Genomic DNA, 122497 nt, shown 5'->3' on the forward strand with positions numbered 1-122497 from the left:
CAGCCCATTCATCCCATCTCCTTCCTGACTCTCACCTCTGCTCACTGTGGCTGGAGGAATTAGGGAACCAATCTAATATTGATTCTTGGTCCTGAAATAATGCTGCCCTTTTGTCCCAGCAGAGACAGGAAGGTGTTCATTCCATCGTTGGTTTGGATGCACAGTAGGTTTGCTGCCCTATGACTGAAAGCTGAACTGTCTGCAGAGCCTTGAATTTCTGTCCTGGAGTAGTAGGTGTTCTGGGCTCAGAATGAAAAATAAAGAGAACTCTGTGACCTGCCAGGATTATAAGTACTGTTCCGGCTGCAGAAGGGTTTGAATTGGGTCAATTTGAAATTTCAAATTGAACTGTGCAGTGTTATTTATGGTCAAGCCAATGCAAATAGTTTCTTAATGGTCATGAACCTTCCATAAAAGATGTAAGGATGGCTGTTTAACTATCATCTTTCACTTTCTCTTGCAATCCACACAGCAGCTGCCTAATGTGGTAATTGAAAGTCCCAGGAGGTACCTCTTTTGGTAACCACCGTATTGTTTAGGGACCACTAAATAGGGATCAATTTGAACTATTCTTTAGACCTGACCTAAATACTTCATAGTGCAGCCTGCACCTCCTTCTGCTTCTGTAATTCTTAATGAGGTTAGAATGCAACAGAAAAAAAGTTTTTATACAGCCATAAGTACAATAAATTTTATGCTCCTCTTACATCTAAGGGAAAGCCCAAGTTTTCTCTTCCATATTCTCTGGTACAGTTGGGTTCATTTATGCCAGTATAGTAGTAGTCAAACTTTATTTTATTTTATTTTTTAACATTTATTTATTTTTGAGAGAGCACAAAGCAGGGGAGGGGCAGAAAGAGAGGGAGACACAGAATCTGAAGCAGGCTCCAGGCTCTAAGCAGTCAGCACAGAGCCTGACGTGGGGCTTGAACCCATGGACATGAGATGTGATCTGAGCCTAAGTCAGACACTTAACGACTGAGCCACACAGGCACCCCGTGGCCAAACTTACAATAATAAAAGTTTTATTTATGTTCACTTTCACTACAGAACACAAAATAGATATATGTATATATTTATATACAAATATATAATAAAGTACTGTTATCCAAAATATACAAAAAATTCTTAAAACTCAACAAGAAAACAACCTGATTAAAAAATGGCCCAAAGACCTTAACAGATATCTTCTCAAAGAAGATATACAGATTGCAAACAAGCACGTGAAAGACATTCCACATCATATGTCACCAGGAAAATGCAAATGAAAACAAAATGAGATACTATTACACACCTACTAGAATAGCAAAAATCCAGAACACCGGCAACACCAAATGTTGGCTGTGGAGCAATAGGAACTCTCATTCATTCATGATGGGAATGCAAAAAGGTACTGCCGCTTTAGAAAACAGTTGGCGGTTTCTTACAGAACTAAACACACTCTTACCATAGGATTCAGCTATCACGCTACTCAGTATTTATGCTAATGAGTTGAAAACTTACGTCCACATAAAAATCTGCATATGGACACTCATAGCAGCTTTATTCATAATGGCCAGAACTTGAAAGCAACCAAGATGTCCTTCAGTAAGTGAATGGTACTTCCAGACAACTGAATATTATTTAGTACTAATAGGAAATAAGCTATCAAGCCATGAAAAAACATGAAGGAAACTTAAATGCCATATTGGTAAGTGAAAGAAGCCAATTTGAAAAGACCACATACTGTATGATCCCAACTGTAGGACATACTGAAAATGGCAAAACCATAGAGAGAGTACAAAGATCAGCGCTGGCCAAGAAGTGAGGGGTGAGGGGAGGCAGGTGCTGAGTAGGCAGAACACAGAGGATTTTTAGGGCAATAAAATACTCTGTATTCTATTACAATGATGAATACATGTCATTATACATTTGTCCAAACCTATTGACTATAAAACACCAACAGCGAACCCTAAGATAAACTATGAACTTTGGGTGATTAGGATGTATCAATGTATGTTCATCATTTGCAATTAAAAAAAGACTCTGGAAGAACAAGTTGATAATGGAGGAGGTTAGCCTCCATGTTGGAGCAGGGGGTAGAGGGTATATAGGAACTCTCTGTACATTCCTGTCAATTTTGTTGTGAACTCAAAATTACTCTAATAAATAGTCTTTTTTAAAAAAATAGGCAAAATAAACCCATAAAATACTAATGGACTCATGTAAAATACACACACACACACACACACACACACACACGAGAGAGAGAGAGAGAGAGAGAGAGAGAGAGAGAGAAACAGGAGGTAGCATGTAAGAGGTCCTGCTGCCAAATTGGGGACAATTTGGCCATCAAAAAGAGTGACAGTAATAGATTATAACTTCCACTCCACAAAATATCCATGAGTCCATAGTGATACTGAGAGAAAAAGAGAAAAAATGTTCCTTTATGAGAGAATGCAAGCCACTAAATACAGATAAAGTGATAGAATTATAAAGCAATAACTTTTGCAAGGCCAATGTAATATTTGGTTCAGGCAAGGATCAATAATGGGTGTTAAAACTTCCAGGTGAAAGGTTCCTGGGGAATAGGATATTCCCACAGCCTGGAATTAAGAAACAAAAATATATGTTACAGCCAAACATAATGTGTGACCCTCAATTAGATCCTAGGTTGGAAAAAAAGGTGCAGTACATGCCTTGGGGACAATGAAATGTAAACATGGACAGCATATAGGTGATACTATTGAACTGATGTTCATTTGCATAGGTGTGATGACGGTACTGGCCATACTTTGGGAGATAAATGCCAAAGCAATAGGGCTGAAGTCCTTTATGTTTGCAACTGACTCTCAGATGTCTCAGTCAATAACTGGAGACTCTAGCTAAAGGATATTTGGGTGCTCATGTTACTACTCTCACAACTTTTTGTAGGTTTTTAATTTTTCCAAAATCATCTAGGGCAACAGAAACCTGCTTTCTCAAATCAATGAGCCATTAATTTGCTAAATAACCTTTATAGCTAGGTGTGGGTTTTCTCCTTAACAAAGAGCTCCTGTCTCCAGGTTCAATACCATCAAGTGTAAACAAGTAGAGGAAGATTAACACTGACCAGAGAACCCAGGAATCCTGACCAGACATATGTGTATCAGCTCTACTTCACTCTCAATACAATTAGATCCAGTTCAAGCTTCCTTTGCCACAAAGCATGGTTAAGTCAGCTCTCCTCTTCAGTGAACCAGACACTGTATGTTATGAGCAGCACTTGTAAGTTAGAACTCTAGCCATAAAAATATTTAATTAAGGATGGTAACATATTCAGAAACTATCAAAGTATGGACCCTCTTTGAGATGCATTTTTTTTCAGGGATTCTTTTTAAGAAACTCTGAATGTGAACCCAAGTGGCCATTGTCATCTGATTTTTACTGAATAGTAAACTGAGATGAGCAAGGTTCCTCAGTTACCTAGAGAGGCAGGCCACATAGTTAGGGACATAGCCCCAGTCTGCAGAGTCCCAAGTCCAAGGTGCTCCCCAGTCTGTGACCATTTCCTTCATTCAAGCCCTGTGATTTGCACAGCTGGGATTTATTAACCACAGGACCGTCTTATCATTTGATATCTTGTGGAGCGTGTAGGTTTTATGGAGCTGATATATGGGGGTTTCGATTTCTTTAGTTTCCATTCCTAAAATTATCCTAAGGTTAGGATTGCATAATGCAATCTCCCAAAGGGGCTTCAGGACTTGCCCAAATGACTTAGGTTTCATGCCAAGATGGGAATTCTCAGACCAGAATTGGAAAGACAGCTTTAATGTATCACCTCTCAAGTCTCTTTTCAGATAATAACTTTCAGAAACTGGAGCCAAACATTTTGTCCTGTGTTGTCAGACAAGAACCTCCATTGCCAAAACCCTACCTTCTACATTTTTGTTCTTTTGTTTAATCTCATGCAGTCTTCTGACAGAAATTTATCACACCCTATTTTATAGCATATTATAAAAGTAGATAAAGCATGAAAGAGAAAAGCAGAGATTATTTAAAAGGAAAGGTTATTTAAAAGGAAATAAAGTTGTATAGACGTCAGATCAGTGTTGAAAAGCCTAGATAATTCAGGGCAAAATAACTCAACTATCGAAGAATTTAATTAACTGTTATTAGCTTGGAATAAGCTGATTTGGAAATAAGTCAATTTTACTCTACTGTTGTCAACTCTTTGAAATATAACAACAGAGAAAATTAGGGGTGTTAACAGGCATTCTGTCATCAGTGCTTATAATGTTAATCTACCTTCTTCTGTCCTCTAGGAAAGGGCAGTCTGTTCTCTCAATAGCAGTACCCAAATCCCCATCTCACCATCAAGAAAGGCTTGATAGACCCCTGCTCCAAGAAGTTCCCTGCCTGGACACCACCATTTTACCACCAAAGATTTGATGCACCAGCATTACCTAGCAAAACTTCTTACTCCCACCAAACACATACCATTATATCCTTTATAACACAAGTTACCAACTCCACTTCCTGTTAATCATTGCCATCAGCATACCAATATGTTCTAGAATTTCCTCTTTTTAGAGGGAAAAATCCCCCCCCCCCGAACATACATATTGCTCCCATTTGTTGCCCATCATCCTGTCTGCTGTTCCTTGGGTTCTTCTATACCCAACTGTATTAGTAAGGTTTCTCCAGAGAAAGAACCACACTCTGTGTGTGTGTGTGTGTGTGTGTGTGTGTGTGCGTGTGTGTGCACGCACGCGTGCATGTGTGTGTGTGTGAGTGTGTGAGTGTGTGTGTGTGTGCGTGTTTGTGTGTGTTTAAGAAGAGATTTAGGGGTGGGGAAAAATAAAAAATAAAAAAGAGATTTAGCATAAGGAATTGGCTCACACAATTATGGAAACTGACAAGTCCTGAGATTCACAGGATGAGTTGGCAAGCTGGAAATGAGAAAGTCAATGGTCTAATGCCAGGCTGAAGACTGGCAGGCTCGAGATCTTGGAAGAGCCAATGTTTCAGTTCAAGTCTGAAGGCAGGAAAAAACCGATGTACAAGTTCAAAAGCAGTTAGGCAGGAGGAATTCTGCTTTACTCAGGAGAGGGTCAGCCTTTTTATTCTATTCAGATCTTCAACTGATTGAATAAGACCCACCCACATTAGGGAGAGCACCCTGCTTTACTCAGTCTACTGGTTTAAATGCTAATTTCATTTGACAAACACCCTCACAGAAACACCCAAGATAATGGCTGACCAAATATCTGAGCATCCTGTGACCCAGTCAAGTTGGGACATAACATTAACCATCAAACCAACCTTTAAATTTTAAGGGTTTGGGACTTTCTACCGGGATCTCTTCTCTCTCTACACTCTTCTCTTAGGAATTTCCACCAACGTCTATGGACATAATATACCTAGTTTAGAAATATATTCCAGCACTATCCAAGAGAAACGTAGTATGAGTCACATATGTTATCCATATTTTTGACTTTCAATTTTCAACTAGTTACATTAAAAATGTTTTAAAAAAGTGAAAATTTGTTTTAATGATAGATCTTATTTAACCCCATATATCCAAGATATTTCTGTTTTAACATGAATCAATATAAAAAATATTAATGAGTGTGTCAGTGATCAATGCATTCTTCCTCAGTTCTGAGTTCACCACACATTATCTGCTCTGTGATAATGGAGCTTTAAGAATTTCTTCTTTGCAGCAAGCACAATGCCAACCTTTTTTCAGTAGAGGGACATTTCAGGACAGGGACCAGTTTCCTGGTTCTGGTGTGCTGCATTTTTGTTTTCTTCTTGCTCCTGCTGGGCTCCTGGCAGAGACGTGTGTGGATGGACATGCAGGGCCGCTCTGGCCCAGCCTCACACCAAGAGTGTGCAGTCCCTCAGCAAGTTCATAGCCCCAGCCCGAACCCAGTAACCCTCTCATCGTAACTTCCGAAGTAAACGCCAAACACCCCGGCTCTCATGCTCCTCTTCTGGCAAGTAGATGCCTCTATTCCCTCTCCACACCTGCCCACCGGCCCTAGGCAGACTGCAGCATGGATGGTGTTTCCCATGGTGCTTCTGAAACAGACACTGCCCTCTAGCTTGTGTACCACCCTGCTGGAGAGGTGGTTCCCAATGTCTGAGTCCCTTTGCACACCTGCATGCCAGATTTAGCTCACTGTACCCCAGAGGGGTGTTTCCTGCTTGCCTGCCAACTACGGACCAGCTCTGGCCTGGGCCACCCCATGAACTTCTCTGCCATCCAATGGGCTGCAGCTACACCTTCTCCAATGATCTGAATCCCAGTCTTGGAGAGGAGGCCAACTTCCAAGTTTGTCCTTCCTCAGAGACTCTCCATTAGCCTAAGGATATTCTTTACAGTTCTCTTACGTCTTATTCCTTGTTATAGTTAACAATTCTTTATGTCAACTTTTACTATTCAAAATATTATATGATTTCTGTCTCGTGAATGAATCTTAACTGACACAATTATACCTTTTACTTTTTTTTTTTTTTTTTTTTTTTTTTTGGTCTTACTAGGTCTTTAAGTCTGATGCATAGTTTACTATTACAGAATATCTCAGTTCAGGCTAATGCATGCAAGTGATTGATAGCCACATGTGGTGAGTGGCTACTATATTGGGCAGGATAGCTCTAGATCCACTGAATTGCATCCAAGTGCTGCAACTTAAGGTGTCTGAAATGGAATTATTTATTTCCTCCCTGTCCCAGTTTCCCTCCCACAGTTTTCTCCATCTTATTAAATAGCACCACGATCCACCCAATTGCACAAGTCATAAATTTAATAATCAGGGGCACCTGGGTGGCTCAGTGGGCAAAGTGTCTGACTTCGGTTCAGGTCATGATCTCACAGTTTGCGACTTCAAGTCCTGCATCGGGCTCTGTACTGAGAGCTCAGGGCCTGGAGCCTGCTTCAGGTCCTGTGTCTCCCTCTCTCTCTCTGTCCCTCCCCTGCTTGCACTCTGTCTCTCTGAAAAATAAACATTTAAAAACATTTAATACTCATACCGATTCCTGCTTTTCTCTTTCTCCCTTTACCTCTACATTTTGTCTATTTTAACTCCTAAACAACCAGTTACTATGACAAAAGAAAAAAAGAAAACTAAGCTATAAACATGAAACAAAATTCAAAAGATGAGAAATTGTTAAGAGGTCTTCATGCTATGTCTTCCTCATCAAAATCTCAGCTTCTTAAAAAGTATAAAGACTCCATATCAATAAGGACATGGTGAACTGGGCACGTTCACACACTGTTGGTAGAATTGTAAAATATACGGTCTTTCTGAAAACAATTGGTAATTTAAATCAAGTACTTTAAGTGTTCATAACCTGAAATCTTATTCTTAAACTATGCTCCCTAAAATATTAGATCTTCTCAAAGATTTATGTACAAAGATGTTCATCACAATGTATTTATATTAGAAAAAAATCCAGAAACAACAGAAATGTCAATGTTAAGAAGAGAGTTGAAATAATTTATTATAGATCAAAAAGATGTAATTTTAGAAAGACATAAATATATTTTCAATATACTTATTAAAGAGTAGATGTTTATATCTATAGGTTATAAATTTTTATCCTGAGAGAAACTCCAATTTTTAATAAATAACATAGCATAATTGCTCTAAAAAAAAAGCTGCAAAGAAATATATTTTTGAAAATCTGAGTGGTGGAACTTATTCATTGTTCCAAATATTTATCAGATTACCTTTAGATGCTAGGCAGTTTTAGGCACAGGGGATATAGCAGCTGTACTAGTCAGCCTCCAAGATAATCTTCAATGATCCTCACCTCCTGGGATTTAATTCTTTGTGTAGTCTCTTTCCTTACTGAATAGGATGGGCATACGTAATTAATAAAATAGAATGGAAGTGGTAGGGTGTGATTTCTGAGTCGAGGTCGTAAAAGACATTGCAGTTTCTCCCTTGCTCTCTGGGATCACTTAGTCTGGAGGTAGCCAGCTTCCACATCATGAGAATATCAAACAGTCCTGTGGAGAGGTCCTCCTGGAGATGAATGATTTCAAGCATCCTGGCACTAGCCAGCACCGACCTGCAGCTGCATGAGTTGCTTTGAAAGTAGATCCCTCAGCCCCAGTCAAGCCTTCAGATGACTACAGTCCCAGAAAACATCTAAGTGAACCCTCAGCAAAGACCCTGAGCCAGAACTGTCAAGCAGAACCCCTCCCAAATTCCATACCCACTAAAATTATGAAATAATAAATGAGGATTGTTGTTGCGAGTGACTAAATTTTGGGGTGATTTGTTACATGTTAGGAAGCTAATATAGTAGCAAACAAAACCAGATGGAAAGATCTGCCTTTTTTTTTTTTTTTTTTTAATTTTTAATGTTTATTTTCGAGAGAGAGAGCCAGAATGTGAGCAGGGGAGGGACAGAGAGAAAGAGGGAGACACAGAATCCGAAGCAGGCTCTCGGCTCTGAGCTGTCAGAACAGAGCCTGATGCGGGGCTCAAACCCACGAACTGTAAGATCATGACCTGAGTGGAAGTCGGACACTTAACCGACTGAGCCACCCAGGTGCCCTGAAAGCTCTGCCTTTATGGAGCTTACATTCTAGCAGGCAGAGAGATAAAAAACAAAATGAATAAATATATGGTAGGCTATGTGACAATAATGGGATAGCAGAGAAGGGATGTAGGAGGACTTGGAACTTTACAGTCATGGAAGCCCTCACTGAAAAGAAGACATCTGAGAGAAGATCTGAAAGACATGAGAGAGGAGCCTTGCAGATATTTAGGGGCAGAAGGGTTGAGAAGGAGGAACACACCTGGCCAGGATTATAGAACAGTAAGAAAGCAGTGGGAGCAAAGTGGGGGAGGGGGGGTCACACATGGCTTCACAGGCTTTTAAAGAACTTGGCTTTTATTCTGAATCATGTGGGGAACATTGGGGATTTTGAGCTGAGGAATGACATGAACTGATTAACATTTTAGCAGGATTCCTCTGGCCGCTGGGCTTGCATAGAGATTAAAGCAGGGAAACCAGATAGGAAGCTATTACAATAATCCAAATGAGAGAAAGTAGATGGAGAGGAAAATCAGAATGTAATAATTGCTGGTTATTTGTTTTCTTCTTTATACTTTTCTGAATTTTCCATTTCTACATTGACTCTTCATGACTTTTCTAATCCAAAAGAAAAACAAAAGTCTTTAAGGAGCCAAATGTTTGTGAGAACTTTTAGTCCTCAGCATTTTTTGGTTTTATTAAAATATAGATGCCCGTGGAATTCTTAGTAAGATTTCAGCACAACAGGGTTGCTATAAAACAACACAAAGATGAGAGTCAAAAACTGTTGACTTTAGTCTGTGCAGACTTTGAACATAACAATGTCAGCTGAAAAACAAATGTGAAAGGACTTCATGTACCCTTTGAATATTTTTATTGCCTTTGTGCTATGTATTTGACCATTCTTTTTCAATTTTAATTTTAATTTTTTTTTGAGAGAGAGAGAGCAGGCATGTGCATTTGCACGTGTGAGCAGGGGAGGGGCAGAGGGAGACAGAAAGACAGAGAATCCCAAGCAGGCTCTGTGCTGCCAGCATGGAGCCTGACAGGACTTTATCTCACAATGGTGAGATCATGAGCTGAGCTAAAAGCAAGAGTCCTTAACTGACTGAGCTACCCAGGCACCCCTGACCGTTAACCTTCAAATATTTCATATACAAGCATTCCTTTGTGACTGGATTTCAGGATTTCTAGGTACTTGGCTAGGAGATAACTCTGGATAAAAATCTGTTTAATTAAATTAAAAACATATTTATTGAGCACCTATCATTTCCAAGGAATAGTGCTACACGAAGATAAAAAGAAGTGTTCCTCTAGGTATTTTTCTGTCATGGTAAAGATGATAGAGCTTTAAAGTCATTTTTAGTATATTGGCTACAATACCTTGCTCACCTGTTTATAATTTAGGGAGTTTTATTTCATTTAGCAAATGTTTATGCCACATCTCCTATGAACTGGAAATAGAGAATCCTACATGGGGATGCAAAGGCGCCTGAGTAATAGACGAGCCCTTGAAGAGTACATGGGCTAGGTATAAAAATTTCATCTCAGTCTCAAGTACATGGGAAGTGAATGGCTTATCCCAAATCCAGAAAACGTAAACTTTTTTGGTCTTCAGTCCATCACAGTGGCTGCTATAATTGTCAATATCAATGCCTAGATTTCCTTTGCAGACAGAAAGCTCCATCTTTTCTGTAACCCTTGTTGGTAGAGAGATCTTATGCTACTTCTCCTCAAGCCATGTGCCAGAGGGACAAAAGTCTCAGGCACTTACAGAAAACTGTTAACCACCCTCTCCCCTGCACATTTCTTCAATTTCCAGAAGCTCATCTTCTCTCCTAAGATTAAGCCATTTCCCTTTTCCATTCCCTAAGGAAGATCCAGGTGGGGATGTCTGGAAAATATCTGGAAACTTCAATTTTCAGCCCAGACACATGAAAACCATTGATAACCATTAGAGACAAAGAAACTCAGACTCATGATGTGAAAGATCTAGCTACCCAAGAATTCTGGGAGGAAAAGTGACCTTCATTCTTCTAAGACTTATATTGCTTGAGTATAAAATACTAATACTAGTACAACCAGTTACACCACCATGCTGCTCATCCTCTAAGATGGGTTGGTCAAGTTTTTAAAAGTTTTAAAATTGGTAAAGGGCCAGATAGCAAATATTTTAGGCTTTGCAGACTACACAATCTCTGTCACAACTATTCAATTCTGCTGTTGTAGTGTGAAAGCAGTCATATATAATATGTAAACAAATAAGTGTAGCTGTGTTCCATCAAATTATACTTACAGACACTGAAATATTAATAGAATGTTTATGTGTCTCAATAAATTGTGCTTATTTTGATTTTTCCTCCCATTTTAAAATGTAAAACCTTTCTTAGCTCATGGGTTGTACAAAAATAAGCAGTGGGCTAGATCTGGCCTTTGAACTGTAGTTTGATTTCTGCTTTAAGACAGTCAGATGAGAACTTTAACATGAATGTCTCCAGAGTGCAAAATTATTTTCTTCCTTAAATAATACATTTTTATATTTATCATTTTGCATTTATCACAGTCCTTACCAATTTCTGTCTTCAATGATTACTCCATGTGCACACATCTGTCTCTCCCAGGTGACTGTGCTCCCTTTAAGAGAAAGCAATGGTCGTGTACTTCTCTGAGCTCCCACAGAGCCTAGGTGTTCAAACTATTGTGATCAAATGAAACTGAGCACTGGGGAGAATAAAGTTGAACCGATAAAACAAGTTTATCATAGCGTATCATTTATACGAGACTGGCTTTGTTCCAGTAAAGGGCTATGAGATTTGTTATGAATGGTTTGTAATTATCTGTGTGAGCTCTCATTTTCTTATTCCCCCTAACTATCCCTGTTTACTTGTTGAATTACTTTTAAGACAGTTCTTTGAGGACCAGATCTGTATACAGAACTCTGCATTGCTAAGTTTCAACAGGAAAACTAGTGTTTCCGAAAAATGTCTTTTCTACTTATGATTTTATTTTTAAGGTTGTCGGAAAAATGTGAAATGATATTTGCATGTATTTTTAAAGATTAGAAAACTTGAAGTTATTTTTTCTTTATATATGATTCATTTGGTTCATAGGTAAATAGCTTTTAGAAAATTAGCATGATCCTTTCTTTTGTCCTAGTAATATCTTATGCTTTCCTGCTTTGTATTTTATTAACTCTGCACAATAGTCTTGTGAGGTAGGTTGGACAGGAATAAAGATTCTTTTAGGTACAATTTAAAAAAATAATAATAACCCCAGACCACTGAAGCCAAAAAAACACAATGTTTTTGCTTAGGTAACTGAGAAGTCTAGGGATAGATCTTTCTTGCATCTATGGCTGAATCCAAAGATTCAAATGACATCATCAGGGTCCTGTGTTCTATTGTTCAGTCAGATCTATTCTATTTTGTAATTTGCCCTCATTCCCTCCCACTGCAGACAGGCCTCCTGCAAGTTGCTGGAGGAGATGGCTAATAGCAGCCCTAATTTCACATCATCCCAATACAAAGACACTAAATGCAGGAAACAGCATTCCTCACCAGCTCTAGTTGGAAAATCTTTCAAGGAGGACTGTAATTATCAGCTCAACCAGGACCACTTAATGGGAGAAGAATGGTTCCTCAGAAAGGATGCTGAACAGAATGGACATTCTCTGAAGTGGGCATACTCTATGAATGGCCATCTACACATGGGAAAGGGAAGCACAGAGAAATGAAGTAACTTGTTCATAATCACACTATTGGTTGGTGAGAAAGGTAAAACAGAAATCCATGACTTCTCACTCACACCTCATACAATGCTTCTGCTTTTGCCTGTATAACCATGCTATTTCTTTGCTGGATGTATCTTTATCTCACCATTTCAAATAAAAGAGCCAGTCCCATAAGTTTTCATAAACACTATGATGTCATTCTGTTACATCTATTTGTCTTCCTCATATACATCAGTAACTTCACATTCAAGTAACCATAATTAAACCTGCCTTATTTGCTTCAGTACTTGTGGATAACTCGGGCCTTGTAAAAGATTCTGATGATTTTCTGTAATTTTGGTTTTGCCCCCGCACATTACTGGTATTTTATACCAGCATTTTAAGTTGTTTTTTAAAAGTCACTCTTAGGGGCACCTGAGCGGCTTGGTCGGTTAAGCGACCCACCTCGGCTCAGGTCCGGATCATCAGTTTGAGCACTACGTCAGGCTCCGTGCTGACAGCTCAGATCCTGGAGCCTGCTTCGGATTCTCTGTCTCCCTCTCTCTCTGCCCCTTCCCTGCTCATGCTCTGTCTCTCTCTCAAGAAATAAACGTTAAAATTTTTTTTTAAAAAGTCACTCTTGGAATACAATATTTGAATAAACACACTGACAGGTAATTATTTCTTTCTTTAATATATCCCCTAGTTTTTTGTGATGAATATTAACATAATAACACGATTTATTGTATAAGCGGCTCATCTTCCTATAAGCAGGCAAGTGGCTGTTTGGGCGGAAAATTTGACCCAGAGCCAACCCACAAAGATCCTAGTTTGGTTTTGTTCAGTACTAGTTTTGCGAATGCCGGTCGACAGCTTAAAATATGAACCTTGGTAGCTAGTATCTTCCGTGCAAAAGGAGAGTGGAATTATGGCTTTATTTTGATACTTAGTGTAGGCTAAACTCTTGAAAGTAATAAATTGATATATGAATGTTAGTACTTCTACATGCGTTTAAAATCTGGATTTTCCTATGAATTCATCAAAATAAACATGTGAAAACTTAATGAGGAGTTCCTCTTAGTAGAATTGAATCAGTTTTCTAGAAAACTCAACCCAAAATGTCTTAATTGAGAAATACACACGAACTCACAACCAGAAGGCAAAAAATGTTTCTTCTAAGTTTTTCTAAGTTCCCTGATAATTATTCTCTTTTTATATTTTCTTGTACCTCGGCTGTGCTGTTAGAAATTCTCTTTTTGGAGCAAGGAAACTACACGAGAAAAGCATTCCATCTCCTCGCTCATTCCAAACGTCCCCTTTCGAGGTTATAGCCCCCATCTCTCCAGCCAACAAGGTTCTTTGCACCTCCGGCCAAGCCCCGGACACCACCCAGAGGTGCGCAGCGCCACCTCCTGGGAGCTTGGGCAGAGCCAGTCAGGAGTCTGCGGCAGAGGGCCGACCCCTTGGTGACTGTCTTTAAGGCTCGGAACCTCAGAAACGCCTCAGTGCTTTCTGTGCACATACCCATCAGCCCTGGAAGTCCTGCTTGGCTGCGTCTCCAACGCCTCCAGTTTGCCGGAGCAGCGTACGAATCCTCAATGCTGCCTAAAGTAAGGGATGCTCTAGGGGCGGGATTTCCCATGGTGGGAGGAACTTCACCCTGTGGGCGGGGCTTCGCTAGGTTTGGAAGGAGCTCAGCATTTGAGCAGGCTCTATGGGCGGGACTACGTTACGAGGGTGGGAACCCGCTCCTGAGCGGAACTACGTTTGGTAGGCGGGGCTTCGTCTGCGTCAGGCCGCGCTCTGTGGGTGGGACTCCGCTCGGTGAGCGGAACTATGGCCTGTGGGAGGAATTTTGACTGGCTCCTTTCCCCCCGGAACTTCCTGGATCGTGTGTGTGCAGATGGCGTCGCTTGGAGTTTGACGTGCTGCACGAGGTTATCGAAGTTATGGTAAGATGTTGATAAATTTTCTGGCAAACTGTCGTGAAGTTTCAGGGGGTTGGGACAGGACCGGTGGGTCTTGTACCGCTGAGGCCCGGCGGCTGGGTTCCATCGCGCGCGGCCTCAGGGCAATCCTACTGGGCAGCGGCGTGCCTGCTGGCCGAGGCCTGAAACCAAGGTGCCTTTGGGCCTTAAGCCCTTGTCAGGGTACCAGTATTTCGTTGTCTCTTGTCATCCCAATTTTCACGTTGTTGTCAACAAAATTTCAGTATTGCCTCAGCCACCACGGTATTCCCTTCTCCACGAACCTTTCTCAAGTCCACGACTCTAGTAGACCTCTCCCTCTTGTGTCCATTTGTATGCTTCATGTAGCGACACATATCATGTGTCCGTGTTTGTATCACATACGTGTTTTTGTATTGTCACATTTATAGCACAGCTGGCACATAGTACGTTATTAATTCTAGATGAGTGATTGAATTTTTGGTTACTATTGGAAAGAAGGATTTTAGATTATTTAATTGGGGGGATATGATGTGTATTTTCTACTTCCTCTTTAGTAATCATGAATTTCCTATTGTGTTGATGTCTGGCTTTTTTTTATAAGTAGGAGGAGTACCGTTGGTGCTTAAAAGCATTGCTGTCCCTAAGTAGTTTACTGAGGCTAGACATTGAAGGAGAATATAAATTTAAGTCCAGAGATAAAAGTTGAGGAAAGGAAAGAAAGAATGTGCAAAGTGTCTTCAGACAGCAATTCGTAGGCTAGGATGGGTATGTATAGAGAGGTAGCAAGAGATGTGTTTGACATATTTATGCTAGATTTGGGGTTCTGGCAATATACCAGGACAAAGCTCACTGTCGCTAAGGCATGGGAAAAGTCACTGGAAACTTTTAATATCGGAGAGGTTCATCGCACAGCACTATGCATAGACTTGAATGCAGATGGCTTAAGCCAGGGGTTGGCACTCTTTCTGCAAAAGGCCAGATAATAAATACTTTAGGCTTTGTGGACTATTGTTGTAGCAGGAAGGTAGCCACAGACAATACATGATCAGGCTGACATAATTGTGTTCTACTAAAACTTTACTTACAGAGACAGGTGCCTGATCTGATTTGATCCATTGGTATAGTTTGCCAATCTATGGTCCAACCAAATGGACCTAGGGACCATGCTGGTAATACAGTCCTGAACTAGGCAGTACTATACTATGTTTCTGTATTGGCTTTATTTGTATATGAGAGACCAAATCACATGATGTTAGCTCTGGATCTAATCTTCCTGGCTTTGAATCCTGACATTTCTTGATTACTAACAGTGTGACATTGGGCAAATTAGCCTTTCTGCATCAGTTTTATCTATAAAATGGGGATAATAGTACCTCCCACAGTGTTGTGCAGAGTAAATTGGCTAAAGCAATAAAATATTCACATAGTGCTTATACACATTTTAAAACCTCAATCAATCTTAACTATTAATATTTTAAAAATTTTCCTCATATGCATTGTTAAAGCAGATTTGAAAGATATTTCTATGGTAAAATTTACAGGCTACGTGCATGTTTAACTATAGAGCAAAGAAAATATCTAAAATTTCACAACAAGAGCCATTCACATAGAGGTGATATGAAAGTTGTGAAAGTAAGGTAGGAAGTGCAGAATTAAGGACTGATTTTGAAGAAGTGTACATAGGAGAGAAAGGCAAGTAAAAAGGAATGAAAAAGGAAGAAAGGGAGAGGAGTCCATCCTAAAGTATGATAGGAACCAGAGTGGTATAGTAGTATATAAACCAACAGAAGGATGGATGGTGGTGGTTAATGTTGTCATATGCTGCAGAGAGCTGAGAAAACAATTGTGTTGATAGTATTAATGAATTCAACCCGCAGAAATTAACATGGTACTTCCTATGGGCCAAGTATTGGAAATACAGAAAAGAATTAGGCACATACTCTGCATTAAACAGCAGAAAACTTAGTAGTGACGAAAGACATTGAAATAATTTAATACGTACAGCAACTTTAAAAAATCCAGAGTAAGATGGAATTTCTTACACTAAATTGGTACCTTTATTTTAAAAACTTAAATTGAGCTTAATTGAGTTCCGTTTCTTTTTTCCCTAGACAATGGCCAAGAGCAAACTAAGAGGACAGAGGTCCAGAAATGTATTTCATATAGCCAGCCAAAAAAACTTTAAGACTAAAAACAAAGCAAAACCGGTTACCACTAATCTTAAGAAGGTGAGTATTATTTAAGTACTCTGACAGTATCGTTTGCAAGCCAAGCATAGTTGTAAAGCCACTGAAAAACTCAAAGCTATTATTTAAAACAGGTTCTTAGCCTTCCTCACAAAGGCAAGATAATTTTAAACATTTGGTTTTTTTTAATGAGAAATTACCCCCCTTTTTTGATGTATATGTATGAAAAGAAAAAAGCGCTTTTTTTTTTTTTCTTTTTAAAGACAGAGAAAACACGTGAGTGGGGGAAGAGGGCCAGAGGGAGAGAGAGAGAACCCTAAGCAGGCTGCACACTCAGCTCAGAGTCTGACACAGGGCTCGATCCCACAGCCCTGGGATCATGACCTGAGGTAAAATCAAGAGTCAGACACTCAACCAACAGAGGCACCCCAAGAAAAAAGCACTTTAACTGCAAATGCATGAGGCTCCAAAGAACAGTTTTAAAAGCTTTATCAGAGCATAGAAATTATCCAAAACCATGGTGTGGGAAACAGTTCTTATCTCTGACCCCAAATATATTCAAGAACCTCCTGACAGAATCGAGACATGAAATGCTGATCGGCACCCATTCTTTTTCTTCTCAGTAATTCTTATCTCCCTGATATCTAGAACTCAAACAAAAACCTATAAAATGAAGATAAGATACTTCCTTAAAGTGCAAAATTGGGAAAGAAAGGAGTTTATTGTGGTTTTTTTGTGTTTTTTTCCTCAAAATATTTGGGAAATGGGAAATTTCTTCTTCAAGATTAAGTAGATTCTTTCAGGAAATTCTTCAAGAAAATGTTTTCAAGTTTAAGTAGTAGGTGGAGTCAGGTCTCCAGGACTTTGTAATTGGCAAAATAGTCAAAGATATGTAACACTTTATCTTTCAGTTTTCATGAACTAGCTAAGTTAAGCATTTTGATGGAGCATTTTTATGACTTAGTGAAGGCTATAAAGGAAATAAAGCTAGGTGATATGGTGGGGTAGGGAGTGACAGTTTTACACAGGATTGCTTTCAAAGTTGACATTCAAGCCAAGATCCAGATGGTGGGGAGCAAGTAATGCCGCAGGATTTTTTACCTCAGGACCCTGGGTTCGTCGTCTCACCTCTTCAAAGAATGAAGAGGTGTACATAGAAAATGAGCAGCAGGCAAAGGTTTATTATTAGAGTATAAGATTGGAGTGTAAGAGTAGTAAGTAGGAAAGCTGTCTTTACAGGGAGGGGGCATTCAAAGTGAATGCCTAAGGACTGTAGGCAAGGGTCCTTGTTACCTAAGGTTCTTGTCACCCCCCAGCCCTTCCCCCTTGTTCCTTCTCAGGTGTTATACCCTTACTGGCTTGCAGCTCTTGGTGCTGTATTGTCCATTCCTGATTGGCTCATTTCCATCGTACCAGGGGGTGGCCTATGGTCGTACTTAGGTCTTTTGTCAAATACCTGAAGGAAGCCTGAAGGGGAGTAGGTGGGGCCTGTTACTTTAAGAGGAACCTTATGCCTGAAGGGTTTGCTGGGGTCAGACACTCCCAACATTGTTCCAAAATAAGGGTTTTTCCCTACCAGGGACCTCAGGTCCTAATCTTTACCTCTCTGCCTACTGAACCCTATCTTTTCCTTATCATAGTAATATAAAGCTCCGGAAAGTGTTGGGAGCGGCACACTTTAGGCAGAGAGAATAACAAATGCGAAGGCCCCATGCTGGGGAAAAACTTGGTGTATTTGACTGACAGGAGATCATATTGTTTGCCTAGAAGTGCTAGCCGCTTCGTGTATGCTAATGGAAAGATATATAAGGGAGGGATATCTGGGTAGGCCACCTGGTTGGGGAAGGTATCAGATAGTTTTCTCAGAAAAGTGGCCTAATTTACTAAGTGGAGGTCTTAAGATTGCCAGGCACTATATACATGGTAAGTTGAAGTTTGTGATCATGAATTGAAAGTGAAGCCAGCCAGTTAGATTTTCTGCAGATTCAGTTTTAGGCTCAGAAAAAGCTGTCAGTTGAGTTTAACTAGTTTGTCAAGCAGGTTTGATTAAGGAAGAGAAGGAAAGTTAAGAGAGTAAAGGAGTGATTGATTAAATAATGGTCACGGAATCTGGGCTGGCTAAAGGAAAAAGTGATGATACGGAAAGTGAAAAATAGTGAAATTGGTGGGAGATTTCAGGAAGATTGAAGAATTGTTAATAAGCCAAGTGAACTTGAAGAACAGGAGGTGTTACAAGTTGCAGCCAAAGGTAATCCATGGAAGTGGATGGCTGAGGTAGGTAGTGGGAAAGAATCTGGGAGTTGAGGACCTGAACAGACTAAGAAACTAGAGGGTTAGGTTTTTTTTTTTTTTTTTTTTCCAACGTTTATTTATTTTTGGGATAGAGAGAGACAGAGCATGAACGGGGGAGGGGCAGAGAGAGAGGGAGACACAGAATCGGAAACAGGCTCCAGGCTCCGAGCCATCAGCCCAGAGCCTGACGCGGGGCTCGAACTCACGGACCGCGAGATCGTGACCTGGCTGAAGTCGGACGCTTAACCGACTGCGCCACCCAGGCGCCCCAAAGAGGGTTAGGTTTTTGTTGAAGCCCCTCACCAGGCATGAGAGAGGTCAGTGAGCTGAGTTTTGAGATCTTTTGTGAGGGAGCAAGTAAATGTGTTGGCAGGTGACAGTAATGAGGAAAGAGGTATTAGAATATTCTGATGCATTAGGGGCAGAGTTTTTAAGGAGAAATGGTTTCAGAGCAGCAGTGAAAAACAAGAAGATTTAAAGAGAGGAGGGTTGTAAGGGAAATTGTCCTCAGGAGACTGGAAGGGACTTCTGTTAAGGCAAGGAGGTCAAGGAAGGATTCTGAGATGGACTGTTAGAAGGAGTCTAAAGTGGAGCACCTGGTTGGCTCAACCAGTAAAGCATGTACTCTGGCCGTCAGGGTCGTGAGTTTAAGCCCCACACCAGGCATGGAGCTTACTTTAAAAAAAAATTAATTAAAAAAAAAAAAAGAGTAAAGCATTTGATCCAGGTTCCTCGTTTTACAATGAGAGATGACTGTAGCCTAGGATTGTGGTCATGTATTTAATGTGCCTATACCATGTCTAAATATGATGTATGTCCACATAATTCTTATTTTTAAAAACACAGAACCTTTTGTCTAAAACTTCCCAGTAAGACCATAAGAATTTTTGTGTAAATTATCTCCACAAATGGGTAGGGTTGATGAATTTTTACATTTTTAGGTTTAACAAGATTAAATTAAAGTTGGATATATTTTATTATTTGTGGTTACAAGATTGTAGATTAATAACCTTTTTTTCTTTTTTAAAAGATAAACATTGTGAATGATGAAAAAGTTAACAGAGTGAATAAAGCTTTTGTAGATATACAAAAGGAACTTGCACATTTCTCCAAAGGACTTTCCCTTGAACCTCTGCAGAAACAGCTGGTGAGTGTGAATCATTTCCTTTTGTTACGGCTAATAAGCTAAACTCTAACTTTTTAAAGCCTGTGGTTTGAATATAATTTTTAGTATTTGGCTCTCTACTATCCTTGGCTCTGTAGTATATATAGCATATTGAGTCATTCAGACTCTAAAACATTGAGTCCAAATACGAGAATTTACTGTTCTGTTTCCAAAGGTATGACTAGAAGATATTAAATTAGGTAATATATTATATACAAGTCATTTTTGTTGACTGTTGTTATCTACATTTTTAAATACAATATTTTTCTCCCTTCAGATTCCTCAGCAGTGTCATGAAAACGAATCAGTTAATGTTGATGAAGCAACAAGATTGATGGCTCAATTGTAATACACTGGTGATACATCAAATACCCCAAGACAACCAATAAATTAAATGTTTTATACAGTTTTATTTTTAAAAATCTTGTTAATGTACAAGCATTGGCACATTTTAAAAACAAACTACATAAACAGATCTTTCCTATAATCTAGGAAAGTGGAATGTCAGAAGTCAACAAAATGTGATAAACTTAAAGTGCTAAAACAGAAGGCACTTCACAAAATCTGTTCACTGAAACAGTTAATATATCCTAGTTTACATCCTTCACTTTATAAGTGGCAGTGAATGTGTTTTTGGATTGGAGGACACACAGAAATATGGACAGTTTCGTGGCAGTAAAAAAATATAAGACAAGGGATGAGCCGCTGGCCAACTTTGTTTGTTTTTGATGACCTTAGTCTACTTTAAATTTCCTCTCATAAGAGGGGAAAAAAACAGAAGGATTCAGAATTGGAAGAAAAGGTGAAATCCCAGAATGTAATCACTTAAGGGGGAAGGGAGGGGATTTGTGGGTATTAAATCACTTTTTCCCCTGAAAAAAAGCCTTTGTTTTTATGGTTGAAAAGAGCCCTTTGTTTTTATGGTTGAAGTTTTGTGAAGTAAAAAAGAAATTATTAGAGAACACTTCAGAATCAGTGAACTAAAAAGGTGTTACATTCATTATTTTAAATACTTAGGTTATTAAGAAGTCTAAAATGTTACAGTTAGAGGTAGATAACAGTCCCAAGTTTCCATGGAATCTAATAATTTAGTATCTGGACATCAAACAGATCACAAACTCCTTCATTATCATCTAAATTAAAGTTGTAGTCATCTGCCGGGGTAGGAGAAAGCCGTAAAAGAGGAAACACTGCAAGTAAAACAAATTCAGTGTTAAACATGGTTTTTATATTACAGTTAATGATGTTTAACAGAATACTCTCAAATACATCTATCTAAATATCTAAAGAAACTATGTTTCTTAATGTTATATAAGAATTTTTAGGAAATAATAGAAAAAGTAATCAAATTAACAACTTGTGTTTAGTGTATATTTTGAAAGATTCTCATTTAAAGATAATTTATGCATAGGTATAGTTTAAGAAATAGAGGTTAAAAATTTTTTTTATTTAAAAAAAAAATTCGTTTTAACATTTATTCATTTTTGAGGGACAGAGAGACAGAGCATGAGCGGGGGAAGGGCAGAGAGAGGGAAACTCAGACTCTGAAGCAGGCTCCAGGCTCTCAGCTGTCAGCACAGAGCCTGACACAGGACTCGAACTCACGAACTGTGAGATCATGAACTGAGCCAAAGTCGGAAGCTCAACCGACTGAGCCACCCAGGCGCCCTGAGGTTAAAATTTTTGTTGGCTGAACTTGTCACACTAAAATGTATGATTCAAAAACAGTGTCAAAGTATTTCCTCTGATCTCTGCTAAATAAGCTCCTACTTTGAAAAGAGAAATAGGAACTAGACTTCATAAATACACTGATGTTTTGTTTCTACAGAAATGTTTATTCTCTAAGTGGTTATTGTACCATTTGCGAATTTAACAGTTGCAGTTTCCTAGGTTCGGCTATATTTGTTAGGAAACAGGACGGAATCCAAGAATTTACAGGAAGGTGAAAGCCAAGAGAGTTATTAAAGTAATTATAATATTTTGTAGCAATTGATTTTTAAGGATTATTTCAGATTAGATGATGACATGGCTAATGTTAGTAATAGTTCACATTGGTAGCTTGACATTGGCCTTTGTGGGCATATTTACAAAACCGGGTTTTGAGATTACCTATATATTATTTTACTTTTCTTGGCCAAATTCTTCAGACATGAAAAAGACTAGTGGACTAACAGTTTAGAAATTTATTCAGTGAAAGTGATAAGCATCCCCTTATTGGCCTTTTTCTTTTCTTGAAATGCAGTATAATAAAAATTGAAGGATGCCTATGATTTACTTTAAAGTGGGAGATTTTTCATGAAGCATCATAGGATGTTAAGCAGTTAAAAAAATACACATTCTGCATTTCTTTTCAATCTTTTGCCACTTATAAACTCTAGAGAAGCATTATTGATATTTAAGTAGTAAAATTTTAAACTACTTACCATCAGAAGACATTAACTCATCAATGATATCTCCACTAATAGATCCTGCTGGAAACAGAAATATGATAATAAAGTTTTGTTACAGTTCTATTTATATATTTTGACAGTAAAAGGCAGTTACTTTAGGAAGCTTGGGTGGCTCAGTCAGTTAAGCATCCAACTCTTGATTTTGGCTCAGGTCACGATCTCACTATTCATGGGATCTAATCTCACATTGGGCTCTGCGCTGACAGCACAGAGCCTGCTTGGGATTCTCTCTCTCCCTCTCTGCACCTCCCCCACTCACATGCATGCACATATGCACATTTTCTCTCTCTCTCTCTCTCAAAATTTTTTAAAAGGCAGTTATGGGGCTCCTGGGTGGCTCAGTCAGTCAAGCATCCAACTTCAGCTCAGGTCATGATCTTGTGGTTCATGAATGAGTTCAAGCCCCATATGTGCTGACAGCTCAGATCCTAGAGCCTGCTTCAGATTCTGTGTGTGTCTCTCTCTGCCCTTCTCTCTTTCTCTCTCTCTGTCTCTCTCAAACATCAAAAAAAGGGCAGTTATTTAAAAACAGCATATATTTAAACAGTAGTGTTTAAAAAGTTAAACACTAGCAGCTTTTATTAAAGTATAGAACTTGACAGAGGCCGGAAGGCCACAGAAAGGCCAGGCTAATGTGTTCTTGTTCAGAAAAAGCAGAAAGCTGCTGGTGAGAGATAAAAATTAGATACTTGGAGTTTGTAAACCGGGCTAAATTCATCATTAGACAGTGTGGTATTTGCTGAAAATAATAAAAACACACAATGAATGGCAGGTGGCCAAGATACCATTTTCATGAGCACCTACTCTGTGTTTGGCATTACTTTTAACTTCTAAACTCAAGATGTAGATCAAAAGACTCCTCATCATTCTCCCAAAACTGACTCCTTGGTTTTACAAAGTCAGTAGTACTGTAATTCTCCCAGTTACCCAATCTCAAAACTTCAACATTACTTTCCATTCCTCTAATTTATCTCCGGATCTCACACATCAAAGTTACTTATTTTATCTTACCTAAACAATACTTCTCAAATCTCTTCTTTCTCTTTCCAATCCCATTGTTATCACCCATCTTAGCCGTAATGTTCTTTTATAGTTCCATAACTGCAGACACCATATATTCATTCTCCATTGCCTCTAATCTCTTCTGTTTCCCAGGCCAAAAGCATCTTCTTGTTACTCCTGTACTCACCAGTGTGCAGTTTCTAAGTTGCTACTTCCCTGCTCACAAATCTTTGGCTTATTGGCTAAAGTTCCAACTCAGTCTGATATTCAAGGTCCTCTCTAAAATCTGACCCCAAATTACTTTCTCTACTATTTCCAAATACAAAACTATATACAGAAACTGCTGAAAAAAAAATTTTAATGCTTTGTGGAAGCTGACTTACTAATGGTGTCTAAATTAAACCACAGAGAGCTTGTCTGTCTTTAGATTTGCCCCCATTAATTATAATTAGATCATAAACTTTTTTATATATATATATATTTTTTCAACGTTTATTTATTTTTGGGACAGAGAGAGACAGAGCATGAATGGGGGAGGGGCAGAGAGAGAGGGAGACACAGAATCGGAAACAGGCTCCAGGCTCCGAGCCATCAGCCCAGAGCCCGACGCGGGGCTCGAACTCACGGACCGCGAGATCGTGACCTGGCTGAAGTCGGACGCTTAACCGACTGCGCCACCCAGGCGCCCCGATCATAAACTTTTTAAGGAGTACACTTTGTTGTGCACGCCCCATTCTATATCTTAAGTATAGAAATACTTCTAGAGGAAGGAAAGGAGGAAAAATACTGTGTCCAGTTAGATCTTTATAGCCTCACTCTTAAGTATTGTGAATTCCCACAGTTGTAAGACTTATGCCACATTCTAATGAGACACATCCCAAAGGTAAAAATAAACAAATTGGATTGTGTACAATGTAGCTTTTAATGATCTGCAATATTACATCTAGACTGGCATGACTTAATTCATTCAGCAACTCTCAGATATTGAGAGAATATCTGCCATGGGCCCTTTATTTGGAATCAAATTTAGATGTGGACGGTACTCCTAATGCCCAGTTTTTGGAGATTTAGCTATTTTCATTTCAGATTAAACAATTTAGGAAGGCAAGATTTCCTAACTTGGAGTTGAGACCATTTATCAGCTATAAAACTAAACTTTCCAAATAAAAAGTATAACAAGGAATATGAAGAGGCAAATATCACTATATTCTACAGTAGTTTGATTTTTCTTAAAGGTAATTGGAACACATTTCAATAATTCATCCTAGAGTGACTAAAGAGATGAGTGACTAAGGTTTACAAAGTAAACGTCTGATAAAAAGTTGATAATGTGGGGCGCCTGGATGGCTCAGTCGGTTGAACTTCTGACTTCAGAAGGTCATGATCTAACCGCTCGTGAGTTCGAGCCCCATGTCTGGCCCTGTGCTGACAGCTCAGAGCCTGGAGCCTGCTTCAGATTCTGTGTCTCCCTCTCTCTTGGCCCCTCCCCTGCTCACACTGTATCTCTCTCTCTCAAAAATAAATAAACATTAAAAAAAAAAGTTGACATGCAAATATTAATGGGGGGGGGGGGGAGAGGGGGGAATGAACAAATTTCTATCAATTCCGAACATGGAATTCTAAGGAAAACTGCATACGTAGGTCCATTAACTATCTTTTCCTTGCTCACAGTATTCATAATGCTACACGGTCTTAGCCACATTATACTATATCCAATTATATATGCTGAATATACAATCAGATTGTGTGTGTATATCACCTAAAAAATCTGTAATAACAGAATTAAAGCAGGATCTGTTTTTAAATTTTCCTCATAATACCTATCCCAGTGTGTCCTGTGTAGGAGACACTATATACTTCTTAAGCTTACCATTTTTCCTCCTGTGTTTGGTAATAGAATGACCATAGCTGACAAATTCAGAAAAGCTCTCCAACTTAATATGTTACTCATATTTTTCCTTCTCTACTTTTTAAAACAAAGGCTCTAGACTCACCTGATGACAAGTCTGTGGCTGGAGTCTGTTGAAGATTTTGGCTTCTTTCAGAGACATGTTGCTCAGGCAGATTCTGAGTTGCTATGTTGGATTTCTGTGGAGTCACTGGAGTGGAGGGCTGAGAGGAGGGTTGTGTGAGGTCATCAGGTGGGGGAACAGGAAAAACCACAGGCTTAGACGAATTGGATTCTTTATTTATAAGCAGCACGTGGATAGGTCCTGAATGACTCTTTAGATTGATCTGGTATTTCTTTTGTCCATTCTGACCCTTTAAGGTTATTGGGTATAAACAAAGGAATAAATATTAACATTTCTAACTACTTTGGAACACCAAAAATTAAGATAAGCAAAGCTATAAAGGACTAATTGTATATATAACATAGAATTATAGAGTCATAGAGTCTAACATAGAGTCAATAAATGTCTTTGACTCAACTAGAGAATGTTTTGAAAAAGACCCAATTTCAAGCAATCTGGTATGGTGGATATTTAAGTTGAACTTTTTTCCTCAGCTAGGATTGCTGTATCAGTTATAGATATAGTCATTTTAACTGACTTTTTAAAAGATTATTGATTATATCATTACTCATTCCTTAATATTTTCTAGCTCAAAAAAATCACATAAAACTTTTATACTCAAAATGTTAAATGATTTATTCAGTCACTTCTATAATTTTACTAAAGTACTAAAGACATACAAACTCATATATAAATACTTTCAGATAGAAAACTTAAAAGCAGTATTTGAAAGTGTTTACACACAATTAGCTCTTGTTCAGCTAAAGATAATACATTTGTCCTTCTTAAGACAGCAGATCCACATTAAGAAAAGTTACCCTGCATACCATTTCTGGAATAGGTACCTCCAGCTGTGTACCAGAAGGTGCTTGAATGGCCAAAAGTGTATCACCTGATGAAAAAAATTTCTAAGTTTAGAAAATACTATTGATCTTGGAATACAGTGGCAAGAATGTGAGCTCTGGAATCAGAATGCTTGGGTTTGAATCCCAGGCTGGGTAACCTTGGGCTTTGGTTCCTAATTCTGTAAAATGGGGGGAATAAACCTTACTGCATAGATTTCTTTTGAGGATTAGATGAGGTAATATATGTAACAGATCTGAGAAGAGGGTAAATACTCATCGCTAGTTCTATTCTCATGAACAAATTTGAATCAAGTTAATTTTGCTTTCATTCAGTCTTGCATAAAGTCTGAAATTCCTGAAACTGTTAGCCTCAACACTGTTTACTTGAGATTTTTAAATTACTTAAGTGACTAGGGATACTAGAAATTAGGTATGATAGTGTGAAATCTTGAGCTTAAGTGAACTTAATTTTAAAGCTAAATTCTATAGCAGACTGTTGAGCTGAAAATTAAAAATACTTTCTCAAACTTTCTTAGAAAGCTCAGGATATATGGTGGCAGAGTAAAGCAATAAAGCCACACATATTGTCAACATAGCCTTGGAAAGTCAGATTTCACTTGGCAAGGTGCTTGGCAGATTTTTTTTTTTATGTGCATAATATGCATGACTGTTTAACAGGCCATACATGACTAATATAAATATGTATACAGAATTTCATTTTACTTGTATTATAATTATGGGGTACAGCCTCCCCCCCCCCACACCAATGTTATTAATACACTGTATTGTCCTGTCAAGGGGAAAACATGGAGGCAGGGGATGGGATGGACAGGGTTAGGAGTAACTGTCCTGGTTATAAAATGGATTAACCTAACTCTGCCCTCACTCTTTCTTTGAGTTCATTTGTGACCAGCACACTGCACATGGTTTCTAAACAGTGCCAGTGAGAAATATATTTGATCAAATTTAATCACTGACCCTACAATTCTGTGACTTTGAAACTGTTTAATCTCCCTCTGATTTAGCTGCCCCTCCCACACAGTTTACACCCACCAATGCAGGCAATGAAGTGAAAACTGTGCAGTTACTGTCATGAGAACGGAAACAAAGGCAGCCTATCACTACAGAGCACTGTAGAGTAACCCAGAACGTCCACAGTTCCTGAAACTAATGACTTAGGGTGAGTGTGTGGGGGAATTTTGACTCACTCTCCGCTAAATAGGTTGACCAGAGGAAGAATGTTAGGACAAACAAATAGTACTTACCATTAAAGCAATTACAGATGTCTTCATGAGTTACATAGGAAAATGTACTGCCATAAGAGTTAAGGAACAACATGTATACCAAGGTCTCGGCATTTAAATTAAGATAATAAATCTGCAGGCCAAAATAAACAAAATGACCAAGTGCGTGAAGGTGTTGCCACACATGGTCAGATAAAGGACGTCTTTAGTCTGAAAAGGCAAAGATAAAGGTCCGTAAGAGGGGTACCATCCTTTGCTCTAAGAAGCCACTTTTGATTTTTCTGACATTTGAGTCCTCCATATTCCTCATGGAGACAGGGCTTCTGGGGCGGGAAAAGAGCGATGGGGAAAAGGATGCGGTCAGCAGGAGTGGAGAGCAACCATACATGTCTCCACATTGAGAATTTTCCTGGTCATGGTTTAGGGGTCTGGGAATGGCCAGAATCTTGGAAAGCAGTGCAGCAAAGTCTATGATCAGCTAGTTCAATGGTTTTTGTGTTTTGGGGCTCCACAAGGTACAGCCTGAAAACCCCATTTAAGTTATCAAATTGTTAAGGAGCTTTGGTCCATAGAAAAGAAATAACAAATGAGATCATGGACTTATTCAACAAATTACAAAACATAAGAAATTGGATACAGTAGTCAAAAATTCATGAGAGGTAGTAGAAGATAAATGCAATTAAGAGATTCCATAAGTATCTAGGTAAGTTTACAAATCAAGAGTATCATGTGTATCTAAGAGAACAGTGATTTTTAGGAAACACATGAAGTACATCACTAATTTTTTCCCACAACTTAATATGATGGATACATAAGCCTTAGTCCCCAACCTCAAGTAGGTTGTATCTTTCCGTTAATATTAGGCAAAAAAGTATCCTGGATTGATTGCCAGCCCATGATATTTTATTTTCAAGCCAAAATTAATTTTTCAAAACTTGAGAGGTAACTGAATTTTTACCACTTCAGAACACTGAGCACAATTATTTAAATATACCTGTGCATTTAACAATTCCTTCTAATATTCAGAGACCCCCTAAGCACACTTTAGCTAGCATGTTGCATCCTATTAATGGTAGATTTAAAGCAATGACTTTTTTCCTCAATGCAACAAAGGAATAATGTTAATAGATGTACTTTGTAATTTTAAGAGGTAAAACGTTTCAAATATTAGTATAAATTATTAGAATATTATAAAATTAAAATACTTTACCCACTTAGAAAACTTTGTGAAACATTAGAATAAAGTAACTGATCTTCAGACTGGAAGAATGCATTATATACATACATATACTACAGCTACATGTGTAACTTATTTAAAAGGATATCTATTGTTAATCGAGTCGTCCATCACATTTTTGATGCTTTGCTGTAGCCACAACTTCTGCTGATCAAGTTCTCTTTCCTTCAGTTCTAGATCTTCAATTTCAGCTTTAAGATATCTTAATCTATCTATGACTTCTTTAGTATTACAGCCAGCACCTACACCTCTTAAAAACGTATGAGAATCAGTATTTCCAGTATCAGACCCAGGTTAACATCACTTAATTTTTATAGTAATAGAACTGAACTAGTAATTCATTCAAGACAAAAATCTTTACACTCTTCTAAAAATCAAGCATTAAAATCCTTAGAAAATTTAAACATCGTACCTCTGAACATATTTGCTTAGAAAATTTATTGGCAAGAACAATCAAATCACAAAAATTCTCAGTGGTTTTGCCATACAGAAAATAAAAATTTTCATAAAGTCAAAAAAAGTTCTATGTTCTAATGGTGTTTTTCATCTAAAAGGACAGGCTAGTGACTGGCACCAAAAGGATGTCAAAGCTGAGGCATGTAGGTGGCTTAGTCAGCTGAGCGTCTGAGTTCGGCTCAGGTCGTGATCTCATGGCTCATGGGTTCGAGTCCCGTATTGGGCTCTGTGCTGGCAGTGCAGAGCCTGCTTGAGATTCTCTCTCTCTGTCCCTCCCCCATTTGTCTCTCTCTCTGTCTCAAAATAAATAAACTTAAAAAAAGAAAGAAAGAAAAGGATGTCAAAGCTACATAGTTACACCTGGAAGTCGCATGATATAGACTGAGATGCTGGTAAATTACAACCTTTTAATATTTTGGTGAGACTCTGGCTTTAAAACAGAACAAAACAAAAGAAAAAACTAGGGCCAAAGAGGACGAATTTGCAGGACAGAAAGTATTTTTCACATTCAAACATACAACCATACAACAGTTAATGAATGACAACATGCATTTCAATCAACCACTATACACAAGGTCATACTCCTATATATGGGACATAGTTCCTATTCTTAAGGAGTTTATATTAGTTGGGAAGCTAAATGCTCACGCAGAAAGGGATCAATAATACAAAGCAGTATGCAGTGTGTGCCAAATGAGTAGCTTGAGGGAGAAAATAAGATTTGAATTTTCAGTGTGTAAATCAGACAGTGGAGACAGCAAGGGAATATCCCAACATAGGAGTCACATACAGAGGCCCAGAGCAGTGTCCAGGGAAAGATGAGGGGCCTGTTGAGAATACCAGGCCAAATGAGAGGGACAGCCAGACGGTATAAAGGTCAGATTTTATACAGCATCAGGAAGAAAAATAAAGGTTTTAGAGTAGGGTATTGGTTTGTAACTTACTTCCATTGTATACTATTTTTTGACTTTTTTTCAATCAGGTCAATTCCCTCTAAGACATTGGTGATATCATAAATTCTTCTTTTTTGCCTCACAGCCAAAGTATCTGCAGCCTGTTTTTAAAAAGGGGAGGGGGGAGACAAAGAACAATGAAATAAAGGGCAATTCCTATTTTAAAATTAAAAAAAGGTTGATTATGAAGTTCACAGCATGAGAACCCAATGCCAAATTTAACCAGTATGTTCAAAGTACTCTCAAAAATTGCAAATACCAAAGAAATTATCCCATTTAAAAGCCAACAGATGTTAGAATGGGAAAAAAATATATAAAGGGTCATGACACAAAGCCCACAAAAATAAAAGAACACAGTGAGAATACTTCATGTCACCTTATGGACTAATCCTGAGAAGGAGCTCCTGATTATCTACCCACATCACTTCCTATTTTATCTGTTCATATACAGTCACCTAAAAACAGCCTTTATTGTTTTTTGAAACTTTGAAAAATTATATCTCAGCAGCTTGTTAGTAATTAAGATATTTGGGGAGTTCTAAATTATACACACACTTCAGGGGCGCCTGGGTGGCTCAGTCGGTTAAGCGGCTGACTTCGGCTCAGGTCATGATCTCGCGGTCCGTGAGTTCGAGCCCCGCGTCGGGCTCTGTGCTGACAGCTCAGAGCCTGGAGCCTGTTTCAGATTCTGTGTCTCCCTCTCTCTGACCCTCCCCCATTCATGCTCTGCCTCTCTCTGTCTCAAAAATAAATAAACATCAAAAAAAAATTTATAAAAAAAAAATAAATTATACACACACTTCAGTACCTTGAAATACGCTATCTGCATTTTTTAAACTCACAATGAAAATGGAGGAGTGAATCATGCCATCCCAACACAAAGCATAAAATCAACAAGAAATCAAAATTCATAGCACTAAGTTGTGGTACCAGCAAATATTATCCAAAAACCTGGTAGTCTGACTAAACAAAAGTAAGGTCAACAAAAATATTTCATGCCACCATGACATCAATAAATGCAGGAATGTTGTACTGTTTGTACTGTTTCTCTGATTGGTTCCCACTCACATTTATGAGCTTTGTTCCCCAATGCAACAGACACAATCTTAAAAAAGAGGTTATCCTGGGGCGCCTGGGTGGCTCAGTCGGTTAAGCGTCTGACTTCGGCTCAGGTCATGATCTCGCGGTCCGTGAGTTCAAGCCCTGCGTCGGGCTCTGTGCTGACAGCTCAGAGCCTGGAGCCTGTTTCAGATTCTGTGTCTCCCTCTTTCTCTGACCCTCCCCTGTTCATGCTCTCTCTCTGTCTCAAAAATAAATAAGTGTTAAAAAAAAAAAAAAGAGGTTATCTACAGCTCTTTTTCAGGGTGAGTTAGACAATAACCTATCTTGAATGTGGAGTCACACTGTAAGAGTCATGGTAATAATGAAAAAACACATTCATGTCCTTACTGACAATATTCAGCACATTATCCAAATTAATGAACAGATTTTAGCTTCACATTATTGTTTGCCAGCTCCCCCAAAGCATTATTACTTTCTTAATTCTTTAAAAACATAGCTCTACACACACACACACACACAATCCAGGAAAGCATATTTTTGCAATCTGGACTTACTTTCTACAGGGAGCAAGTGTGACCAACTTCATAGGCATTTAATGTCAATTCTACCAATCCATTTCTTGTGCTACCAAAATACCAAGTTACCACTGTGCAATTATTCAGATTTTCAGGAAGGGGATCGATCCATGCCTCAGTCAATGGGCCAGGAGAGTAAGTAGGATATGACAGAGAGAATGAAGAACCAGAAACTGAAGCTCTGAGTTCCCAACTCTGATTAGTTTAGTTCCATCTCTTCTAGAGAACCAGAAAATTAAAAGGACTAGGCATGGTTTTGTTGACTTCCTCTTTCCTTGCACTTAGCTTAGCAGTTTCCTCCCCTTCATAAAGTTTCTTGAGTTCGAAGCTGTTTTTCTAAAGAGAAATAATCTCCTGCAAAGTTAACTATAAAAATCTGAAGTTGAGAATTCATCTCACTTCCCTCTGAAGAGGCCCTCTTAAGAAGTAACCCAGAGCACTCCAAGCCAGCTCTACCCGTATCTATGTACTCACACACAAAAGCCTTCACAACCATAGCAATTGCTCACTGGTTAGGGTATTAGGACACGTTTGTATAAATTAGATTGCAAGAGCAATCACAGTCATCAGGCAGAGAGCCATCAATGCTCACTTTTAGCTCAAGACTTTTTACAGTTGATAATCTATCAGGGTGTCTGGGTGGCTCAGTCGGTTAAGCATCAGACTCTTGATCTCAGTTCAGGTGATGATCTCACAGTTGTGGGATCGAGTCCCATGTCGGGATTCTCTCTCTCTGTCTCTCTCTCTCTCCCTCCCCACCAAAAATAAATAAATAAACATTTTTTTAAACAAAGAATAAAGCTTATAATCTATCTAATTTATAATTTATTATGGTTTAACAATTACAAATTTTAGTCCTTTAATTTCCAAAACTAAACATTATTTCTTAAATACTTTTCTATTTAAGTATATAAACACATAAAGGACCAGCATATACAGAACATATGTCTTAAAAAGGATCTCCTGGGGTGCCTGGGTGGCTCAGTTGATTAAGCATCTGACTTCGGCTCAGGTCATGATCTCGCGGTTGGTGGGTTCAAGCCCCACATCAGGCTCTGTGCTGACAGCTCAGAGCCTGGAGCCTGCTTTGGATTCTGTGTCTCCTTCTCTCTCTGCCCCTCCCCCCCCCCCCCCCATGCTCTGTCTCTCTCTGTCTGTCAAAAATAAACATTGGAAGAAAAAAAAAAGGGCAATCTCCTGGAGGCTTTTATTTAGCAGCCCCATCTTCTTTGGATGTTAGGTTCTGGAGTTAGGCACACAGAGATCCAATCCCAGTGCTGGCACTTCCCATCTTCAGCTGGTCTCAAACTCATTAAGCCTCATTTCCCTTTTTGTAAAATGGAGTAATAACATACCTGAATTGTAGAGACTCAACTAGATAATCTAAGCACAATGTCTGCTGCATAATTAATACTTCAATCCTGGTAAGTAATAGCCTCATCATCAGATACAGATTGAAGCAGGGGATCATGGAGGAGATTTAGAGTTTTTGTGTATCTTGACCTATCACGTTGTATGTAGTATTTTGAAAAATTGTATGAATTCTTATAGTTTTATGAAGTAATTCAAGACATCATACTTAATGGAATCATAAAATGAATCACAACCACCACCTTCATTTGTTTAGCACCTGTGATGTGCCAAGCTGGTTCTGTGTCTCACGGATAGAGTAGTAACAGAACAAAGTCCCTGCCTTCAAAGAAGGGAAAGAAGGTAATAATAAACAAATAATTATGTTAGGAGGAATGCATGTAGGGACTGTACTTAACAGAATTTTAAAGCTCCCTGAATAAGGAAGCATTTGAATTGAATGGAGAAAGTGACTGCTGACAAGCAGCAGTCAGAACATCTGACAAGCAGCAGCAAGAACAAAGAAAGGCTCTGAAGTGGGAATATGCTTACTTCCTTCAGGGAAAGACAGGAAGTCAGTATGGGCAGAACAGTGAGTGAGAGGGAGAAGAGTGAGAGAAAAGTGGGAAAAGGAAAGAAGGGAGAGAAGATGGGAGGGAGGGTGGGAAGGGAAGTGAGAGAGATAGAGACAGTAACACCATATGCCAAGGGGCCAGATCACTGGGGTCTTGCAGGCCATCGTAAAGACTTCAGCTCTTACTCCCAGTGAAATGGAAAGCTACTGGAAGGCTCTGAGCACATGGTGATTTGGTGCTATGCTTTAGCATAGAACAGGTTCATTCTGGCTGTTCTGGGTAGAAAAAAAGAGGCCAGCGAGAAGGCAATGGCAATAATCCATTCAAGAGATGGTTAGCTGCTTGGATGAAGGAGGCAGCTGTGGGCGTTGTGAGAAATGCTGAATTCAGAATATATTTTGAAGATATAGCAGGTAGTAGATCTGAGAGCAGAGTTAAGGGTAACTCCACAGTTTATGACATGAGCAACTGGCCATGAGGAAGACTGCAGAAGAATAGGTTGGAGGAGACCTATTGGTTTCCTCCTTTGGCTCAGGAACTTGGCTTTGAACAATTTGACCTCCAAGGGGAGTAGTTCGGAAGACCACTGGACACGAGAGTGTGGGGTAGGACAAGTCCAAGCTAGAGATACAAATTCAGTAGTCATCAGTAAACAGACATTTTAGGTCACAGGGATGGAACCCACTGGATTCACCTAGCAGGTAAGCACAGAAAGAGAAGACGTCTAAAGGCTTAGCCCAGCACACTCCAGTGTTTAAGATCTGGGAAGGGAGGAGCAACTTGCCACTGAAGACAGAGAAGTAGGAAGAGTGGGGTCTTGGAGGCCAAGGGAAGAGTATAAGTAAGAGTGACCATGTCAAGTACTGCTGTCAGGGTGAGTCAGATGAGCATGAGACCTGATCATGGATTTGACTTTGGCAAGGTCACTGGTGACCTTGGTCAGAGCTGTCTTGGCAGAGTAATGGAGTCAAAGCCTTAACGGAGAAATTCCACCAGAGTGGAAAGAAAGCTAGAGTGGACAACTCTTTTGAAGAGTTCTGCTGCAAAGAGGAACAGAATAGAAGAATGGGGCAGTAGCAGCAGGGAGTTGTGGGGTCCGGCCAGGAAGTTTTTCCCCTTCCTTTCTCTTTTCTTTTAAAGATGGGAGCTGATTCAACATGTGAGTTGTGCTGATAAGAACTGCCCGGTAATGAAGGAAGAGGGATAATTAACCATGCAGGAGAGAAGGGACAGCTGTCGGTAGGCACAGGGGAATGTGAATCAGACAGGCTGAGGAATAGCCTTAGATAATAATGAGGCATGTTAATAACTGAAGTCCAGCCGAGTGACCAGCGCAGATGTAGGTACGATAATAGACAAGATAGGAAGAGAGACTAGACATTTCCTCCTGGTTGCTTTCTATTTTCTCCTAAGTGGAGGCTAGTGGAGGGAGGGGGGTGGGGGAGAAAGGGAGGAGGAGGCATTTGATGGTTTAGAAAAAAGGAGAAAGTGTAAAATATTCATCTAGGAGAGTAAGAGAGTAAGTAGTGTAAAAGGAATGCTGGACCCCATCACTACTTTTGAAGTTAGTGGTGGTGAATTTAAAGTGAGACCCACGTGCAATAAGAGTACATCCTCATCCCATGTTGCCGATTAGCTATTGAAGAAATGCACATGTGCATGCATCAAATGTGCTTAAGAAGGTTACATTTGCTATTATAGATCTGACCTATAAAACATAAAGGAAGCATCTATTTGTACCAAACCAACTCAAGTTGAGGGAAAAATAAACACAATCCTCTGAAAGAAATACATCTCCCCTCCAAATACTAAATCCTTTTCTAAAAATGTCACCACTGGGGCACCTGGGTGGCTCAGTTGATTAAGCATATGACTTTGGCTCAGGTCATGATCTCACAGTTCGTGGGTTTGAGTCCCATGTCCGGCTCTGTGCTGACAGCTCTGAGGCTGGAGCCTGCTTTGGATTCTGGGTCTCCCCTTCTCTCTGCCCCTCCCCCATTCTGTCTGTCTGTTTGTCTGTCTCTCAAAAATAAATAAATGTTTAAAAAGAAATTTAAAAATATGTCACCAGTTGTAAACAGTGTGGTATCTATACATGGAAAAAAATTAAAGCTTGTGATACCATTAAGAGGTGGGCAAGCTAAATCAGGACAGCTGAGATCGCATACAAGTGCTAAAAAGGGCTTAAAGAATTTCCTGGCCCCACCCCTTCACTTTAACAAATGAGTCCACTAAGACCCTGTGTTAACTCTGGGAGGGAAAGATTATGTGATAGGTTTATTTGAGTTAAGATTAGTTGCAGCTCATTTGTTCAAGAATGTTCTCCTGATGGAGCATGATGTTGCATTCAAAAGCACTAACATAAAAACAATAACTATGGGAAACATCCCGTCTTTCAGGTTCTCCATCTGCAAAGCAGGTACTTGACTCTCTTCCCGGCCCATAACCGTCAATACATGTGTACTCAGTGTTTTAGCTACTGTGCTTCAGAAACTAACACTACACGAAATTGGGCCAGAATCCAAAAGTAAAGAAGGTGCTATGGAAATACTATATAAAACCAATTCGATAATGAATTGCGCATATAAATGCACATGTACAGACACATACAGATGATGGGATGCCGACAATGAGGTGAAAAGAACTCAAGTGATGCACCACCCAGAGTGCCCATAAAATATTTTTAAGAAATTTTAAAAACTGAGTGAACTGCCTTTCAACTGTGCCACATGGATATTCTGTTGGTCTATCCCATAAGGTGTGGGATATGAAATTATTAGCTAATTTCATATACTGCCAAAGGTAATTAACATGTAGAAATGTTTGATTTCGACCCACAGTTAAGACCATGGATAAGCCAGTAATGGGATAACTGTGTAAGAGGATCTTCTGAAGATGTTACCTAATTTAAGGCTCACACCATTTTGCAAAGTAGTTACCATTTTCCCCATTTGATAGGATACAGATTCAGAAAGCTAATGGATAACCAAATGGAATTTGGCATTAATTCCATATTCATGAAATAAGTTTGTGGCAGAAATTTTCAAATGGGCTCTATAATTTCAATATTTTAGATAAGTGCGGTGTGCCATCAAAATTCCCAAGCTGTAAAAATTGCACTGAATAAGCAAAGTGCCACTGGTACTTGTAACACAAGAACTGTGTAGGTATCTAAGGCTGTGGGTAACACCTTGTGCTAGAGAATGAGGTCTAAAAATTGAACAGCCCCATACAGTAGAGATAAAGTGTTACAAGAGGCTGAATAAAAGAGAGCTTACTTAAGGTGGAGGCAAAAAGGAGAGTTCCTGGAAGAGGCTGCCATTGTGTACAATGAATGGATCTGGAGGGGATGGATATTAAATCAATAAGGAAATGAAATACCAAAAATAAAGAACTTACTTTAAGGATACAAAAGCCTCCCTCAAGAAGCAGCACTAAGCACACAGTATTTTAATTCCCACTCAGTATCCTGCCCCAAAGGAATTTCTCCTAAAAAATCTCCAGTCCTTTCAACTACCTCAAACTGTCATCCATAAATACGATATTGATACATATACCAGTATCGTGTCTAACTTTATTTAAATCCAAGTTAATTAACATATAGTGTTATAATGGTTTCAGGAGTAGAATTTAGTGATTCATCACTTATATATAACACCCAGTGCTCATCACAAGGGCCCTCCCCTTGTAGGGGAGTTCCCTATCACCCATTTAGCCCATCCCCCCACCCAACATCCCTACAGCAATCCTCAGTTTGTTCTCTGTATTTAACAGTCTCATATGGTTTGCCTCCCTCTGTTTTTATCTTATTTTTCCTTTCCTTGCACTGTGTTCATGTTTTGTTTCTTAAATTTCACATGAGTGAAATCATATATTTATCTTTCTCTGACTGACTTAATTTGCCTGGCATAATATATTCTAGTTCCATCCATGTTGTTGCAAATTCAAGATTTTATTCTTTTTGATTGCTGAGTAGTATTTCTTTCTCTCTCTTTCTCTCTCTCCACACACACACACACACACACACACACACACACACACACACACACGCGCACACGCATACACACACATCTTCTTTATCCATTTGTCAGTCGATGGACATTTGGGCTGTCTCCACAATTTGGCTATTGTTCATAGCGCTGCTATAAACACTGCGGTGCATGTGCCCCTTTGAATCAGCATTTTTTTTTTTTATCCTTTGGATAAATACCTAGTAGTGCAATTGCTTGAGCTTTAAATTTGTTCTAATTTTATATATATATATATATATATATATATATATATATATATATATTTAATGTTTATTCAGTTTTTGGGAGACAGAGAGAGACAGAATATGAGTGGGGGGGGTGAGGACAGAGAGAGAGGGGGAGACACAGAATCTGAAGCAGGTTCCAGGCTCTGAGCTATCAGCACAGAGCCCGATGCGGGACTCAAACTCACAAAACATGAGATCATGACTTGAGCCGAAGTCAGACACTTAACTGACTGAGCTACCCAGGCGCCCCTTATATTTGTTTTTATTGCAGTATAGTTGACATACAATAATTTATTAGTTTCAAGTGTACTACTCAGTGACTCAACATTTATATTCATTCTGATCACCATGATAAACCCAGCTACCACCTGTCACCATACAAAGTTGTTACATATTAGTGACTATATCCCCTATGTTATACTTTGTATTCCCATGTCTTATTTATTTTATAACTGGAAGCTTGAACCTTTGAATAAATTCTGCATACACTTTTAAAAAGGAACTTCAGGGGTGCCTGGTTGGCTCAGTGTCTGACTTCTGGTTTCAGCTCAGGTCATGATCTCACGGTTCATGAGTTCGAGTCCGCATCAGTCTCTGAGCTGACAGCTGCAGAGCCTGCTTGAGATTCTCTCTCCCTCTCTCTCTGCTCCTCCCCTGCTTGCTCTCTCTCCCTCTCTCTCTGCTCCTCCCCTGCTTGCTCTCTCTCTCTCTCTCTCCCTCCCAAAATAAATAAATGTTTAAAATAATAATAAGGAACTTCAGTTTTATTGTTTTACTCAAGTCACCAAAGATTACTCAAAAGAAGAAAAGAAGGTATTTGATAAAGTATCTATTTAAGTAGGAAAAGCCTGATGAAATTCTGAAATCTATAAATTGGAAACTCTAGATCTCGTCTAAGTCTTCAACTGCTTTGGAAATTCTTTTCTCATAAGTATTAACTTTTTAGAACAAGAACAAAATCAAGTGTGCATTTGCTCTTCTACCGTTTGGATTTGCCTCTGCACATTTTATATCTTCCTGCTGACGTAAGGCACAGAAGTGAGGGAATATGCTCGGAGATTGGCCCGACTTTATTTCTTTTTTAGAGAAAGAGCACCAGTGGGGGAGGAGGGTTCAGGGGGAAGAGAGAGATGAGGGAGGGAGGGAGGGAGGGAGGGAGGGAGGGAGAGAAAGAGAGAGAGAGAGAGAGAGAGAGAGAGAATATCTTAAACAAGCTCCACGCTCAGCACGGAGCCTGACATGGGGCTCAATCCCCCGACCCTGGGGAATCACAACCTGAGCCAAAGTCAAGTGTCACACACTCAACCAACTTGAGCCACCCAGGCACCCCCAGGCCCAGCTTTAACTTTATGACCCTGGGCAAGTTACTTAGCCTCTCTGTGCCTCAATTTCCTGGCCTGTATGAATTTTTTGTTTCTTATTTATTTTTGAGAAAGAGACAGAGGGCAAGTGGGGGAGGGGCAGAGAGAGAGGGAGACACAGAATCCGAAGCAGGCTCCAGGCTCTGAGCTGTCAGGACAGAGCCTGACATGGGACTCAAACTCCTGAACCGTGAGATCATGACCTCAGCAGAAGTTGGACACTTAACCAAATGAGCCACCCAGGCATCCCTAAGATGTTACTTTTGTAAGGATTAAATGAGCATATCTGAAACACTTAGAAGAGTGCCTGGCACATGGTAGGCATTACAGTTGTATTAGCTATTATCACTATTATTGATCCAATTTCTCCCTTAAAGTAATAAGGAAACTTTGTTCTTGGAAAGGTATATCATAATAAAACACCCCTACCTGTGAACTAACTTTAACACTTGGGAAGATAGTCAAGCACAATGAAGTATGAAAAAAAGCTTCTGAAGAGTAAAAATAGATATAAAAAATGTATTTCCCTACTCAAAACATTCACCCCATTTGGATCCTATGGACTCCTTCTTTTCTAGGATTCCTAATGGTTTATACCATTTAGTACTCTTTTTCTTTTTTTAAGTTTTTTTTTTTTTAACGTTTATTTATTTTTGAGACAGAGAGAGACAGAGCATGAACAGGGGAGGGGCAGAGAGAGAGGGAGACACAGAATCGGAAACAGGCTCCAGGCTCTGAGCTGTCAGCACAGGGCCTGACGCAGGGCTCAAACTCACGGACCATGAGATCATGACCTGAGCTGAAGTCGGACGCTTAACCGACTGAGCCACCCAGGCGCCCCTAGTACTCTCGATATTAAGGTAGACTTCATCTGAAAGTTACTACTTTCACCCCTAATTTCTCTTCTCTTTCTTTCTTGCCGGTCTGCCTTCAACTTTTTGAGTCCTTTGTTGGCAAGTTACTTGTCAACACCAGAATTGTCTGAATTCTTTTTCATCTACACAACTCTATTAAAAAGAAAAAGGAATTGCATACATTCACATGTACTATAGAATCAGGTTATTACTTATTTGATATATTTTGTGTATTATGCTTTCATGGTGTTACCTTTTCATGGATTTGTTAAGCTTTCTGTGTTATTTTCCCCCCTTAAAGTGTGCCAGCAGTTCAAAGTGTGTTTCTGGTCAGTTAACAGTTACCTTTTAAACTTTTAATAACATACAGAAAGACAATGAGGTATAAAATCAGTGAAAGCCTAACCACCACACCAGGACACTGCTAATATAATCTCAGTTAACAGCGGCTGTCAACTGGAAACTCCTTCCTACCCTTGTTAAGAATGCTCCCCAAATGTGTATGTTCCTGACTCTACAAGCTCTTCACTCCAGGAAAGAACCCTTCCCCACTCACTGAGGCCCTTTCACCCTTTTGAGCATCACTGCATTTGTTGCTTAGTCCCCCAGAACACACATAATGGAGATTCGGCCAAAGTCGTGCTGATTTTGCTCTTTTTCAACATTAAATGCAAACTTTCAAAATCTTGGGATTGTCTTCTTCCTAAAAGTCGAGAATTGTACTGTAAAAGTGGATTTTCCTTTATTCTATTATAGAATAATTCTCAAAACTGTTTAATTTCCACTTGAAATTAGGCCCTTTATTTAGCAGTGTAAGATTTAAGAGCTCTAATATGTTGCAATTCAAAGATATGAGCAGTAACTATATCAGAGCATATGAAAGGGGGACCTTTTCAATCCCCAACTTCTCACATTTTCCCAAATGCAGAACTCACCAATCTTAGCTCCTAACACTAGAAGCTATTTCTGATTTGTGAATAGGATGGGAAAAGGAGAGGCAGCAGGATTCATTCCATGGCTCTCAAATGCCAGCAGGAATCAGAATCCCATGGGGTATCTGTTTAAAATGCAAATTCTTGGGGCGCCTGGGTGGCGCAGTCGGTTAAGCGTCCGACTTCAGCCAGGTCACGATCTCGCGGTCCGGGAGTTCAAGCCCCGCGTCAGGCTCTGGGCTGATGGCTCGGAGCCTGGAGCCTGTTTCCGATTCTGTGTCTCCCTCTCTCTCTGCCCCTCCCCCGTTCATGCTCTGTCTCTCTCTGTCCCAAAAATAAATAAACGTTGAAAAAAAAATTAAAAAAAATAAAATAAAATACAAATTCTTAGGCCCCTTCTCTAGCTCTACATAACCCGATCTCTCAGGTCCAACATTACAATCTGTATTTTTTTTTTTATTTTTTATAAATTTTTTTTTTTTTCAACGTTTATTTTATTTTTGGGACAGAGAGAGGCAGAGCTTGAACGGGCGAGGGGCAGAGAGAGAGGGAGACACAGAATCGGAAACAGGCTCCAGGCTCTGAGCCATCAGCCCAGAGCCCGACGCGGGGCTCGAACTCACGGACCGTGAGATCGTGACCTGGTTGAAGTCGGACGCTTAACCGACTGCGCCACCCAGGCGCCCCTACAATCTGTATTTTTGATAAGATCCAGGAGAGTCTGATACATTTGCTATTCCATCTACACATTGAGAAATACTGTTATAAATCCCTTTCAGGCCCCCACCTTTCTTCAAAGGGGGGGAGGGGCTGTTAGCTTAGTGCAAAAATAAAACTTGCCTGGTACTTTTCACACAAGACACTGCCTCTAGCTATGGTGGCTACATCACTTCCTCCTCCTTGGGGCAACTATATGCATTTTGTACATTCTATTTCAGTAAGATATACAGCTTATGAGGCTTGCCCAAGGACACACTGCTGGGACCGAGAACTCAGAACTACTGTCTTGGATACAAGCCTATTTATCCTGTCCAGAGATGGAAAAGTGAGATGGCTGACTTCTTTTTCTTTTTTCTTCTTCTTCTTTTTCGTACTGAAGTTGTTTTTGAAATGACACGAAAACTTTGGAGGTGGGTACATGTTTTGCTTACCGCGGTGGTTCAGGGTGTCAATTCTGGCATTTATATGTCAATTCTGTGGATACTTTTTTTTTTTAAGAAAGCTCTGTGCCCAGTGTGGGGCTAGAACTCATGACCCAGAGATCAAGAGTTGCATGCACCACTGCCTGAGCCAGCCAGGCACTCCAAAACTTTTCTTCTTTCTTTTCCTTTTCTTTCTTCTTCTTTTTTAAAAGTAAGCTCTACATCCAACGTGGGGCTTTAGATACTATGGATACCGATTGCCACTTAACCTCATCATACCTCACTTTCCTATCAGCAAAATGGAGATAGATCTCCTGTACACTTTTGTTATGAGGATTATTGATATTGGGTTGATGTTGAATAATTAGTCATTGGAATAGATGTATCCAGATCACCTTTTTATGTGCATTTTTAATAATTTTATTTTTTAGAGGAGATTTAGGTTCTCAGCAAAACTGAGCAGAAAGCAGAGTTCCCCATAGACCCCTGCCACCACAGAGGCATAGCCTCCCCCACTATCATTATCTCTCACCAGAGACATTTGTTAAAATTGATGAACCTAGGGGCACCTGGGTGGCTCAGTCGGTTAAGCGTCCGACTTCGGCTCGGATCATGATCTTCAGGTTTGTAGGTTTGAGCCCCAAGTCGGGCTCTGTGCTGACAGCCGGGAGCCTGGAACCTGCTTCAGATTCTGTGTCTCCCTCTCTCTCTGCTCATCCCCCACTCATGCTCTGCCTCTGTCTCTCAAAAATGAATAAACGTTGAAAAAATGAAAAGATAAAATGATGAGTCTACATTGACATGTCATATCACTCAAAGTCCAGAGTTTACATTAGGGTTCATTCTTGGTGTTATACGTTCTGTGGGTTTTAACAAATATGTAATGACATATACCCACCATTACAGTGTCATACACAGTGGTTTCATTGCCCCAAACATTCTCTTGTGCTCTGCCCTCTCGAGAACTTCCAGCAACTACTGATCTCTCCCTGTCTCCATAGTTTTGCCTTTTCCAGAAAGCTATAAAGTTGGAATTTTATAGTATGTGGCCTTTTCATATCAGCTTCTCTCACTAAGTAATATACATTTAAAGTTCTCCCATGTCTTTTCATGGCTTGATAGCTTTTTTTAAAAAAACAAAACAAACAAACAAAAAACACTGAATAGTATTTCTTTGTCGGAACATGCCAGTTTATTTATCCATTCACCTACCAAAGGACATCTTGGTTACTTCCAAGTTTGGGCAATTATAAAGAAACCTGGTATCTACATCCATATGCAGGCAGACCCACGTTTCCAACTCATTTGGGTAAATGCCAAGTAGTGTGATTACTGAATCGCATGGGAAGATTATGTTCAGCTTCCTAAAAACTGCCAAATGGTCTTCCAAGGGGTCTGTACCATTTACATTCCCACCAGTAATGAGAGTTCCTGTTGTCCCACATTCACACCAGTATTCAGTGTTTTGTGTTATTTTGCCATTCTAGTAGGGATGTCGTAGTATCGCTGTTGTTTTATATGTTTTTTTTTTTAATTCTGGTAAAATACACGTGGTATAAAATTTACCACCTTAACCAGTTTTAAGTGTGCAGTTCAGTAGTTTTAAGTATATTCACACTGATGTGCAACCAGACCCCACTACTCTTCTCATCCGACAAACTCCAAATCCATAGCATTAGTTTGCTGGGGCTGCCGTTAACAAAGGACTGCAGACCGGGTGGCTTAAACAACAGAAATTTATTTTCTGACACTTTTGGAGGCTAGAAGCGCAGGATCAAGTTGTTGGCAAGTTTGGTTTCTCATGAAGCCTCTCTTCTTGGCAGATGGTCACCTTCTCATCGTGTCCTTTCACAGGCTTCCCTCTGTGGACATGCATCCTGGCATCTGTGTGTCCAAATTTCCTTTCTTCTAAGAACACCATTCTGATCGGATTAGGCCCCATCCCAATGACTTCATTTTAACTTCATCATCTCTTTAAAGGCCCTATCTCCAAATACAGTCACATTCTGAGGTATGAGAATTAGGGCTTCATCATATGGATTTTGAGAACACAGTTCAGCCCATAATGTGTTGACGCATGAAACTTCCCTCTCTCCCCTTCCTCCTAGGTCCTGGCAATCTTTTATTTTCTGTCTCTAAGAACTTGACCACTCTAGTTACTTCATATAAGAGGAATTACACAGTATTTACCTTTTTTTTTTTTTCAACATTTATTTATTTTTGGGACAGAGAGAGACAGAGCATGAACGGGGGAGGGACAGAGAGAGAGGGAGACACAGAATCGGAAACAGGCTCCAGGCTCTGAGCCATCAGCCCAGAGCCTGACGCGGGGCTCGAACTCCCGGACCGCGAGATCGTGACCTGGCTGAAGTCGGACGCTTAACCGACTGCGCCACCCAGGCGCCCCAGTATTTACCTTTTTGTAACTGGCATGCCTTCAAGGTTCATCTATGTTGTAGCATGTTTGGGAATTTCCTTCTTTTTGAAGGCTGAATAATCTTCCATTGTGTGTACATATCACATTTTGTTTGTTTATTCATCTGTTGATAGACATTTGCACTGCTTCTATCTTTCGGCTATTATGAATAATGCTGCTATGAACACGGGGTACAGAAGTATCTGTTTAAGACCTGCTTTCCAAATCTTTGGGCTATACACTTAGAAGTGAACCTGTCCTGAGAATTTTTAAGCATGCACTAAAGTTCTGGCTGTACTACTAATATATCTTTCCCCAGGCTAATTCTGTCTTTATTCTGTGACACCAAATCTTTGCTTTATGCCACAAAGTAAGACGTTACGTTAAATTATTTATTTCATCCAGGGCATATATTAATTAGCTAATCATAAATGGGTATGAGTCAGGGACCTGTGAGATAAGAAACATCGTAAATACTTTATCATTTTAACCTAGGTACCATGCAGTCAATTTGTAACATAATTATCAGAGATAAGCCATCTTAATCATGCTTTAAAAAGTTCAAGATGGTCCCAAAATGGCAAGTAAAGAAACTCAGATAGAAATTATACTTAACAGGAGTTTCCAAAACAATACACAGACAGTTCTGACTTATCTTAACAGTTCTTTAAATTCTTACTTCTGGAAAAGTAGAACCCTAATTTAATTTGTAAAATAACGTGGAATTTACCATCAATACCCTCATTTTTCAAGTGATAGCTCAATACCTCTCTCTTCTGTCATGGGTAGAGGGATAAAAATAATCATGCAAAAACTCATGTTTCATTACAAGAAATATTCCATGTTCTTACACAGATGAAAAACTTAAATGAGAAATTTTTTGTTTTGTTTTAAGGAATACTAAAAGGAATTATAGCATAGTAAGAAAAACGGTCTACGTTCAAATCTCAGCTCTGTCACTTTCTGCTTCATGATATTGGGCAAGCTACTTAACATGTCAGTTTTCTCACCTGTGAAATGGGGGCATTAGTTAGGCTCAAGTTTCCAAGTTGTTAAGATGATAAAATTAGTTAAGATCTGTAAAAAGCCTGGAACAAACTCTCAATAAATGGTAGCTATTAACAGCATAAGCTGGCAAACCAGATAAAGCTTGAGGAGCATGAGGTAATGTGTCATCTCACTGGAATAAAGAGATGTGACTACTGTACCCACTTTTATAAACAAGACTATGTGGTGTGGGAAGGAGATATGATTAAGTTTCTCAAAACACTTTCGAGGTGTTTCTAATCCCTTCTAATTGTTAAATTATACTTGAACAGCTTTATTAGAATTTATTTGCTTTATTGGTCTACGTTCTCAATTAGTTATGTTATGAAGAAGAAATGCATCACCAAGATGGAGCATTATGTTATTTTTCAATAATGTATGTCATGGTTCACAGTAAGAAGCATCACTGGAAAGATTTCACTGCAAGATTTTTACATGAGTAAGATTTTACACATACATGAAAATAATTGAAAAAATATACGTAAATAAATGAAGTATGTATATTTTTCATGTATATGTGAAAAAGAATGATACTCAAAGTGTACCTTCGGAGTAAAAAAAAAAAAAAAAATCACTGATATAAAGAGACAAAACGTAACTGCAAAAACTTTTGAAACTTTTAAGGAAAGTTCCAGGATGAATGAAACAATGTTGTTATGAACTGTTAAACTCCACTCTCTACTCACTGTTCCTGTGACTTCTGGAGAACAATGCAATGGCCATAGATCAAACAGGAGGAAGTCTTAAGAATTTAAAAGCAAGAAATGCAAAGTTCCATCATTTTGCCAGGTGAGTTGAGAAAGAAGCCCTCAAAGTTTGGGGTGCCTGGGTGGCTAAGTTGGTTGAGCGACTGACTTCGGCTCAGGTCACGATCTCGCAGTCTGTGAGTTCAAGCCCCATGTCGAGCCCCGTGTGAAGCCCCGTGTGGAGCCCCGTGTGGAGCCCCGTGTCGAGCCCCCAGTCGAGCCCCGTGTCGAGCCCCCAGTCGAGCCCCGAGTCGAGCCCCAAGTGGGGCTCTGTGGTGACAGCTCAGAGCCTGAAGACTAACTCAGATTCTGTGTCTCCCCCTCTTTCTGCCCCTCCCCTGCTCACGCTCTGTGTCTCTCTGTCTCTCAATAATAAATGTTAAAAAAAAAATAAAATGAAAGAAAGAAAGAAAGTCCTCAAAGTTAAACCCTCAGAGTGCAGCTGTATCTGGAAAACCCCAAAGTTCCCTGATTCCCTCTACTGAAAGCACAGTCCATTTACACAGTAAATTCAGGATACAACTGAATGTCTAGATTTTGAACGATAGTTTACAAGCCGTGTTTTGTAGCACGTCTGGCACTCTGATGACCTCATGGCTTCCTTTGAAATCCTTTAAACCAAATCCATTTTAGTTCTTGACAATCTAAATACTATATATGCCATAAAGTACTTTCAGGGAGGAAGCAAGGGAGGAAGAGGCTATAGAAAAAACAAGGAATTTCCAGAGTTGGGGGGAAATTCCAGCAATAACACTTCAAAAAAGAAGATAGCAGAAACTACTTCCCCAGATGCAAAACGCACCTACCATGCCTCATTGGAATCCGAATAATTCAATTCCACGATCGCTTAAGGAACACCTACTGTGCTCAGGGAAAGAAATGGGCATTCTCAGACAAAACAGCAAGCACCCTCTGGGCTACAGTCGGGAAGGCCCTTGGGTCTTCCTTCCTCTCTACCTTCAGGAAGTACTATAAAATGCTCTCTTTCAGATGCCCCTTCTCTTGCTCTAGGCACAGCCTTGATAGTCTCTGTCACTCTTTCAAGCCAGGTGAGGTGGTCCCTCCTGCACTCCTCTGGCTGTTGGGACCAATCATCAGTGTAAAATCAGATTTCAGATATCAGGGACATGGCTAGGAGATGTCTGCAGTGAGTAACAACTCATTAGTAATTTCTGTTTTCAAAGCTTTCCTTCTTACTTAAACTTGGGGCACTGGTTGAATTTTAATTCAAGTAATCACAGTCTCCTGCTCCTCAGCGTTGTGGAATCCTTCCAAATCCTGCTTGGAACGGTTAAGTCATTTTGTTTAACCCAACAGCTTTCGATGCATGTTGTTGTTTGAAAAATGTGAACTGTAGTCCACGACGGAAGCACACATTCTCAAGAAACAGGAGAGCTTACTGAGCGCTTCCCCCTCTTTGAGGGAAAGCTATAAAACATCCCCTTTTTGTGTGATGGCATATCTCACTTTTAGAAATCTGTACCATATATCAAATTAAGTTAAAATCAAATACCCCCCCCCCATCAGGATGATGAAAAGAAGTGTACAAGGAAGAGGGTTTTTTTCTTTATTACTATTATTATTTCAACGCGGAATGAGTGTGTAAAGTTCTTTTTTTTTTTTTCTTTCATCCGCAAAATCGGGTTGTTTTGTTTTGAACAACGGGAACACCGTCTCAAGTAGAATAGCCTATGAAAACCATCAATTCCCAACAGCAAAATCAATCCCCAGGTGTCTCCAGGCAGAGTGCCAGGGTCCCCCCTGCGCCTCTGCCACAGGTGGACGCGGAGCAGCTAGGACACTCGGGCGCCCTCGCGTTCCTGCGCCAGCAGAAGCCACGCGGGCGCGCTCCAGGTACTGGGCTTTGTCGAGAGCCCGGCGCTGCGCCGGGCCCCATTGGTCGTGCGGCCGGTCGGGGCCACCCGGTCCCTCGTCCCTCCCCCATCCTGGAGTCGTGGGCCTGGGTACCGGCCACATGGCCCTGGCTCTGGGGGGGGGGGGGGGGAGGGGTCGCCCGGTCCCCGCGGGGCGCGCCCACACCGCGCCGCCAGACCCCGCGCTTCAAGGGGGTGGGCTTCTCTGGGGGCCGCGGGCAGCTTAGTCCGCCCCCATCCCCGCCTCCCGCGCTCACCGCTTTGAGATCCAGGACGCCGTCCTTGGCCTCCTGCAGCAGCGACACGAACTTGGTGGTGAGCAGCCCCAGGCTCTTCTCGTGCCTGCTGCTGCCGCCCCCGCCGCCCCCGAGCTGCGGCGGTGGCGGCTGCTGCGGAGGCTGCGCCTGGGAAGGCTGTGGCTGCGGCCGCTGGCCCTGGCCCTGCCCCTGCGGCGCCTGCTGGCCCGAGCTCGCGGGCTCCGCCGCCGCCATCGCGTCCCCACGCCGCGGCGGTGCGGCCGCTCGTGCGTCCCCGCCCGCGGCCACCTGCCGGGCCCGCTGTGCAGCGGCCGCTCCAGCCGCCGCCGGCCGAGAGCAGGGCGGAGGGGCGCGGGCGCCTGCAAACAACAGGTGCGCGCGCGGCGCCCACCGAACTCGGGGCGGCTGGCGCGCGGGGCCTCCGCCCCCTCCCCAAGCCCCTGGAAGCGTGAATGGAGCCCACGACCGAGGGGAGGGGGAGTGGAAGCGCAGAGAAGGGGCAGCGAGGGGTGGGGACCCGAGTTTAAATGGCAGGAAGTGACGTCGCGGCCCGCGGTTGCCTGGAAACGCATTTTTCTGTGGCAAGGAGGAGCGCGCCGGGAGGAGGGGGAGCGTAGCTACTGTGTTTCACACTCGCCTCCCTACGGTTGGTGAGCTGCCTCGAGGAAGGACGACTTCCCGCAGCCAGCTCAGGAGAAAGCAAGGACTTCTCTGCGGCAGAAAATCACTATGCCCAGTGGCCATTAGCTCCTGAGCTGTGAAGGTGGTTGGTTTCTCCATTTGTAGAGCCGCGGGAGATCGGCTTTGGGTCCCTTATGGTCTTTGGGTATTATCTGCTGAGCGCGCTTGCCGAGCTTTAAAGTCCTTTGCAAACATTTCAGTGACTCGGACCAAGTGCTGAGTTTTATTCAATAGATCGTCCTTTTAGATTTGTAACGCAGGAAAAGCAAAATCCTGGAGTTAGGGTTTTGTCCTCATCAGTGTAATACCCCCAATTTCGAATCCAACAGACCACCAAGGTGCCAATACCCATGCAAATGCTCCAGGGTTTATTTGCAAGCTCGAGCTTGGGCCCAAGTATAACCGGCACAGCAGAGCAGGGAGTTGGACCCCTAGGTTAAGAGGTGTAGCAGTTTTATAGGGGCCAGTGGCCAATGAGATTGTAACACACACAGAAAGTTGCATAGTCATGTCAGTCCACATGCAGGTGGCCAATTGAATTACAACTTACCCTATAGTAACCATTTGAACTAGCCTATCACTCTGGTCAGAATTGGCACGCAAGTTTGGCGGGCAAAAGGCGGGGTTTACATTCTTTGGCGGTTAGGGGTTCTGCCTTCCTATAGGAGCCGGTTTCCAGTAAGGGTGTGCTCAGCGGCTTGACTAGGGTGAGGGAGTGTCTTAAGCAATAAGCAGGTCATGTGGGGGTTATACATGAGATGGTAGGTGTAGCACAAAATGGAGTTAGTCTTGCTCTGCTTGTCCAAGGGTAGGGGATTTTTGTTAAATTCCTTGGGTCCCACAATCAGCAATCAACTTTGTAAACAGAGAAACTGAAGTGTAGTCAGGGAGGCAGTGAATTGCCAGACTCACAACTAGACCCCAGATCTCCTGCATTTAGAACAGTGTTCTTAATGCCTTATCAGAATCATATACTGTGTTACTTAGACTACTTGGCGCTCATAAGTTTGTGTGCTACGGTGATAGCCCAAACCATTTATGGTAAATGAGATGGCACACAGTTCTGAGTAAAAAAAAAAAAAATAAATAAATAAATCTTTGTCATTCGATTACACATTTTTGAGAATCAGGTCTAAATTTTAAATGAGTTTTTTTTTCACACTTGGAATAAATGCTCAATATATACTAGGTGAATGGAAATTCTATATGACAATAATTAAGAAAGCTTCATGCAAGATTTTACTTAATTCAAAATAACAATAAGCTAGCAAAAGCGGCTCACTAAAATGAAGTGAAATATTCAGACAGCAACATTAACAAGTAAAACTATACAGACCATTTATAATAAAAAATTTGTTTCCTTTTCATAGGTACAGAGCTTTATTTTTTTTAATTTTTTTTATTTATATATGAAATTTATTGTCAAATTGGTTTCCATACAACACCCAGTGCTCATCCCAAAAGGTGCCCTCCTCAATACCCATCACCCACCCTCTCCTCCCTCCCACCCCCCATCAACCCTTAGTTTGTTCTCAGTTCTCAACAGTCTCTTATGCTTTGGCTCTCTCCCACTCTAACCTCTTTTTTTTTTTTTTTTGTTCCCCTCCCCCATGGGTTTCTCTTAAGTTTCTCAGGATCCACATAAGAGTGAAACCATATGGTATCTGTCTTTCTCTGTATGGCTTATTTCACTTAGCATCACACTCTCCAGTTCCATCCATGTTGCTACAAAAGGCCATATTTCATTTTTTCTCATTGCCACGTAGTACTCCATTGTGTATATAAACCACAATTTCTTTATCCATTCATCCGTTGATGGACATTTAGGCTCTTTCCATAATTTGGCTATTGTTGAGAGTGCTGCTATGAACATTGGGGTACAAGTGCCCCTATGCATCAGTACTCCTGTGTCCCTTGGATAAATTCCTAGCAGTGCTATTGCTGGGTCATAGGGTAGGTCTATTTTTAATTTTCTGAGGAACCTCCACACTGCTTTCCAGAGCGGCTGCACCAATTTGCATTCCCACCAACAGTGCAAGAGGGTTCCCGTTTCTCCACATCCTCTCCAGCATCTATAGTCTCCTGATGTGTTCATTTTGGCCACTCTGACTGGCGTGAGGTGATACCTGAGTGTGGTTTTGATTTGTATTTCCCTGATAAGGAGCGACGCTGAACATCTTTTCATGTGCCTGTTGGCCATCCGGATGTCTTCTTTAGAGAAGTGTCTATTCATGTTTTCTGCCCATTTCTTCACTGGGTTATTTGCTTTTCGGGTGTGGAGTTTGGTGAGCTCTTTATAGATTTTGGATACTAGCCCTTTGTCCGATATGTCATTTGCAAATATCTTTTCCCATTCCGTTGGTTGCCTTTTAGTTTTGTTGGTTGTTTCCTTTGCTGTGCAGAAGCTTTTTATCTTGATGAGGTCCCAGTAATTCACTTTTGCTTTTAATTCCCTTGCCTTTGGGGATGTGTCGAGTAAGAGATTGCTACGGCTGAGGTCAGAGAGGTCTTTTCCTGCTTTCTCCTCTAAGGTTTTGATGGTTTCCTGTCTCACATTCAGGTCCTTTATCCATTTTGAGTTTATTTTTGTGAATGGTGTGAGAAAGTGGTCTAGTTTCAACCTTCTGCATGTTGCTGTCCAGTTCTCCCAGCACCATTTGTTAAAGAGACTGTCTTTTTTCCATTGGATGTTCTTTCCTGCTTTGTCAAAGATGAGTTGGCCATACGTTTGTGGGTCTAGTTCTGGGGTTTCTATTCTATTCCATTGGTCTATGTGTCTGTTTTTGTGCCACAGAGCTTTATTTTTTTAACATTTATTCATTTTTGAGAGTGAGAGAGACAGAGCATGAGCGGGGGAGGGGCAGAGAGAGAGGGAGACACAGAATCAGAAGCAGACTCCAGGCTCTGAGCTGTCAGCACAGGGCCCAACTCGGGGCTCAAACTCACGGACTGTGAGATCGTGACCTGAGCTGAAGTCTGACGCTTAACCAACTGAGCCACCCAGGCACCCCCATAGGTACAGAGCTTTATTAATAACCAGATAGTCTTCATTTTAAGCCAAAAATCCAAGAAATCTATAAGCAAAATGTGAAATTAAAAATCTGAAGTAAAACATGAAAACTGCAACTAAAAAAAGTTGAACAATTTATCTGAAAACAGCTTTTCCTGTGGATTTGGCATTAGCAAAATCAAAGACAAATTTTGCAAATTGATTTTATTAATAGAATTAAACACTATAGTGGTTACTAAGAAGGTTTTACTTTTAATTTGAAGAGGGAACATTCTGCCATAGATGCTGGGATGGGAATTGATAACAAACAAAATTATTGTAATTAAAAAAACCCTTACATTTATGTTGTGCTTTAGTCAGCTAAGGGTGCCATAACATAGTGTAGTAATTCTCACAGTTCTGAAGCCTGGGAAGTTCAAGATCAAGGTGACAACATGGTCAGGTTCTAGTGAGAGCTCTCTTACTGGCTTACAGACTTTCTCTCCATGTCCTCACAAGGCAGAGACAAAAAGAGCTAGAAAGATCTCTAATGTCTCTTACAAGAACCCTAATTCCATCCTGAGGGCCCTACTATCATGACCTCATCTAAACCTAATACCTTCCAAAGTCTCCCTCCTCAAATACCATCATACTGGGGATTCAGGCTTTAACATACGAATTTGGGGAAGACACAATTCATTCCATAGCATGGAGTATCACTTCATAAAAGCTATTTTGGTAATTTTGAAAATTGTGTGTTTTTATTTCAGTTTTTAAAGGTTTTTTAAAAAGCAATTATTATACTGTTAATGATGCTAATAAGTCACTTTATGATAGGAAAAAATAGGATAAAACAGGCAGAGAGGGAAATAATTAGGACCTGAGGTCCCTGGGTGGGGAAAAACACATATTTTGGAACAATGCTGGGAGTGTCGGACCACAGCAAACCCCCTCACGCTTAAGGTTCCTCTTAAGAAAGTAACAGACCACACTTACTCCCCTTCAGGCTTCCCTCAGGAATTTGACAAAAGACCTAACTGAAAATAAGTAGTAGACCATGAAACATACGACCCACAAGGAATGATATGGCCATAGACCACCCCTCATAGAATGGAAACAAGTCAATCAGTAATGGACAACCCAGCACCTAGAATTGTCCAGCCAATAAGGGAGAAGGAACCTGAGAAGGAACAAGTGGGAAGGGAAGGAGGTTGACCAGAACCTTATAAAACAAGACCCTTGCCTATAGTCTTTGGTCATTCACTTTGAATGTCCCCTCTCTGTAAAAAGAGACTTCCTACTACTCTTACTTTCTGATCTTATACTCTAATAAACTTTTGCATGTTGCTTATTTTGTGTCCACCTCTTCATTCTTCAAAGAGGAGAGACAACGAACCCCGGGTATTGAGGTGAAAAAAAAAAAAAATCCTGCAACAACTTGAAATTTATTTTGCAGTGCTTTTGTATTTTTCACAGTAAATTTTTCCTTTGTTTAAATTAGCTGGGGTTCAACTAGAAAATATTCACAAATTAGCCATTTCAATTAGTCTTCAAAATGTTACATCTGTTAGAGAAGCTAAAATTCACTTATACCACTTGTTCCCAAACTTTACTGAGAAAAATCATCTTTGGTATTTGTTAAAAATGCAGACTGTTGGATCCAAACCTCAGAGATGAAATCAGTATTGATACGAGAATTCGACTTGGAGATCTGCAGGTTTTGGTTTCAGGTAATTCTCACACACCTGGTGAAATACACTTTGTGAAAAAATGAATAACACCATAAAAAATAATGAAATTATCCTTTTCCCTAAAAACAGCTAAAAATCAAAGGCTGATAATACAAAAGTCTTCTTATTTTTTTGAAATTTCTGCTAATGAAACTTTAAGAAACATGAAGTTAAAAAATCAAAATACAAATAATCATTAAGAGAGGTGCCTGGTTGGCTCAGTCGATAGAACATACAACTCTTGATCTCAGGGTTATGAGTTTGAGCCCCCTGTCGGGTATAGAGATTACCTAAAAAATAAAATCTTTAAAAAAAAAAAAAAAAGGAGAAAAAAAAACCCAAATGTGCAGAATTGTGTCATAATATGGTAGTTAAATATTTAAGAAAATCAAACCAAGTTTTAAATTTTTTAAAGATTTTTTTTTATTTAAAAAAAATTTTTTTAATTTAATGTTTATTTATTATTGAGAGAGAGACAGAACACGAGCTGGGAAAAGGCAGAGAAAGACGGGGACACAGAATCCAAAGCAGGCTCCAGGCTCTGAGCTGTCAGCGCAGAGCCCAACATGGGGCTCGAACTCACTAACTGTGAGATTATGACCTGAGTCCAAGTTAGAGGCTTAACTGACTGAGCCATCCAGGCGCCCCAAAGATTTTTTATTTTTAAGTAATCTCTACACCCAGTGTGGGGTCAAACACATAACCTCAAGACCAGGAGTCCCATCCCTCAAGCAAATTTTATTCTGGTCACTGGTGATGGCATACTGATTTTTAAATGCATGAGCCTATTTAGTGGTCATGATTGGTTATAACTTCCAACTCTCAGGTCTCCTGGAAAGTAACAAACTTCCATTGAAAGGCTGCCTTCATCAGCTTTATTTCTCCCTTACTTAATCCGTTCTGAGTTAGTAAGAATAAAATTTGGCTTCTTATTTTTCCTTTCCAAACTTTGCAACACACAAACATCTATCTTCTGTATTTTCTAGGTAAAATAAGCAAACAAACAAAACAATACTTCCAGAAAACAACAAATTTAGTTAAAAAATATGTTTCAAGGATTATTAATCCCCTCATTATGATAAACATATTCTTTGTCCATCTAAAACCTGCATGTTACAAAATAGGATAAGTAATGTAAAGACCTTGTCTTCACAAGCTTGTGCCCTATAAGTAGAAACAAGAAATGCCAAGTACATTTAAACATATAGAGAAATAGAATTCACACAGATTTGAGAGAATTTAAATTTTATATGGTGACTTGTATTCTACCATACTGCTCTAGCAAGGCAGTTTACAGAAAGAGCACATGTATCAAAAATATGGGATGACATTAAAAGAAACAAAAAGAATTGCCTCCAAAGCTCCTTGAAGAGTGGTATTAAGAATTCTAACTCTCAGGGTGCCTGGGTGGTTCAGTTGGTTAAGCGTCGACTTCAGCTCAGATCAGTCTGTGGGTTTGAGCCCCACGTGAGCTCTATGCTGGCTGCTCAGAGCCTGGAGCCTGCTTCAGATTCTGTGTCTCCCTCTCTCTCTCCCCCTCCCCTGCTCACACTCTGTCTCTCACTCTCTCTCAAAAATAAACATTAAAAAAATTTTTTAAGAAAAAAAATTTAAAAAATAAAGACTTCTAAAAAAGTTAATGCTTATGATCTGATATGTGGGGTCTGAATTTCAACCATACATGTTCAAATATAAGAATAAGAGATCCAAGTTTGTTATAACAAAGTATAATTCAACTAGTATACACTGCAAACTTCTATTATACATTAACAGTCCTCTAACTGCTCTTGTAGATAAAAAGGGAAGGCAAATAGGGTCAAACATTTACTGAAACTGAATGTCATTTATACCTTCCTGAAAAATCAAGTTGCTTAGCAACCCTCTTCCTTGGAAACATGGTTGATAATACCATTTCTTTGAAGTTTTAGTAAGATAAAAATGCTTATCACTAAACTACCAAAGCTTAAGAAGACAGCTTGTCCAAATAACGAGCCATCACATAAAGGCTTCTTGATTATAATACGTTGCCCCAATTAAGACAAAAACTTATACATCTTACCCTCAGATACAGACCCTTTGGCAACTAAAACCTCATGTCAAAAGAGTGTTGAAAATTTTTGGATTTATCACCAAGAGGGACTTTTCCAAGTCAAAAGTGTTGCTGTCGAAAGATAATTTCTCACCACTAATGATCCCCACATCGTTCAATTCCTTGTGCAATGCCAGGACACCTATTCCCTAGAATGAAAAATAAAAGTACTCTAAATAAACAAACAAATAAGCAAATCCTTCAATATGACAAGAGGTACCCAAAAATTATCTAACCTTAAAATATGCAGCATACTATCTTCGTCTACTGCAAACTGTTTTATTTATAAAAATACACACTTACATAATTATATGTATGCCATTTTTAACAAAAATAATTTATTCAGCAAAAATGAAATTCAGACTCATCAGCAAATATTTTCCAGCTAAGTCATGTTAGCCATGAACACTACCAAATCAAATAATATGTTCTTTTAGAATCTCTGAGAAAAAAATGCTTTGTAAAATGGAAAAAAATGGAAAAGTCAAAATAATACTTTTGGGAATCTTTCATCAGTCAGTGGACCATCCAATAACTTATCTGTCTTTTTCAACGTGTGGTGCACATACTACTGGTATCACACAGAATGATTGTAGCTGGTACATGGTGAAGAACTTTTTCATTATAATACTAGCATGACTAATATGGATTAGGAAAAATTTTAAATAAACATAACCAGAACATCAAACTAGTGACTTATGTTATTTAAATTGTGGCTAATAAAGGGATGTAATTTTTAAAAGTAAGTTAGTTTTAAAAGTAAATAAAAAGCTAACAAGAAACTAATAATTTGTGTGGTGTGAAAATGTGATGAAAATCATGATCATAAAACTTATGTGATACCGGTTTTTAAGTGTATTAGTTTATTTAGTGACCATAATCACTTATAGTTTGGTAAACATTTATCTTTTTTTAAAAAGTTCTTTAATGTTTATTATTTGAGAGAGAGAGAGAGAGAGAGAGAGAGAGCGAGCAGGGGAGACACAGAATTGGAAGCAGGCTCCAGGCTCTGAGCTGCCAGCACAGAGCCTGATGCAGGGCTCAAACCTACAGACCACGAGATCATGACCTGAGCTGAAGTCAGCCGCCCAACCAACTGAACCAACCAGGCACCCCAGTAAACATTTATCTTTTAGTTGACAGGAAGAAAACCATTTTGCTCTTCTAGTCTTTTTTTCTTTTTCTTTTTGACAGGAAGTAGAATTTATTGGTGGACATGAATAAGGAGGGGGCACTGCTGAGTTCTCATGAGTGCAGCGTCCAACATTTGTCCCAAGGGGCCACGATTAGGGATGTATTTGACCCCCACCCGTCTGGGATGAGCCACTTTTCAGCACCATACCTTCAAATTCTTCCACATTAAACTTAATAAAGCTTCACTCCTTAGAAATGTGGATCTTCTGGTGGCTAGGGAACTTGAAGTTGGCCTTGCATAGGGTCTCAGTCACATGTGCCTTGTTCTGCAGGTTAGTATGGATGGACATGATGACTTGGTCGATGTGGACCCTGGCCACCATCCTAGAGCTTTCCAAAATATCCTGCATACCTGTCTGGAGCCTAGATAGCATGAAGTCAGACATGAATGTCCACTGGAAAGGCCTGTCTCCAAGGTCCCATACAATCAACAGGCTGCATACACTACCAAAGAGGTTACTATTTGCAGCCGTTGCACCCTGGGTATCCTTCTAGTCTTCAGCCAGTTGTGCATCAAGGAGAATTTGCTCTAAAAGTTCAGAATATTTATGTGGGTTATATTAGTAAACAGAGCAAGAACACAGAGCAAGATTTCATAAGCTCAATAGTATTTACAAAATAGTAGGTGATGCATGTCAGCATTGTAAACACTGGGAGCAGAAAGGGCATCCCAGGACTGTAAAAGTGGACACCAATGTTGTTTACACTACTTTGTTCAGAAGAAAATATCTGCCAATCAGGAAGCCTCTCCACCTCAAAGATTTAAAAATAATGGGAAGAAGTGGCACAGACAGATCCTCAGTGTCCCGCCATGATCCATATACTAAGAAAACAGAATCTAAAAGTGAGACAGTTACATTACCAAGTACTGCAGTATGGAGATGAAAGTGAAAAACTGGCTAACAAAAATAAAGTAATCCATTCAGAGCTGTGGCAGCTACAAGGGCAGCCTATGGCAAGGTGGGTTGGGGAACAGGAGGATTCTTACACCCATTAAGTGTTAAATAATTATCTACTATGGGCAATATTGCCCTACAATAATAAAAATCCTGGAAAGATTTCAAAGATTCTTATGATATTTAGGCTTTAAATTTTCAAGGTTGTAAAAACAACCATCTCTTTAGGATTGAATAAAAGTATATTCCAAGACTTTTATGGAATAAAAAATATCCAACTTCATTTATAAAGTACTGCTTAATTAGATTGTTGTATCAGAAGACTGCAATTTGTACACTTCTTGGAGGAAGATAATGCAAAATTTAGTGTAATTACAGATGTTATAATTAACAATTAACTAACAGATGTAACTACTTCTAGCCTTTCCAAAGCCTGGTAGGAGTCATGCTGGAAAATTGCACAGTAGCCTCTTGGAAAAGAATGTTTGGAAAAGAACATTCTGATTTGATGAGTCTCAGAGAAGACCCCATGGATTGATCCTCCCCAAATTCATTCTCAGTAGGTATATCAAACCAAAGAAAGCATGCTTGCTATTGTTTTGATTGTAGGTGGCTGTGTGCCTGACTCAACACCTCTTTCAGGGAGTGACAATGGGGTGAGAGATTGGACAAGGGGCTCTAGGGGCTTCCGATGAGAAACAGATCACACTGTGATTTACACCCCAGGATGTGGTAATAAATGTTGGAAACACCAGTATGACAGAACCATAAGGAAAGAATACAGTTAGACTCCAGGCACTCTGAAAGAACAAAGTTATGTATTCTCGAACAGGCACTTGGACAAAAATGGTGGTCACACACCCACTTAATCTATAAAAAAGTCAATTATACTAATATGTTCAGCAACTTGTGTCTCCCTGGATCGTTGTGATTTAAGCCTTAAATTAGGCATGAGCAGCAATCTCATATCTCCAAAGGAAGTAAACAAAGAGACAAGATAGTTAGGGACCACCATTAGTGGTGGTATTGCTAGCCCATAAATCACAAATCAGATGGGATATCAAGTCTTCTTGATGACAATCTTCCCAATGAGTAGTCACAACTTTGGCAGTGTTATTCTCCTACTCCATAAAATGTGGATTCATCTATTTTTGCAGATTTACTTACTGGAACTTGCAATGATGAGATCAACCTAAGGACATTACTGCATCATCCACTACATTCATGATCTTTAAATATTAGTAGGGTTTAACGAAGAAGGGTAGCAACTGCTTATTTTCTAATAAAATAGAGGAGATAAATTGCTATTCCCCTAAACACTCTGGCCATGTGGGTGAGCATTTTGGAATCCCAAAGGATGAGAGCAGGTAGAGTATATTTTCCAATTACCCTTCAGAATAATAAACTGGAACCTCTATACCTAACATCTTCACTTTGTAGGAGATCAGGAGTATTGAAGACAGCATATCTTTACTTTAGGAATTTGGTGTGTTATATGTGCTAAAATAAGCTAGACTAGTGAGTTTAAGTTGAGGTACTTTCAAATCAAGATTTTGGACCCAGGGTTGGGGAATTGGATTAAGGTGGTCAAAAGGTATAAGTTTCCAGTTATAATATATATAAATTATGGGGATGTAGTGTACATGATTATAGGTAACAGTTGTATATTATGTATTTGAAAGTTGCTCAGAGTATATCATAAAAGTTCTCATCACAAGAGGGCACCTAGCTGGCTCAGTTGAAGGAGCATGTGACTCTTGATATTGGGGTTGTGAGTTCAAGCCCCACATTGGGTGTAGAGATTAGTTATAAATAAATAAAACTTTAAAAAAAGTTTTCATCATGAGAAAAAAATTGTACTGTGTGGCGATGGATGTTGCTAAGTTGATTGTAATCATTTCACAATATATACATACATCCTATCATAATTTTGTACACCTTAAACTTACAGAATGTTACATGTCAATTAATCTTGATAAAACTGGGGGCAAAAAGATTTTGGATCCAGAGATAGGTTACAGTATAGGCAGCCCTTCTTGGGCTCCATACTTCAGAAAGCCAAATGATTTTTTAAACCTCTGATCTTTGAATCTTATCTATGCAAACCTCCCCTCCCCACACAGCCCTGGCCTCCACATACACTGATCATGGGTCAATATGGAGCCCATTTCTCTATCACACCTTTTCTTTGTGATTTCTTATTTGACTCATAGATTTAGAAGTTGCTGTTTAATTTGAAAATATTTGTGGACTCCTCACATTTCTTTCAATTTTAATATTTTTACTCTGGGTAGTGGCGGTCATCAACTTTTCCCACTTGAAGTTAGCTTCTTGGGGGTATAAATTTCTGATTGTCATAAAGTTTGACAAGCTTAGAACCATTATTTCTTCTAATATATAGGTTAGTTATATTTTATATATATCTTATTTAGAATTTATATAGATCACTCATGTCTCTCCCCTCTCCTTTGGTACTTCACTGTACGTTGGTGCACTTCATGCAATCCATGTTTCTGAGGTTCTGCCTATTTTCCCTCAGGTTTTTTCTCTTCTTCAGATTGCATAATCTCCATCAACCTCAAAGTTCACAGATACTTCTGCCAGTTCAAATGCACTGTAGAGACCCTATAGTAAAATCGTTAATTTAAAAATATTTCTGTGTATCCACTATTGGTGAGCACTGTTAACATACCTTACTTTACTTTTAAAGCATGGTTTCCTTTAGTCCTTTGAATATATGGTGGTTGCTTTGAAGTCTTTTTTAAGACTAACATCTGGGTCCCCTTGCAACTACTTTTCCTTTATACTGTGTATCAGTTCCACTTTTCTATTTCTTTGTATGTCTTATTATGTATTTTTTTTTTTTTGATAAAAACTGGGCATTTTAAGGAATCTATTGTAAGCTTTTGCTGTTCTTATGGAGATTTAGTAAATTTTCTTGAAGAAATGTTTCATTTGCTGCATGCTCATAGGAAAATTTTCAGACTTTAAATGGGTGTTTTAAAATACTCTTCACCAGCTGTGGCTGTAAACCAGGTCCACAGAGTTCCTTGCACTGCCATTCCAGAAGTGGAACCTACTCTGATTTTTCAGGAATAATATTTGAGTTTTCTTAATGGCTGTTGTAGGAATTACAATATGCATTTTAATTTATCAGTCATCTTTAGATTAATCTGACAAAATAAACTCGAGTATGGCTGTATTTCCTCCCAACTTTGTGTTTTTTGTCACACATATCCCAATATATATGCTGTAAATTCAATATAGTGTTACAATTATTGCCATAAATGTCTTTTAATTAACAGAAGAAAAAAATGTATATAGTCCTATGAAAACTTACCCACAGGGATGCCTGAGTGGCTCAGTCAGTTAAGTGTCCAACTCTTGACGTTGGCTCAGGTCATGATCTCACAGTTCATGGGTTTAAGCCCTGCATTGGGCTCTGCGCTGACAGCACAGAGGTTGCTTGGTATTCTCTCTGCCCCTCTCCCTGCTTGCTCTCTAGCTGTCTCTCTCAAAATGAATAAACTTTAAAAAAAAAAAAAAAAAAAAAGAAACTTACCTACATGTTTATTGTTCCCAATAGTCTTCATTTCTTCCAGTGGGTTTAAGTTAATGTCTGGTATCACTTCCTTTCAGCCTTTTAGAACTTGAACATTTCTTTTAAGGTGGGTTGGCTAGCAATAAATTCTATCAATTGTCTGGGAATGCCATTATTTTGCATTTATCTTGAGAGTTTTGCTGGATATAAAATTTTTGATGGACAGTTCCTCTTCTTCCCATTTCAACTGTGTGACTGACTGCCCTCTGGCCTCTACTGCTTCTGATGAGCAGTCAATCGTTCCTCTACATGAATCGTATTTTCTTGCTGCTTTCAAGAATTTCCCAAGAGTTTGACTATAGTTCCTAGGTGTGGTTCTCTTTGTGTTTATCCTGGGTTTTACTGAAGATGTTGGATCTGTAGGTTAATCTTTTTCATCAAATTTAGGAAATTGTCAGCCATTATTTTTCCTCCTGACCTCATTGTGCATGTTTGTATGCTTGATGTTGTCCCACAGATTTCAGTAGGAATCTTGCCTCTAATGAAATGGAGCCCTCTCTTTTAGAAGCATTTGCATTTTTTCTGATTGCATTTAATTTTTAAAACTTACTTCAGTGGCTGTTCAAAATATTCTTTCTTTTAGAAATAGTATTTAGGTTTTTTCCTTTTTCTGCATGCATAGCATAAGAGATGACAAAAGTTAAAATAAGAATTCTTTTATATACAGTGATTAGAAGGGAAAATGAGCATGGAACAGTAGTGTTGCTGCTGAGGAACAGACAATGTTCATAAAACCTTAAGTATAATCTTTAATGAAAAAGTCATACGCATTCTAAAAAAGGGGTCATTATGAGTGATGTGGAGATGGTTACCTGTGCTTTGTTAAGAATGCCACATCTTTATCATACAGACTTCAAATCTTTTCAGCTACACTTATGAAAAAAATGGAGCTACATCAACTAAAGGATGACCAACATATATATTAGTTTTTCATCAACACAATAATGTAACAACAATGATGAAAATATTTTACCTCATATAGTCTAAATACTAATCTTAATTTCTATTTACATATTTGTAGGCAAATGTGTAATTGCCAAACCATGTATATATAGCACAGAAACAAGAAAGTGTCATAAATCTGGTTGATAGGTTTTTCTAATACACACATTATCAACAATTTATTATAGAAACCTACAGATACAATTAAAAAATACTTGATCAAAAGTCTTTTAAAATATAATCAGAATGAAATGTGTACAAAGAGACATTTCAAAGTCGTAGCAGTTACTACTATTACAATATTTAATCATTTTTACAATAGGTCTGCTGTTCCATTTCAATTAAATTCATTCTCAGAAACATCACATTTCTCGCTGAATTTCAGTTAGAGCAAAAGCAAGTTGCTTAATTTTTTCTTCCATTGCTTTTTTGTTCTTGCATGTTTCTTGCAGAAGTTCACGCATTTCTTCTTCAACCAGATGAACCTAAATCAACATATAAATTCACTTTTTTTAAAGAAAATATATTTTAAAAATGTATTCTGAAACAAAAAGTGAACACTTTACTCTCTTCAATTTTGTAACTTGTGGTATTCATTTAAAGCAAAGAGGTTAGTAAAATGTAACTTGTTCAAATACTAATAGGTAAATCAATGTTTATACTGTACACAAAGTACTTACATGTATATTGTCTATATCTCATGGGTGCTTGTGATGAGCACATGGGCATTTATTTTAACTCTATTTTAGAGCTTAGAAAATTTGTTCAAGTTATACAGCTTCTCAATAGCGTATATGGACAGAAACCATTCTTTTGACTTAATCTTTCCACTGTCCTGTACTACACATGAATAAGGAATCATGAGTTCAAGTAAAATATCAGTTCCTTATAAACTTTCAAAACAAATAACCTCCCTTCCTAAAGAAATGCTTTAATTTAGTCTATCTCATTTCTAAAATTGCTGTGGGTTATAAATTACCATCTTTTTGAAAGACGATTTTATCATTTCTTCCTAACCTATATTCTCCTAGGATTCTTTGTATTTGATCCTACTAATTTCTGCTTGAAATTCTCCTATGATACAACATTCCTGACAGTACTATCAATATGACCATTCCTTTCTGTTGGCACTAGAGGTCCAATATCAAACTTATTATTTCCCTTTCAACTAAGGGCCTAATCTTATGTTTTATTTGGTATTACCTGATACACCCCTGTTAAACTTGGTAGATTTTAAAGAAAACTTCTGAAACATCTGTTGACATGAAATAAAATAAAGAACTACATTTTGAACAAGTTATACTTCCTTATTCATTATTTCCAAAGACCTTGTTGCTTCCTTCTTTGCACATAGACTCCTGAGGGTAATGTCACCTAATCACACAACTGTAATAATTATATGGAGTCACTCTTTCTGTTTATGAACTCTTTCCCAGTCACTGGTTTCTGAGTCTCTAGTCGTACAGGTATCTCACTTTCTTATTGCCACTTCAAAATCAAGGAAAAATGGAAATTTACAACTGTTCCACTGATCTAGTAGGTCTCAAAAGAGGGGACATATCAAACCAAACAGGTGTTACCTGCTGAGTTTTAAAATAACTGGGTCTAACTAAAATACAAGAGACTTAGGAAATGAAAGTCTCTGGGGGGGAAGCTCATGCATATGTATTATTAAAAAGCTCGGGGCGCCTGGGTGGCGCAGTCAGTTAAGCGTCCGACTTCAGCCAGGTCACGATCTCGCGGTCCGTGAGTTCGAGCCCCGCGTCAGGCTCTGGGCTGATGGCTCAGAGTCTGGAGCCTGTTTCCGATTCTGTGTCTCCCTCTCTCTCTGCCCCTCCCCTGTTCATGCTCTGTCTCTCTCTGTCCCAAAAATAAATAAACGTTGAAAAAAAAAAATTAAAAAAAAAAAGCTCTAGGGGCATCTGGGTGGCCCAGTCAGTTAAGTGCTCTACCCTTTTTTTTTTTTTTTTAATTTTTGAGAGAGACAGAGAAAGTGAGAGGGGGAAGGGCAGATAAAGAGGAAGAGAGAGAATCCTAAGCAGGCTCTGCACTGTCAGCACGGAGCTTGACATGGGGCTCGAGCTCACAAACCGTGAGATCATGACCTGAGCGGAAACCAAGAGTCAGACACTTAACCCACTGAGCCACCCAGGCGCCCCTGCATTCTACTCTTGATATCAGCTCAAGTGGTGATCTCATAGTCTTGAGATCAAGCCCTGCATCAGGCTCTGTGCTGAGCATGGAGCCTGCTTGGGCTCCTCTTTCTGCCCCTCCCCAACTAGCATATGTGCGCTCGCTCTCAAAATAAATATTAAAAAACAAAACAAAACAAAACCAACAAGCTCTATAAGGTGATTCTGATGTTGCTTCTGATTTAATAACACCTAAAATTCCTGTCGATGATATTAAATATCATTCAAGATTATCAAAGATAGTCTTAAACCCTAATTAACAAAACACATCTTGGGAGTTATTTCCAAGGTAGTGATGAATTGTACTTATTCACATTCTTACCCTTTCCTATGTGTAACCAAAGGTGCTTCCATATGAGACTGATCAGGAATACGTCAATTTTTATCCAGAGATCATGGAGCAGGTGCACATCAGAATCAAACTTCTAATTTTGGTTTCCTTAGAATTCTACAACTAGTCTAAGTATTACTAGCATTTTGGCCTGATTGCACAATAGTTTTGGCAACATTCTTCATATCTATTGAGTCATTAAATCATACTGCCTTTTCTCTTTATAATTCTCAAAGATATAATTTATTTAGCTATAATAATTTAATACTGATTACCAAAGCAAATTTTATTTATAGTACCTTGAAATTTGCAGAATCAATGTATTTCTGCTTTTCACTTGCTAGTTGTATTATTTCAGCTTGATGAGCTTCAACAATTGCATCAACTTGTTTTTTAAAGGCATCATCCATACTATGAAGCTTTTCCACCGCATCCCTTAAAAAAAAGCACAAAAACCATATTATCTTTGTTTATAAAAATTAGGATTTCTTTTCTTCTTAGATGGCAGCTCTTACATTCACTTTTTAAAAAATGTTTATTTATTTATCTTGAGAGAGAGAGAGAGAGAGAGAGAGAGAGCACGTGCATGGGAGAGGGGCAGAGAGAGGGAGAGAGGGAATCCCAAGCAGGTTCCACGCTGTAAGCACAGAGCCCGACATGGGGCTTGATCTCACAAACCGTGAGATCATGACCTGAGCAGAAATCAAGAGTCAGATGCTTAACCAACTGAGCCACCCAGGCACCCCATCTTACATTCACATTTTAATGCAAGTATATATAACTCCATTAAATAGAAGAAGGTATCCTGGGTAATAAAAGACATAAGTAGTTCATCCAGCAGAATCTGTTAGTAACAGAACAGGGCAGGATAACATCAATGAAAATTTGTTACCCTTTTATCCTCTAAAAGTCAGAGTACTCTGGTTCCCATTTATTTTGAGTCTCATGGTATGATATATAAGCACATTCATAGATGATTGCTATCAATTTTTTTTCTCCATGTGTTTGTAGTGTGATAATTTGAGAAGTGTACGTTATAGGCAGGTTTAGGTTTATGAACATGTAGATCTGACTTTTCTATGCTAATGTTTAACAGATAAAACCCTGTGTTAATAAACACATTAAACAGTACTGTATTCACAAAATTTTAGCGCTATAAGTTTCTTAGAGGCAAAAAACCAATTCCTTTATATTAAGTATGAATAATTTCATTTAAAAAAGTTAAGTCCACAATGAACGTATTTTCTGTTTTTGGCATAGCCCATAGTAATAGACCGAACACTGGGTCCGTGAATCAAGTCTTTCTTATGTTCCCAGATGCAAGCAACCCTTAGTAGCTGTATGACTTAAGGGCAAGTCACAAACTCTGCTTTTAAGTTTTTTAAACTATACAAACAGGATAATCCTACCTGTTCTGCCAACCTCACAGAATTATTGTTGGTTGCAAAATAAGACAGAAGAAAAAAACCAATTATGTATTTTTTTAAAAATTTATTTAAGTGATCTCTATATCCAATTTGGGGCTCAAGCCCACAACCCCACGATCACAAGTCACATGCTCTTCTGACTGAGGCAGCCAGGTACCCCAATTTATGTATTATAAAAGGCTATATAAATAAAATCTGTTTTTATTAAAATTCTATTAAGTTAAAAATCTTCTATCTTACATACTAATCTTAGTCTACAATGCATAAAAGCATTAATGTATACAATCAGGTCTTTACTGTTTTGCTATTAACAACATGACAAACAATGCAATATAAGAGATTTTGAAAACTGTCAGGCTTTATGATTTATATTAACTTTAGGAACTGCTATTTATAGGAAATGATTATTCTTTTAGGATATAAGAGACTCCCAATTGTGACAGGCAGGAGAGAAAATTTCAACAGGTTCCAAGCCAAAGTCCCTGTATTAGTGCTGGTTGAAAGCAAAGTGGAACAGGGTCCATTAGCAGACAAACAAGACACTACTGTCAGTCAAAACCTTTTCCATTTACACTGAGTTAAAATATAAGAAATCAAATTCCAGGTTCTATTAGATTTGATATAATGGGAACTGACCCCTACATGAGATTTTGCTGTTTATCCATACCACTCTTTAATCTTGACCAGAGTTTGATCATTAAACTGTGTTACCTATTTTTCAAGGCAGCCAACTTTATAAATTATTTTAAGAAGTCCAGTTACATAGTTTACAAGGTGAAGCCTTCATTTCCTCTATGGGATTTTATAAAATCTACACACCGATGGCACCCAGGTATACATTTTCTTCCCCTTCTTTCAAATTAGCTCTCATCCTCAGTTTGTGCAGGCCTGCTACTGAAATCCGCTCTAGCTTCTTCAGGAGTTCACTGCCCCTGGTAGTTAAGGGACTGCCCATTCTAAACTCCACACAGAAGAGCCAAAAATATCACTAGATGTTTCAATCAGTTTGAAAATAATCACAGTCATAAAAAAAAATATTCACCCAACAATTACTACTATGTGTTAGGCACTAAGTACCAAATAACTCATACATGCCATATACACACATAAATACATTTACATATGCTTTTTACATCTCACCCATCCCAATCCAGTGTTTAAATCAAAAGATCTCCCACAGAGGCAACACAATCCTAGACTTTAGCCTCTACTGCAAAGCTGTAATCATCAAGACAGCATGGTATTGGCACAAAAACAGACACACAGACCAATGGAATAGAATAGAAACCCCAGAACTAGACCCACAAACGTATGGCCAACTGATCTTTGACAAAGCAGGAAAGAATATCCAATGGAAAAAAGACAGTCTCTTTAACAAATGGTGCTGGGAGAACTGGACAGCAACATGCAGAAGAATGAAACTAGATCACTTGCTTATACCATTCACAAAAATAAACTCAAAATGGATGAAGGACCTGAATGTGAGACAGGAAACTATCAAAACCCTAGAGGAGAAAGCAGGAAAAAACCTCTCTGACCTCAGCCGCAGCAATTTCTTACTTGACACATCTCCAAAGGCAAGGGAATTAAAAGCAGAAATGAACTATTGGGACCTCATCAAGATAAAAAGCTTCTGCACTGCAAAGGAAACAATCAACAAAACTAAAAGGCAACAGATGAAATGGGAAAAGATATTTGCAAATGACATATCAGACAAAGGGCTAGTATCCAAAATCTATAAAGAACTCACCAAACTCCACACCTGAAAAACGAATAATCCAGTGAAGAAATGGGCAGAAGACATGAATAGACACTTCTCTAAAGAAGACATCCAGATGGCCAACAGGCACATGAAAAGATGCTCAATGTCACTCCTCATCATCAGGGAAATACAAGTCAAAACCACACTGAGATATCACTTCACGCCAATCAGAGTGGCTAAAATGAACAAATCAGAAGACTATAGACGCTGGAGAGGATGTGGAGAAACGGGAACCCTCTTGCACTGTTGGTGAGAATGCAAACTGGTGCAGCCGCTCTGGAAAACAGTGTGAACGTTCCTCAAACAGTTAAAAATAGATCTACCCTGTGACCCAGCAATAGCACTGCTAGGAATTTACCCAAGGGATCCAGGAGTGCTGATGCATAGAGGCACTTGTACCCCAATGTTTACAGCAGCACTTTCAACAATAGCCAAACTATGGAAAGAGCCTAAATGTCCATCAATTGATGAATGGATAAAGAAGATGTGGTTTATATATACAATGGAATACTACTTGGCAATGAGAAAGAATGAAATATGGCCTTTTGTAGCAATGTGGATGGAAATGGAAAGTGTTATGCTAAGTGAAATAAGGCATACAGGGAAAGACAGATACCATATGTTTTCACTCTTATGTGGATCCTGAGAAACTTAACAGAAGACCATGGGGGAGGGGAAGGGGAAAAAAAAAAGTTAGAGAGGGAGGGAGCCAAACCGTAAGAGACTCTTAAAAACTGAGAATAAACTGAGGGTTGATGGGGGGTGGGAGGGAGGGGAAAGTGGGTGATGGGCATTGAAGAAGGCACCTGTTGGGATGAGCACTGGGTGTTTTATGGAAACCAATTTGACAGTAAATTTCATATTAAAATAAATAAATAAATAAATAAATAAATAAATAAATAAATAAATAAAAGAGGAAGATCTCCCACACATTTTAGGACTTACTTTTGTAGTTCAATACTTTTGTCTCTTTCCGCTTTAAGTTTCTTTTCCTTGTCTTCAAATTTTTCTTTTACTTCTTTTACTTGCATTTCCAGATGACTTAGAAGCTCTCCTTTATCATGCCACTTCTGATTAAGTGTACTAATACAAAAAGAAATAATTTAAAAAATAAAATTAGTTATATGAAACTATTAAGCCACATTTTATTTCTCAATAGGAAATACTATATAATACCTATAAGCTTTTCTAATTTCTTCAAGTTCTAATTCCTTTATTTTCAACTGCTGTTTTAGTTTTTCTTTTCTTTCATTGTGTCTTTCCAGTTTTTCAATTACGTCATCCAGTTGTAAAGATTTTTCATCAAGTTGTTCTTGGGTACATTTTTGTATTTCAATGATCTTTTCTTGTAATACTTTGATTTGTTCTTCTTTTTCTTGTACACACTTAGAGAAACAAAAAAATCAGCACTTTATTTTTATTAACCCAGATGTCTCATTTCCTATTTGGATTTAATGGTTTAAAATGATTCTAAAAACTACAGATTAAAAAATAAACTCTATATTCACTAAGTGTTTTCAAAAAGATTTACAGGACATTTTTAAATAACAATCAACAAGAAACATCACTACTACTTTGTTTTAAGTGCTATTAAGAAAGATAAAATTCTGGGGCGCCTGGGTGGCGCAGTCGGTTAAGCGTCCGACTTCAGCCAGGTCATGATCTCGCGGTCCGTGAGTTCGAGCCCTGCGTCGGGCTCTGGGCTGATGGCTCAGAGCCTGGAGCCTGTTTCCGATTCTGTGTCTCCCTCTCTCTCTGCCCCTCCCCCGTTCATGCTCTGTCTCTCTCTGTCCCAAAAATAAATAAACGTTGAAAAGAAAGATAAAATTCTAGGGGCACCTGGATGGCTTAGTCAGTTAAGTGTCTGACTTCTGCTCAGATCATGATCTCACAGTTTGTGGGTTCCAGCCCCACGCCAGGCTCTGCTGACAGCTCAGAGCCTGAAGCCTGACTCAGTCAGATTCTATGTCTCCCTCTCTCTCTCTCTGCCCCTTCCCTATTCATGCTCTGTCTCTCTCAAAAACCAATAAACATTAAAAAATTACAAAAAAAGAAAAAGGGGGGCGCCTGGGTGGCGCAGTCGGTTAAGCGTCCGACTTCAGCCAGGTCATGATCTCGCGGTCCGTGAGTTCGAGCCCCGCGTCGGGCTCTGGGCTGATGGCTCGGAGCCTGGAGCCTGTTTCCAATTCTGTGTCTCCCTCTCTCTCTGCCCCTCCCCCGTTCATGCTCTGTCTCTCTCTGTCCCAAAAATAAATAAAAAACGTTGAAAAAAAAATTTAAAAAAAAAAAAGGAAGATAAAATTCTTATGCCCTTTACACTTTTTATTTCAGTAAGTTAAGTTAGCAATTATCAATCATAGAGGGAGAAGGAAAAGCGGCACAATAAAAATTTTCAATTACTGTAATTTTGCATTTGAAAAAATGTTTGCATGACAGAAAGAGAAAGAAAACTCTAGGTGGATGACAGATACAGCAAAGACTGATATGCACAGTACGTGTGGCACTAATTAAACTGCTATTTCTACTATATTCAACAGAAGTGCTTTCTGCATCAGGATGAGCAAATAAATGCTTTACCTCAAAACAAAGCATGATTTTATCACTATTAAAATGTCACATAAGAACAGGGTTTACATCTCCCCAAACTTTTTATGCTATCTTCTATACCATGAGCCAGACTTTATCCTGTATGTGCATACTACAAATCAGAGGATAATGAAAGATCAAAACCACCTTAGGCAGCATTAAATGTCTGCAGGGATTAGGCTTCCTATAGGTGATTTATTCCAATGACTATTTCTTTGCTTTGTCGGGGCATGCCTGGATGTCTGGAACAGTCTGCTACACACCGACTACTGGTATCAGTCTCTGTAAGTGAGAATAGATGAAATTGGCAGTTCCTATTTTTACCCTCTTTCCTCTGCCCCACTCCACCTTGCCTTTTTTCCTTTTGGGAACAAGATGGAGGCAAACACACAAATACTGGGAAAGGCCAATTTAAGTATATATTCATAAGAATTATAAACAATGCAGTTCAATTCCTCAGTGTGTTACATATGCAAAAATCTAAGCAAAGATGTTGGGTAGTCTCCTAGTCTTGACCAACATTTGCAAAAAAGTCATGAATTGTTTATTTTGTCCCCCTGACTCTCTGAAGCACTAAGAGTGAGCAGTTTCGACATGTTATGGGAGTTCACAAAAGCTATAAAAAATTATTATGAAATAACCCTATTAATCAAAAAGAATGATAAACATTACAGCATCAGAGAGTACTATGACCTAGATATACTGAAAAATACCAAAATAATATATGGGGCAGAAACAGAATTTTTAAAAAAACTTCTGCTTCTGATTCCCATAGTCAGAAGCTAACTATAGGTTCCATTTAATTGAAAATATCACACTCCAAAACATCAAACATTAGTATCAGGTTCATTTGCCTTTTGCAGAGACTTGTTCTCTCTCTATAAACTTTCAATATGAGCCACTAATTTCCCATGATTTTGGGCTAATGAAAATCCTGAGAAACAACACGATCAGTGACAAACTTTAAAAGACCTGAAGGTTTTCTATTCTATGAACATCCAACTTAACAATAGATAAAGGTCATTATCGGTTTTAGATGAATTTACTGCTGAAAGAAATTATGCCTAACTATCTCTCTCTGTTACATGGTTGGTGGGAAAGCACCCTAATACTCACACCTGTGAGGCTGTGCAGTGTTCTCTAAAGTAAATGTAGTAAGTTATGGGAAAAGAATGATGGGTTGAAAAATCTGAACTTTTTTTTTAAAACCAAAACTCTAAAACTAAAACTCAACAGTGTTTTGGCTCCACTGTATCATTCATTACTAGTCATTTCCTTCCTGCCCTGAGACTGACAAGAAGGCAGTAGTCTTCTGTAGAAGTAGCTTTGTCAAATCAATGTCTTGTACCCATGGTATCCCCTGTTTGCTTTGTGAAATTTAAAAAGCAAATCACAGGTCTTTCTGCTTCATACTTAGCTTAACTCAAAGGAAAATATGTTTGGCTAGAATTTTCAAACAAGAAAAAAGGCTTGCTGCTAAAAAATTTCAATAATTTTCACTGCACGTTGGCATGTATGACAGATATATTTGAAATTTTGGATATACTGAAACCAAATTTCAATGGAGTGAACAACAATGTAATTGCTTAGAGTGATACAATTCAGGCATTCATGGCCTAAACCTAGCTAAGGATATAGCAACATGGTGATACAGATTTATTTTCTGTACTTGATAAAGTCAAGTTCTCAAGGAGTTTCTTAAAAATGACTAAGAAAAAGAAAATTAAATCTTGGGCAGTTATAGCTACTCTGAAGAATGAGTTGTTACTTTTAATGGGTGATAATCTCATTTAGAAGTTTTTTAAATACTCCTTTCTCAGTTTTTACACTTTTTAAAAAAATATTTATTTTTAGAGAGAGAGAGAGAGAGAGAGAACATGTGTGAGTGGAGGAGGGGCAGAAAGAGAGGGAGATGGAGAGAGAGAATGCCAAGCAGGCTCCTCACTGTTAGTGTGGAGCCCAACGCAGGGCTCAATCTCACGAACCCTGAGATTATGATTTCAGCTGAAATCAAGAGTTGAACACTTAACCCACTGAGCCAGCCAGGCTCAGTTTTACACTGTAAGAGATAATCTCTAGAAGAAAATTTTGGAGATCAAATTTGATTCAGTGCTCAAGATAACTTTCAAAAAATTTCTCTGGAAAATTTTCATGTAACATACTTTGAAACAAGTGAACCTAGTAGTATTCTCTATTAAGATATGCCATATTGGAGAAGAAGGTGAAATGGTTTCCCCTGGGAACAAGCATAGTTTTACAAACTATTTCTACTTTTAAATACAGAATAGTTGGGTTTTGTCACAATTTTCAGAATTTAGCAATATTAGGAGATCCTAAACAGTGCTCTAAATGGATATTTTAAACACATAAAACATTAATTTTCTTAAGATTCCTAACCCTTTAATAACATTATTTTCAGTTATTTCACAGGACCATGATAACATCCCATAAAATTCTGAGGTAAAAGTAATTTAAAGTTAATAAAGGCCATACAGTCATTTTAAAAGGCAAAGGGCATAGATTACATAAGGAAACATCTGATAATGTCCCAAATTCCACAACAGTTGGGATTCACTGAGACAGATATTTATTCGATACTCTGATCCACAGATTTACAAAACTGCCACATGCTCTTTTCCCAAAATAAAGTATCAAACTTACAACTTTTAATTTTCCAATGGTTTCAGTTTGGTCTTCTATGATTTTGCACTTAATTCTTAACGCATCATTATCACGTTCATTTGCCTTTCTCAGAGACTCATTCTCTCTACATAAACTTTCATTTTGAGCCTCTAATTTGCCACGATTTAAGGCTAGAGACGATCCTGAGAAATAAACATCATGAGTTACAAACTTTTAAAGATCTTGGAGAATTTGTATTTTATGAATATCTAATTTAACAATGTAAATAAAAAGTAAATAAAAAGAAAAACTGAATAAAAACCCAAAATACATAAAGCATAATATAAAAGGAAACGGGAAAAGAACCAAAAGGCCCTTTAAACACCTGTGGCTATTTGGAAAACCTAAAGCCACAAATCAAAAACAAGTAACTCAGACATGTGATATTTAATTGATCAACTTATGACATTCAAACAATCATATTAAAGATTCTTATATGGAATGGACAAATGAGCAATTCTCCACTAAGACCAACATCTAGCTATTCATAATTTGTAATCTATGAAGGCCATAAAACAGTGTCTATCTCTTGCTTTAGTGATTGGAAAAGAAAGGAGACTAAGAGTAAATATACCTACACCTAAAGTGGTTTTCATTCATACACTATTCTCACATTTCTCTATGTATAACAAAAGTGTTACCAAATTTTTAGGAAAAAACATGAATACTGCATACTATACAAATAATTTAAAATCACTGTGTAAGAATTATTTCAATGACTTAGTTAGTTGAAGCACTGTAAATGTATACCTGATCAGAAAAGTAACCAAATTATGTTGGGAAGAAAACCAAAATTAAGAAAAAAATCAGAGCTGTAACTTCCTAACTAGTGTAATAAACTATTTCACATCTTAGGCATTTCATTTGGCTGTTTGGCTGGCAAATGCTTACTTATCCTTCCATATAAAGTGTTGCCTTTTTTTGGTATGTCTTAGGCAGAATTAATGAGTGCTTGTTTTTCTCATCAATACCCAGAATTGTTGGTTTAGAAGAATGAGCTATTTTCCCTTTGAAAATTTTACCTTGTTGTGCCAGCTCATGCCCCCATACTTTTCTTTCTGTCCTTAAACCATAAATTAGTGATTCCTTGGCGGCTAGCTCAGAAATGAGCTGGACTTTTTCATGCTTGAGAAGTTCTATTTGAATACTCTTCTGCTTGTCATCTTCAATCAAGATTTCAAGGGTGTTGATTTGATTCTGTATATCCCCAAAAAACATCAAAAAAAAAAAAAAAAAAGCACAGTATTACACTTAAGTGCTCAATTTTTTACTTTTTGCATTTTAGGAGAAAAATTGTTATCTAACCAAATACAAAGTAAATGCTCCTAAATTTTACATTACAAAGGTTTTCATTTTAAGATAAGTGTACGTCATAAAATAAAAAGTCAAATTTTAAGGGACTATTGCTTTAAGAACGCTGAATTTTATTCTAATATCAGTTATCTTAAAAGAGCAATTATACATGTAATACTCAAAATTTCTCACCCAGCATTTATATCAATAATCTAAAGGTCACTTTCTGGAATTAAGTTTTCTTGGGCAAAATACAGCTAATGTTTAAAACTGAGACAACAGCACTAAAAAGGTTAATTTAAGAATTACTATAGCTAGGTCTATCTAAAGACAACCATCACCACCACAAGACTATCAGCAATTTGTGTGCCATTTCCCGAACCTCAACCATCTGAGTATCACCATCACAATTTCTGCTGTATCACAGACAACTGGAACCTATTTACCTAAGTACAGTTCTTAAATTCACTTATTTTACTTAAATACCATTTTAGTGTAAGCAATACAATCTGTGAAGTCATTGTTTAATCTCCTAGTTATATTACTTTTCTCATATGCATATATATACTTAGCATTAAAATCATCACAATATACATGAGACTATGATATAAAAAATTAAAGAGGAAATAAAATGTTTCAATGTTTTACCTGTAAATTTGCTGCTGTTTCCTGTTTCAATTTCGAAACTTCTGCAAGTTTTGTTTTTTGCTCCTTCACCATACAGGTCAAATCTTTAATTAAAGAGGAAGATTCATTTTCTTTTCGTTGAGCCCAAACAAGAGCATGCTTGCTCTTTGCTAACTCAGTTGCAACATTTTCAAAACCATCTTTAACCTATATTTCAAAATTGCATTATAAATAGCAGTTCTCCAAATATTTAGAAACTATTTGTTTCTGTGGCTGTGTTCTAATAAAACTTTATTTACAAAAATAGGCCTAGGGTCTTTAGTTTGCCAATCCCCTGCTCTATAGAAATAGAATTCAGGCTTCCCAATTCTTATTCCGGTGCTGTCTTTACTTGACCATTTATAATCTCACTCAGTTTTTGCAACAGCACTGAAGAGTAGCTATATTTTTGTGAAGAAACTAAGGCTCTAAGAATTTAAGTAATTTGCTTAAAATCACAGAGGCAACATGTAAATAAATGTAGAATTCTAAAATGTAGTCCTCTCATCCAACCATATCTTGCTGATTTTGTTTTCAATAAAAAGCTAGATGCAAATTCTTACATCTTTAAATCTTCTGGCTTCAACAGTTAAAGCAATACGGAATTCATTTTCTAAATCCATATACTGTTGGTTTAATGTGTCAATTTTTTCTTGGTACTCTTTTATATCTTGTTCATGCTTTCTTTCTTCTTTAGCTACTTCTTTAGCTAAGGCTTCTTGGAACTCAGCATCACTGAGAAACTCCCTTGTTTCAAGTTCTTTCCTGGAATGAAATACAAATAAAAATTGCAGGATGCTATTCATCTGGAAAGAAAAACTTTAAGGCTGTTTAAATAGTTATTAAATATTCTATATTCTCTATTGTTAACTTAAAATCAGCTTGTCACTTTCAAAAACAACCTGGCGGAGGATGGTAGTTAGACGAAGACTATATGTATTCAGTGGTGATGGGGATAAAAGGGGTCTGCTGTATCTTAACTTCACTGAGATAGTTCAGAATCATTTTACGATTTCTAAAATTCTTCAGGTGCATTTGTAGAAGTCAAGTTCTACTTCACTGTATCTTCTTTGACATACAACCGTGACATACAACTAATATAGTCTGACTGGTACTGGTGGTTGGTTAAGAGAAAAAAATCAGTTAAAGTGTGAAAGTATTCACTGGTCTTTTGAGATATAGGGCAAGTTTATTTAAATATGAGTTAATTCTTTACAGTTTTCCACTATTTTTCCTGAATAAGTCAAACCCATAATACAAAATCCATTATTTCTAGTTTTGGTTTCTTTAAATCAGAACAAGAAGTTAAAAGATATCTGCGAAGGAAACTAAGTGCAAAATTTTAGATTTTTACAATTATTTCCCCCCTCATCTTTTATAGTCGTTCTGCCCCTGCACATGTTGACAATTTTCCCCAGTGCATCAAAATTTAAATTTATACAGTAAAAATTTCATTTACATAAGGGCAAAAACAAAACAGGTTTGGTAACAAACACAATTAACTCCTGCAAATACACAATTCAACTGGTAGGGCAGTAAGTAGATAACTAGCTGCAAGTGTTCAAATTATTGTGGACTCCACAGAGCAGGGCTGGCAAACTATAAGTGATGGACCAAATCTGGCCGGAGACTCTTTTTTTTTGGAAATAAACTTTTATTGGAACATAGCCATGCCCATTCATTTACATATTGCTTATGGCTACTTTATTACTACAAAAATATAGTTAGGTATGGCCTGCAAAGCTTAAAATATTTTCTATCTGGCCCTTCAAAGAAAAAGTTTGTTGACTCCTGCACTACAGAGGAATAAAGGCTATTGATTAATTTAACAGGCAGTTACCTGGGGGTCAATTAAAATAGTTTTCTCGGGGTGCCTGGGTGGCTCAGTCGGTTAAGCGTCCGACTTCAGCTCAGGTCATGACCTCACACTCTGAGTTCGAGCCCCGCGTCGGGCTCCTTGATGACAGCTCGGAGCCTGGAGCCTGCTTCCGATTCTGTGTCTCCCTCTCTCTCCGCCCCTCCCCTGCTCACACTCTGTCTCTGTCTCTCTCTCTCAAAAATAAACAAACATTAAAAAAAAAAATTAAAAAAAAAAATAGTTTTCTCTACTACAATGACTGACTTTTGGTTGGGCTTGAAAAAATGCAAAATGAGCTTCATTGTTATAAGTTCTTACCTCAATAAAGCCACCTATTTGTTTGTAAGCTATCAGTTCTTTCTGTAAGACTGATTTTAATGCATACCTAAACATGTTATTTTCCATGAGCTAATTCTGTCAGACTTCAGCACTGATCAATCAGTCTAGCTTTAGGTAAGTGAGTAAGGTAGGGAGGAACCAAGAAGCTTTCTTTCTCTATTTTTAAAAGTCATTTTCCTGATGTATTTTTCATTTACCTGTGTTCTTGTTCTTTCAATGTAAGAACTTCATGAAGTTGTTGTACTTGTTCCTTTTCTTGATGAAGAGAAGTTCTAAGTAAGTTTATTTCTCTATCAGCAGCAGCAGCTTTGAGCTCCATCTCTTGGATAAGTCGTATCTGAGTAAATATATACATTACAGTATTTAGATAATACTCTCCCTGCTTCTATTTTAATGCTACTTCCCCAAAGAAAACTGACTTCTAAATAGAACCTGGTGACTAAGGTGATTTTTTTGCCAATTTATTAAATTAATGATGCCATGGTCACATAAAAGTACAGTCTTAGAAGCATCGGACTAGCATTAACTATTGTTTAGTTACATCATAGACCTCAATAACTTCCACTCAAAAGGCATGAAAATGAAATATCTTCGGGATCCCCAAAGAGACTTTTAAAACTTGGCTCCCAGAACATAAGCCTAATAACCTCCAATATTTCCACCAACTATTCTTAAAACTGCTTTGCAAGTGCTAGTCAGAAATAACTCCATGGTGGGGAGTGGGGGGCCTGACTGGCTCAGTTGGTAGAGCATCCGACTCTTGATCGGGGGGTTGCTAAGTTCAAACCCTACATTGGGTGTAGAGATTACTTTTATTTTCAGCATGAAAGTGACGTGGGGTGGAGGGTCAGAGAGAGAGGGAGAGAGAATCCCTAGTAGGCTCTGCACTGTCAGCACAGAGCCAGATGTGGGGGCTTGTACCCATGAACCGTGAGATCATAACCTGAGACGAAATCAAGAGTCTGACACTTAACGGACTGAGCCACCCAAGTGCCCAAAATAAAATCTTTAAAAAAAAAAAAAAGAAAAAGAAAGAATTCCACAGGAATTGTTACATTTAAATTAATTTTTGCATATAGTCTAACATCTTTGAAGTTTACTCTATAACAATATAACTTGTTTCAAGATGAAAGCTATGAATTTGTGTTAATTCACATGGTTGACGGATTTAAAGAGAAATACCTGTGCTGCTTGCTGTTGTCCCTTCTGCCTCTCCATTTTTTCTAATGCTTTTTCCAGGGTTCTTAAGTGTCTAATGTGATACTCTTGTTGATCTCTTGCTTTGATTAATTCAATACTTAGATTTTTTACTTCGTTTTGAAGTTTGTGAACCATAACTTCGAGTTGTGCTTTGGAATTTCTCTCTTTATATATAATTTCCTTTAACCTAAAGCGAAATTGAATGTGGTTTTAAGTATATTACACATACAAAAGGTTAAAAATTGTAGTAAACATTAAAGGTTACAGTAAAGAGGAAATTTGAAGTAGGTTTCAAATCCTCATTAGGTAAAAATGGCTGAAAAACAATATAATACAACTCTCTCCCATCCCTGAAACAAACACTGTGCCAAAAGGGAAAACACTCCATACAAATTAATAAAATTTTATCTTATATGAACTTTGCTATTCAACAGCAAAACTTTATTAAACACCTAATTTGTTTCAGCCATTATGCTAGGTATGGGCTTAAAAGCAAGCTAGATGGATTAAGATACAGCCTGTGCCTTCAAGGAGTTCAAGGAGAGGGAAGAGACATGGATACAGTTACAAAGCTGTAAGAGAGAATTGATATATAAATAGATACCTGGAAGTTAACTTTGACAAAGTATTGATCCCAGCTTTGTAATAGTTGGAACCGTTTGATTACAACTGAAAACTCTTAACTAAGTTAAAAGAGAGAATCTGTTGACCTACATGACCATTCAGAGAATGGGGTGCACTATTCTGAGGAGCCCCTGAAACCAAGGACATGAAGACCATAAGGGCTATTTGTAATTCTCTACAGGCTGGTTTCTGTTTTCCTAATGTAGGCTTCCTTGTAAAGTATGGAGAGAAGGAAATGGGCTCACATCCTAACAGCCCTGAGGACCAAATAGAAAAGATTATCTTTCTCTAGTTCAACTTAGAAGAGAGTTCTAGGAAAGGTCTGATTAGTCCAATTTGGTTCATATGCCCACTGTATGCACCAATCACTGTGGCCATGGACTAAGGCATTTCGTTTACCCAGCTTGGGTCAGATGTTCATCTCTTGACCAATATTATATAGGCAGAGAGGCAAATGATGAAAGAATACAAGTCTGGTGTTTGAAAATGGTACATGGGTGCCTGGTGGCTCAGTCAGCTGAGCGTCCTCTGACTCTTGGTTTTGGCTCCGGTCATGATCTCATGGTTTCATGAGTTCAAGCCCCACATCAGGCTCTGCACTGATAGTGTGGAGCCTGCTTGGAATTCTGTCTCTCCCCAATTCCACTCTCTTTCTGCTCCTCCCTCACTTGCACTGTCTCTCTCAAAATAAATAAACTTAAAAATTTTTTTTAAAAAAGAAAATGGGACAACAAACAGCAAAGACACAGCCTCATGAATAAATTACTGAGCTAGGCAGCCACTCCTATATATATTTACTATAATTTCCAAGCCACAACTGAAAAAAGTACATATATCCATCAGGTGCTATACTAGTCATTTCTCCAATTCTTATCCTTACTATGTCTCCTCTTCCGTTTGAGAGTAGTCTCCGAACTGGTCTTCCTTTGTTTACTTCCTTTGTTACTTTCTCAATGCCAGTTTTGGTGTGAAAGTTTATTCTGTGGACCACCATATTTGGTGAATGAGGCAGAGCAGCTACGGATCAGTACAATCAGAACAACCATCTAAGCAAGAGATAAGGGCCTAAACTAAGGTGACAGTCTCGGGATAAAGAAAAGATAGTTCAACATCTTTTAGCAAGTAGAATAAAGATACCAGTACCAACTGGTTATGGGATATGAGAACAAGAAAGAAGCAAAAAAAAAAAAAAAAAAAAATGATTCCTAAATTGCTAGCTTTGGTGGCTGACTGGATGAGACATCATTTATTAGAACAGAGAATATAAAATAAGGGAGCAGGATAAGTCTACTTGTGGACATGCTGATTTAAGACACTTATGAGCAAGGTACACAAGGTATTTCTGGTAGATAATCAGATGATCAGATCTGTTGTTCATCAAGGAGATCTGGATGACATATAAAGATTTGGGGGTTTATAGGTTATGTGTTAAAAGCATAGTAGAGAAGATTGAGTTTCTGAAATAATGTATATGCAGAACATGGCGCCTAGATGTTAGACTCTATTAGGGATGAGGAATGCAGAGTCCCTACCAAGTCCCTTAAGGGGATATGAAAGTGTGTGAGGATCTAATGCCAAACGAACATTTGAGGTATAAATAAAAGGCAAATCAGAAATGATTGAAGCTGAATTTTTAAGAAAATAACGAATATATAACATGGTAAACATGGACAACAATGGAGAAGTTAAGCAAGGATAAAGATGAAGTGTGCCCAAAGCCTTTCAATTTAAATGGAAGCTGGCTAGCAGCCCCAGACACTGCCTCCTCAAAAATCCCATTAAATAATACCTGCAATACAGAATAAAGCAAAAATTCATACACCTACAATTAAAAACAAGAGAAAACATAATGTCAAAGTCTGGAAGAAATTTTGATTAGAAGAAAAACAAAACTAAGTTAAAATAAAAACCACCCCTAAAACACTCACGCTTTGCCTCATAAAACTACAACTTCATAAAAGTGTGGGGGCGGGGGGCGGGAGGATATATCCTCTCTTTTTCTTTGTTTTTAAATTTTTTTTTTTTTAACATTTATTTATTTTTGAGACAGAGAGAGACAGACCATGAACGGGGGAGGGTCAGAGAGAGGGAGACACAGAATCTGAAACAGGCTCCAGGCCTTGAGCTGTCAGCACAGAGCCTGACGTGGGGCTTGAACTCACGGACCGCGAGATCGTGACCTGAGCCGAAGTTGGCCGCTTAACCGACTAAGCCACCCAGGCGCCCCTATCCTCTCTTCCATGACTCAGGGTCCCAGGGGCTCTGTAAATCTACCACTGCACTCTGTTAGCTAAGTATGCACCTAATGCAAATAAGAGTACTGTTTTTCTGAGGCCGTCATAGACTGTTAATTTATCCATTCTGTTTCTCTACCCCTGACTGACCAGCATCTTCTTATATCAAAGACAGCATGTCCCAAACCAAATAAGGCAGGAAGTTGGTGGGTGGTGGTAATAGTAATAGTAATAGTAACAGTAATAGTAATAGTAACAGTAATAGTAATAGTAATAGTATAATGCATCATGCTTATATAACAGAGGTTCTCAGAGAACACATGACAAGTATCATAATTTTCCTTATAATGCGTGGGTACTAAGTATGAGAGAAGTAGGTAGTGGGGAATAAAAAATAACACACAAGTACCACAACATTTTGAGTTAAATGCCTAAAAGAACCTGGGAATTGGGCTAGGAGCTGTGTACATCAACTTAACTAATCTATTAAGATCGTGGAAGGGAATTTATCCACTGTACAAACAGATAGGAAATGGAACTGAGAACAACTTCCCAAACGCTATCTGTTGGCAAATACTGAATCTAGAAACAGTGTGCTCATTTAAGGATAAGACACATAAATCAACAAGAACTATGGAGAAAAGTCTTGTGACCGTTTGAGGAAAAGTATCACTTTAGAAATAATTACCTGCAGGAAACAGAAGATGACGTTACTGTAATTTCAGAAAACTGGTATTCTTACAGATTGGAGTAAGACAAACCTGCATTAAAGAATACATACAGGACAAAAAAAAAAAAACAAACAAACAAACAAACAAAAAAAAACCAGATAAAATGGGAAATGGAAATGGATAAGATGGAAAAACAGAAATACCAGAATAAGAAACTTGGGCTATCTGGTACCAAAGCCCACTGCAGGAGAGAAAATGCAACAGAGACCAAATATGACCTCTAAAGCTGAAAGTTCGCCAATCCCTACCCTTAACAGAAACCAACACTTTACAGGAAAAAACTGCCAATCCCTGTTCCAGTCTCTTGCTCTTCTTCACTTATAATACTTAAATTTATCTAACACTTCTCAGCTTGAGGGCAGCAGCTTGACAGCAAATAAGTGTACCCTGAATCCTTCATTTACAAAAAAAACTTATAAAGCATTAAATCTTTAAATAAAATGAGTTCAAAACAAACTAAAATCACATACATTGTTTTTGGTCTTACTACAGCTAGCGTAAACTGAGGTACTCCAGTTCCAAGTTAGATTTACAGACTTTGCCCTTACCTATCTGTGGTGAGCATAGCCAGGGTATGAAAACCTTTTTTCTCCTTTGCATGTTTGTGCAGTTCATCAATATAATTCCTAAGTTTCCTTTCAGCTTGTTCAGCTTTCCACCTCTTCTCTCTCTCTTGGTCTAGTTGTTGAAGGAGTGTCTGAAAGAAAACAATAGGGTTATGTGAACCTAGAAAAGTTACCTAACTTTTCACTGCCTCAATTTTATCATTTGTAATATAGAAATAACAGTTATCTAATTAAAAAAAATTTTTTTAATGTTTTATTTCTTTTTGAGACAGAGACAGAGCATGAATGGGGGAGGGGCAGAGAGAGAGGGAGACACAGAATTGGAAGCAGGCTCCAGGCTCTGAGCCATCAGCCCAGAGCCCGACGCGGGGCTCGAACACACGGACCGCGAGATCGTGACCTGAGCTGAAGTCGGATGCTTAACCGAATGAGCCACCCAGGCGCCCCAATAGTTATCTAATTTAAAGGGCTGTGGTAAGAATTAAACAAACTAATGGAAGTAAAGCACTATATAGAACAGTGGAGAACAGTGCCTGGTACATAATAGCCACTCAATAAATGTTAGCTGGTATTATTATTGTCCTAGTGATTATTATCTTTCAAACATTAAAGCCTCTATACTTGAGAATAGGGGGAGGAAACCAATGGCATGAAAGGTGTGATACAGGTTAAAAAGCAATTATTCTACTGGAACAACAATGCACATTACAATTGAAAGTGTAAGTAGCACTTCACAAATAAAGCAAGGGCAAATTGATGGAAAATATAAATCAATGTGTACTAAAATTCTTAACAACATGAAAATGATTAAGGCAAATACTGAAGAATATTTAAATTTCTAAATTTAAATATCTAAATTTCTAAATTTTTTCTTTTTAAATTAAGCTCCCTGCCCAACACAGGGCTCAAATTCACGACCCCGAGATAAAGAGTTGTACGCTCTACTGGGTGCCCTTAAAGCCCTCTTAATCTGGGATCTATGCATCCAAAATTGGGTTCCAGCAGAGTACGTGAAAACCTTGAAATTATACACATTTTTTGAGTGTGTAAAGTAGACTTCTCAGAGAAGACCCATAAATTTCCTTAGAAATTTAAAAGGGTCTGAGACCCAAAAGAAAGGAACCACTGTTTTAAGAAATAAGACTTTGAAAATTCTGATGTTTTTTTCTCCAGAAGCATATAACAAATGATTTCACCAAAATCTGACCTTAGATAAATATATAATTTTCATTCCTTTACAATTTGCAAAAATAGTGTTATACAAAATCTGCAAATCAGGAAGGGAAAAACAACCCAAACCATCACCCTAATAAAATTATATGCAGTATTTTTTGCTCATAAAAACATGCACTATTTTACTAGGACTAATTCTACATTTAAAACTAAGATTATTCACATTCATTTTTTCTTAATCTCCTATGCCATACCCGGTAAGTGGTGTCTTCTGAGCTACTATTGTCTACTTTAATGAGCTCCTTTTTCTGTTCTTCTGATTCTTCTAATGTATTACAGTTTGCTAAAGATGATCTTACATATAAGTCTTTAAAGAAAGGTTGTTTCATTTTACGATTACAACTGCAAAGAGAAAAACACAGGTAGTAACTCGGAAATGTATAGTATTTATTCTACTTTACACAACTTAGGTAATGACGGTCTATCAGAGAAAGGGATCCTTTTGTATAAATGTATATAAACGTGCTGATCAAATCTGAGCCAGCAAGGCTGAAAAGTCAAATCTCTGACATTAGAAAAGTTAAGAAATATCGCTCTAAGCTTTAAAGGAACAAGCCAACAGTATTAACTTGTATCTCTGCGCCTTATTCAAATTTCTAAAACTAAAACAATTACCTCATAAAAGGGTTGTTTTTGTTGTGGTGCTTAATAGTCTGAATAGTTTTGGAATAGTATGGGATTTTTGATCTTCGAGGAATTCTCCTATTACATTCTTTTCTGTTTCCATATTCGCTTTCAGAAGTCATATCCGTATCTCTTTTTGGTCTGAGATCTTTCTCGGGCACATTACTTATTAAAGAATCGGAAGTCTAGAATAAAAGAACCAACAAGGTTTGTTAAAGTTCAATTCAGTATAAAAGATTTAAATGTGATATTTCCTAAAACATTATGACTTTTTTACAAGATTAAGAGTTTATAAACTAGGTATGTTTAGAATTAAGGACAGGAAATTCAGCTTCTGGTATGGACAAATAAGTTCCCACAAGGTTGATTCTCAGGACAGCAATCACAAACTCTAGGAAAAATATATACAACAATAAACAAAAACTATTTGGACACCCTGGAAAGTGAACAAAAGCTGGCTTATTCTATAGTTGACACTTAGAAAAAATGACCAGAACAGGGTGTTTCTAGTTTTATGGTTTTTTTCACTTGAGGGCTTAACACAATCAGCAGTACATAGGGAATCTGAAGTTTCAGGTAGAAAAACCATAGACCTTTGGGCCTAAAGAATCACAGGCTAGTACAGACTACAAGAAGCCAGTAAAACATAAGAAAAAATAAACTGCTGCCCAAGACAGACAAATTTATAGTTCGAGTGAAAGCAAGTTAAATGTTTCTACATCTGAAGTATCAGTCTTTGGAGGGCTATAATAGCATCTGAAGTCTCCACAACCTAACATTCACAATGTCCAGGATAAAATCCAAAATTATTCACCATAGGAAAAACCAACAAAATATGACCTATTCTCAAGGGAAAATGCAATCAGTGGAGACCTAACTTGAGAGGACTCAAATATTCAAATAAGCAAAAAACAACAGACTATTACTTGGCTATAAAAAAAAGAATGAGATATTGCCATTTATGACAACATGGATGGACCTAGGGTATTTTGCTAAGTGAAATAAGTCAGAGAAAGACAGCACCATATGATTTCACCCATATGTGAAATCTAAAAATCAAAACTAACGAACGTACAAAAAAATCATAAAGTGACCCATAAATACAGAGAACAAACTGGTGGTTTCCACAGTGGAGGGGACGGAGGGATGAGAGAAATGAGTGAAAGAGATGGGAAGGTAGAGGTTTCTAGTTACGGAACGAATAAATCAGCATAGGGAATACAGTCAATGGTACTGCAGTAACATTGTATGATGACAGATGGTAGATGTAATTGTGGTGAGCATATACAGAGTTGGTGAGGTCAAAGGTTACACACATAGTTACTATGTGACCTAGCAATTTCACTACTAGATACATAGCAAAAAGAAATGAAAACCTGTGTCTATGCAAAAGCTTTCTCATGAATGTTCATAGCAGCATTTCTCATAATAGTCAAAAAACGGAAATTACCCAAAATACCCAGAAAGAATGGATAAAATGTGGTATATTCACTCAACGGATTAGCTGACACACAAAAAAATGAAGTACTGATACATGCTACAAAATAGATAAAACCTGAAAACATTATACTAAGTGAAAAAATAGTCACAAAAGGCCACATATTGTATGACTCTATTTACATGAAATTTCCAAAATAGGCAAATCCAGAGAAAAATAAAATTTACTAGTGGCTGCCTAGGACTGGAGGGAAATGGTAGTGACTGCTAATGTGTACAACTGAATTGCACAGTAAGTGAATTATAACTCAATAAGGCGCTTATTAAAAACTGATTAAAGAAAAAAGATTTATCATATAAATTACAAGCATAAGAAGGCTGGAATGGCTATATTAATATCTCATATAACAGACTTCGAGAAAACAATACTTCCAGAGACAAAGAGGAACATTTCATTAGGAAGACAAAGCAGCTGTAAACACGTACATGCTTAATACCAGAGCTTCAAAATGTAACAAGCAAATGTTCAGAGAATTGAAGTAAGAAACAGACCAATCTACACTCTTAGATGGAGATTTCAACACCTTGCATGCAAGGGCTAGAACCAGACAACAAATAAATTTTTAAAAAATCACTATCAGCAACTGATAGAACTAGACACAAAAATCAGTAATGATACAAGTCATCTTAAAATACTATTAGTCATCCTGACTTAACAAGTTTACAATACACATTCTGTTCAAGTGCACAAAGATCCACCAAGATAGACCATATGCTGGGCTATAAAATAAGTCTCGGTAAATTTAAAGAGTAAAATTATCCAGAATGTTCTCTGACAAAATGGAAGGAAATTAGAAGTTATGAGCAATAAACATGTCTAGGAACCACAATTATTTGAAAATTAAATAAGACAGTTCTAAATAATCCTTGGATGAAGGAAGAAATCACAAGAGAAATTAGAAAATACAGCTAGATGATGAAAACAGATGTCTAAAAATTTGTGAAATGGAGCTAACTCAGTGTTTAAAATTTTTTATTGCTTTAAATGTTTAATTAATTTAACTAGACGACTGGTGTAAAATCAGTAATCTAAGCACTTACATTAAGAATCTAAAAAATGGGGAGTTAAGACCGTGGAGTAGTAAGAGGACTCTGGACTTGTCTCCTAAACACAGCTAGATCAACATTAAACCATTCTGAACACCTAGGAAATCGATCTGAGGATTAATAGAACAACCTACATAATTTGAGGGAGAGAACACTGCAGGTACAGCGCAGAGAGGTGAATTGAGGGAGAGAAGGGCTGTGGTACAGCAGAGGGGAAGGAGCCATTTTCACAGAGAGGAGAAAGGCACAGGGTGAGAGAGAGCAGCGTATTGAGTTTGTGCAAGAAGACACTCCCCCTGAAAGCAGCTAGAGGGGGAGTGAAAACATGAACAGGGGTCTGCACAAGAAGACTGTTCCCCAAAAGCAATGACAAAGGAAAAAGGAGAAGGTATCACTACTATCCGTTTTTATACACAGCAGTGTCTAAAGTTTCAGAGCTCAGCCTGGCTGGTGCTCTGGCAAAGAAGCAGGGTGGAACACCAGGAGCAAGCAGCAGTGTCCAAGGATCCCCTGGGTCCCCTGGGGAGAAGCAGTTCCCCTGCTTGGAGTGCATTTGGTACAGGTGATAAGCTCTCTCCCCAGGCAAAAGACCTAGTGGGTGCCATCAAGCTACCACATTCACCCATATAAGAACAATGATGTCGGCTGAGGGCAGCAAATCCTGGTGCCAGCTGTGTTGTGATTTACCATAAACTGAGCCACTGCCACGGCATGGTGATGCGACTATTTCCAGTGACAAGCTGGCCCTGGCCACAGGACGGTGAGATGCTCCCTCAGATCACTGTGGTTTCAAACCGTGGGGGTCTCTGAAGTGTGGGGTTCCAAAACAGAGCCTCACCTGAGACAAAACTCTGGAGAGGTGCTTCCTGGTAGGCAGACAGCTAGGACACAGACGGGAAAGGCGGGGAGCTGAGGACACAGGAGGGGAGACTGATCGTCCATCTGTGTGGGCACAAACATCCCACTCTGGAGACTAGAGAGCAGAGTGAAGCCATTTTTACCATTAGCCCACCAATAAGTATCTACCCCAGTGAGATAAACAGCACCACCAAGTGGAGAACAGAACTGTTAAACCAAGTACCGGCCACCTGTGCCTTCCAGGCACATCTCCACTAGGATTAAGTCCATTCGAGAATCAGAGAAACAGGCCACTCCCCCAGAAGAACACCAATGCCTTCCATGAGCTCAGTCTGCTGATCATAGACTGCTGCAAAATTTCAGCTCTAGGTGATCTAGCTTCGTTTGGGTTTTTTTTTTTGTTGTTGTTCATTTGCTGTTGTTGCCTCTGTTTTTTTGTTTTTTTTTTCTTTTATTTCTTGGATGCAGAATGAACAAAATTTATTATTATTTTTTTAATTTTTAATTTTTTTTCTCTTTTCTTTTTTCTTCAAGCTTCTCTTAAGCAGACCAAAACAAGCTTAGGCCTACCTTCCTTTATTTGATAGAAATTTAATTTAAAATTTTTATTTCATCCTGTTATTATTATTATTATTGTTTTTCTTCCTCTAAAATGACAAGACAGAGGAATTTACCTCAAAAGAAAGAACAGGAAGAAATGCCAGCCAGGGATTTAATCAATGTAGACCTAAGTAAGATGTCTGAACTAACTATAAGGATACTAGTTGGGTTTGAAAAAAGCATAGAAGACATCAGAGAATTCCTTTCTGCAGAGATAAAAGAACTAAAATCTTGTCAGGCCAAAATTAAAAATGCTATAACCAAGATACAAACCCAAATGGAGGCCACAAAAACAAGGATGGAACAAGGCAGAGGAGCAAATTAGCAATATAGAAGATAAAATTATGGAAAATAATGAAGCTGAAAAGAGGGAAACAAAGGTCAGGGATCACAAAGACTTATAGAACACAGTGATTTATTAAAATATAACAACATTTGTATCATAAGAGTCCCAGAAGATGAAAAGAGAGAAAAAGTGGCAGAAGGTTTATGTGAGCAAATTATAGTTAAAAACTTCCCTAATCTGGGGAAGGACACAGACATTAAAATCCAAAAGCACAGAGAACCTTCATTGAATTCAACAAAAGCCAGGCATTGCCAACACATGTAGTCAAATTCACAAAATCCACTGATAAGGAAAGAATCCTGCAAACAGCAAGGGAAAAAAAGTCCTTAACCTACAAGGGAAGATAGATCAGATTTGCAGCAGAACTGTCCATAGAAACTTGGCAGGTCAGAAAGGAGTAGCAAGATATATTCAATGTGCTGAATGGAAAAAATATTCAGCCAAGAATACTGTATCTGGCAAGGCTGTCATTCAAAATACAAAGAGAAATAGTTTCCCAGACAAACAAGAACTAAAGAAGTTTGTGACCACTAAATCAACTCTGTAAGAAATTTTAAGGGGAATTCTTTGAGGAAAAAAAAAAAAAGACCAAAAGCAACGAAGATTAGAAAGGACCAAAGAGCATCACCAGGAACAGGTAACACAATGGCACTAAATTCATATCTTTCAATAATTACTCTGGATGTAAATGGACTACATGCTCCAGTCAAAAGACAAAAGGTGCCAGAATGGATAAACAAAACAAGATCCATCTATATGCTACCCAGAAGAGACTCATTTTAGACCTAAAGACACCTGCAGATTCAAAGTGAGGGGATGGAGAACCATCTAGCATGCTAATGAATGTCAAAAGAAAGTGGGAGTAGCCCTACTTATATCAGACAAAGTAGATTTTAAAACAAAGACTGTACAAAGAGATGAAGGAGGGCATTATATCATAATTAAGAGGGCTATATTTATGCCCCAACCTGAGAACACCCAAATACATAAAGCAATGAATAACAAACAGAAGGAAACTCATTGATAATAATACAATAATAGTAAGGGACTTTAACACCTCACGTAACAGCAATGAACAGTTCACTTAGGCAGAAAATCAACAAGGAAACAATGGCTTTGAATGACACACTGGACAGGATGGACTTAACAGATATATTCAGAACATTTCTCCCTAAAGCAACAGAATACATATTCCTTTCGAGTGCACATGGAACATTCTCCAGAATAGATCACATACTGGGTCACGAATCAGCCCTCAACAAGTACAAAAAGATCAAGATCGTACCATGCATATTTCTGGAATATAATGCTATGAAACTTGAAGTCAACCACAAGAAAAAATTTGGAAATCCAAATACATGGATGTTAAAGAACATCCTACTAACGAATGAATGGGCTAACCAGAAAATTAAAGAAATAAAAAAATACATGGAAGCAAATGAAAATAAAAAGATGACTGTCCAAAACCTTTGGGATGCAGCAAAGGAAGTCCTAAGAGGGAATTATATTGCAAATCAAGCCTACCTCAAGAAGCAAGAAAGGTCCCAAACCTAACCTTAAACCTAAAGGAGCTAGAAATGGAACAGCAAATGCAGCCTATAGCCAGCAGAAGGGAAATAAAGATTAGAGGAGAAATAAATGATACAGAAACAAACAAACAGCAACAAAAACAGTAGAGCAGATCAATGAAACTAAGAGTTGGTTCTTTGAAAGAATTAATGACATTGATAAAACCCTAGCCAGACTTACCAAAAAGAAGAGAGAAAGGATCCAAATAGATAAAATCATGAATGAAAGAGATCACAACCAACACCACAGAAATACAATTATAAGAGAATACTATGAAAAATTATATGCCAAAAAACTGTGCAATCTGGAAAAAATGTCCTGCAAAACAGAAACAGGAAGAAATAGAAAATTTGAACAGACCCATAGCCAGCAAAGAAATTGAATCAGTAATCAAAAATCTCCCAACAGGGTGCCTATGGGCATCTGACTCTTGATTTCAGCTCATGTCATGATCTCACGGTTCATGAGTTTGAGCCTCCCCGTCAAGTTCTGCATGGACAGTGTGGAGACTGCTTGGAATTCTGTCTCTCCCTCTCTCCACCCCTCCCCTATTCTCCCTCACTCCCTCTCTCCCTCAAAATAAATAAGTAACATTAAAAAAAAAAATCTTCCAACAAACAAGAATCCTGGGCCACATGGCTTCTCAGGCATATTATACCAGACATTTAAAGAAGAGCTAATACCTATTCTCAAACTGTTCCAAGAAATAGAAATAGAAGGAAAACTTCCAAACTCATTCTACATAGCCAGCATTACCTTGATTCCAAAACCTGACAAAGACCCCACGAAAAAGGAGAATTACAGGCCAATATCCCTGATGAGCCTGGATGCAAAAATTCTCAACAAGATACTAGCAAATCAAATTCAACAGTACATTAAAAGAATTATTCACCATGATCAAGTAGGGTTTACTCCTAGGCTGTGGGGCTGGTTCAACATATGTAAATATCAATCAATGTGATACACCACATTAATAAAAGAAAGGATAAGAACCATATGATTCTGTCAACAGATGCAGGAAAAGTATTTGACAAAATACAGCCACCACTGTTAATAAAAACCATGAACAAAGTAAGGAGAGATGGAACATACCTCAATATCATAAAGACCATATACAAAAGACCCACAGCTAATATCATCCTCAATGGGGAAAAACTGAGAGCCTTTTCCATACAATCAGGAATAAGACAAGGATGTTCACTCTTGGGCACGTGACTGGTTCAACTGGTTAAGCAACCAACTCTTGATTTCAGCTCAGGTCATGATCTCATGATTTGTGGGACTGAGCCCTGCATGTGCTGACAGAATGGGGCCTACTTGGTATTCTTTCTTTCCCTCTCTTTGCCTCTCACGCTCTCTCTCAAAATTAATAAATAAAATTTTTTTAAAAAGTCCATTTTCACCATTACTAGTTAACATAGTACGGGAAGTCTTAGCCTCAGTAATCAGACAACAAAAAGAAATAAAAGACATCCAAACTGGTAATGAAGAAGTCAAACTTCCATTATTTAAAGGTGACATAATACTCAATGCAGAAAACCCGAAACCCCACTAAAAAGTGCTAGAACTAATACATTAATTCAGCAAAGTCAAAGGATATAAAATCAACATGCAGAAATCTATTGCATTTCTATATACCAATAACGAACAGCAGAAAAAGAAATCAAGAAATTGATCCCATGTGCAATTACACCAAAAACAGGAAGATACCTAGGAATAAGCCTAACTAAAGAGGTAAAAGATCTATACTCTGAAAACTATAAAACACTTATGAAAGAAATAGAAGAGAACATAAAGAAATGGAAAAGCATTCCATGCTCATGAGTTGGAAGAACAAACATTGTTAAAATATCTGTACTACCCAAAGCAATCTACCCACTTAATGCAATCCCTATCAAAATACCACCAGCATTCTTCACAGAGCTAGAACAACCCTAAAATTTGTATGGAACCACAAAAGACTCCAAATAACCAAAGCAATCCTGAAAAAGAAAAACAAAACTAAAGGGGTCACAATTCCAGATTTCAAGCTATATTACAAAGCTGTAGTGATGAAGGCAGTATGGTATTGGCACAAGAAGAGACACACAGATCAATGCAACAGAATAGAAAACCCAGAAATAGATCCAGAACTATATGGTCAACTCATCCTTGACGAAGCAGGAAAGAACATCCAACGGAAAAAAGTCTCTTCAACAAATGGTGTTGGGATAACTGGGTGGCTACATGCAGAAGAATGAAACTGGACCACTTTCCTTTTTTTTGTTTTTTAATGTTTACTTTCGAAGAGACAGCAAGCAGGAGAGTGGCAGACAGAGAACCACAAGCAGCCTCCGCACTGTCACTGCAAAGCCCAATACAAGGGTTGAACTCAAAAACCATGAGATCATAACCTGAGCCAAAATCAAGAGTTAGACGTCTAACCAACTGAGCCACCCAGGTGCCCATGGACCACTTTCTTACACCATACACATAAATAAGACCTAAATGTGATGAAAGACCTAAATGTGAGACAGGAAACCATTAAAATCCTAGAAGAGAACACAGGCAGCAACCTCTTTGACCTCAGCTACGGCAACTTCTTAGCAGACACACTGCCGAAGGCAAGGGAAAGGAAAGCAAACGTCAACTATTGGGACTTAATCAAGATAAGCTTCTGCACGGCAAAGGAAACAATCAACAAAACTAAAAGGCAGTCTACAGAATGTGAGAAGGTATCTGTGAAAGACAAATCTAATAAGGGGTTAGTATCCAAAATCTGTAAAAAACTTACAAACAACACCCAAATGCAACACCCAAAAACAAATAACCTAGTAAGAAATGGGCAGAAGACATGAATAGACAATTTTCCAAAGACATCCAGGTGGCTAACAGACACATGAAAAGATGCTCAATGTCATTCATCATCAGGGAAATACAAATCAAAACCACAGTGAGATACCACCTCACACCTGTCAGAATGGCTAACGTTAACAACTCAGGCAACAATAGACGTTGGCGAGGATGTGGAGAAAGAGGATCTCTTTTGCATTGCTGGTGGGAATGCAAACCAGTGCAGCCACTCTGGAAAACAGTATAGAGGTTCCTCAAAAAATTAAAAATAGAACTACCCTATGACCCAGCAATTGCACTACTAGGCATTTATCCAAGGGATACAGGTGCGCTGTTTTGAAAGGACACATGCACCCCCATGTTTATAGCAGCACTATCGACAATAGCCAAAGTATGGAAAGAGCCCAAATGTCCATCAATGGATGAATGGATGAAGAAGATGTGGTATATATATACAATGGAGTATTACTCAGCAATCAAAAAGAATGACATCTTGCCATTTGCAACTACGTGGATGCAACTAGAGGGTATTATGCTAAGTGACATTAGTCAGAGAAAGACAAAAATCATATGACTTAATTCATACGAGGGCTTTAAGACACAGAACAGATGAACATAAGGAAAGGGAAGCAAAAATAATATAAAAACAGGGAGGGGAACAAAGCATAAGAGACTCTTAAATATGGAGAACAAACAGAGAGTTGCTGGAAGGGGGATGGGCTAAATGGGTAAGGGGCATTAAGGAATCTACTATTGAAATCACTGTTGCACTATATACTAACTAATTAGGATGTAAATTAAAAAATTAAAAATTAAAAAAAGAAACATCAGGTATTAGGGGGATGCAGAGAAAGGGGAGCTCTCTTATACTGTTGGTGGGAATGCAAACTGGTGCGGCCACGCTGAAGAACAGTATGAAGGTTCCTCAAGAAACTAAAAATAGAACTACTCTACAATCCAGCAATGGGACTATTAGGTATTTACCCAAAGGACACACACACACGACTCGGATATTTATAGCAGCATTATCAACAATAGCCAAACTATGGAGAGAGCCCAAATGTCTACTGACTGATGAATAGATAAAGAGGTGGTATATATATATTCAATGCAATATTACTCAGACATCAAAAAGAATGAAATCTTGCCATTTGCAACAAGGTGGCTGGAGTTAGAATGTATTATGCTAAGCAAAATAAGTCAATCAGAGAAAAGATGAATACCATATGATCTCACTCATTTGTGGAATTTAAGAAACAAAACAGATGAACATATGGAAGGGGGAGAGAAGGGAGGGAAATAAACCACAAGAGAGTCTTAATGACAGAGAACAAACTATGGGTTGACAGAGGGAGGTGGGTGGGAGAGGGCCTAGATGGGTCATGGATACTAATAAGGGAACTTGTGATGAGCACTGAGTGTTGTATGCAGGTGATGAATCACTGAATTCTATTCCTGAAACCAATACTGCACTATGTTAATTAACCAAAATTTAAGTTAAAAAAAAAAGGGAAAAAAAGAGCTGAAAAATGAAGGGTATACTCAAAAGTAAATAGAAGAAATAAAAAAATGTAGGAATCAATAATACAGAAAACAGAAAGCAAATAAAATTAACAAAACTGGGGCACCTGGGTGGCTCAGTTGGTTGAGTGTCTCTTGATTTCAGCTCTGGTCATGATCTCATGGTTCGCAGGATCAAGCCCAGCATCGGGCTCTGGGCTGACAGCGCTGAGCCTGCTTGGGATACTCTGTCTCTCTCTCTCTGCCCCTTCCCTGCTCGCTCTCTCTGTCTCTCTCAAATAAATAAACTTAAGAAAAACTAACAAAACTGATTTTTGTAAAGAAAAACAAAACCCTTGGTAAACTGACCAAGACCAAGAAAAAAAAAATACATGAAATAAGAGAGAGAGAGAGAGAGAGGGAGAGAGAGAGAAGACACAAATCCTCATGCTACAATTAAAGTAAAAAGAAATATTCCTCATGAGCAAATATGTAAAACCCTCATAAAACATTGATTAGAAGCTAATCCAAGAATATACAAAAGGATCCTATATCATAATTAAATGAGGTTTATTTAAAAAATGCAATGTTTGTTTAACACTTGGAAATTAATCAATGTAATTTACACTATTATGTGAGTAAAAAAGAAAACCGTAAGATCAGAAAAAGCATTTGACAAAAAAATATCAACAACATCAGAAAACTCAGCAAATTTGGCACAGAAGTAAACTCCTTAATTTGATAAAAGGGCAACTATGAAAAACATAAGACTAACATCATACTGAATTGTGAAATATTGAAGGCTCTCCTAAGATGAGAAACAAGACGAAAGTGCCCACTCTCACTATTTATCATCAGTATCGCAATGGAGATCCTAGCTCTTGCAACAAAGCAAAAAGGAACAGCATAAAGATCAGAGAAGAAAGAAAACTGTCTCCATATGATCATTTATGTAGAAAATCACCAGGAATATAAAAACAAGTACTAGAACTAATAAGTAAATTTAGCAAGGTCACAGGACCCAAGCGCTATATGTGTGTATGTGTATGTGTATATATATATGTGTGTATATATATATATATATATATAAAAACTATATTTCACAAATAAGCAGCAATCATGGGATCTGAAACCACAAAAACTGTTTGATTTGTGATACTGTAAAACATAAAACATTTAGGAATAAATTTAATAAAAGATATGCAAAACTTGTATACTAAAACTACTGCTGAGAGCAATGAAAAAGATCTAAATAATAGAAAAACATATATAGAATGATTTCAAAGTTATGCTGAGTGTGGGGTGCCTGGGTGGCTCAGTGGGTTAAACGATCGACTTCAGATCAGGTCATGATCTCACCATTCTTGAGTTCAAGCCCCATGTTGGGCTCTGTGCTGACAGCTCAGAGGCTGGAGCATGCTTCAGATTCTGTGTCTCCCTCTCTCTTTGCCCCTTCCCTGCTTGTGCTCTGTCTCAGTCTCTCTCTCTCTCAAAAATAAATAAACATTAAGAAAAAAAAAAAAGTTATGCTGAGTGAAAGAGACCTTACACAAAAGAGTATATATACTGTATGACTACATTTATATTAGGTTCTGGAAGAAGCATTCAATAATCTATGATGAAAAAGTGAGAAAAGTGATTGCCTTGGGGGATCAGAAGACAGTGAGAAGGGGTAATGCTGAGCACGGTAATGTTTATCTTCTTAGAAGTTTGGGTAAACATATATATATATATACTGTCAATTCAGGGAAAACACACATCTGTATTTTATATCAAAAGAGATGATGGTTAAAAAAAATACTGAACTTTATAGTTAGTTATTTTGGGGGAAGTATACCAATGCTTAAGTGTTTTGGGGGAAGTATACCAATACACGTAATTTACTTTGAAATGTGTCTTAAGGTACTTTTTCAAAATTTATTTTAATTTTTTTTATTTGAAAGAGAGAGAGCGAGCACACATCCAAGCAAGGGAGAGGGGTAGAAGGAAAGAGAATCTTAAGCAGGCTCCATGCTCGGCAGGGAGCCTGACGTGGGGCTCAATCCCACACCCCTGGGATCATGACCTGAGCTTAAACCAAGAGTCAGATGCTCAACTGACTGATCCACCCAGGTGCCCCATGTCATAAGACAGTTTGATAAATAAATAAATGGATAGATATATGATGAAATAAGTAAAATGTTGGTGGCGGAATCTAGTTGGTGTGTATACTGGTATTCACTAATAAATTCTTTCAAGTTTGCTCTAAATTTGAAAATTTCATCATAAAATGATAGGGAAAAACTAAAAGACAAAAGTCTTCACAGAGAACTCTCAAAATCCGTATAATAATTCTAAGTCCCATAGTTAAAAGTATCATTGTAGTATAACACATTTTCAGTAATTTAATGACTTCACTTATAAATTACTACTTTTGAAATAAGAGTGTATACATCAACTGAAATTAAAATTTTACGTTTACCTTCCACACCAAGTAGGTTAGCAGATAAGAAGTTATTTACCTAATTTTGTTTTTAATATGTGGAGCAATGAGTCATGTTTTTTCCCCCTGTTAGCTAGAGTCCTATTTTTGGTTACAAGGTAGGAAGAACTGTCACCATAACTGAGTAAAAAGCATGATGGTGGAGAGAATACCAGACTGGTTATTAGAGATTTGGGTCTGAAGCTCAATTCTCTTACTAATAAGGATGCTTCAAGTCCCAAGTTTCTTTTCCATAAAATAAGAATGATATGTTAATCCCTATCTACTTGATTGGGTTGTTGTGAAAATGAAAGGAGGATGGCATAAGAAAAGCCGCAAAAGTTCACTTCATATTTAAGTTACTCAACTTAAATCTAAGTTCTGACATTGGTAGAAGAGTCAACCATTAGAAAAGATGTACGATGAAATCTGAGAAAATGGAGACGTCTGAAAGCTCAGTGACATGTTATCAACAATATCAAAGAATGTATAGGCTGGCATTGTTGTCCCAGTTCTATTATGATCTACCTATGTGGCCCAAATGAAATCTCTAGAGATTTCTGGCAAACAAAATCCTTACAGCCTTATTAATTCACTGACCTAAGGTAGATCTCTTGTTTATTGAAGCACTGTTAGTATTTTAAGTATGATAACAATTCAGAATTATTAAAAATCTTTTGAACCATAAGTCCATTAGTGTTTTCTACTCCCCACACCCACCTCACTTGGAGGAAAAAATTTTGATTAAAATTTAATTACAAATATCTAGGTCAAACAGACTTTTGACTAATAGCCTCTTTGGGCTGTACCACAGTATATCTACCATACATCCAGGTAGGGGTTAAGTAATAATCTACTGCATTCTGGGAGGTGTGATATTTAAGAAAACAGCTGCTATTGTAGATCATAGCCAAGAATGCTAGAGCAAGGGTTGGAGACCCGAACAAAAATAAACCTAGGAATTGTAGTTCATCCACATAGTTCAAATATTCTAAAAGCCAGGGTACCAGTAGTAGGGGTAAAAAAAGAATTAATATCTCAGGAAAGTAGAGATTAATCTGGTGAGGGTCTGCTGTAAACAGAAATTGAAGCAGGAACTATGTAAATTCACTTGTCATTCAGCTCTAAGTTCTAGAAGTGGTTTTGATCATTAAACAAGTGAACATAATAGAGGCAATTAGATAATAGATAATAAAGAAATTCACATATCCTGTATGATAATAAACATTGAGTCCAAAGAGTTCTGAGTTTATTTAAGGTTGAAATAAAAGGTGGGTGGGTGGAAATAATATGAAGTACAGCAGAACAAAGGAATTACATAATAAACATTTGAAGGACAAAAAGGAAAATGAGTGAAAAAATTGTGTTACCTTTTTCTACTACTACTATTATAAAACTATTATTACAAATCCTATTTCTGCAAAGGAAAAAAAATACATACATACCAATACGTTAACTGTAAAGTGTTTCTGGTTGGTTAGCTGGTATGGTATTTTTATTTTACATATTCTTAACTATTTTTTTCAACAAACACACTGCTTAGAAAAATAGGAAAAATAGTTACGTCATTGAGAAGCTGTAAAATTTGATCATCTATTTTCTGAAGTTTCATGTCATTATTAAAATTGTTTTCATGATTAACTTTCTCCGGCTCAGAAGATGGACATACAGATATAAAGGATGTCAAACCAGTATCTGTTGGTGATGCAAACTGATCCAAGGGAACTATCTCATCGATGGGTGGTGTTACCACTGGCATACTATCAATTATCTATGATACAGAAACAAACCAAAATCTTTTAAATTTATATTATTAGTGAAAATTTGAAGTTATCTTTTATATTAAAAAAAAAACCAATACCATACCTCATCTTCACTTATATTTAGCGGAGAATCTGAAGAAAATAAGTTATCCAAAAGACCTTCTAAGCACTGTAGGCGTGATGAATTTATTTTTGATAAATTTACTGGCTCACCAAATATGTTCTTGCAATCTAGGATTCTAAGCTGTGGCAACGTCTGGAGCAGAATTGCTCTGTACCCTTGGAAACAACATATTCAAAGTGAAAAGTCAGGCATTAAAAAGTTAGTTATTTCTAGAATACAGTAAATTTATCAGCTACCAGATATATCATCTAAATGATAAAATTAGTCCTGGAATGCAACAAATAAACTTGTAATAAAAGCTCCTTGGTCCTTCTCTAGTATGTAATCATTAAATACAAAACAAACAGTACCCACCACCCATCCCACAAAATCCTCCTGGTGAAGATCAGAAAGTTAAAAATCACCATTGCTGGATTTATCTTTCATAAAATTGCTTTAAAGTTATATCTGCATGATACCAGTAACAGTTTATTCTTTTTAACTTGTTATTTTTTAAAATTTACATGCAAATTAGTTACCATATAGTACAACAATGATTTCAGGAGTAGATTCCTTAATGCCCCTTACCCATTTAGCCATCCCCCCTCCCACAACCCCTCCCATAACCCTCAGTTTGTTCTCCATATTTATAAGTCTCTTATGCTTTGTCCCCCTCCTTGTTTTTATATTATTTTTGTTTCCCTTCCCTTATGTTCATCTGTTTTGTCTCTTAAAGTCTTCATATGAGTGAAGTCCTATGATTTTTGTCTTTCTCTGACTAATTTCACTTAGCATAATACCCTCCAGTTCCATCTACATAGTTGCAAATGGCAAGATGTCATTCTTTTTCATTGCCGAGTAATACTCCATTGTATATATATACCACATCTTCTTTATGCATTCATCCATCAGTGGACATTTGGGCTCTTTCCATACTTTGGCTATTGTTGATAGTGCTGCTATAAACATGGGGGTGCATGTGTCCCTTCAAAACAGCACACCTGTATCCCTTGGATAAATGCCTAGTAGTGCAATTGCTGGGTCGTAGGGTAGTTCTATTTTTAGTTTTTTGAGGAACTTCCATACTGTTTTCCAGAGTGGCTGCACCAGCTTGCATTCCCAAGTAACAGTTTATTCTGAACAGAAAGCCAAACATGTCTTTTATTTGTAATATGATTAGTATAAATATAAATCAGATAATGGGGGTAACAACCAGAAATCCAGAATTTTGCTAATGAAGCCTCAAGCATTAGTACAATTAAACACCCCCAACTGTCCCCCTTAAATTACATATAACTAAGATTAAGATAGGCAATGTATCAACTATTCAAGAATATGTTTATTTTCCCTAAGTACAATTAAATATGAGAAATCTGATAAATCACCATTAATTTGTGTTTTGGCTAAAAGAAACACTTTAATTTTACTTAACCATAATTTTAAACAAAGGGCAATGAAATGGTTGGAAAAACTCCAAAATAAAGAAGGAGGTCTGGCAAATTAATACTAGAAATTTTGAAGGGAAATTAAGTAATTTTAGTAATAAGTATCCCTTCAATTCTAGGGGGATGGCAATCATGTTATAATACCTCGTCAAATAAAGTGAAAAACAAAGGTTCAAACTGTAGGAACTAGAGACTCTTAAGACAAACTGTTAAGAAAAAATCCAACTTGGGTTAAGTAGAGAAAAAATAAAGTTGTTTTAGCAATAAGGTTTTCTTTCAAGAAAAGAAAACTGAAGTTCACTATCCTAATTGTTAGGGAGACTCTATATTATATCGCCTGAGGAAAATAGTTCATCTCAAATCTATTATATTCTTGTCTGAAGTAAAATTATCAAAACAGGTTTCCATTCTGGGAAAAGCCTTCATACAGCTGCATATTAATAACAGAATGGAGCCAACTCTATAGCCAACATCTACCCAAGCAGATCTTTAGAATATATATTCATATTCTACATTTGTCATCTTATTGCTTGGTTAAGCAACTTGAGATTAGTGAGTTCTAGAAACTGCAGTCTGGTCTGCTTTGTATTTGCCAGCTTTCAGGGATTCTGAATTAGCTCAAACGGCATTTCAGCAGTGTCTTCTATATATCATATTCAGTTTAAGCTTTCTTTCTTACAAAAATCATTTATTTATTAATTATTTAACACATTCACAGATAAAATTTAAAAAGTATACAGGAGGGGCGCCTGGGTGGCGCAGTCGGTTAAGCGTCCGACTTCAGCCAGGTCACGATCTCGCGGTCCGGGAGTTCGAGCCCCGCGTCGGGCTCTGGGCTGATGGCTCAGAGCCTGGAGCCTGTTTCCGATTCTGTGTCTCCCTCTCTCTCTGCCCCTCCCCCGTTCATGCTCTGTCTCTCTCTGTCCCAAAAATAAATAAACGTTGAAAAAAAAAATTAAAAAAATAAATAAATAAATAAAAAGTATACAGGAAAAAATTTTCCTAACATTTCCTGATTTGCAGCTACCCTTTCCACTATTTCTGCATTTCCTGACCTCCAGCTACTTAATACCGGAGTTAGGCATTGTTACCAGTTTTTGGTGTAGCCTTCTAGATATTTTACATATATACTCAGCAAATACACATGTTACCCTTTGCATACAAATGGCAACCTATTATTTGCAATGTTTTGTAATCGGCTTGCTTTTCTTTCTCTTAACAGTATATCTTGGAGATAAGTGCATACCAGTAGCTAAAGATTCTGTTTTTTTATTTTTTTATGCCTGCACAGCATTATACTGTAAGAATATAACATAACATAATTTAATTTTGAGGCATTCACTTATCAAGCATAAAGCTGCCTATGTAGAATTACTTATCTGTTCATCCTGTGTTCTTTTAATGGCAATTTGTCTTAAAAATTATTTGCGATTATGGTTTTTTCCAAACATGTACTAAAAAGTTGCAAATCTTAAGACAAATAAAAGGAGGTCATCAACACCAGTTGCTGCAAATAAAGAATCTTTGAATATTAACTATTACAAAAAGTATTAAATTAATTGCTCATACCTGGTACACGACAGACAGGGTTATCTTCTCCATTTGTCTCCAAAATGAGATTAGTCAAGAAGTGCAATCCTACCATACACTGAAGTAAGTGATGGATACTATCTATACAATTACTATGTAAGTCAATATATCTGAGTTTATGTTTAATTCCATGAAGGGGGATCAAACCTGGAGTACGGGGGAAAAAAAAACAAATTTTTTGATACCATCAAAGTCATTTTTCCAAGAACTAATTAAAAAATAATTTTTACATGGGTTAGATTTTGAGACAAAGGAGCAGCATTAATAAGACTCTGCATATAGCTACAGCTAATAAATAAGGTATCCGTAAAGTCAATTTCTGTTTTGAAGGAACACAGGTTTAGCATCTCTTTGAGGCCCTAGCCTGGAGGTCTCTGGTTTTCTTCAAACACAACAATGTACCTCCCAAGGCCAATGTTAGGTACTTATATGAGAAGCATAAAGGCATGACTTAAGGCTCTCGATCAATACATATTTTTGATTAGTAGACATAAGCAAACACTGCAATATCCTTCAATTTTGTTGGTTTGAGCATAAAATACAAATAGCACCCATTTAATTTCGTTCCCTGGTACTAATTCTTACATGAGTGCACCTAGAGTATGGTAATGCTAGGAACTAGGTTTGCAGCAGAGGCGACTGCTGCCTGGTACCATTCTCATTGACCAGCCTCGGACTTGAGCTGCAGCTGTGATGAATGCGGCCATGTACACTGCCAGTGTCTCCCTGGAGCACTTCATGTTTCTCTTTTCTTGCCTCAGAGCTCCCTACAAAATGGAGCTTTTGAGCAAAGGTGCAGCCTGGAAATGTAAGGGAGTTAAAACCTCCAGGGATATTCTCAACAGAAGGGGGACTGTCAGTGGATGAATGCCCTAGTCTCCCTTCTTTTGGAAAGACCATTCAGAGATGTACTCTATATTGTTCCTCCTGAGGTCTTATACACAATTTTGCTTGGTTTAGTACTCTCCATATATAAATTCAACTTTACCCACCTTTTTTTTTCCCTTCAATTTCTTCAACCTGACTGGTATACTCTTCTCTTCTCCATCTTTATTGGGCTAACTTCTACTTCTGTTTCTTACAGCATTGCCTCTTCTTTTGTTCACAGTCCTCATCACTAACTTCAACTCATCCCTCATGTCCTCAGAAAAGTCTTCTCTGACAACTCTCTACAAGATCAGATTTTCTCTCATGCGTTCTTGTAAGTACTCAGCATTTCTTCTTCCTGTGATGTTTCTAAGTCCTTGTTCCATGTTACTGGTTCTTCCTCTCATGTTTTAACTTTATGTTCCTCTTACTTTTCAATTTTAAAGGCTCATTCCTGGTCTGCCTTCTCTATTCATATGCTATCCAGGATGTCCTACAGTTTCATGGTTACAAATACCATTGATGTGCCAAATCTACAACTCCAACTATGATTCCCAATCTCTAAACTGCACGTTATACAAATACATAAACACATATGTCTAATAGGGTTCTCAAATTTAAGACAGAATCCTTACGTCTCACCCCCTCAACTCTGGTTTTTCCCCCAATCTTTCCCACATAGTACCATCATCCGCCTGTAACTACAGAAAAAACTCACAGCTAATTACCTTTGATTCCTTTTTTCTTCATTTCCTTATCTCAATCCATCAGCAAATCCTATGAACTCTACCCCCAAAATATATCCATTTGCTCCTCTACACTATTTCCACCTTAGTCCAAGTCTCTCCTAACCAATCACTTGACTTCCACTCCTATCCTTCTAACATTCATTCTTATTCAGCAACCAAAGTGATCCTTTAAAAACACGTATATATCACTTACTTGTTTAAAGCCCTCCTATGGCTTCCTATTGCACCTAGAATAATATGCAAACTTTTACCCTGAGTATGAAGCTGTGATCTGGCCTTTGCCTACTTTCTCATCTCTTTTCTTAGCACATTAACCCCTCATTACTATGCTCTAGCACATTACCCTTCTTTCTGTTCATCAGGACAGGCTTGAAGGTGAGGTGCCTTACTGTTTTTGCATGCTCTTATATAAAGTGCCTTTATTTATTGAACACATAAAATATTATCATTCTAAGAATTATCCATTAGGACTTACATGGTTCCTTATATTTTCTTCATACTCCTTATTACAATCTGATATGAAGTCACTAAAACACACTCTTTTTAGGTGTACATATCAATGTATTCTAATAAGCATATACAGTTGTATAACCACTACTATAATAAGATGCAGAACATTTCCATCCCTCCAATCAACATGTCTCTGTTCCCATTTTCAACCCCTGGCAACTAATGATCTAATTTCTGCCACTAAAACTTGCCTTTGTCAGAATGCCATATAAATGAAATCATACAGTGCAACCTTCTGTGTCTTACTCCCTGCACTTAGCCTATTTCTTTTCTTTTTTTTTTTTTTTTTTAATTTTTTTCAACGTTTATTTATTTTTGGGACAGAGAGAGACAGAGCATGAACGAGGGAGGGTCAGAGAGAGAGGGAGACACAGAATCGGAAACAGGCTCCAGGCTCTGAGCCATAAGCCCAGAGCCCGACGCGGGGCTCGAACTCCCGGACCGCGAGATCGTGACCTGGCTGAAGTCAGACGCTTAACCAACTGCGCCACCCAGGCGCCCCAGCCTATTTCTTTTTAGATTTATCCATATGACTGCATCTATCAATAGTTCATTCCTTTTTGCTCCCAAGCATATTCCATCATGTGGATGAATCACAATTTGTTTATTGTTTACTAAGTGGTAAATGTATAGATTGTTTCCAGTTTGGGGAGATTATAAAGAATCATATAAACATCATTATATAAACAGCTATATAATCATATAAACATTCATGTACAGGGTTTTGAATAGACATGTTTTCATTTCTCTTAGGTAAATACCTAGAAGGACTGCATGATTATATGGTGAGTGTATGTTTAAGATTATAAGAAACCTTCAAACTGTTTTCCAAAATAGTTGTATCATTTCAGTTCTCCCCACAGTGTATGCAAGTTCTAGCTGCTATACAATCTCACCAGTCTTTTGTACTGTAAGTTTTTAAAACTATCTATTCTAGCAGGTATGAAGTAGATCTGATTACAATTGTAATTTGCATTTTCTTAATCACTAAGGATGCTAAATATATACATATATTTTTCATGTGCTTATTTGCCATTTGGATATCCTCTTGAGGAAGCGTCTGCTCAAATCTTTTGCTTATTTTCGAGGGGTTGACATAATCATATTTTTTGTTTTTCATCCTCACTACAATGTAAGCCCTATGACCAGAACCTAATCTATTTGTTGTTGTTGTTTTTCATCACTATAGAACAGTATGTGATAGTGATCTTCAATAAATATTTGTTGAGTGAATGAACGAGCAAATCTTATCCAAGAGTCACATTCTTCAGATAAGGAAACTGCATCCAAATAGTAATAATATACTTTGCTCAACAGCATGTAGCAGTGACAAAGCTAGGGTTAATACTCAATTCTAATATTTTCACATCTTTGGGAAAAAACGTTTATTTTTTAATTTTTTTTTTGGAGAGAGAAAAAGAGAGAGCAAGCAGGAGAGAGGGGCAGTGGGAGAGAAAGAGGGAATCTCAAGTAGGCTTCATGCCCAACCCAGGGTTCTATCTCAAGACCCTGGGATCATGACCTGAGGAGAAATCAAGAGTGGGATATTCAACTGACTGAGCCATTCAGGCATCCCAGGGAAAAAAGGTTTTAAAAAATTAAAGTATTCTTGAGGCACCTGGGTGGCTCAGTTGGTTAATCGTCCAGCTTCAGGTCAGGTCATGACACAGTTCGTGGGTTTGAGCCATGTATCAGGCTCTGTGCTGACAGTGCAGAGCCTGGAGCTTGCTTCGGATTTTCTGTCTCCCTCTCTCCCTGCCCCTCCCCCACTGGTACTCAGTCTCTCTCTTTCAAAAATAAATAAACATTAAAAAATTAAAATATTCTTGCCATTCCAGCTTAATGGTAGGGTTCTCTTTAATTTTCTGTATATGAAATACCTGGCATAGGGCAGTATTTTTGTAGTACTGGGAGAAAAATAAACACATGAATAAAATTGTTTCAAATACTGGTAGAATTGTGAAGATAATTAGAAGAAATCTGCCAGTTCTAACAGATAATTCTAAGAATAATCATGAAACTTTGTTCATTTTATCAGTGTATCACTTTACTCAATTAAAAATAGGTAACAATGTTTAACTTTGTAGACATGCTAAAAGTCAAAAAGAAAAAAATTTATTTGATCTTCAATTCGCAATAGCCTTTAAAATGCTGTATACCCATATGGTCCAATATCTTAGCACTAGCCACATATGGCTTTTTAAAATTAAAATTAAATTGCAAATTTAGTTCCTCACTGCACTAGCCACATTTTAAGTGCTCCAAAAGGATACATCTGGCTATTAGCTGTCATACCACACAGCACAGATATATAATATTTTCATCATTGTAAAAAGTTCTATTATAACTATTCTTCTTTATATGATAGTATATTACTTATTTATGATTAAAACATTATTATTCTCCCAAAGTTAAGTCTTTCCCATCCAAGTTTTTTCTGTTGCCGAGCACCCTAGTTTATGTTCCTATTTTTTATTTTAGCTGTAGCTTTGGCACCAAAAAAAAGAATTATGACTGAAGTACACTCTCTAGATATTTTGGTCAAAAATGGGATTATTCAGTTTTCAGCATGCTGAGCTCAGCCTAATTCATCACATGTAGCAGACATTCAGCATTATAGAAAATATAAGATTATCTACTTACCACTAAGATCATTGATGTGGTTATAAGATAAATTCAATCTAGTCAGATTAATTAGTGTTTCAAGTCCTAAAATAAAATAAAATAAAGCCTTTATAGAATTAAAATAATTATTTAGAGCTACACAGTATTGCTATTTCAGACAGTTTGAAGCAAATCCAGTCAGATAGTGAAATCAATTTTATTGGCATTTTACAAAATACTTAAAAAACTGATAACTTTTCTTGAAGAAAACTCTTTATGTAGTAAAAGTTAGGCTCAGTTTTCAAAGGTTTATATTTTATTCCATTCTTTTGGGAAGAAGAAAAGCATTTAAATCATCTTTCTCATGCAAAGTATCACATGAAAATCACTTACAAACCTTCTATTCTTGTGATCATATTGCAGGACAAATTTAAAGTGCATAGTTTTGTCAGTGTATTTAGCCCTTCAATTTGAGTTATTTGATTAGATGACAGATCTAAGTGTTGTAAATTCCAAACATGATCAATGGCTTCAATTTTTGAGATGTTATTGCAATGAAGATTGATGGCATGAAGGGTTGAATCTAAAGATAACTCTGATATGCTACAAGAGAAAATATATGTTATCAAAAATAATTAAGGAACAGATTTTAAAATCATGACCAAATAATTAAAATCAACCAAATACCATGTAGATGATAAGTATGTGCTCTACTCATTCTATAATGAAATCCTTCCTACTTATGGTAACATCTTAATATCTCATAAGGTACTCATAAGGTACAGTGCTTCTTACCACTAATCAGTATTTTGGACCATAGAGATAAACAAGAAATCCATTCAACAGAGGCAAGTGACCCTAGGCATTTCTAGCTTCTACATACATCAGCATATAATGAAGGCTGTTATTGTAAAGGCCCTGGAATCATAATACCCCAGTTCAAATCTGCATTCTACCATTTTCTTTTGCTAAATTACTTAAGTGAGTTAACCTCTCTAACCCTCAGTTTCTTCATTTCATTTAACCCTCACAACAATTCTCAGCAACCAGTATTGCTGAGAATACTGAATATCCTCAGTATTCTGAGATACTGAATAAAGATACTGAAGTTTGCAGATATTAAATAAGTTGTCCAAGTTCCTACAGTTATTACCTGAGGCAGTATAAATCCAGATCTGGCACTGGAGTTTATAATCTTGCCTTATTTACCATTTGCGACAGCTATTTAACCAGAAAGTAGTGGGTTTCAAAAGAAACCATTAGTTATTGCTATCTGTAGTGAAAGTCTATTTCTAGTGCTATTTCTAGTGAAGTCCATCCTCCCTTCTATAAATTTGGAATGCACCTTCTCTAAATAGAACTCATCTCTTCATTCTCTCATTTACTGCCATTTATTACCAGACCTTTCCTAAAGATAGTAGTTCCAGGAATAAAAACTACAGTGCACATAGTTCAGTGATGCTGGGTGGAGGAACAGTTGGGAATAGGAACACACAATGTTACAGGCATCTGTTCTATGTTCTGTAGCAGCTACCATAGAGGAAACCTAACTGGTGAAAGTGCAGGTTTAGTACTCAGGGAGTAAAATAAAAAACAAGGGATTCTGGTGTGCTTCCAAATTAGCATCAAGAATTTCAAATTCAAAATTAAAACACAAAAACACTTTAAATATGCCATAAGATCATTCAGCTCCTCCCTTAGAATTCAGACTGAAGCACCTAATAACTCGTGGCAGAAAATTAGCTACTGTCATTTACTGAGGTATCATTTAGTGCCAGGCCTTATGCTATTAACACATGCTCATAATGATGTACATTTATTTTCTGACACATTTTAGTTTTTGGAAATTAGTACTTTGCAGATAATGTGGTACAGGAGAAAAAGCAGACCCTGAAATTAGACAGAAATAGGGTTTAAATTTGAACTTAACCACTCACAAGCTGCGTGAAGCTGAAGAGCTGTTTAGATCCTTTGAGCCTCCTGTCACTTATAAAATTGCCCTCTTGCAGAATAATTGTGAGGATTAGTGATAACGTATATAATATGTACACATAAATGGCATCCAGTAAATAACAGCTATTATTAAATATAAATGTAAATATTCCTTTAAAAAACATCTCCTTGGGGTCTTGTAGCAAATTTTAGATCAGAATCCAGAACAAGATGGTTTAATTATCAGCAGCAAGGTTCTGCATATGGCAGGGCATGCCGCAAAGGAACAGCATGTGCAAAAGCACAGAGAAGCCTACTATGGAACTGCCAGTAGCACAGTATGGCTAATCATAGAGTAAAATGAAGAAATGGTTAAGAGGGGAGACCGAAAAGGTAGGCAAGGACCAGTCAGTCAGTAAAGCAGAACAAAGAACTTAGTATGTCATGCATAAACTTGGGCTACATGAAAGGGGGAACGACTAGCTAAATATGATGTTCAGTACTTTCAAAAAGTATATGGATATAGGTATCATAGTGTTCTGCAAAGGAGAAATTAGAATGCAGGTGTAGAGAATTGAGGCAAAACTAATGAAGAGCAGTAAAACTTCGCTCCACAGCTGCTAGAGATACCACGGTGCCACTTTTTGTCAAAGTAAGAGAAGGAGCAGAAAAGACAAGACAGAACCGGAGTATGCTAACAATTACAGAACAAGTAAAAAAAAGAGTAATTAGAAAAACAAGGAGAACCAGTAAAGGAGGGAGGACGGTTAAAGGCTGGTAGAGTCAGGTCGTAGGGCAGTTTCCAGGTTGATTAGAAGTCCAAGTGGAAAGGAATAAGGACAATTCGTGGGACGAGGTACTTCAGAGCAATTCTGCAGCTCTAAGGCGGGAGAAAGCCGGACAGCATTTGTGTGTGGTCTGGGTAAAGCTGTGCCGCCTCCGCTGCACCGAGGCAGCCACCTACCCACAACTGCCGTCCGGGAAATGCGCGGGCTGCTTCTGGCTGAGCAGCACCCTTTACCTTCGCAGGCCTTTATCCATGAAGCACAAGTCCCCGCAGCTGCTGTCGCCGTCCCCATTTTCAACTTCCGCCTCCACCGGCGCCTCCATGGAACCGGCGACGGGAACCTTGATCTTAACCGGCGCCCAGAGCTGGGTGGGAGAGCCCGGAACACGCCTCCTTGGTGAGCGGAAGTCCAGCCCGAGAGGGCGGGGCGATGATTCCCCCACCCGCCCGTCTTCCAACCGACAGCCGGGCACTTTCCCGCCCTTACGGTGCCGCAAAGCGGGAAACCTGATTTTCTTCCCCAAGGGCTTCCCTCCCTTTTACGGTATCTAGGGCGCAACTCTCGAGACTTGCCGTAAAGGGAAACATCATTCCGCGTGGTAGCTGTTGGGGAAAGAATGAGTTTTTCCTTTGAAGCTGCTCTGTATGATTTTTGCGTTTTAGGTGACTGACTTCTGAAGCCGATTTGATAGCAGTTTGTCTTTACAGAACTAAGTTAGTTGTTCCCCCACCGGCCATTGCACCTACTGTTGTTGATTCAGTCAGTAAACATTTATGGGATGCCTTTACATATGCCAGGCACTTACCTGTGCCATGAGGAATAAGTTGAAACCCATTCTCGTTCCTGGAAGCATTCACAGTTCAATGGAGGAAACAATTGACGTGCAACAGGGTGAGTGCTAGGAATAGCACTGGAGCATTTGTGCAAAATGTGTAGAGATGTGGGTAGTGGGAAAGTTTTCTAAACAGTTGTTGATGACTGAGCAGAGTCTTACTAGGTCAAAGGGAATTCTGGAAATGAATGACATTTCAGGTAGCAAAACAATACCAGAAGGTCGAAGAGGCCACCTGGTAGGCTTGCTCTGTAACTCATGGGAAAATTTAAAAATGGAGACAAAAGGTATGTCAGCTCTGAACCTGTCACTGTCTTGAACTAAAATCTTTGGTGGTCCCTCATTAGCAGTCAAATAAAAGCCTAACTTTCTAATCTAATATTGAAGATATTTCCAGTCTTAAATGTTAATAGGTCTCCTACTGTTTAGCTATACCTATCACGTTCTAAAATTTGTAGCCACCATTCACTATTTCCTGTTAATCATGTGCTTTGTCATATGTCTGCAGCTCTTTCCAACCAGAAATGGAGGTAGAATCTCTTTAATGGTTCCTCGATTCTGGGCTTGCTTTTGCCTTTTTTTTTGGAGGGGGGCAATGCATTTAATTCTAGTGCCGGGCAGAAACAAGTTACTCTAGCTAAGGACACACAGCACACAGATACATACATGAGCCCAGAAGTGCTTAGCTGAACCCATCCCAAATTGCAAAATAACAGAAATGGTAGTTAAATAAAGTGTTTTGTAAATTCCGGAAATGTGTTATGTAGGATTAGATGATTGATAAGTCACTAATCTCTGAATATCCATTAAAATACAGATTTTCAATGGGGATGAGTATTATATAGTCTTACCTAATACAAATAACTGATGTAAGAAACAAATTATGTTATGGGTGCCTGGGTGGCTCAGTTGGTTAAGTGTCGGACTTTGGCTCAGGTCATGATCTCACAGTTGTGGAAGTCATGGTTGTGGTTGTGGGTTTGAGCCCTGGGAGGGGCTCTGTGCTCACAGTTCAGAGTCTGGAGCCTGCTAACTATCCTGTGTCTCCCCTTCTCTCTGCCCCTCTCCCACTCACGCTCTGTCTCTCAAAAATGAATAAGCATTAAAAAAAAATTAAAAAGAAACAAATTATGTTGTAATGGTATTAAATGTATTGGATCTTTCCTCCAAAATCATGGACATTATAATTAATTAATTAAAATATTGATTAGGGTCACTGGAGTCAAAAAATCTTAGCACTTAAGAATTGACTTTTTTTTAATAATTTTTTTTAACGTTTATTTTTGAGACAGAGAGAGAGAGAGCATGAACAGGGGAGGGTCAGAGAAAGAGGGAGACACAGAATCTGAAGCAGGCTCCAGGCTCCGAGCTGACAGCTGTCAGCTGTCCCGACGTGGGACTCGAACCCACGGACCACGAGATCATGACCTGAGCCGAAGTCGGACCCTTAACCGACTGAGCCACCCAGGCGCCCCAAGAATTGACTTTTTAGGGGCATCTGGGTGGCTCAGTCAGTTTAAGCCTCCAACTTGATTTTGGTTCAGGTTGTGATCTTAGGGTCATGAGAGTGAGCCCTGCCTTTGCTCTGCCCTGGGCATGGAGACTCCTTAAGATTCTCTCTCTCTCCCTCCCTCTCGCCCACTCCACTAGAGCGCTTCTGCACGTGTGCGCTCTCTCTCAGTAAAAAAGAATTGACTTTTTAAAATGATAGTTTGATGAACTACTTCTATCGTTTGTCTGGTTGTTGTTGTTGTTGTTGTTGTTGTTGTTGTTGTTTAGCACAAATGCTTAGAAACTGCAGTTTTGCTTTGAAATTCTTTATGTGCAAACCAAAATTTGTTAACTAAGTTTCTATAGGAGACCTAAGTTCTAAATTTCAAAGAACCTATCATTAATATTCTAAATAATATGTAATTAACACTTTTCAATTACTGTAGTCTGTAGTTTTGTATTTTTAAATGGCACTTCAGTTTGTTTTGGACTTGCTTTACATGCTGTCTATAAAGTACTCATGGGGTGGGTGCAAAATGGGCAATATATTTGGAGTCAGTCTTATTAGTGTGAGATCAAGATGGGATAGGCAGTCAGACTGGGCAGCAAGGTAGCATTGTGAGGGAGACAGAATGAATACTGTCTACTCTGGGAATATTTATTTAGAAAGGCTGATGTGGGACGAAGGTGTGTGCAAGTGACAAAGCAAGAGGTGAGAATAGAAAGTTAGGTTTGACTCAGATCTTGGAGAACCTGCAACAGTTTGTTTATAAGTTGGCATTTGGTAAAGGAAGGTAGTGATGGATTGATGGCGTGTTGGTTGCAGCAGCTGTCAGAGTGAGGTTGGGAGGAGATGCAAGAACACAAGATAGCAGAGTATTTAAGCAGGAGGGTGACAGGACTAGATTTGTGTTTTATAACATTATCTCTAGAGACTGAGTGGAGGTGGTTTGGAGGGAGGTTAGAAGTGAGGGGCGCCTGGGTGGTGCAGTCGGTTAAGCATCCGACTTCAGCCAGGTCACGATCTTGCGGTCCATGAGTTCAAGCCCCGCGTCGGGCTCTGGGCTGATGGCTCAGAGCCTGGAGCCTGTTTCCGATTCTGTGTCTCCCTCTCTCTCTGCCCCTCCCCCGTTCATGCTCTGTCTCTCTCTGTCCCAAAAATAAATAAACGTTGAAAAAAAAAATTAAAAAAAAAAAAAAAAGAAGTGACTATATAAATTAGGAGGTTGTTGCAGTAAACTGAGTGAGAAAAATGAAGGCCTGGACAAGGGAAGGAATGATGAGGCGAGAACGCCTGAGGAGATGTTAGTAAGTTAGATTTTATAAGTTTTGTTTACTGATTTGGATGTGGGGTATAAGGCAACTATGTTTTTTTCTCCTTTTTCTTCATCTTAATAGTTTTTGAATAGCCTTTAGTGTTTTACTGCATTCCTGTGGAATCAAAATGGAATAGTGGTATTATATGCTATAATTTGTATTTGTCTTTTTCTATTCGAATCAATGTAGCACTTTTATGCTAATATTTCAGATGAGATGCACAATGGCTTTTTAACCAACTAAATATATGTAAACTTAAAGATAAAAACCCAAAGCTTTTAAAATTTTACAATGACTTTCTACATAAGGATCTCACTATGGAATATCAGGTCAGTAATGTGGGCCCATAGAATCATCCCCTTTGTGACCTCTGGCCTTGAAAATATTGCATTACTCATGAATTCCAGTTACTTAATTGTATATATCACCCCCTCCAAACACATGCTGTGCTTGTATATCTCTCTTTGTCAACCATTATATACAATATTTTTGTAATTTGTATTTTTTTGGTGTGATATTTTATTTATCCAGAATATTTGAAGACTTAGTTCTCAAAAAATTGAATGTTTTAGATATCCGAATTTCTTTTTTTCTTAATTTTTAAAAAATTTATTTGTTTATTTTGAAAGAGAGAGAGAGAGAGAGCGTGGGAAAGGGGCAGGAAAGAGGGAGACAGAGAATCCCATGTCCGTTCAGTTCTAACTGAAGTCTTTTTTATTTAGAACTTACTACTGAGATATGACATATTCCAGAGGGCCCTGAAACATCCCAAAAGATTTCTTTTCTCTCCTTATAATGAGAGATATTAAACTAGACTTATTTTGTATGTTAAATTGCATGGGAAGCACTGTCAAATAAATGATGATAAACTTTCTTAGGTTAGATTATATGGGTGAATACTATTAATATAACTGTTCTAGAATGTATGTAAAATTCTTAAAATTTTGATTTGTCTTGGTATAATGAATGTTATCACTTGTACTGCTAATTATTGAAGTACTGTGTGTCATGGAAATAACCACATTTCCTTGTCAAGTCCATTATAATGAGTTCTCATCAGTTCTCTAATGATGAACATTTTTTTTAAAGTCTTTGGTCATTTACAGACAGTTATTGTTTTACTCTGATGCTTTTATAGAAGGTTCCCTGCAAAAGTGCTTCATCCTCAAGGAGATTCATGAAAAGTACTTTTGACAAATACAGGTTTCTGATAAACTTTAGGTCATATAACTGAACTGGGTAAGAATTTCCAGAACTGGTGGGAAAACTGGATTCAAGCAGAACAAGAATTAATAACATGGGACTGAATGAACTGAAGAAGAGGATTATAATTTTTATGACTTCTTATTTGAAACATTGCTGGTTTTCTAATGTTTGTTTTTTCAGATTTAAGGAAACATTTTCATTTAAGCTGTCTACGACTTACAGCAGTTTGGTAAAACATACTTTTGTAAACAAACATGAAGATTTTATCTTTTTCTCCCTACTTGATCCCTCCAGAATTTGGACACTCTCAGTGAGTTTTCTTATCTTCATGGCAATATAAGTTATTTGCATAAGTTCAATAAGAATGTGTTCTCTTTATAATAGGATATAATTGGAAACATTGGTTATATTGCCAAGACTTGCCTAGAATGTCGTTTTTGAGAGAGATACATAGACTCAGATATGACCGGACGGACAGCTTTAAGGAACTAAAGTTGACTTTACAGAGCCAATGAAGCCCCTTGGAAAAATCAGCCTGGTACCTTGCTTCTAGGGTCCTTACCAGGTGAGAAAGGAAGGTCACTTCTTGCAGCTGCAGTAACCTCAGGATATTTTGGCATCCTTGAGAATAGAGGAATTTACTCACATATATAGATAATTATAGGCAAGTCTGATAGCAAGTGTTTGGCTCAGCTTCTTTGCCTTAGAGACTGTTAAAAGTTCAGTCTGAAGATTCCTTCTGAAAAGTTCTAGCAAAACAGATTTTAAAGAGCCCAGGGCACCTCTGTGACTCAGTTGGTTAAGTGTCCAACTCTTGGATTCAACTCAGGTCATGATCTTGCTGTTCGTGAGATAGAGCCCCCTATCAGGCTCCATGCTGATAGTGCAGAGCCTGTTTGGTACTCTCTTTCTCTCCCCCTTTCTCTGCCCCTTCCCTGCTTATTCCCTTTCTCTCTCTCTCTCTCTCTCTCTCTCTCTCTCTCTCTCTCTCTCAAAATAAATACATAAACTTAAAACAAAAAGAGCCTATATGGTCAATCACTATTCTTGCTGCACTTATGCAAACAATCAGGCCAAGTTTTTTTGAAACCAGACTTATTTTTCAAACAAATTAGTCTTAATTTGGCTATCTTTGGTGGAAATGAGGGTGATTTTAGAAAAATGAAATTCAATAGCACACCTTTGTGGATATTAGATTCTAGTTCCATTGTCTTTGACAGTTTATTTTTTGCTTATAAAGTGGACTGTATCCTGAATTTTGGTTTCCTCAAGTATCTGGCTAAGATTCTCCAAACTAAAATCTGCAAATTTCTCCCTTCTTTTGACTTGGAATCATTGAGAACTAAAGCTGCCCTTTTTCCTGAAGTCCTGCAAACTGAAGCTAGATGACATGATATTGATGTCAGAGAAATCATCCCAACTGACCATATTTAGATGATCTTTGCGCCTGTTGCTTTATGGGCCACTAAGAAAGATCACCAGAGACATTCAAACTGCAAACCAGGAAAATTTATCAGATTGCCACTGTCTGCCATCACTCTATCTGCAGATGCTTCAAGGCTGACATCTAGAAATCTCACTGGCAGCACTCAGACACTAGGTTTATACTTTGCTCCAACCATTAACCTCTGTTTTCCTTTTAATTCTATAGAGATGCGTCATATTAATTACCTGATTGCTTGCACAAGATAGGCCTAACTTTGGAAGCCCATCTGCAAGATTGCCTCCTGAAATGAGACACAACTATTTAACTGAACTGACCTATTCCCAAGACTGAGGCTGATTCTTTGAGCTATGGAGTTATCTATCAGTTTGGCTTCTGGATACTTCTTCAAAGTTTTAAAGGTGAGACTGAAGGAATTTAGGACAAGTCTCCCCAAAATGTGCCATTTCCTTAACTACCTAGAACAATCTAAATTGTGGGGGGTTCTTTTCCTGAATCAGAATTATGACCGGAGATACATTTTATCTGAATGGCCCATCTGTATGGCAGGCAAATATCCATCCAGTTACCAAACATCTGCTCCTCTTCTTATTGCCTTGTGCATTGGCCTCCTCTCCTTTGAAGCCCCAGGCCCCTCTTCCATTCCTTAGCTTCAGGATTGCATATAAGCCTCATTTTATATTTCCGTCTTTGAACCTGTCATGTTTGTGAGGTTCCCATATATACAAAATTAAATTTGATTTTCTTCTGTTAATCTGTATCATGTCAATTTAACTCTTAGACCAATGGGAAGAATCTTTGAAGGGTAGAGGAAAATTTTTCCTCCCAACAGTTTACATTCATTGACCACAATAATGTACTTGAACAAAATAAAGAAATGCTCTCATCAAAAAAAGTGTATGTAACTTGACATTTGAAAATCATACTCCTAAATAAATGTAAATCACAGTTTATAGCTGTGTAATTGAAGCAATCCATATCAAGATCTGTGGCATTTGGCCAAAAATATTTCAGGAGAAAACTAGAAATTTGAATGAGTTATTACATAACAGTAACACAACAGAAGACTGAAAATTAATGAACAAACTTTTAATCAGTAAGCTAGAGAGGAGAATGACATCAGCAAGATAGTGGAAAAGGAAGTTCCAGCCCTCATTTCCTCATAGAAACACTGATTTAACAATGATACATACCCAAAATACCTTTAGGAAGAGCCCAGAATCCAGTTAAGTAGTTGCAATACTTCAGACTACTACAAACCAAGAACGGTCACATTGAAAAGTCTTAGAAGAACAATTCCACTTTATCTACTTCAGCCCCTCCCAAAGCCAGTACAGCTCAGTGCCAAAAGAGATCACCTGGCCTCTCTCAGAGGCAAGAGTAGAGCCTTTAGCCTACTCAGGATGAAGGTCCTGGCCTTTCTGGGAGCTGTCTGAAGGGCTGGTTTCTGTGTTGCCTCACATGGAACACTGATGGAACTGGTGTAGTTTGGTGAGGGCAGCTAAGAACAAAGGAACAGAAAAGAATGGCTTGCTGCATGCCCAGTACAGCTCTGCTAGAGAGGGAGAAGTTGCAGAACTTGAGACTTCTTTACAGGAAAGAAAGAACAATGGAGAATCCTTCCATGGCCTGGCCTCTGATACAGCAGTACCTCTTGACACCAGAAGGAACAAATTATGGTGCTGAAGAAAAAGACAGAGACTAGAAAAGCAATAGAAAAAAACACAACAAAACCAAGAGTTGGTTTTTTGAAAAGATAAACAAAATTGATAACTGTTATCTAGATTAACAGAAAAAAAGAGAGAACAAGTAAGCTAGAAAAAGAGAAAAATATACCCCAAATTAGTTGATGAGAGAAGAAAATGTAATCATCTTAAAAGAAGCAAAAGGTCATTTGGTATATTCAATAGTCTCTCATAATTAAAATCTTAGCAAGTTGAGAGTAGATGATGATACCTTAAGTAAAGGGCATCTCCCAACCACCTATAGCAAATATCATCATTAATATAAAACATTGGAAGTATGCTCATTAGAGTGATGAGCAAGATAAGGATTCCTGCTCTTTTAAGATGAACCAATGTTGTAAGAAAGAAAAATGTATTTTAAGAATTTAAAAAGAAGAAATAAACTGCTTCTTTTGCAGACAACGTGGTTTTCTTCATATATTCTCTTGGATTTTCTAAACTGACATAGCAAAATAATTATAAGTGGTTATGGAGTGAGTATAACAGGAAATGTGCAAAATTTTATGGAGAACACTAAAGCTTATAGAAGGATTCCTCTCTTTCCCAAAAAAGTTTAATTTAGAGAAAGCTATAATCATTATTATAAAGATGTCAGTTCTCCCCGTGTATACCTCAACTAAAATTCCATCACAGTAAGAATCCCAACTGAATCTTTTATGGAACTTGACAAAATTATTCTAAAATGTGTATGATTTCAAAAATTAAATTGGAAGGTGAAAAGAGATTTTATATTTGAAATGACTATACATTTTGATTTAATGATTTTAATGATGATGTCTTCAAGTTCTTGATGGTCACCATCAATGAGAAACTACTTAACACAGGTAAACAATAAAATAAATTTACAAAATTATTTTTTTCACAGTCCTCTGTTGTGTGCCTCTACCATTTAGTATTCTAGCCTCTTTACTACCCACCTGTGCTCCATGGACACCTAGAATCCTGCATAAAAAAGCTGAATTATACAGTCAGATAGTAAGTTATAAGTTTGATGAGCAGCCATTCTTAAAAGATAAACAAAAAGTTTGATCCAAAGACTGAGGAGAGAAACAGAGGCTCCAAGAAATCTTTTGAAAAAATAAATTGGTCCTCTGCTTTTAGGGAAGATCATCCCCAGCCCTGTGTGATTAAGAATGGCAAGAATAATCACCATGGCACAAGCAGCTCAAATACTCAGGGAGACAGGTAAGTTCAGTGAAGAATATTTTAATACCACTGATATAAGACCCAAAGATTCCTGTCCCTGTTGTGGCACTAAATATTAAAATATTTCCATGGGAAAGTTCTATTGCTCTTGGGAGTTGAATGATTTTTTGCCTTTTTCCATTTTTTAAATCCTGAAAAGTAATTTTGAAACTTCACAAGGATTGCCTTTTTTTTTTTTTTTCCACTTTCCCTCCATGTTTCTGGAAAGTTTCCTTAATTTAGCCATCTCATCCCTTCACAAGCATTTTGTTATTGAATCTAATTTGGTTTATAAATGACTGATTAACTTGTGAATTGTTCTGCGATTTTGTGACTTCTTTTAAGGCCAGAGTTAAAGTGTTTCACATGTTAACTATTTTTTTAAAAATCTCATATGCCAGTGAACAAGTTAGTCACAGCTAATTAAGAAAGGAAGGTTTCAAAAGTTCTGGGAAGAGAAGTCTCCTCTGGGGGTGTAACATTGATATTATTTAACTCTGAAAGAATAATTTGTAGATGAGTACCAAGAGAAGAAATTGTAGTTTAATGGAAAGAATGTAAACTTTGCATTTAAGTGGGCAAAGGTTTGAATCCCACTGTGTCACTTACTCTTGGCATGGTTTGTAGCAAGTTGTGTTATTTTTTGGGATCCACATTTCCTCATTTTATAAATGAGGATAATAATTTCATATTGTAGGATCAGTGATGTACTGTTGAGTGACAGCATACATGTGAAACGTCTATTGGGATTAATTTGTATATCTATATTGTCCATGGGGATATATGTAAACCCATCTAGTATTAATTGTATACAGGCAACTACTCTTCCTCTAATTTAACTTAATCTATAGGTATTAGTCCACCCAACATGTATTCATTAATTCAAACATTTATTCATTCATTACTTTTGTAGCAGGATTAGCTATGGAGAAATTAACTTGTGTTTTGTTTATTTTTGTTGTTGTTTTGTTCATTTCATGCATATTATATAATAAGCCAAAGATGGTCTCTGTACCTTGGACCCTAGGTTGTTTACTTCTTCAGAGCAGATTAAGACCTATTACTTCAAACTTTTACACATCCAGTTATTTTAAACATAGTCCAAATAAACATATTATTAGCCATTTAGAGCTTGCTTACTTTGCATACCCTGCAAAACTGCATGTAACCTATGTTAGCCACAGGTAAGGTAAGCCTGGGGCAATAAAGACCCCAAGCCACTGCTGCCCTTAGGGGCTCTCTGCCTCCAAGTCTGCCTACTTGCTGCAGAGTGACAACACCTAAATATACAAACCATCCATCTGGGAGTCTCCTTTTCCCCAGGGATTCTCCTGTCTTCCTCCCCTTTTGGATGGTGGCTTGCCATGGCCTCTGGGAAGTCTCATGCTGTGAGTGATTGCCTCTATATGCAAACCAGCTCAAGTGTTGCTTAAATAAAGCTCTCGTGTGCTACCACCACCTCCTGATCTTATCTTTTTTTCTTGATCAGCCTCAAAATCTCTGGAACCCCCTAAAATGCAGCAAATTTATCTAGCACCTACTATATGAAGGATGAAAACAGATAAAGACCTTTTATATTCTAGTCAGGACAAAGTATTCTACTCAGAAGAGATAAATAAACAAATTCACATGCATATATAGTATGTCAGGTGGTGATGAATGAAGGATGTTTACTGAGGTAGAGTAGTAATGACGGTGGTGATGTTTGTGTGGAAGGAAAGGGTTAATATTTGGCAGATAAATATTTCCCAACCACGGTGACATATGAGAATTTCACCTTCAGTTGGTCTTTTTGCAATATGAACTAAAGGATTGTATCCTTTGGGGACAAATATGACTGTCTTGTTGGTTCTGATAGTTTTGGCTTGTTTTTTGATATTTCTGTAAGACAATGAGAGCTTGGAGCTGACTACTCTTCTGTTTTGCTGCCATTACACAATCTTTTTTGGTTTTAATCACAAATTTGCTAGCTTGTGGCTTGTATTTTTACTATGCTTATGATACTTATTTTTTTGAAAATTTAAAAATTTAGGTGTACATTCTATATCTTTTTTATGACTTGTGCTTTTTTAGGTTTAATTAGCTGATCCCTATTTTAATGTATTAAACTTATTCTCTTAAGTATTTCTAAATTTAAAATGTATACTTTTCACATTTAGGCCTTGCATCTGGCTTTTTTTTTTTTTTTAATGGCATGTGATGTGAGTTAGGAATCCAATTTTATTTCATCCATGTGAATAAGCAATTGTCCTAATACTATGTATTTTGGTTTGGAAATAAAATAATCTGCAAATCTAGTTTTACACATATTTGATGTAGAAATATTGTAGGGTTTTGATTCAGACAAACTGGTTTTTAATACAAACTTTATCACTTACTGCCTCTGTGAGCTCATTCAAGTGATTGAACTTTCTCTGATCCTGTTTCTTTACCTTTAAAATGGTGGGTAGTGGGGCGCCTGGGTGGCTCAGTTGGTTAATTGTCCAACTCTTGATTTTGGCTCAGGTTATGATCCCAGGGTTCGTGAGATTGAGCCTCACGTCAGGCTCTTTGCTGACAGTGCAGAGCCTGCTTGAGATTCTCTGTCTCATTCTCTCTCTGCCCCTCCTCCCCACATGCACACATGCCCCCCCCCCCCTCCCGCCCGACACCCGGTCTCTCAAACATGAAAAAAAAAATGGTGGTTAGCAATGCCTATTTTCTGAAAGTTGTTTTGACAACTAAAGACAATATATATAAATTACCTGGAGACACTAGATTTTAAAATTAAATATTTTCTAGTATTGTTTGTGTTATTATGTTTTATATAACTCTCCTCTTGATTTATATTTTTTATTCAATTCTATTCAATTTAATTTATTGTATTACACTTTACCCTTTAGTATATACTCAAAGTTAAAGATTGCTTAGAACTTTTAAATGTTTATCTTTAAATAAATAGATAACTCAAATATTAACCAATGCAGCATGTTTCTCTTAAGGTTTGCAAAGAGACATATTGTGTATTAGAGAGCTACTTTCTTTATGAGAATGGGACAGTGTCCCATTCTGGTTCTGTGTAGCCATACCTGAGGACATGATTTCCTTTGGAGTCTGGACTTCTAAGTAGGAAATGTTAACCAATAAGTAAATCAGTGAAGTAAATTAGCCACAAGTGTAAGTGCAATAATCTACATTTGGGGATATTTTCCCTAGGTATTTTAGCTCTCCCGTAAAAAAAAAAAAAAAAAAAAAAAAAAAAAATTAGACCATTCATGGTATCTTTTTTTTTTTTTTTAACATT

At 38.1% G+C, this 122497-nt stretch overlaps 3 protein-coding genes, 2 long non-coding RNA genes and 1 pseudogene across 12 annotated transcripts; 1 reads left to right on the forward strand and 5 right to left on the reverse strand.

Moving 5' to 3' along the window:
- Positions 1-14046: 14046 nt before the first annotated feature.
- Positions 14047-20221, forward strand: RBIS (ribosomal biogenesis factor). Its single transcript, XM_086695738.1, has 4 exons — positions 14047-14168; positions 16282-16400; positions 19681-19797; positions 20093-20221. The coding sequence occupies exons 1-4, from the start codon at positions 14060-14062 to the stop codon at positions 20162-20164; spliced, it is 417 nt and encodes a 138-aa protein (XP_086551864.1). The 5' UTR covers positions 14047-14059; the 3' UTR covers positions 20165-20221.
- On the reverse strand, positions 20206-48976 carry E2F5 (E2F transcription factor 5). Of its 2 annotated transcripts, none has more exons than XM_086695737.1 (8): positions 48464-48976; positions 30006-30115; positions 28692-28855; positions 27390-27431; positions 26107-26171; positions 25262-25529; positions 22239-22283; positions 20206-21005 (listed from the first exon to the last, which is right to left on the reverse strand). In XM_086695737.1, exons 1-8 carry the CDS (start codon positions 48695-48697, stop codon positions 20896-20898), a joined length of 1038 nt encoding a protein of 345 aa, XP_086551863.1. In that variant the 5' UTR covers positions 48698-48976; the 3' UTR covers positions 20206-20895. The 2 variants fall into 2 exon arrangements, with proteins under 2 accessions (XP_086551863.1, XP_086551861.1); XM_086695735.1 differs by having other exon boundaries at positions 22239-22286; positions 48464-48975.
- Positions 43842-48451, reverse strand: LOC147572012 (uncharacterized). The gene is made up of 2 exons (XR_015246873.1): positions 44540-48451; positions 43842-44313 (listed from the first exon to the last, which is right to left on the reverse strand). It is a non-coding gene; the product is annotated as an uncharacterized LOC147572012 (long non-coding RNA).
- An 8573-nt stretch (positions 48977-57549) lies between the features above and the next one.
- On the reverse strand, positions 57550-57660 carry LOC112859797 (small nucleolar RNA SNORA70; annotated as a pseudogene).
- Positions 57661-62372: 4712 nt separating this feature from the next.
- On the reverse strand, positions 62373-110402 carry LRRCC1 (leucine rich repeat and coiled-coil centrosomal protein 1). 7 transcript variants are annotated; one of them, XM_086695727.1, is made up of 19 exons: positions 110228-110400; positions 107672-107877; positions 107314-107379; positions 102524-102691; positions 99510-99685; positions 99208-99414; positions 84925-85118; positions 84504-84651; positions 83059-83207; positions 78904-79108; positions 77919-78058; positions 76088-76289; positions 75507-75692; positions 74588-74762; positions 73545-73708; positions 69474-69682; positions 69243-69380; positions 65408-65543; positions 62373-63070 (listed from the first exon to the last, which is right to left on the reverse strand). In XM_086695727.1, exons 1-19 carry the CDS (start codon positions 110314-110316, stop codon positions 62948-62950), a joined length of 3081 nt encoding a protein of 1026 aa, XP_086551853.1. In that variant the 5' UTR covers positions 110317-110400; the 3' UTR covers positions 62373-62947. The 7 variants fall into 7 exon arrangements, with proteins under 7 accessions (XP_086551853.1, XP_025778378.1, XP_086551854.1 ...); XM_025922593.2 differs by having other exon boundaries at positions 110171-110310; XM_086695728.1 differs by lacking the exon at positions 65408-65543 and having other exon boundaries at positions 110228-110401.
- LOC147572013 (uncharacterized) lies at positions 103650-107300 on the reverse strand. The gene is made up of 2 exons (XR_015246869.1): positions 105176-107300; positions 103650-104930 (listed from the first exon to the last, which is right to left on the reverse strand). It is a non-coding gene; the product is annotated as an uncharacterized LOC147572013 (long non-coding RNA).
- Positions 110403-122497: the final 12095 nt, after the last annotated feature.

The sequence above is a fragment of the Puma concolor genome, chromosome F2 (genome assembly GCF_028749965.1).
Source record: "Puma concolor isolate L17-30 chromosome F2, mPumCon1.1.hap2, whole genome shotgun sequence".
NCBI classification, from domain to species: domain Eukaryota; kingdom Metazoa; phylum Chordata; class Mammalia; order Carnivora; family Felidae; genus Puma; species Puma concolor.

Coding starts and splice junctions, on each gene's coding strand:
- E2F5 (XM_086695735.1), bottom strand. CDS start 48,697: ATGGCGGCGGCGGAGCCCGCGAGCTCGGGCCAGCAGGCGCCGCAGGGG. Junction 30,116..48,463: donor GCGTCCTGGATCTCAAAGCG/GTGAGCGCGGGA, acceptor TTTTAAAAACAG/GCTGCAGATACTTTGGCTGT. Junction 26,172..27,389: donor CATCTGTAATTGCTTTAATG/GTAAGTACTATT, acceptor TTTTTTCATCAG/GTGATACACTTTTGGCCATT.
- RBIS (XM_086695738.1), top strand. CDS start 14,060: ATGGCCTGTGGGAGGAATTTTGACTGGCTCCTTTCCCCCCGGAACTTC. Junction 14,169..16,281: donor GTGCTGCACGAGGTTATCGA/AGTTATGGTAAG, acceptor TCTTTTTTCCCT/AGACAATGGCCAAGAGCAAA. Junction 19,798..20,092: donor AACCTCTGCAGAAACAGCTG/GTGAGTGTGAAT, acceptor TTCTCCCTTCAG/ATTCCTCAGCAGTGTCATGA.
- LRRCC1 (XM_086695727.1), bottom strand. CDS start 110,316: ATGGAGGCGCCGGTGGAGGCGGAAGTTGAAAATGGGGACGGCGACAGC. Junction 102,692..107,313: donor CCACATCAATGATCTTAGTG/GTAAGTAGATAA, acceptor CCCGTACTCCAG/GTTTGATCCCCCTTCATGGA. Junction 75,693..76,087: donor AAGCCAGAAGATTTAAAGAT/GTAAGAATTTGC, acceptor TTTGAAATATAG/GTTAAAGATGGTTTTGAAAA.